The sequence below is a fragment of the Lycorma delicatula genome, chromosome 11 (assembly GCF_047948215.1).
Source record: "Lycorma delicatula isolate Av1 chromosome 11, ASM4794821v1, whole genome shotgun sequence".
NCBI classification, from domain to species: domain Eukaryota; kingdom Metazoa; phylum Arthropoda; class Insecta; order Hemiptera; family Fulgoridae; genus Lycorma; species Lycorma delicatula.
In genome coordinates this window covers 5,184,785-5,328,963 of record NC_134465.1, presented here as the reverse complement: position 1 = coordinate 5,328,963, position 144,179 = coordinate 5,184,785, and the positions used below count along the sequence as shown (strand labels likewise).

The 144,179-nt window shown below is 30.9% G+C and overlaps 1 protein-coding gene and 1 long non-coding RNA gene across 3 annotated transcripts; both read left to right on the top strand.

The window, feature by feature from the left end:
* Positions 1–81,324: 81,324 nt before the first annotated feature.
* Positions 81,325–142,398, top strand: Bcat (Branched chain amino acid transaminase). Of its 2 annotated transcripts, none has more exons than XM_075378998.1 (8): positions 81,325–81,908; positions 103,269–103,364; positions 105,946–106,155; positions 107,572–107,802; positions 126,114–126,302; positions 127,463–127,577; positions 139,802–139,956; positions 142,093–142,398. In XM_075378998.1, the coding sequence occupies exons 1-8, from the start codon at positions 81,849–81,851 to the stop codon at positions 142,285–142,287; spliced, it is 1,251 nt and encodes a 416-aa protein (XP_075235113.1). In that variant the 5' UTR covers positions 81,325–81,848; the 3' UTR covers positions 142,288–142,398. The 2 variants fall into 2 exon arrangements, with proteins under 2 accessions (XP_075235113.1, XP_075235112.1); XM_075378997.1 differs by having other exon boundaries at positions 81,329–81,908; positions 105,943–106,155.
* On the top strand, positions 112,640–115,785 carry LOC142332544 (uncharacterized). Its single transcript, XR_012758322.1, has 2 exons — positions 112,640–113,143; positions 113,988–115,785. It is a non-coding gene; the product is annotated as an uncharacterized LOC142332544 (long non-coding RNA).
* Positions 142,399–144,179: the final 1,781 nt, after the last annotated feature.

The following is a 144,179-nucleotide window of genomic DNA, read 5'->3' as shown; positions in this document are numbered from 1 at the left end:
GGTAAGGGACGTAGAATTAAGTTTAAATCTTTTTTTATTAGAATTATGTAGCGCTACCGATATAGTGAAAATGATCTGTTTGACCAAATTCTACAAAACGCAAATTTTTTTTTTTAACCTCCGGGACCGCCGTTAGGTATTGCTTCAGAGGATGAGATGAAAGATTCTTAGCGTCCCGTCCATGAAAATGTCATGCCTGATGGGGATTCGAACCCGGGACCTCCGGATGAAAGACCGAGACGCTACCACACGCGCCACGAAGGCCGGCAACAAAGCAAGATTTATGTTATTATACGCGGCTTCCGTTTGGGCGAGGCTACTACTGTATTGGGAAAGGCTCTCCCAATCCATTTAGCGGTGAAAATTCGAGCGCGGCCATGTGGAAATTGCGAAGAGGCAGGGAGGCCGAGGTATTTGGGATGCGGTTTCGAGCCGGGCCAGTACCGGAGCGAAACGGTGATCTCCATGCACCGGTTCTAAATTTCATGCCCATTTCCCGCCTGAGAAGGAGGCTTTACAGCCTCGCGATGGAAGCATGGCGGCAAAAATGGCACGCCACGACTAAGGGGAAGGTCCTTGTGTTATACAGGAGTTGAGGGATGGTATACCACACCTTCGTTTTTAAGGACAACGGGAGCCCGAGTGCTCTCCAACCGTGTAAATTTAAAACAATATTTGTTTCGGTTCCGCCTGGCAGCTGATTAGCTGTGCGTCTGCGGGGAGGTCCAGTCGAACGAGCAAAGATGTTCGACTGCCCGGCTCTTGAGGGGGCCAGAACTCAGGCCATCCTGGAACTTAGAGGTCAATGAGAAAATCGGCCACTCACAAGCGGCGAGTCAATGCGGCAAGAGCCGCATTGTCGGACCGTATGGGAGTTCCTTGATGCGGTTGCTTCGTTCAACCGACATCGGTAGATTAGTTAAGGATAGAGTATAACGTAGTATAACGAGTATTATTTTTTTTTTTTTTTTTTTTTTTTTTTTTTAGAGTTTTATAAATTTGTAAAAATAATATTGCTCGATAATATTGTCTACAAAATAGATTATAACCCTACTCGTGTAGAATTAATAGTCAATCCTATCCGACAGTCAGGCCAACAATTCTTAAAACAGAACTATTAACTAAAATTTATTACACCGTTCTCACATCTTGCATTCCACAACTACCGCTAAAGAATTTTTCGTTACGCCTAATTCAGTAAGCTTATAGAGTTCAAGTAAGCAGACTGTGCGTAGGAATGTTCAGGCGGCCGTTCTACAAGCATCTCCTGTAAATCCTCATGCGTGTAAAAGAAACTACGCGATGTTAATGTCCAGTAACCACGCGCTATTATATTTTACAAAAATTATACATATATTTTAAATTTAAATAAATTAAGACTGTTAAACGATCATTAAATATTTCTTACCTTGTGTTCTTACATCAACAAATCAAGGCGCTGGGTTTCTGCTTCCGCGAACTCGGTTAGCTAGTTCAAATGGCAACAACGTAGGACAGAGAAGATCTCCGAAAAAAGCCTTCAGCGAATGGGAAGGCCGAGTCAAAACTCACTGATATAAAAATGTCTACCGAGCTATTTACATCGGTGGCATCCCAACTGAGGACTGGCTTTTGAAGACTGTGATATGTAATCGGTAAGAGGGTTTAAAGACGAGCTCCGTTAAAGCCCACCATGGCTAACCATGGTGGGGGGGGCGGAATCGGAATCATCACAAGGTGGGTGTCTGGAATGGTCTGTTTTATTGATGGCTTTTAAGCGTAGATTTTTAACTCCGATATTTTAGAAGTAATATTTTCTGACGCTACCTAAATTTGATTTGCCCCCAAATTAACTCAGTCGGATTGAGTTCACAATCAGCTTTTTACACATTGAAATTAATTTTAATACGCGAAATCCTTTGTAATAATCGGACCTTATATTTTCATCCTCTTCAAAAATCACTACTTTTGAACTAAGCCGCATTTTGATATCATTTTTTTTCTAAGATACAGCTGGAATTTTTTCCTTTTTACATGAATGATAACGGACGTTGTCTAAGACAATAATAGAATTATCTACCAGAAGATCTAAGAGATCGCTAAACCGTTTCTTAAATAGTCATTCGTGTCGTTATGATAGTCTTCTCTATTTTTAAATTAAAAAATACAGAGACCACAATCAACAAACCCGGTATCACTACTGTTGTATATAGATATGACCGCGTTGTGAATCGGCATTGATACACGAGACGTAACTCACGACAAACTAACTCACGCAAACGCAACGTTTATTTATTCTTTACTCTATAAGCTAACTGAATAAAATTTAGGTATTCTTGGCGGGACTGTCGATAGAGTATACCGTACAATTTTTGAAGAATTTCAAAAAATGACTGATTTTTGAATGGCTGAACTGTACTCAGTTTATAGATCCTAAAAATATAAACGGCTTCTTCCAACAAGATGGAACCGTCACGCAACGAACGATTCACTATCATGCGTTCATGCGGATTTTACAGAAGAACGAACTGTCAGCAGAGGTGGTCTTTTTCGCGTTCTCCATATTAATCTATTTGCGATTTTTTCTTTCGAGCCTATTTGAAGGATAGAGTTTACTAATCAAATCCTCACGCTATTGATGAATTAAAGGTTTAAATTCAAAAAGAAATGGAACGCATTGACAACAACGTTTTACGTTAGGTGACTGACGCAATATAATCAATCGAACACAAAAGTGTATCGCTGCGCAGGGCGTTCACGTCGAACACTTTTGTAAAAATGTGGTAAATATGTAAACGTTTGCTAATTTAAATACGAAATCTAATTTGCGTTTTCATTCAACTTATATATGTCGCAACTGTGGTTATTCTGTAGCGGTTTGGTTTAAAATTGCGATTTTACAAAAGAAAATCTTTTACAAATATTATTTTTTAATCGTTAACAAATGCGCCTAAGAAAAATAAAACCTTAATTAGGCGAAATCCTGAGATACTGAGGGTTAGTTACCTTACTCTACAGCCTCTCCCCCAATCGGAACTTTTAAGTTGAAAATTTAATGGTCTTAAGGTCCAATATATTGGAGAAATCTGATAAAGTTTGGTCATAATCGGTCCAGTAGTTCTGGAAATATAAGGTGATTAAGGAAAATCTCCATCCGGTCTTTTGGGTTCCAGAGATGCCAACAAAATTACAAGATCCAATGAACTAAAAATGTAATATAAAAATTAATATCCTGTTGTTTGCTCACTTTGATAAATATCTCACTCGGTATAATATGAGTTAACGTTGTTTTATTTATGAATTTCTATTTTTCTACTGTTCTATGTGTTACATACAATTTTACTTGTAACAGACTTTCCATGTTTTTCGTAAATGAAAAGAAAAATAATGAAAAGACTGGTTTATTCGGGGTACTGCTGGACGTTACAGGAAATAAGTTAATGTATATAAAAATTTATTGAGAAAGCAAGTCGGTAAAATTAATTTTTTTCTGTTTTTAACAAAGAAGGGAGTCGTAGAATGAAATTTTTGATATAGAACCATCGGGTTGAAATGAAGTTATAACGGAACCCTTTTTTTCTCTACACCCTATTTGGGTTGTACACATTAAATAGCAAAACGCATGAAATTCAGAAGATGTAGAAATAGGGGGTGAAGAAGGAAAAAGAAATTGTTATGTGAAAATTGATGTTGTGTTTAGTTATGTGTAATCCAAGCTATTTTTAGTACGAGTAAACCTTACAAGTTATCACCGTTTCACCCTCCCTACACCCTCTTCATTCAGCCTCCTTCTTCATCTTACTTTTCACCCTCTTGTTGTTTTACACTGCTATTTTAACTTACGCCTTATTTCTTTTACACCCCCTTCAAAATTGATCGTAAACAAGAATAGAATTGAGTTTGAAATAGCGTTGTATTGCAGCAGTTTTTTTTTTGTCGTTGTTTTTATTAGATATCATGGTCTTTTTGCTTATTTATTTTTTCTTCGTTTTTATTATTACTTTTTTTTAATTATCTTATCAAAGAATTTTACCTTTTTTAATTTATTTCATTCACATTTTAACAAGACATACTGGATAAATTAAATAATAATTTGTGAAAAATAACAGGTTCTCGTTTTGAATTTTTTAAACTAAATAATTCTTCCTTTCGTTTTTACTCTAATCACCATTATAGAATATAATAGAAGGAAAGATAAAAAATTAACCATCGAAATATAAATATTTTCTGACCCAGAAGACCATGGAACGTCAAGTCCATAAAAAAAATTCGGTGTATGTAAGTACGTGCGTTGGTCTCTGTTTCGCTTAATATGTCAGGAAAGGGTTGACTTAGAGATTTAAAATCTGTTAGGATGACCTTTTACATACCATATATATATATATATATATATATATATATTCAATACTAGCAGACTCGACAATACTTCGTTCGCTATTGCTAGATTTGAGTATATATAGAGAGAGAGAGAGAGAGAGAGAGAGAGAGAGAGAGAATTTAAACGAACACACTTGAAAATTTGATAAAAAAAATTAAAAACTGAACATTACGGAACCTCACAAATTTTACCTTTCACTTATTCTCCTTCTCCTTTTCGCTTTCCAACTTCTCCCTTTCACCCATCTCCCAATTTCCTTTTTACCCTTTCCCGTTTTTCCCTTTTCTCTTTCCACCGTTTTCCATTTTCCCCTTTTTCCCGCGAGTAAATCGGTCCATTAGTTTTTTGGTCTTTAGCGGACACACATACGAACATGCCTTTTATATATATGTAAAATAAAAAAGTGTATATTTTTTTGTTTATTTCGTATATATCTCAACACCGGCCCCCACCTAGCGAGTATAGTTTTTGCAAACATATTTCTTTTCACGTAACTAATATTTATATACTGAATATGAACCAAATGGTCCATAAATATAATTTTTCTAAATATCTCAACCCCAGCGCCATCTAGCTGGTTCATTTTTTGCAGAGATAATTCTTTCCATGTAAGTAACACGTATTCTGAATACGAGGCAAATCGGACCGTAAATACAATTTTTCGAAATATCTCAACGCCAGCGCCACCGAACAAATTCAGAAACCTTCCCTGGCATGCGTCCAACCATTCCCCAAAGTTTTATCGCAATCGGATAAGGCATAAGTGACATACAGACAGACAAACATTCATTTTTATATATATATAGATAATAAAATATTTAACATTTTTATTTAATAATTTAATATTATAAAAATAATTAATTATAATTTAATTATTCATTATTCACTTTTAAATTAATTAATCTTTTATTTAATACTATTATTATTAATACAACATTTATATTTCTTCGAAACGATTACAATTACCGTAGAAGTTATGATTTAGACCGAGCGGTCTTAAGTACACAATTTTTTTTCTTTCCTTGTTTTTGAAGCTAGTAACATTTACAAAAGTAATTTCCTTCTCTAATATTTCAATATCCAAATTTCAATCGATTTAATTTTTTATTAACTTTAATCCGATTTTTTGCAGCTATTAATGTTTTACATAAACTACGTTTTAGCGATGCCTTTGACTAATTTTTTAAAAGGGATGATAACAAATTTCAGTTAAAATTCATCAGAACTTCGTTAACATAGTAACTTTTTTATTTTTATTTTTTTAACCTCCGAGACCACCGTTAGGTATCGCTTCAGAGGATCTGATGAATGACAAATGTAACGTGTGAATGCCATCCCGATCATGTCGTACCTGACCGGGACTCGAACCCGGGACCTCCAGATGAAAGGCCAGACGCTTCACTCGCGCCACGGAGGTCGGCAATATAAAAACTTGAAATTTGATATCGCTTTTTAAAATTTAGTTAGGTCTGAATTCACGTTCACAAAAGAACTGCGGATTCCCCAACTTTATTGACGGTTATTGAATGAAATAGCATCAATGAGGAATTCTCATCCTCCCGCTCTAAAAAGCCTTGCTGTTACCCGAGACCATTTATTACTACGATCTTGAATTTTCAAAGTAATACCCAGGAACAAGATTCAGTAGTCGTTATATTAAACGACTACAAATATTAGGTCAATTTCTATCGTAAAACAGAAAATGAGCAACGTTACATTTACCAAGATTTTAAGAGGCGTATCCTTTTTCTTAATCTGGTATGAATTCACACACAGTTTTTTCGTTAAAGTATTCCAAGAGTTCTCAACTTTGTGCCCGCGGGCGTGCACGCACCCGCGACAAAGTTTTTAAATAATGAAAAAATTTTAATTTAAAAAAAAATAAAATAAAAAGTTACTTTAGTTTTTAAAATCTTGCTAGTGAGAAATTCGCTAAACTGGATACGCTGAAGCCTATTATAATCAGCCTTCATCCACGTCTTTGTTGTCACCGCCTGCTGTTGTTGTCATGAAATGCTATCGATGTGTTAATCCGGTTATCCTGATAACAAATTAATTTGTTGTTTGTTCTCGGTCTGTTTGCCTGTAAATATGTTAAGTTTTGTGATTGTTTATTATGTTGTCTTTATAGCTATTAGGGACAGTTAGTATATCATCTGTCAAAATTTTTTTCTTCTTGTCGGTACGTTTTATTTACACCTTCTGATCGCTTAAAAAACAGCTATTATGATCGGTTGGAATTTACTGCCTTATAAATTATCGATTCCTTTCGCAGTTGCGATTGGCTTGAAGCGGTGACAATCTTGTTTGGACGTGGCTTGATTGGACCATCTTATACGGAATTTTAACCGGTTAGGAAAACACGGTATTCTGATCGGTTATTACAATAATCTATTGGAGCGGGATAACGTAGGTGTTAATTCAGATAAACCGGGATGAATGTGTATTGTCATCGGTTTCTTTACCGGTTATGTTTAAAATTAATCTGTTGGGGCGGAGTAACGTAAGTGTGAATCTGTATTGTCATTGGTTTATTTACGGTATTGTTATTGGTTATGTGTTAGAGTAGGGGTTTTCAACTTTGGCCCGCGGGCGCGCCTGCGCCGTCGGAGCTATTTACTTGCGCCCGCGACAAAGTTTTTAAATAATGAAGAAATTTTAATTTAAAAAAAAGAAAATAAAAAGTCGCTTTAGTTTTTTAAATTTTGCTAGTGAGAAAATCGCTACACTGATCGCCTATTCTAGTCATCCCTTTATCGACGTCTTTCTTGTATTAGTATAATGATATTGGTTGTCGCTGCGTGCTATTGTTGTAATCTCGTACTGTTGTCGTAACATGCTATCGATGTGTTGTGTTTTTTGAATTTATTCTTCTTTTAAGCGATTAGGGGAAAAAGATGCGAGTGAAATTTTAACTTGCTCGCGCGCACCGTCACACGGAAAACATAATTATAATGAAACCAACCGTTAAAAAAAGTTCAGTTTGTATATACTTTAGCTAATTTCTCTCGTAAGAGGCCGAAGTGAATAATATTTTATATTGTAAATTTTGTTGTTCGTATAACTTAATTTATTTACTCTTAATAATAATTATTCTCTACATAAATATCAGAGTGTTTCAAGATTTGCGGTTTACTCTGTGTAATTATTATCTGTTATTAGTAAAATAAATGTTATTAATTTAATAATAATAATAAATTTTATAATTACTACGAGGGTAAGTCAATTATTATCCGCAAATAGTTATAAACATTATCGCAATGAAAATAGGAAACTTACATGTACGTCATTTTTCAACATAGTCCCTTTACATTTCAACGCACTTGGTCCATCTCGCTTCCTGATGCCCTCATAAAAGAAGGTTTTCGGTTGAGCTGCGAGCCAAGAATGCACCGCTTCTTTCACTGTTTCGTCCGAGGTAAATCGACGGCCCCTTAATGTGTCTGAGTGGAAAAAACAAGTGGTAGTCAGAAAGGCCAAGATCAGTACTATACGGAGGACGAGCCGGTACTTCAAAGTCGAGTTTCTGGAGCGTTTCAGCAGTGTGGGCAGCAGAATGTGCAACAACACAACACCTTTCGACAGCAGTCCTCGGCGTTTGCTTCGAATCGCAGGCTTCAGCTTGGCAGTAAGCTTCATAATGTTCCAGTACTGGAACATTATGAAGAAAGGGGCACGATAATAAACAGTGCGCGCAATGATATGCTTACTGCCAAGCTGAAGCCTCCAATTCGAAGCAAACGCCGAGGACTGCTGTCGAAAGGTGTTGTGTTGTGCACGACAATGCCCGTCAACATACTGCTGCCCGCACTGCTGAAACGCTCCAGAAACTCGACTTTGAAGTACCGGCTCGTCCTGCGTATATTCCTGATCTTGCCCCTTCTGACTACCACTTGTTTGGTCTTCTCAAAGAAGCATTAAAGGGGCCGTCGATTGACCTCGGACGAAACAGTGAAAGAAGCGGTGCATTCCTGGCTCGCAACTCAACCGAAAACCTTCTTTTATGAGGGCATCAGGAAGCTTGTGCAACGATGGACCAAGTGCGTTGAAATGCAAGGGTTGAAAAATGATGTACATGTAAGTTTCCTATTTGTATTGCAATAGAATTTATAACTATATTGCCTATAATAATTGATTTACCTCGTGTGTGTGTGTGTGTGTGTGTATATATATATATATATATATACAGGTTGTCCCATATAAAACGCAACCCATCAATCACTCATCCATGAAATTTCAAAAGTCAAGCTTGCTCCCCGACTCGTTACTGAAATGGACTCGTCCAACATCTGAACATCGCGGCGACGCAGTAGAACACTACCGATAGTAACAACAATGCAATCATAACGTTCAGTGTATTGCTAGAGACAAGATGGTGTTTTCGCTAGATGAACGTGTTTTCATTGTTGAGTCGTACTTCAGTACGAAATCAGCGGTTGCAGTGCAAGATTTGTTTCGCCATAAGTACCCAGATAAACCAGCTCCTAACAAAACATCAGTATTAAGTTTAGTTGCAAAATTTAGACTGGTTCTGTTAATAACAAGGAACACAAAAGATCTGCGTCAGTGTTGAATACAGATACCGTCGCTGAAATCAAAGACCGATTACTCGCCTCGCCAAATAAATCGATCAGACGTTTGTCTGCTGAAATTAATTTGTCTAAATCGACTGTTCATCGGGCGACCAAACGATTACAATTACGACCTTATCGCATTCAAACGGTTCATCGACTTCTTGAGCCCGACAAAGAAAAACGGCTACAATATTGTCAACGGTTTCGTCGATTTCTGCGTGAGGGAATTAACGTTACGGATTCGTTATTTTTCACAGATGAAGCACGGCTTCATTTGGACGGCTACGTAAACAGCCAAAACAGTAGTTTTGGCTGCGTAGTGCGACATCGCACTACGCAGGTTCAACTTCTGATTTCGTCGAGGAATTCTTCTGTAATCGTGTTATCGGTCGAGGCTTGTGGCCACCAAGATCTCCAGATTTGACTGCGGCGTATTTTTTTCTACGGGATTACCTCAAAGAAAAAGCCTACAGCAACAAACCACGAACACTTGAACGATTGAAAGTCAATATTGAACAAGCTGTATTAAATATCGAGCCACAAACTTTGAAAAAAGTTGCGAGAAACGCTGTAAAAAGAATTGAAGCTTGTATTCAAGAAGATGGCGGCCACTTCCAACATTTACTCTAAATGTAAGGTAATGGATGGTAATAATAAAAATTACATTTACATTTACACATGCCCTTTTTATTATTTCAATACCTACCAATATAAGGTTGGGTTGCGTTTTATGTGGGACACTCTGTATATACAATGTTGCTAAGTAAAAAAATGTGTATGAAAGAAAAGGCTTTATTTTTGTATTGTTATTATTACTATTATTATTTTATTTGCTTTTTAAGAAAAGTACAACCATTGAAAATTAAGGGATGTTATAAAAATAAAACAGCTTAAAAGAAAAAATAAAGAAGTTTAATGACAAGAGATTTTTACACGTTAAATTTAAAGGAAATGAGATAGAAAATGAGGAAGAAGGAAGGAAAAAAGTAAAGGATGGAAAGTGAGAAATAAGGGGGAGCGTCTGCTAAGGAAATCTAATCTTAATCGCATCACACTCATTTTGATTCCGATCATGAATGAAAGGAGAAAAAGTTAGAAAAGTTAGTAGAAGAAAAACTGTTGGAAACTAAACGTAATACGAAAAAAAGGAGCAACGGTTGCTATTACCTATTTTGGGAGTGTGCAGTATGCGAGAAGTCTGGACAAAACGAAACTCTAACGCACACATGTATAGACCGGCTTACCCATTTAAACAGACTTCGAGGTTTCACGGTATGAATTTAAGAAACCCGTCCCGCGTTGAGTTCCCTTTTTTTCTTTCTTCGATACAAATCGTACTGTACCTACTAAACACTTTCTACCCCTAAGGTAGAATTACACTCGTCCTTAAGACTTATCCTTTCTCCCCTCTCCTTTTTTTTTTCTTTCCTTCCTTATCAAGGTTAAGAACCTTACGATGGAAAAATCTCACAAACTACCATTCAAACGTATCGCTCTTAAATCTTTACACAAGCACACAAAACTATTCTTGATAACACAATTTCTTTTTCAAATATCGTATTTGGTTAGTGCTTTATTGACGACTGTTGGAATGAACGCTTACTTGTATAAATGTATTTACCTAAAAATTGTTCTAATTTCATTCATTTAAAATCAAATTAAAAAGGTTTACCTGGTAAAATCCAGGTATAGGTTACATAACATTTCCGGCTTTGCCCTTCACAAAATTTTATTTCAAATACGCAATTTTTTTTTTGTCTTCAGTCATTTGACTGGTTTGATGCAGCTCTCCAAGATTCCCTATCTAGTGCTAGTCGTTTCATTTCAGTATACTCCCTACATCCTACATCCGTAACAATTTGTTTTACATATTCCAAACGTTGCCTGCCTAAACAATGTTTTCCTTCTACCTGTCCCTCCAATGTAAAAGCGACTATTCTAGGATGCCTTAATATGTGGCCTACAATCTGTCTCTTCTTTTAGCTATATTTTTTAAAATGTTTCTGTCTTCATCTATTTGCCGCAACACCTCTTCATTTGTCACTTATCCACCCATCTGATTTTAACATTCTCCTATAGCACCTCATTTCAAAAGCTTCTAATCTTTTCTTCTCAGATACTCCGATCGTCCAAGTTTCACTTCCATATAAAGCGACGCTCCAAACATATACTTTCAAAAACTTTTCTTGACGTTTAAATTAATTTTTTACGTAAACAAATTATATTTCTGGCTGAAGGCTCGTTTCGCCTGTGCTATTCGGCATTTTATATCGTTCCTGCTTCGTCCATCTTTAGTAATTCTACTTCCCAAATAACAAAATTCTTCTACCTCCGTAATCTTTTCTCCTCTTATTTTCACATTCAGTGGTCCATCTTTGTTATTTCTACTACATTTCACTACTTTCGTTTTGTTCTTGTTTATTTTCATCCTGTAGTTCTTGCGTAGCACTTCATCCAAGCCGCTCATTGATTCTTCTAAATCCTTTTTACTCTCAGCTAGAATTACTTTATTATCAACAAATCGTAGCATCTATATCTTTTCACCTTGTACTGTTACTCCGGATCTAAATTGTTTTTTAACATCATAACTGCTAGTTGTATGTAATGATTAAAAAGTAACAGTGATAGGGAACATCCTTGTCGGACTCCCTTTCTTAATACGACTTTCATCTTATGTTCTTCGATTATTACTGATGCTGTTTGGTTCCTGTAAATGTTAGCAATTGTTCTTCTATCTTCGTATTTGAACCCTATTTTTTTTTTAAATGCTGAACATTTTATTCCAGTAAACGTTATCGAATGCCTTTTCTAGGTCTATAAATGTCAAGTATGTCGGTTTGTTTTTCTTTAATCTTCCTTCTACTATTAATCTGAGGCCTAAAATTGCTTCCCTTGTACCTACACTTTTCTTCAAACCAAATTGGTCTTCTCCGAATACTTCTTCCAATCTCCTTTCAATTCTTCTGTATAGATTTCTAATTCAGATTTTTGATGCGTGACTAGTTAAACTAATTGTTCTGTATTCTTCATATTTATCTGCCCCTGCTTTCTTTGGTATCATAACTATAACACTTTTTTTGAAGTCTGACGGAAATTCCCCTTTTTCATAAATATTACACACCAGTTTGTATAATCTATCTATCGCTTCCTCACCTGCACTGCGCAGTAATTCTACGGGTATTCCGTCTATTCCAGGAGCCTTTCTGCCATTTAAATCTTTTAATGCTCTCTTAAATTCAGATCTCAGTATTGTTTCTCCCATTTCATCCTCCTCAACTTCCTCTTCTTCCTCTATAACATAATTTTCTATTTAATTTCCTCCGTATAACTCTTCAATTTATTCTACCCATCTATCGACTTTACCTTTCGTATTATAAATCGGTGTACCATCTTTGTTTAATCCATTATTGGATTTTAATTTATGTACCCCAAAATACGCAATATTGTTTTTAAATATTAATCAATGTATTCTTATTAAAATCCGTTATAAAATACAAAATGGAAGACTATTTTGGAAATCGATTTTGGATAACAAAACTACTATCGAAATGTATTTCTACAGAATAGTTCTTAAAGATTCTGGTGCTATTTCTTCAACTGACAGAAGATGTCGAATGTAACAGTGTTTACCTCATATAAAAATTAATATTCCATTGTTCGACTCCTCTTATATTCTTAATTTTTAATTAAATTTTGCTGGTTAACATAAAATTTATTTGAAAATATTTAAGAAAGCTGACAAATCAGTTGTAGGACTTTCCGGTCACGCGACCTTTTTATGATGAACGGTTTACATACACAACATAATTTAAAATATTTATAATTTGATTTAAATATAATACTTTTTGTTTATTTAATTCAATGATTTTAACTAAAGCGCGCGCGCAAACCGTATTTCACTGGCGCGGGTGTGGCAGTACCAGCGGTCACTTTAAATATTTTTTTAACTTAAAATTTTGTTTATTTATTTAATTCTACCGCTCACTTGTGACGTCACAACATAATAGTCGACTACAACAGCTGTACGTTAGTGTTACACTGGTGTTCCTTGTGATGACAGGGGGTACTATTGACGCAGTTTACCCACTTAGCCACCATACCATTTTTTTTGTGCAGTAGTGCGATTTTGCAAAAACTTTTTTTTTTTACGAATATTATTATTTTTGAATCGTTAACAAATGCGCTTAAGAAAACTAAGACCTTAATTAGGCGAAATCTGGAGATACTGAGGATGCCTCACCTCCTTGACCTTTTAAGTTGAACATTTAATGGTATCAATTTCCCATATGTAGAAGTACTCTGATCAAGTTTGGTCAAAATCGGTCCAGTAGTTCTGGAAATATAAGGTGATTTCAATACAGAACACATATACATACATACGAACATTAACATCCGGGAAATTTCCATCCGGTTTTTTAGTTTTTTTGGGTACTTTTGGTGTCGAGACGTCAAGATCCGGTGAAAACCGTATATGCCCAAATTGTACCGATTAAAATATTTTCCCTTCTACAGCTACAGCGCTAGACGGAAAAGTAAAACTTAGAAAATTACTATCGAAATGTATTTCTACAAAATAATTCCTAAAGATTCTCGTGGTATTACAAGAAAGCGTCAAATATAGCAGTGTACACCTTACATAAAAATTAATATTCTGTTGTTTGATTCTTCTTACAAAGAAAATTTTTAATTAAATTTTACTCTTTAACATAAAATTTATCTAATATCTAGAAAAAAGCTAAGAAAATATGAAACCGGTTTTCTACTCGTATCTTATTCATTTTTCGTTCTATAAGGGCCTAAAACTTTATGCGATTAAGTTAAACTCAAATAATATCTAAAATACCTTCAATAATACCTAACAAAAGAAAAACAACAAGTAAACTGGACAAAACGAAACTTTAACGCCCATATGTACAGTCTGAATTACTTAAACAGACTTCGAGCTCAAACCAAACAAAAAACAACCCCAAACATTAATATTGGATCTATTATTAAACAATGTGTTTCGATGAACAGATAATATTATTTTTAGTGATTTTATTTTAGTACTTTTGGTTTTTGTTGCGTGCTAATTTAACATGCACAGGAATACTTTGGGGGTAATTTGGTGCTTAATGGTTAAGCCAGTTAGAAATATTAAACAAAATCTAGAAAAAAATCCAATCATTTTTGGTCTTGTCGTTTTTAAACAGAAATCCAACAGAAGTTAGAACTCACACAGACGAATATTTTTTCCAAGTTTATGAATTTTTAGTTATTTTTTTTAGAAATATATAATAAAAAATCTGAACAATTAAGGACAAGCCCCCACCCCAAGTCTGATCGACTTTAAATTTCGGTACGTAACAACTACCGTTATACTAAATTTCTAGCTTCTATGATGATCCTACAAAATGTTGCTCGCATCCTTGTCTGATTAGGTTCAAAATTTAATAGTATCGTGTATAAGATATGCTCTATGTATCAGATGTTTCATTTTAATCGCTCCAGGTGATTTTCTCTTAAATTATGCACAATACAAAAAAATTACCTAAACAAAAGTTACCCAGATTGGAGGAAAACACCTCATGGGGACATTGAATTTGACGTTGAACTTGACCTTATTTTAACCTTGAAATAAGGTCAAGGTCACCATAAGTTGTACCCCTCCAATTTGACTAATTTTTGTTTAGGTCATTTTTTTGTATTGTGTGTATTTTACAAAAAAAATCGGGTCGATTAAAATTAAACATTCTATATAGAAATATTTGAGCCGAATTATACGTTTTAATATTGAGGCAGTCCGGAGATAATTTATCAATATGCTGTACTTGTTCGAACATATTATATTTTTCAGGAATTTTTCATGGGGTTTTGTGTTTTTTGGTTAGATGAGGCCTGGGAACGTGCGGGGTTTTCACTTCACCTCGCATTTCTTGACAGATCAACATACTTTCCCGTATTACTGCTGCAGCAGTAGTAATTACACAGCTGTTTTGAAGAAACTGTAGTTGAGTGTGGACATAAAAATGAATTTACAGTGGGACAAAAATAAAAAATTCTGATGTGAACACCACATAACGTCTCTGTACGCCTCTTAAATTACATATACACATTTTTTTTTTTTTTAAATGAAAAGTACATAAAATACTATTTCATTAATAACTACTTATATTTTTTTCATATTTTTTTAAAATTTTTTTATTGTTATTATTGAATTATTACTTATAAAATTGTTTTTACAGTAAGAGGTTAATAATTATTAATAAATCAATATATTAAAATTAAAAAAAAAAAAAGTTGAAAAAAAGGAGATGAAGTCTGATTCGAACTAATGCGCCTTCACCTTGTAAGACCCAAATATTTCATTAATTAAAATTTTATTTGGCTATAACTCTGGAACCAATGAAAATAAGTACCACTTATGATATATCGTTGAAAATCTCTCAGTGAGAGCTTATTACTGCAGTTAAGAAAAAGTACAAAATCAATTTTTTTTTATTTTGGGCTTTTTTGGACACTTTTGGTTCAGCTGATTGCAACCAAAAAAAGAGGTGCACAATTAGATATTACAACAGTCCTAAATCCAAAATTTTAACATCCTACGAATAATCGTTTTTTAATTATGCGAGATACAAACGTACGTACAGACGTCACGCCGAAACTAGTCAAAATGGATATTTCCGTTGAAATCTGAAAACTGAAATTTTTCACGATCACAATATTTCCTTTACTTCGTACAAGGAAGTAAAAATGTGAAGTATATCGCGCTAGTGATTGCGTATAAGAAAATTATTACTTATTTTGATACTAATTTACAATACCAGAATTAACAGTAAATAAAAACAATTAATATTTCATAGAATCGAAAACGTAAAGTGGAGGACATGAAAACAGATACAAAATTCAAACATCAATTTTCTGCCATAACTCGGCTATTTGTCAACCGATTTAAAAAAATTAAATGTCATTTTGTTCAAAATAAAAGGCAAAACGATATTTTAGCAAAACGATAAATTTTTATGAAACTAATATTTACGGAGATATTTTTTTTTTTGTCTTGTGTCATTTGACTGGTTTGATGCAGCTCTCCAAGATTCCCTATCTAGTGCTAGTCGTTTCATTTCAGTATACCCTCTACATCCTACATCCCTAACAATTTGTTTTACATATTCCAAAAGTAGCCTGCCTACACAATTTTACCCTTCTACCTGTCCTTCCAATATTAAAGCGAATATTCCAGGATGCCTTAGTATGTGGCCTATAAGTCTGTCTCTTCTTTTAACTATATTTTTCCAAATGCTTCTTTCTTCATCTATTTGCCGCAATACCTCTTCATTTGTCACTTTATCCACCCATCTGATTTTTAACATTCTCCTATAGCACCGCATTTCAAAAGCTTCTAATCTTTTCTTCTCACATACTCCGATTGTCCAAGTTTCACTTCTATATAAAGCGACACTCCAAACATATACTTTCAAAAATCCTTTCCTGATATTTAAATTAATTTTTGATGTAAACAAATTATATTTCTTACTGAAGGCTCGTTTAGCTTGTGCTCTTCGGCATTTTATATCGCTCCTGCTTCGTCCATCTTTAGTAATTCTACTTCCCAAATAACAAAATTCTTCTACCTTCATAATCTGTTCTCCTCCTATTTTCACATTCAGTGGTCCATCTTTGTTATTTCTACTACATTTCATTACTTTTGTTTTGTTCTTGTTTATTTTCATGCGATAGTTCTTGCGTAGGAGATCATCTATGCCGTTCATTGTTTCTTCTAAATCCTTTTTACTCTCGGCTAGAATTACTACATCATCAGCAAATCGTAGCATCTTTATCGTTTCACCTTCTACTATTACTCCGAATCTAAATTGTTCTTTAACATCATTAACTGCTAGTTCCATGTAAAGATTAAAAAGTAACGGAGATAGGGAACATCCTTGTCGGACTCTCTTTCTTATTACGGCTTCTTTCTTATGTTCTTCAATTTTACTGTTGCTGTTTGGTTCCTGTACATGTTAGCAATTGTTCTTCTATCTCTGTATTTGAACCCTAATTTTTTTTAAAATGCTGATCATTTTATTCCAGTCTACGTTATCGAATGTCTTTTCTAGGTCTATAAATGTCAAGTATGTTGGTTTGTTTTTCTTTAATCTTCCTTCTACTATTAATCTGAGGCCTAAAATTGCTTCCCTTGTCCCTATACTTTTCCTGAAACCAAATTGATCTTCTCCTAACACTTCCTCCACTCTCCTCTCAATTCTTCTGTATAGAATTCTAGTTAATATTTTTGATACATGACTAGTTAAAGTAATTGTTCTGTATTCTTCACATTTATCTGCCCCTGCTTTCTTTGGTATCATTACTATAACACTTTTTTTGAAGTCTGACGGTATTCCCCTTTTTCATAAATATTACACACCAGTTTGTATAATCTATCTATCGCTTCCTCACCTGCACTGCGCAGTAATTCGACGGGTATTCCGTCTATTCCAGGAGCCTTTCTGCCATTTAAATCGTTTAATGCTCTCTTAAATTCAGATCTCAGTATTGTTTCTCCCATTTCATCCTCTTCAACTTCCTCTATCACATCATTTTCTATTTAATTTCCTCCGTATAACTCTTCAATTTATTCTACCCACCTATCGACTTTACCTTTCGTATTATAAATCGGTGTACCATCTTTGTTTAATCCATTATTGGATTTTAATTTATGTACCCCAAAATACGCAATATTGTTTTTAAATATTAATCAATGTATTCTTATTAAAATCCGTTATAAAATACGAAATGGAAGACTATGTTGGAAATCGATTTTGGATAACAAAACTACTATCGAAATGTATTTCTACAGAATAGTTCTTAAAGATTCTGGTGCTATTTCTTCAACTGACAGAAGATGTCGAATGTAACAGTGTTTACCTCATATAAAAATTAATATCCCATTGTTCGACTCCTCTTATATTCTTCTTAATTTTTAATTAAATTTTGCTGGTTAACATAAAATTTATTTGATAATATTTAAGAAAGCTGACAAATCAGTTGTAGGACTTTCCGGTCACTCGACCTTTTTATGATGAACTGTTTACATACACAACTTAATTAAAAATATTTATAATTTGATTTAAATATAATATATTGGTGTACCATCATTGTTTAACACATAATTAGATTTTAATTTATGTACCCCAAAATTTTCCTTAACTTTCCTGTATGCTCCGTCTATTTTACCAACGTTCATTTCTCTTTCCACTTCTGAACACTTTTCTTTAATCCACTCTTCTTTCGCCAGTTTGCACTTCCTGTTTATAGCATTTCTTAATTGCCGATAGTTCCTTTTACTTTTTTCATCACGACATTCTTATATTTTCTACGTTCATCCATCAGCTGCAATATATCGTCCGAAACCCAAGATTTTCTACCAGTTCTCTTTATTCCGCCTAAGTTTGCTTCTGCCGATTTAAGAATTTCTTTTTTAACATTCTCCCATTCTTCTTCTACATTTTCTACCTTATCTTTTTTACTCAGACCTCTTGCGATGTCCTCCTCAAAAATCTTCTTTACCTCCTCTTCCTCAAGTTTCTCTAAATTCCACCGATTCATCTGACACCTTTTCTTCAGGTTTTTAAACCCCAATCTACATTTCATTAACACCAAATTATGGTCGCTATCAATGTCTGCTCCAGGGTAAGTTTTGCAGTCAACGAGTTGATTTCTAAATCTTTGCTTGACCATGATGTAATCTATCTGATACCTTCCAGTATCGCCTGGCTTTTTCCAAGTGTATATTCTTCTATTATGATTTTTAAATTGGGTGTTGGCAATTACTAAATTATACTTCGTGCAAAACTCTATAAGTCGGTCCCCTCTTTCATTCATTTTTCCCAGCCCGTATTCACCCGCTATATTTCCTTCCTTGCCTTATACAATCCTTGCATTCCAATCTCCAACTATTATTAAATTTTCATCTCCTTTTACGTATTTAATTGCTTCATCAATCTCTTCGTATACACATTCTACCTCATCATCATCATGGGCGCTTGTAGGCATATAGACGTTAACAATCGTTGTCGGTTTAGGTTTTGATTTTATCCTTATTACAATGATTCTATCGCTATGCGTCTTGAAATACTCCACTCTCCTCCCTATCTTTTTGTTCATCACGAAACCTACTCCTGCCTGCCCATTATTTGACGCTGAGTTAATTACTCTAATAACGGAGATATAACGGATTGAAAAATAAACATGCCATCATTTAATAATTTGCGAAGGTATTTAATTCCTGATTTTTTGCTAATTTTAAAACTTTATTACCAAGACGCTTATCGAATATTAATGTGATTTCTCTATCCGAACTTTAGATATTAATTTTTGTATATAAAAATAACAAAATGGCGGACAGTGGAGAACGAAACAAAAATTGCCTTTTTTCCTAAGGATATTTTTTTAGTTTTACAAGTAGAATCCAAAAAAGTATAGCCAGCCCACCATTTTAGAAACACTATATATATAGATACGATCTGTATATCGATACTAACAGGTAGATTCGGTAAGGACTATCTCTCTCTCTCTCTCTCTCTCTCTCTCTCTCTCTCTCTCTTACACTCTTATACACGGCTTATGCTATACGCGCGTTCTCTTTTTTTATAATATGTGTATTTCATTGTTAGTTCACATTCCGTATTAATAAAAATTATCATTTGTGTATATTGCGTAGACGTTATTTTGCACCATTAATAATTCATATACTATTTTTCTTTTTCCTGTTTAGCTTCCGGTAATTACCTTTCAGATAATACTTCAGAGGATGATATGTATGAGTGCAAATGAAGTGTAGTCTTGTTCAGTCTCAGTTTGACCGTTCCTGAGATGTGTGGTTAATTGAAACCTATCCACCAAAGAACACCGGTATTCACGATCTAATATTCAAATCCGTGTAAAAATAACTGACTTTACTAGGACTTGAACGCTGGAACTCTCGAGTTCTATATCAGCTTATTTGGGAAGACGTGTTCACCACTAGACCAACCCGGTAGGTTAATAATTCTTATACTAATATTGCATAAGAAGCTTCTCTTCTGTAGTGTGTCTATGCGCATTAACAAATTCGTGTTAATTTTTTTATATATTATTTTTCTTGAAGTGATACAATAAGACAGAATAGCCGCACTGAAAAAAAAGTTTGGTTTAGAATACGATAATATGCTAAAAAATTAAATATTTTAAAACATTCTTAAAATTACATTTCACGGTATATTGAAGTTCGAAATGTTTAAATCAAGAAATTGCAATTTGTTTTACAGAATAGTACAATTGTTTGATGCGGATTAATTCATTTTGTTTGCCTCTGGGTATGTGTTGGTGTAAATGAGCGGATTTAGTGTGAGTATGTAGGATGAGGAAATAAATGGGACTTACTTCTGCTGTCTGCATGGATTTACACCCATTAGAGCGAGTAAAAGAAAAATGAACAGAATGGAAGTGCATCGGGGTGTGTTACTCCCTCCATTAGATACCAAAGCCTGGACTTCTATACTTTCTCCTGAATCTTTCTTACAAAATAATGATTATATATTTTATCGTAATGGGTATTCCGTAATTATTAAATGAATACAAGCTAGAATTCCTTTCCGAACCCTTCTTCATCGGTATTTTTTGAAATACAATGACGACGGTGTCCATAGGGACAGCTGCTTATTTGCATCATAATTCCTTTTCAATACATTATTTGAAAACCATTTCGGTGCTTAGATCGAAAGCGGTATAGCAGGATTAGGTCTGATGGGATCTCTTGTCGGTTATTTATTCACTTACTGTACGATGAAAAATTTAAAAGGAAAAACTATTATGTTTGCTGTAATCTACTGGACGATGCAGTGTTACTACCTGTTTTTCCGATTATACCCGAAATAATATGAACGTAAAATATTTTTGTAATTCATCATCCATTATGGTGAGAAGAAGAGAATTTATGTTAACCGTGTTGTTTCCTTAGCTCTCTCATCCATCGAAAGGCAGAGTAAAATTTAATTAAAAGTATGTTTTTTGTGGCGGAACGATTTTTATTTCGTTTTTTCATCAGACCTTTAAGTTTTTATATCAAATTTTAACGTAAAACAGATTCATGTAAGAAATACCTCCGTAATTAACGAATGTATTAAAATAGTGATCGAAAAGTTTAAAAATATTTTTCCCTCGTTAGTCTGTAAAATTTATTCGGTCGGTCAGTTTAAAAAAAAGTTTGAGGCTTCCTTTAGAAGATCTAAGAAAACGATTAGATCACCGGTCATTACGCCGTCAACTAGTACCGCTGATCTACAACGAGAGGAGCCGAAACTACAACGTCCACCTTCAGCAGACGTTGGCAGGTGCTGAGACAGCTGTTAATAATCTCGGTAAGCTTATGCGTAACCGCAGAGGTCCTCGTGCTTCTAGACGACGTAAAGTAAAACGTTATATTAGCCTACTTTCTAATAGAAATTTACTTATATGTTTCCTGCATTTAATAATTAATGCTTTTGTTAAATCTTATCGTTTCGCTTATATCTTCAGATTGGAAATTCGATATTTATGAAATTTTGTATTACGACTTCTGAATATTATTGATCGATGTCATTTAATTTTGGGTTCAACGGGTCAACAGGGACAAAGAGATTTTGGCACCGTGGTCCCGTACCTCAATATTTCAAAAACTTGTGAAATTAAATAATTAAAAAAAAATAAATAAATACCGACGTAAAAAATTTACAGTACTAAAAAATTGAAAATATTTATATTTTTAACTACGAACTAAAGTAAAAGTATTTACAACAAATAACTATTTTTTAAGTCGGTTCAAGCCAACACAAGTTAAAAAAACCTATGACCTATATAATACAAATCCTATTTCAAGCAGTGCAAAATCGGTAATAGATGTTTTACCGCAATAAAATGGGATCTACAAAAATGTAAGATAAAGTGCGACGTACAAAAATACGATATAAAAATACTTTATAGATGCTATTTTTTCTTCCCCCCCGGGCCGGATCCTGTAATTAAGTACTACACAGCCCAGGGGAGTGTCCTATACTCTAACGGGCCACCGCGTCTCGGCTCGCCAGTCGGATCTCACTTTGCGCCCGCCTCAAACCCCCAGAGTAGAATCCACCAGGCTCGGCTCCGCCGTCCCTGGGTCCCCGCTCAAGGAGCTGGAACTTGATCTTTATGCCAGTGCCTCTAACGAGGACACCCTGAGCGGGGCATCCCTGCCGGGACTCGGTCTTTTTCACTCGGGGATGCTAGAGTCTCTGTACCTCATCGCTACCGCCCGCTCGTGCAATCACGTGCTTACGGCAGCTCCGCAGAGTGCTGTCCCTTATCCGCGAGTTCTCCGATCCTTCTCCTGAAGAACCCTCCCCACGAACCCTGCACTTTATAGACGCTCAGGTAGGCAAACGTGTTTTTTCGGGCGTTTCGCCGGAAAAAATTGTTTTTCGTATGTATTGCGTTTGGAAAAGTTGTTAATCTCAAAAAACATACATCTTTTATCTAAACAATTTTCTTGTACGACTTATCGTTTTGGAGCTGTAGCTTGTGAAAGTGTGAAAATGTTGTAAATCGGGCACGTGTTCGAAACCGGTCTAGTCATTTACAACGTTTGTTACAACTTCAGCACCACCTAGTATTTCAATTTCAAATTATACGGCATAACTTTAAAGACATTAATTGTAGAGGAGAATGTCTTCTAAATATTTTGTTTGAAAAACTTTTCTCTAAAATGCACCGATTCAGAGAAAAACGCATTTCAAAAACTTTTTGAGTATTTCGAGTTTTTCAAAAATCTACGGGAGGGGTGATGTTAAAAATCTGGGTTATGCTTCCCTCATCGCCCCTAACGTATGGAAAAAACATCAATCGGTAGGTAAGGATTTTTAAATACAGCGTACAATTTGATGACAAATTGCCTGTATTACTTAAAGGGGGCCATTACTAAAGTATACTATTTCGATTAAAAAAAATTATCAAATTCAGTTTACTAACATCGGAGATATTGCGTAACATATATTAAAAAAAAGCTGTCGAATTGGAACCTCCTTTTTGAATTCGGTTAAAAAATGAACTTTATTTTAATTCGATTCTTTTCTTCCGTAATTAAAACTTTAACATTCCACATTAAAGTTAAATTTTTCGAGACCAAGCCCTCGGTAGCTATAGCTGCATATCTTTCCAGGCAAAGTAAGAAAAATTATGAATTTCTTTGTCAGCTTTTTTACTTCTGCCAAAAATACGGTGACGTAAAGAGGCTAACGCGGAAAACATTTCATTATACATTTTTCTTAGTAATTTTAGACGAAATGTTTTTGTTATCTTGAGAATTGTTATCGTAATTATAAAGTGATTTGTATAATGTCAGCCTGTTTACAATTTTTCAGGTTACAGAAACTAATGTAATATACAAATGACATACAATTGTCATTCATCACATCCTCTGAACTAACGGTAGTGTCAGAGGTTAAAAGAAGGCTATCGTCAAATCGTTACACTTTTAGTTTAAAATAAATTTTCTATTTATACTATGTGAAAAAAAAAATTAAAAATAGGTGCAAGTGATTAAAGTTTTGAAATATGTTAAAAAGTACCTGTAGATCGAATTGAGATACTTTTAATTTTTTTTTTTACTACCTTGTACGAAGTAAAGGAAGTATTGTGATCGCGAAAAATTTCAATTTCTAGATTTCAACGGAAATATTCATTTTGACCATCTCTGAATCCATTTTCACTAGTTTTGGCGTGACGTCTGTACGTATGTGCCGCCTATGTATCTCGCATAACTCAAAATCGATTACCCATTGGATGTTGAAATTTTGGATTTAGGACTGTTGTAACATCTAGTTGTGCACCTTCCCTTTAGATTGCAATCAACTGGGCCAAAAAAGCCCAAAATCCAAAAAAGTTTGATTTTGAACTTTTTCTTAATTGCAGTAATAAGCCCTCATCGAGAGCTTTTCAACGAAATATCATAACTGGTATCTATTTTCATCGGTTTTAGAGTTGTAGCCAAATAAAATTTTATTTATTATTATTATTATGAAATATTTGGATCTTACAAGGGGAAGGCACATCAATTTGAATCGGACTTTATCTCCTCTTTTTTTTAATTTAAAAATATTTATTTATTAATAATTATTAACTTTCTGATTGTAAAAAAATTTACGATAAATAATAATTTAAAAACAATATAAAAAAAAATTACGGAAGTTATTAATGAAATAAAATTTTATGTACTTTTAAAAATGTCTATATGTAATTTAATAGGCGTACAAGGAAGTCATGTGGTGTCCACATCAGATTTTTTCTTTGTTATGATTTAATTGTCTGCGAATATATTTTGTACAAAATGTATTTCGAATGAGGTCAAATATATATATCTTGCTTATTTATATCTTTGATAAATCTGCAATATTAACTGCCAAAAACAATTCCTTCCTCTTTCTCACCACATTTTGTCACCTTTTGTATGTTTGAAAAATAGTAAAAAGAGTAATAATTCAAGTAGCGGACACTTATATTTGTTTCTTTGACTCTAACGGGTTGCATTCTTCATATAAAGTGTCCTCTTCAAATGTACGTTTATCATTGTTTAATGCCACAAGAAAGATGTAATCGCCCCATATATTAACTGCATAGTCTATAATCGTACCCTTATGGTATCCACTTGAAATCGTAATCATTCCTTCTTTTAGATAACTTTTTCATTCTTGTTTTTATTCTTCTTTTATCAAATTCACTTTCTTTTTTTATTTGCATATCTGCCTTCCCTTCTTTTTCTGTCAACCGTTTTGATTTTTTTTGCTTTCTTTTATAAATGATTCTGTCATTCAAAAATCTGCCTGGCTCTTATTGATGTATCACATGTTGGAGATGTAATAACGATACACCATAACGTGTTTACTTTTCCATATTTAATTAAATAAATTAGCAAATTAGATCATATATAGCAGCAGATTATTATTATTAATTATTTATATATTTCTATTATTTTTTATTATAAGTGTTTTTATTATACAGAGTGTTTCACTTTAATCGACCCAGGCAATTTTTTCGTAAACTACGTACAATAAAAAAAAAAAATGACCTAAACAAAGGTTATTCAGATTGGAGGGTTACATCTCATGGTGATCTTGGATTTGACCTTTAACTTGGCCTTGACCTTATTTCAAGGTAACGCGATTTATTTTTCGAATGTAATGACCTATTTTCGACCCCCACTAATGAAAACAGCAGAAAATTTTACATAGGAATATGTGGTTACACATACGATCTCTCTCTATCTCTCTTTCTCTCTCTCTCTCTCTCTCTCTCTCTCTCTCTCTCTCTCTCTCTCTCTCTCTCTCTCTCTCTCTCTCTCTCTCTCTCACACACACACACACACTTTTTCTGTTCAGCCTCCGGAACCACTGTAAGGTATTACTTCAGAGGATGAGTGAGGATGATATGTAAATGAAGTGTAGTCTTGTACAGTCTCACGTTGACCGTTCCTGAGATGTGTGATTAATTGAAACCCAATCACCAAAAAACACTGGCATTCACGATCTCTAGTGTTAAATTCCGTATAAAAATAACTGCCTTTAATAGGATTTGAATCTTAGAACTCTCGATTTTGAAATCAGCTGATTTGTGATCACGAGTTCACCACTAGACCAACCCGATAGGTGGAAATTGTCGACCTCTCTCTCTCTCTTTTTCTGTTTAGCCTTCGGAACCACCGTAACGTATTACTTCAGAGGATGAATAAGAATAATGTGGATAAACGTAAATAAAGTATAGTCTTGTACAGTCCCAGGTCGACCGTTCCTGACATGTGTGTTTAATTGAAACCCAACCACCAAAAAATGCTGGTATCCACGATCTCTAGTGTTCATTTTCGTATAAAAGTAGCTGTCTTTACTAGGGTTTGAACCTTAGAATTCTCGACTTCGAAATCAGCTGATTTGCGATGACGAGTTAACCATTAGACCAACCCGGTGGGGTACATTTATCACCTGAGAACATTTTTGAAGATTTTACGGGAAAATCGTCTTGAGCGATTAAAATGAAACATCCTATCATTTATTGGTGTTTAGTACTTTTAGAAAGATATCTGCTTCATTAGAACTTTAATTGGAAAAATAAATTATTAAAGTAATAGAGAGGTATATTTTCATTTCAGAAATTTTGTCATTTGTTGTTTTTTATTTTTTGTATAATAAACAGTATGTTTTTCTGTTGATAAAAGAATTTCTCTAAGCGGGGCTGTGTGTGTGTGCGCGCGTGCGCGCGTGCGCTTTATACATAAACACGCGCGCGTTTGAAGAGCATCATAAAATTTTTCAATTAGGGTTTTGTATCTTAGGTAGATTAATTTTATTACATTTTGGGAAAAAATCGAATGAGGGAGTGGGGGGATATTGTAGAGATGACATATATTTTTTTGAATGGGAATCTACTAAATAAAAATGTTTTACATGCAGATAAAAAATAAAATATCATGATCGGAAATACCACTAAAAACAATCACTGAATTTTTTTTTTCTTCAATAATAACATTTTATTAAAAACATTTCATCAATAAATCTTTTTTTCTTTTAATTTTCTACCCGTTTTAAATTATTTATAAAAACAATAGAGTAAATTTTCAATTTGATATCCATATTTTTTGGATTTTTATTATTATTTTTTTTTAATTTTACGTTCTTTACAAAATAAAGAGATTTCAATCATTTGGTTTTTTTAAATGGTAGAGGAAATTTCTATGGTGGAGAAACTATTGTAAACATTGTCTGCATAATTTAAGTGGAAAACTTTAAAACAGTCTACATAACAACTAGACGATTTGTTTCCTTATTATAATTGCTTAATATTAGATTATTATAACATAATAATACATATCTGGTGTCATTTAAATCATAATCATGAAAAAATTCAAGAAAGCATTAAGTAAAAAAATAATCAACGTATAACAAAATTATATAAATCCGTACATTATTCGCAACAGTAATTTCTTTACCAATGGCGGCACGTAGCTAAAATTAGTGGAGGTGCTGCTCCAGAAAATTTTTTCTGGGCCTTTTCAAGGCCATGGTTAAAGTTCTCTGTAAAATAAAAAACCAAAAAAGAAAAGAATCAAATAGAATAGCTGGAAGTAGGATAATAATCTAATTCTACACTTTATCACATTCAAGATTATGGTACACGGTTTTTAAGCACATTGTGATTAAAAACCGTATTCGGTTTAACCGAATAAATGATAAAATGTCACTACACTTAATATTTTTTAGTATTATTAGATTTTTTTTTTTTGTCTTCAGTCATTTGACTGGTTTGATGCGGCTTTCCATGATTCCCTATCTAGTGCTAGTCGTTTCATTTCAGTATACCCTCTACATCCTACATCCCTAACAATTTGTTTTACATATTCCAAACGTGGCCTGCCTACACAATTTTTCCCTTCTACCTGTCCTTCCAATATTAAAGCGACTATTCCAGGATGCCTTAGTATGTGGCCTATAAGTCTGTCTCTTCTTTTAACTATATTTTTCCAAATGCTTCTTTCTTCATCTATTTGCCGCAATACCTCTTCATTTGTCACTTTATCCACCCATCTGATTTTAACATTCTCCTATAGCACCGCAGTTCAAAAGCTTCTAATCTTTTCTTCTCAGATACTCCGATTGTCCAAGTTTCACTTCCATATAAAGCGACACTCCAAACATACACTTTCAAAAATCTTTTCCTGACATTTAAATTAATTTTTGATGTAAACAAATTATATTTCTTACTGAAGGCTCTTTTAGCTTGTACTATTCGGCATTTTATACCGCTCCTGCTTCGTCCATCTTTAGTAATTCTACTTCCCAAATAACAAAAGTATCTATTATTAATAACTTAATAAAATGTTCGCTTAAAAGCACTATAGTCGAATGGTGGTTAATTTCTACGTACACAGAAAAAAATTCATAATTAGTTTTTACTATTACCTTCTCTTTCGCTAGATTTAGCGATCAAAGAGCCCTTGCTTTCCGCCAACTTCTGATCACTACTGAAAATATAATTAAACCGCTTTCATATTTCTTCCACCGCCTAAACTAGATAAGAGAACGAACAAGAACGTTCCATACACAGTAGGAAAAACTACCTTCCATCAGTACGACAGGGTCGGCACTGCGGGAGCGACAGTACTATCTCTCCCTCGTAGCCTCGTGTGCAGCTTCCTTTGTGCGCATGTGCTCAGCAGCCAAATACCACGCCGCTGGAACTGTGAAGCTGACAGTTCCATACAAAGATTTTTGTATATTTTTCATAAACTGGGGGAAGGCTACTAACATTAAGCTTAAGATTGCACAAGTATAAAGAAAGAATTAAAAAAAAGGACTCATTATATTAAATGTTATTGATAATACCAAGTGGAAATAGGGGGTGCTGCAGTTCCACAGTGTCTATACGCGTGCCACCACTGTTCGTTACATTTCCTTTTTATCAAGATGTTTCTTGTCTTTGTCGGAACCATTTTGTTGTACTTGTTTTATAAAGAATTTTTTATAGAGGTATTCAAATTTTAAATACACTATGAAAAATTAACTTAAAAAAGCCGGGAAGTTTATGTTCTGTAGGGATTTTCTCTTGACAGACGATTACTTAGAAGAAAAGTAGGTGATATATTAAAATATTTAAATATGCAAGAAAAAACCCACCGGGTTGGTCTAGTGGTGAACGTGTCTTCCCAAATCAGCTGATTTGGAAGTCGAGAGTTCCAGCGTTCAAGTCCTAGTAAAGCCAGTTACTTTTATATGGCTGTGAATACTAGATCGTGGATACCCTCTTTCTTTGGTGGTTGGGTTTTCAATTAACCACACATCTCAGGAATGGTCGAACTGAGAATGTATAAGACTACACTTCATTTACACTCACACATATCATTTTCATTCATCCTCTGAAGTATTATCTAAACGGTAGTTACCGGAGGTTAAACAGGAAAAAACAAAGAAGTATGCAAGTAAAGAAAATTATATAATTATGTAAAAATATAAAAATTACTCTTTGAGTAAACTTTTTAGATACGGGAATCCCTTGATTAACTTACCTCCCAACCTCCTTGACTAATTTCAATCAAAATCAGACTTCAGTGATCCATATTCAGAAGTCATTGTACAAAATTAAAAAAAAAATCAGTTAATCCAATTTCAAGATATGAAGCAAAACTGTAACTGATAAAAAAAAATAGTTTATTATTATTCTTCACTCCTGAATGAAATCACCCAAATACATAACCAGAGTTACATTAATGTAATGAAGTCATATAATTAGTGCAAGAATCTGACTTTGATTCACAAATGACAAACATTTGTCCAAAATGATGGCAAAAAATCATTTTTTTGTCCCTCCCCTTTTTAGGGTTTTGAATAAGATTAAACACCATCAGAAATTATCTTAGGTATCAAAGAGGCATTAAATTATGTTAAAAAGATTTATCTACCCTTTCGTAAATATTTTTTGATACAGAACCTGTCAGGTTTTCTTGTCCTCTTGACTGATTGTACCAAAATTAAATGGCATCAGTGCCATTACAGAATGATTTCTTATTCAGAAATCATTGCATCAAGTTTCATCCAAATTGGTTCATACAGTCTTGAAATATCAAACAAAACACGGGCCAATTGTTGTATTACTTTTTTTTTGTTGAAGGGAATCACGAAATGTCAAGATGTGCAAAAATCCTGTTAAAAAATCTGACTAGGTTAGCAGCACTCCCTTATATAATATATCATACAGAAATGCAATAAAACGACAGTATATAGCTAAGAAACTAAAAAGCTCAACTAAAAACTAAGTAATAATAATAATAAATGTAAAAATAATAATAACAGCAATAAAGATTTTAAGATGTTTCTTTAAATTAGACTTTCCAAAGTCACTTCCAAATAAAAAATTAATAAATTTTTGGTTACTTTTTGATTTTTGAGCATACTTCATTTGTTGAAATTGAAAAGAATATTGTTTTTTTGTTTTTTAGTGTTCTTTGATGTTTTTCGAAGACAGTTTATTTATTATTTTATTCTTTGAAGATATTCTCATGCCACTGTAAAAGTTTTTTACTTATAACTTATGAAGATATTCTTAAAACAAAAAAATGTTTATTCATTTACATAGGAATGGTTTGATGAAGATTTTTTTTTTTTATTCGTAAGTATTGGTTTATTAACGATATATAACCTGATATCATAATTATATTTAACATATTGTAATATTACTTCAAGAAAGTGATAACACATTTTTTTTTAACATGCCCAAATACAAAAGATAGATAAATACTGAAAGTAACAATGTAAAAATAAAGCGATGTTTTATTATAAAAATAAGTAAGTAGAAACATTAAAAGAAGTAGTAGTAAAAGCTGAATTACAAATATCCTTTGAGAAAACAGAATTCATTAACTCTAAAACTTCAGGGAACGAACTGGGAATAAAATACAGAAAAATCAAAAAAGTTGAAAAATCCAAGAAGTTTGATGAAAACATACGACCTAAAGATTTAAATGAAGAAGCAAACAAAATAAGATCAAGAAAGACGGACCTACTATATCAGTACTGTGATATGACCTAAAGTCAGATGTGACTTCATTTTTATGTGTACTTGATGAAAAGGGGAAAAAAGAAAGAACCTGAGAAAAATCCTAAAACCAAGAAAAAGTAGAGATTACTGGAAGCTCAAGAAAAGCAATATCTTCAAGAAAATAGACACATTATCAGATATAATGAGAAAAAGAAGAATCTGTATCTACAGAAACTTGATGAGAATGAATCCAGAACTAATGAAAAACAATTTTGGCTCTTTTAACAAGAAAAAGATGACACCAAAATAGATAGTAGAGGTTAAATAAGATCTGAAAGAAACGAAAATAAAAATTTAAGAAATAATGGATTGCAACATTTTTTTTAAAAATAACAAATTTTGAATGATTCTAAGAGAAAACATGTAAAAAATCAGGATCTACTTGAACAGACAAAAAATATTGAGATAATGATTGAATTCTGGAACAGAATGAAACAAAATAAACAAAGAATTATTTCTTGTGGTCTGAAAAAAATAAAATTTGAAAAAAAATAACTAGGTTGTAGATAATTCTTTGTACTTAATTTTTTACTGATTTCAGAATTGAGTAATATATTAACAATCATGGTTTTTCATAATTTTCTTTATAATATACCACTGAAATCTTAAATAATGTTTCTTTAAATAAAGAAAAAAAAATAGATTACAACTGTTAACAATCAACATATGAAGGAAACTTTATTTTCCCTAAGGCAGGTCTCTTGCACCAACCTACCACGTTGGTTGAGTGATGAGCTTGTCATCGCATATCAGCTGATTTCAAAAATCAAGAGTTCTGAGGTTCAAATCCTAGTAAAGGCAGTTACTTTTATATGGATTTGAATATTAGATCATGGATACCGTAGTTCTTGGATGGTTGGGTTTCAAATAAACATACAAAAAAAGGTCTCTTGCACCCGATGTCTGTAAATAAAGTAATGAGACTGGTTCAGGAAAACTTTTTATTTACAATCCAATTATACATAGACTCTATCTCCTTCGAAATAGTTCCCTTGGGAAGTCAGGAACCACTTAAAACAGTTTTCCCACTCTCCATAGCAGTGTTGGAATTCAGTGTTGGAACCAGAGTTGCCTTCAGATGATCAATTACATTTTTTAAATGTTTTTTACTATTCCAAAATGGTGTCCTTTAAGGTGCTTTTTTAAAATCAGGAACAGGAAAAAGTCACAGGGACTCAATTCAAGTGAATAAGGTAGTTGAGGAACTACAGCAATGTTTTTCTTTGCCAAAAACTCATTAACTGAGAGTGCAGTGTGACAAACTACATTGTCATGATGCAGCATTCAGTTGTCTTTGATGGCTGGTCTCACACGGGCAACTCTTTTCCACAGTCTTTCAAATATTTCTTGGTAAACATACTGATTTACAGTCTGTCCTGTAGGCAAAAACTCCTTATGGACAATGCCATTACTATCAAAGAAACAAATTAACATGGTTTTGTATTTTGAATTGCTAATTTTTGCTTTTTTGGGACATGGTGAGTATGAAGTGTGTCACTCGTTGCTCTGGTGTTTTGTTTCTGGGTAGTACTGAAATATCCAAGATTCATTACCAGTAATAACATTTTTTTTTAGAAAATCAGGATCAGTTTCAGTTTGCGCTAAATTGCAGCACACTTCCACCCTGTTGTTTTTCTGTTCAAAAGTGGGATTTTTTGGGACCAATTTTGCAAAAACTTTTTTCATGTCCAATTTGTTTGTCAAAATTTGATGGACTGTAGTATGGCTCAAATTCAATTATTCTGCAATCATTGTGATAGTTAATCACCGGTTGTACCGTATCAACTCTGTGATTCGCTCAAAATTTTCATCACTTTTTGATGTTAACAGTCTTCCAGAGCGTGGATCGTCCGCAACTGATTCTCAGCCATCTGAAAAAGCTGTAAATCAGCTAAGAACTTGGGCTCGTGACAGAGCATCATCTCATACACTCTTTTCAATTTGAAAAAGTTTCAGTAGCATTCTCACTGAGTTTAACACAAAACTTGATTGCACAACATTACTCATAATTAGTATCATTCATTTTTGTAATGCACAACAAAAACTCATTTCACAAAAGTTTGTTTACGTCTCAGTGGCAATAATAGACTAAAAATACTAATACCTAATATAAATCCGCTGTTCAGATAACCATATGTTAACTAGTAACTTTACATTGTTGCCACTTTGGCTGCCAAAAAAACTAGTCTCATTACTTTATTTAAAGATCTCGTATTTTCTGTATTCTTTTATTTCCTGCTAAACAGTGTGAGTCCCAAATAGTTTTCATCTCCTTTTAGATCATTTTACTTCCACATTTCAAATGTATTTAGCCTTTCTTTTACCCTTTTTTTTTTTTTTAGTGTCCATGTTTTACGTTTATTTGTATTACAGATGTCACAAAATAACAATAACTGGTTTCATAGACTTAATTATTGTGTACTACTTGGTTATAACTAAATTGAGATATCTATTGAATAGCAATGACCGAGTCGGTTAAAGTTGTGTTTCTCCAAAATGATGTAAATATTTTTATGAAATAAAAAATAAAAATAAATCTTCATCTATTTATCTGTTAATAATTCTTAATAAGTTAGTTTATTCTTGTGTATTTTTACAGTTTTTTTTTGTTTTTTTTATGTACATTTGCAATGAAGATTTATTTTTCATTCTATTTACTTTATAATATAATTTAAATTCAGTCATGCTCATTTTTACATGACTGCCCAAAAAGGAGTGTAATGTATTTCAGTTGTATGTATGTCCACCACAGCCTCAACAGCTGAACCCATTTAGATGCATGACCTCGCGTTGGAATCCTTATGTTACCTGGAGTGTTGTAGGCTACATAAATAAGTTTATATATACACACACATACATATTTATGTATTTATTTATTTATTTTTGTGTGTGTATGTGTGTGTGTGTGTGTGTGTGTGTGTGTGTGTGTGTGTGTGTGTGTGTGTGTGTGTGTATGTGTGTGTGTGTGTGTGTGTGTGTGTGTGTGTGTGTGTGTGTGTGTGTGTGTGTGTGTGTGTGTGTGTGTGTGTGTGTGTGTGTGTGTGTGTGTGTGTATAGCAGTAGTAGTAGTAGTAGTAGTAGTAGTAGTAGTAGTAATGAAGATTTTCTGGTTATAACATGATCTTTAATGAATTGTGAACTGTGACTCTGTCACTGTGTGAACTTGGTTTGAAGTGAAAAATTTGAATCAATAGAATGAATAATATTACAAAAATAATGGAATTAAATTTATGTTAAATAAAATAATATTTAATAAATTTATGTTTAGTAATATGCGAGCATCTTGTACAAGGCAAGACCAATCTCATCATCAACTGGTAATAAATGGGGTGCCCATAGGGTGCTGTTTTGAGAGGTGCAATGGGGTTTTCTTATAATATCTTTACAAAAATCATCCAATTTTCAAAATTCAAATGGGATATTTGTTAGTAGGTTGAAGGCTAACTTTTTCATACATCAGGTACACTCTCAATCCAGCAGATCACAGTTATTCAGAAAAGTTGTTATATCTTCACAACCAATCTTCTGATTTCCATTTATTAATGTGATCTGTATATTTTCATTTATATTAATGACACTGAAAAAACTGCACGTGTTCTTGAAATATTTTTTGCCTAAAAAAGGAGTGTAATGTATTTAGGGTTTATGTATGAATGTTTGTTTCACCGAAACAACTCAAATACTATAAACAAAATTAACATCCACACATACACTTTAATTATCTTATATTAGTAATTATTCTGTATTAAAGAGTAATGTTTGTCAGCAATGTTTTTTTTAACTTTTAATATTTAACTCTTGTTCATTTAATATAACATTCATATTCTTTACCTTTTTCAATTCATATCATGTACATGTTTTTTTTTTTTTTATATTCTTTCTTAGTTTGTTATTATAATTCATTTTATTCATAAATGCTATTATTATTGTTAGTATGAAGAATAAAGCAAGTTTTAAATTTTATTTTTGTTATAACAATGAATATGGATCCTAACCTAAATATAGAAATATTATTAAGAATAGAAAAAATATGTAAATTCTTTTCATTTTTTTTTTTAATACAAAAAAGAAATATTTCTTCAAATACATAAATTTTATTCATTCTTACACATGTAAGATGTAGGATGTGTATACATTGACACAGTTTATAACTTAATAAATATATAAATAAAAAATCTGATGTGGACATCACATGACTTCCTTATATGCCTATTAAATAAATTACATATACACATTTTTTGCTGAAGCCCATTTACACTTATTTCATTTGAAAGTGAGATACGATCCTCCAATTTTTTAATAAAGTGGACAGTTACACAACTGCTGAAATATTAGTTTTTATTAACATCAAACATTTATACAATTATTAATTCAACAATCTTAGATGAAATATTAGGATAGAATAAAAGTCCCTTTATTACATGTATTACTAAATCAGTATTATTCATATCTTTGTGAGTGGCTGATTTCAGAATTCTGGTGTGTCATATAAAAAAAAGTTAATAATAATTAAACTGTTCCGTTTAGTAAACTCCTGTATACTGGTTATAAATGTTAATTTAAACCTTTTGGAGTAAAATATTCAGTCTTAATTACTAGTGGATTATTTGGTGAATAATCAAAATTGAAAAAGAAACAATGATACAGTAAAAAGAAAGATAACATGAAGAAGTATATCTAAAAAAAACCGTCAAAAAGATGAATATGAAGAGGAAGAAAATATTAAGAACAAGGGAAGAATAAAAAGATTAAAAGAGGATGATGAATATAAAGAGAGAGAAAATTTTAAAACTAGAGAACATGTACACAAATTAAGATCAGAAGATTATATCAAACCAAAGAGCAATTAAATGATTGGCAACAAAAAACACATAAACAAAATAATGATCACTCCGACTAAGGGAGAATATTGTCCGACAATATCAGAGGAGTAATGAACTAAAAGATAAGAATATTTACAATTTATTAAAGATTGGGCAAGTTTGCCTCAGTATGTATGTTGTTCTTGTGAGGATCTACTTTTCATTCACTTTGTAGGTAACTATATATTCAAATACAAAAACAAATATTTCATTAATTAAAATTTTATTTGGTTATAACTCTGGAACCAATGAAAATAAGTACCACTTATATTGTTGAAAAGCTCTCAATCAGAGCTTATTACTGTAATTAAGAAAAAGTAAAAAATTCAAATTGTTTTTGAATTTTGGGCGGTCTTGGACACTTTTGGTTCAATCGATTGCTATCAGAAGGGAAGCACCTTTCAACATCCTCTGACTAATCATTTTTGAGTCATGCGAGATTCGTATGTACATACAGATGTCACAGCAAAACAAGTAAAAATGGATTCAGGGATGGTCAAAATGGGTATTTCCATTGAAATTTGAAACTGAAATTTTTCGCGATGACAATACTTCCTTTCTTCATACAAGCAAGTAAAAAAATTAAGAAACAATCAAAAATTGTTTACCAAAAATTCTTTAAAATTTAAAAATGTTTAATTTTAAATGACAAATCAAATTAAATTCATTGTGTTTTTTATCTTAAAAAATATTCACTTTTTAAATATAAAAATATTGTGTTCATTAGAGTTCTTTTTTTTTTATCTTCTGATTGCAAGTTTCAATATATTAAAAAAGTAAGTCTTTTTTTTTAATTTATTTTTTACTAATATCCACTGCAATTATTTCCGTTTTATTTCATTTCTGGGGGATACTGAAGATCGCTGACTGAGGACTGTCAAAGAAAGTTTTTCCAAATCCATATTGAAAAAGTTTTTTTGGGGAATTTTTCAAATTTCTTTAATTACAGGGTACTATACAGAACATAAATTACAAAGTTAATATTTAAAGTAGTTTGTGTAGTGTGTTTTTCTCAGGCAGTGAGGTGAGTAGGGGCAATCTATGCTTTTCCTGTCAGCTGCACTGGCCACCACTTTGAAATGAAAAGTTTTATCAAAAATTGTTATATATATAATATTCTACTTAGTATCACCTAATCTTATTGATCAAAATTCACAAAAAAAAGAAAATATGTTTACCGTAACCGTATCACTAGCAATCATAAATAGATAAAATGCCTAAAGGTTGATTTAGAACACAGCCTCATTTCCTTCTGTTAAAAAAGTTATGATTATGTAGACGACTTTTTTAAGCATAGAAATTTTATATATACAGCGATTTTATATTACTGTTAAATTATGGAATTGTTCTTTCATAAATTATTAGAAATGATTCTATTATTAGGTCAGTTCACCATTATTTCAGTGAGGGGCTCTTAAATGGCAAGTTTTGATTGTATTTTCTGCTACTTCCAAAACTTTCTTTTTTGGAGTTATTTTTTATTTATCTTTAGTCTCAGATGTTTAACAAATGCTCACTTTACTAGATCCGAAATGCAAAATTTTTTTTTAATATTTAAGGAATAATTTTTGTTTGTTCGCTGGCAAAACTTTTGAATGAAATTTGTTTTTGTTTTTATAAATACAAACATAATTGTTTTTTTTAATAATTATGGTATTTTTAACTTCAACAACTAACAGAGTTAAAATAAACAACAAACCTGTTAGGTTACTTATATGTTAACTTGAGTAATTTTGAATCGTTGTAATGAAATCTAAATTCTTATTCTTCAGTATTTTTCATGAGTTGATGTTGCATGGTTTGTCCTAGCAGATTATTCATAAACGTAACTAACAGATAGAATAAGATAGCAATGCATAATGATACACTAATAGCAGATAATACATAAATAAATACAATTTTACTATAGGGGTTGGCAGAATCCATATCACTACGTTTCATATTTAAAATTTGCATAACCATTATGCAAATTTTAAAATCTCTTTGTAAATTAGATTAATAAGATATTCCATGAAGCAGTTTTGTATTTTTTATAACAAAATGAGTTCACATACGTAATTTTATCATTACTACAGTAATTTTTCTTGAAGTGCTTACACAATGCCATTTTACCATGGAAGCCATCAACAATAATAATCCCAAGATAAATATTTGTCACTCGTAACCACTAGAGAATTTACTGCTAGACCATAAAATGAAACATGAAGCCTGTTATTAGAAATATTTGATCATGGCTAATAGAACAAAAATATGGAAATACTAATTATCATTTACTGGGAGGTTTAGCCAGTGACAAAAATAATCTTTCTGTATTACCAATATCTTAAGCACTGTTTCCAGAAACACTGGACATCACTGATTATTGTTGAGAAAATAATCCTACTGTATTGTTATCTTTTAAATATTAAATTTTTTTCTACAGTATATACAATAAATATTCCACAAGTTAATATTTTTAAAAAGTGGTGTGTTTAAAAAAACATCCTTTGGGATGGCTTCATCTTCACTGGCCACCATTTTGAAATGAAAAATTGTTATATACACATCAATCCACCTAAGATATACCAAGAAATCTTACTAAAAAACAGTAACAAGAAATTTTATAAAATTTTTCATAAAAATAAGAATGTATTGATTTTTTACTTAAGTATTTCTTATTTTTCATAAAAATAAGAAAGAATATTTGGCTGTAACAGACCTCCCAAAAACCCATGTGGAATTTATTTTAAGAATTAAACCCTGAACTTTTAGTTTATCCATCAAAAACTCTTACTTAAGCTACTATGGTAGTTTTAAACATTGTTTCTTGTTATAAAGAAAATTAACCCCTTTAATCTAATTTTTAGAAGAAGTAGATCTGCCCCTTTAGATTATTCTTATCTGAATATATTCATCTATTACTGAAATGGTTAACTCTCAAGCTAACTGGTAAATATTATTTTAACTTTTAGAATATATTGACAAATAATTTTTTTTTTCTTGTACAGGTATAAAAATATATAATTTCTTTTTATAGTTTTGGATAAAACATTCACAGAGAATCAGGAAGATCTGACAGTATTTAATATCCTCTTTGGAGTGACACAAATTGTTGGTGGCTTGCTGTGTGTACTAGTTCTAATATAGTCATACATTAGCAGGTTTTTGGGTGGAGTGCAAATCCTCCATTACAATTTAATTGGCATCCTCTATTAATAACTACTGGGATTGTTTACCTCTTTGCAAATTGTTAGTTGTAGAGATAAATTGATATATTTGTAGATTTTTTAACTGTATTTACATAATTTTAATATTTTATATGTGTATGTTACATTTTAGAATACTAAGCATTTAGATTGTTATTGTGTAAGCATTCAGATTATTATTGTTTTGTCTATGGGAATACCCTGGTGTTTCATAAATCACTTTTGCAGGAGCTTCAATGAAGATTCTTCCTGATTTCATGTCAATACTTTTTTCTGTTTCTCTGTATGCCTTTCTCTGACCATTAAGTTTGTCCTCATTGAAAGATGAAGCAGTTCATTGGTGTCATACATCATCTCCCTCAAGTACTTGTGATGGCTATGAGATTCACAGTAAATTCTGTTTCCTGTGAGAACAAGCTGTTCTGCTGGAGAGGATTGCCAGACATGTTCTGGTGTCGATCAAAGACATTGTAGAATGTCTTTGATCAACACCAGAGCTTTGTAGATGGCCATTACATCTACCTGAGAAAGTGTAGAGGATTGGGTGGCCAATCCTCTACTCTCTGCACTCTCTCTCACATGTTTCTTACCATCCTCTGACAGGTTGACCGTAGTTTATTACTGGAGAAAAAAATTAATCTGCCACCTGACAAAACAGCAGCATAATGGTATACAGTTCATAAATCATGTGGGGAGAATCAGGTATAGGACAGCTTTTTTTAAGGTTTGGACCCAGTGGATATTATTAATCCAATGGTCCTGATCCCTGTAATCCAACTGGAATGTTGGGCAGTGATGCCCAGAGATAATTAAAAGTCAGAGGGATCACTTAGACCTTATCCAGAACTATGTCTTTATTCATCCCTGGGTAACCTTCCTACTCATTTTTGGAAGTAAAACATTTCTGGCCAGCCAAGACAGACCACAAGCTCCATGACTGAGCAACTATATACTTATGTTGTATGAAATGTCTGCCCAGAAACTTTAGTAGTTTGTACATTTTTTTTCTTAGGATAAAACTTGATCAATAATTTATTTGGAATTGAACTCTAATACGATCTTAGGAGATTTTCTGTCCAAACCTTTGCTTAAATATGAGGGCTTTCACTAATTCATTTACTTATTCATATAGATTTAGTGAATATTGTTGCAGTTTAATAACTCAATACTTATTTTATGACCATATGCTTTTTTCTTTGGATACTATGTCAAAATCTCTTTTGTACACTGTTTTATACGATACATCCTGTTCTTTGCCTATCATGATTTACGGGATCAGCTCAAATTCAGTCTGTATCATACTTCTTTATTGTAAAGAAAATATTTGTTGATTACGTTCCATTACTTCAACAAAATATCTGGTGTTAATATATTATATCCTGTAAGACCATAATTGTATTTTTTATCAGTGTTTGCTTGTTTATTTAAGTATTGTTACATAAAATTTATCTGATTGTATGTTCAATTTTTATAACGTAGAACAAATCTTGGACAAATTATTTAACACTTTACTGCAGAATATCTACTCAGATCTATTTTAGTACCTAAGGTATTAGCTGTATTGTTTTCATTAGTATTCAACACATTTCACACATTTTTTGTTTATAATGTGCCCCTTAGACAATTACATTTATTAGTTATTTTCACTTAGTCAGGTACTCTTCTAATTTTTGGTATTTAGGAAATGTTTCTTTCGTTTAATTTATGCTTTAAAGGGAATTGACATTTAGCACTTAAAGGAATGTTGAATAAGTCTGTGCAAAGTCAAGAGACTTTTAGTTTCCCACATCTACACTACCACATGTAGCAAGTTTCAGTCACACATTCATAATTCTGTTGTTGGCAGTCATTTGAGTCAATCATATATTGTGATGGGTGAAAAATCACTAATTCTTGATTTCATTACACAGAATTTCTGTCATACAAAGAGAATTTTGCATTGTACTAAGTGGTGAGACCACCATTCTAAGACATACTAAACACTCTGAAGTTTTCTACTACTTCACATTTCATTCATTTTTGGGTCACAACTTCTTGAGGTTAGATGATAAATTAGATGATAAAATGCTATCAGATTATGCAAAAACTAAGCAGCATACGAAACATGGCCCACTAAGTATTTATTGGCTCATTATTCCAGCTTACCAGTGGAAGATTTGGCACCCTACCTTCAATTAAATGTTCATCTTAACAGGATCAATTGTAAATCAAACAGTTGAACTGTAAGTTCTTTTGTTAGATCTTTTTATATTACTGATGCTGATGTACTGTATTATCACTTTATTCTCCCATTTTCCTTCATCCCTGAGACCTATTAACTTATTTCGAGTTAAATTCTTATGCTATACACCCTAACCTTAATTTTTTGGACAATTAATTTGTTTATGTTCAGTACTGAAACATCCTTAACTTTAATGGTGTCACTACCATATAATCTGAAAATTTTGTGGTATTTAATTATTTAAACTGCTGTGTAAACCAGTGTGGTTGTAAATTTACAACCAGTAGTTGTACAGATATGCTAAAAATTAATTTTCATCAATAAACATCTGTATAAAGGTTTTTTAATAAGATTTTATTGTTAAAAAATTATTGTTATTTGTATTTTTATATAATGAATTCATTTTTATTATGATAATACTCATGTTTGGATAATGGTTAATTTTTTTGTTTTCTTTTTCTCTGGGGAGTTGAAAGCCTAACTTATCTTTATCATAGGAAACTTCGCAAAATCTATTTATGCCCATGGAAACAATAATGCTGAAAAAGTGATCAAGGCTAAGGAAGAGTAATATGTACTGAGAAAAGACTATCTAACCATCAGATTAGATCAGGATTAACATCATGTCCAAAGCCCTAGATGGTTAGCTTAACTATCATTCTAGACAAGGATTATCTCTGGATATTATCACTGGGTTAAGCAATATATTGCTGGCCAATTATTATTTAACCTTCAATTAAAGCCATTTGTATATGTAATGTGTTTGCATATTAGAGTTAATGCAAATTATGTTGATTCACAACAGAGAGAAGTATTTTCTACTTCATTATATGTTGCAATCTTTCTTGTGGGTAGATACATTCAAAGCATCTGAGGTTTTAAAAGTTCCAAACAAAGTTGCTTTATCTAAAAGTAATGATGTTAACTATATGTACAGCGGATCCCATTGAAAATATAGACACTCTGTACTACTATTGCCTTAATTTCCCTCAAAAGCACCAATAATACTTGCTGGATAAAACCACCAAACAGCTATTAACTAGATGATTTGTGTTAAAACATTCCAACAATGATGTTTGATAGAAGGCAACATCTGGAAGGTCGCTTAGGGCAGTTTCACTTAATCATCATACTGACCTGAATTTGTGAGTCGTTAGTTGCAGATAGAAAATATCCCGTTGGTGACAAAAGACTCACAAAATGAATTAAACACAGTACTCTTTTCTTATAATAAAATAAGGTATACCCTGAATAATTCTCAATACACTTCTCCTAGAAATGAAAATATCAGGCTCAGTAATGTTATTATCTCTCCCAGATAGTGCACTATGACATCTTTTGTGTATCTATAGTAAAATTTTCTCTGATCATTGTTTCCAGATTCTTGGTCAGGGGCACTGGTTATCCCCATACTAAAACCTGATAAGGATAAATCATGCCCAACAAGTTATTGTCCGGTACCTTGTGTAAGGTGATGGAATGAATGGTAAACTGTCATCTTGTGTAATACTTGAGAGAAACTCCCTGATTGCCCCATAAAAATTTGGTTTTTATCAGGGTAGATTATCTATTGCTCACGTAATTGCCCTGGAAGGTAGAAGTTAGAAGTTAGAAGGCAGAAGGTAGAAGTAGAAAGGCACCTGTAAGGTGCCTTTCTACTTCGCCAGCACCTGGTTGCTGTATTTTTCGACTTACAAAAGGCATATGAGATGGTGGAGAGGAATCCTAAATACACATCATGGATGGGGTGTACAAGGTAATCTGGCTTTATCAGGGGTTATCTCAACAGTCGATCCTTCCCAGTTCGATTTGGAATGATGGTATCTGAAGGTTTCACACTGGAAAATTAAGTGCCTCAAGGAGGTGTCCAAAGTGTTACAATGTTTGCCGTACCCATAAATAATGCAACAAACTGCGTGTGAAAACCGGTTATGTGTTGTTTATTTGTAGATGATTTTTCTACTTACATAGCATGTAAAATGTTAACTACTGGTGAGAGATAGCTTCAAAACATAATAACCCGCTTAGAATCATGATATAAATCTACTGGATTCACATTTTCTTCAGAAAAAATGAAGCGCATTTGATTTTCCCAGTTGAGGGGGCATGAATGCCCTCAACTGAATTTACATACTGAACCAGTTGAGGCATGAATGCAGATTAGATTTCTAGGATTGTGGTTAGACTAATGTGGGTAACACATTTGAAGGAGCTGAAGGTAAAATGTCTAAAAATTTTAGACATGCTGAGGGTTCTATCTAATACCCATTGAGCAGCTGATCATATATGCATGTTGCGCTTCTACCGAGCTCTAGTCATTTCCAATTAGACTACGACTGCATTGCTTATTTGTTGGCGTAGGCTACCGCACTAAAAATGCTTGATGCAGTCCATCATTCATTCATCCGTCTGGCCATGGGTGCTTTTCGCTCAAGCCCCGTGGTAAGTCTGCTGATGGACGGTAGTGAGCCATCTCTTTGTAACAGATGGATGCATCCTCCTACATGGCTCACATTAAAGCACAACCAACTCATCCAACCTTTGATGTGGTATTCTCAAACCAACATGCTAATCGATACCAGGAACAGCCAAGATCTACTGCTCCGCCAGGCATCAGCTCTGATTGCCTTTTCTCAGCTCTAAATATACAATTACTTCCAGTCCTTACTATTGCTCTATGTTATTTATTACCCTCCTTGGCAACCTTCTCTCATTAATTACTACTTTTATCTTTGTCAGTACAATAAAAAGAACACACATCTGGTTATCTTACAAAACGAATTTTATGATATTATAAATAGCATGGATCCTGATATTCCATTTTATACAGATGCTCTAGAAACATTAATTCTGTTGGTTGTGGTTTTGTGGTTGCCTTTCCAGCATAACCAGTATTTTTGTTGCAAAATTTTATGCCATTAATAAGGCTTTACATTTGGTTAGTCCAAAATTTTGACAAGTTCTTGTTTGCTAAGATTCCATGAGTGCCATACAGGCAATTACTGATATATACACCCTGTTGTTTGTGAGATTAAGTTCATTTCACAAATGACTAGATATAACACAGACACAACAGTGAACTTCTGCTGGATCCCCAGCCATACAGGAATTTCAGGCAATGAGCGTCCAGATAGTGCAGCAAAAGAGGTTTGTTTTCAGCCTCATTTTATCAGTTACATTGCTTCTTACAATATTATCTGTTTCCTGAAGAGGGTAGATCATGATGAGTGGCAAAGAGAATGGGGGATGCTACGATGAACAATAAACTTCACTCAATTAAGGACTTTGTTTCAGTGTGGAGCTCCTCATGCAGAAATAACTATTGAGAGGAGGTTATTATCTGCCATTTGGAAATGGGGCACACTAGGCTCACTCATGGATGTCTGATGATTCAAACAGATGCACCAGTTTGTGCTTGTTGTGACTGCCAACTAACAGTACACCACATCCTTGTGGATTGTATCTGTTATGCAGCATCATGTCACAAATTTAAACTAGGGGCTAACATGCAAACTATTCTAGGGGATAATGAAATTAAGTTGTCTTATATTTTATGATTCCTTGGGGTCGTTCGTTTATATTCAAATATTTGAATTTCTGTGTTTCAGCTATTTATGCCATTTGCTGTAAAGCAGATGGTAATTTTATTATCTTAATTTTATATAGCATGATTTATATGTGTTTTTATTTTAATCTTAGCATATGCTACAGATTTTTTCATTTTAAAATGTATTTTAATTGTTTTTAAAAGATGTTTTTTTTTTTTTAACATATACATATCCTCTTTGGGCAATGATAATTCCAAAGTGTTTTTCACCCAGAAAAAAATGAAAGAAATTGATAGTCATCAGAATTAATGAATGTTTACAAAAATGGAAAAGGAAGAATAATTGTGGGTACCCATTTAGAGATGTTCTCCCAGCAGAGAATATGAACATTGATGATCTCAGCAATGATAATGATGTCAATGCTTTTAAGCTCAAAATTATGGCAATTGATGATGGAAGGTCACTGGGTTTTCATATGTATTTAAAAATAAAGGAGAAATGAGAGATAGTATGTAACTTGTGTTGGAAACATGGAATTGGTAAACCTTATGAAATTATTTGATAGGAGTTAGAAGCAGAAACAAAAATACTTTGTGATGAATAGCTACATACCAGCCATTGTCTGAAATAGGTATATTCACTAGATGATAAATCAATTGTAGTTCTTTATTCATTCAGCTACATTCATTCGCTGTTGTGTATCAATAGTCTGTTAGACCAAAATTAGGCATTGTGATCACCTGCAAGGATCAACACCACATCATTTTCCTTATTTTGAGAAAGAATGTTGTAAGTACCATAACAAAATAATGTTATTTTTTTAGCATGCTTCCTTGTTTTTTTTTTTGTCATTAGCATTTGTTTTTATGGAATAAATTTCAAATGTGTCCCATTCTCTATGAATTGTATGAATTGTAGCTGTGGAAATACCTTCTACATAAAGTTTAAAATTTTAGATCTATTTGAAATAGTTGGGTAAATTCAAACTTTGGAACATGCTGTTGTGGATTTTATTTGTCATAGTTAGATGACGTTAGCACTTTTGGAATCAGAGATAAAAAAAAAGTTTTTTTTTGGATTTGCCTAAAATACCTCTCAAATAAACTATGTAAGAATTTTAAGGAAACAAACATAAAACTAAGCAGATTAAATATTTTATATAATTTTTTTGAAATTTAATCATCTATTTTTGTGATATTTATTCTCAAATTCTACTTCACAAAATATTTAATCAAAAAGTACTCTAGGGTTTTAAAAGATATAACTGCATAAAAAATTTCTACGTAATTTGATTAAGTGTAAAAAAAATTCATGACAAATTGTAAGAAAAAATTTTTACTGGTAACTAATAGATGAAAGGAAAATTTGGCTAATGGATAAGATGATAAAATGCACATCTTACAACCTGTTAGTATCACTATAAGGTCTAAAGGAATAGCAGCAACCTGAAAACTGGAGGATGTGTAATAGGTTAAAATGCCAACAGCTAAAATAATTTTTAATAAGCTGGTATCTTTAAATCGCTAGTTAAATATTGTTGATGTAATTTTTTGATGTTTAATTCACCACATAAGTCCCCATGTTTGTGGATTGGAATACGATATAAAGGTATTTGTAATATATGAGAAATGTGCTTTCAGTCAGCAGTGCCTGACTGGAATTTGGACCACCAACCTTCTAAATGAAAGATAAAGACATTTTCATCTCACCAGGGAGGATGCTGTTTTTACCTCATATCATTAATCCATTTTTTTCTTTTGTCTTCAGTCATTTGACTAGTTTGATGCAGCTCTCCAAGATTCCTTATCTAGTGCTTGTAGTTTCATTTCGGTATACTCCCTACATCCTACATCCCTAACAGTTTGTTTTACATATTCCAAATGTTGCCTGACTATACAATTATTTCCTTCAACCTGTCCCTCCAATATTAAAGTGACTATTCCAGGATGCCTTAATATGTGGCCTATAATTCTGTCTCTTCTTTTAGCTATATTTTTCCAAATGCTTCTTTCTTCATCTATTTGCCGCAACACTTCTTCATTTGTCACTTTATTCACCTGTCTGATTTTTAACATTCTCCTATAACACCGCATTTCAAAAGCTTCTAATCTTTTCTTCTCAGGTACTCCGATCGTCCAAGTTTCACTTCCATATAAAGCGACGCTCCAAACATATACTTTCAAAAATCTTTTCCTGACGTTTAAATTAATTTTTTATGTAAACAAATTGTATTTCAGACTGAAGGCTCGTTTCGCCTGTGCTATTCGGCATTTTATATCGCTCCTGCTTCGTCCATGTTTAGTAATTCTACTTCCCAAATAACAAAATTCTTCTACCTCTATAATCTTTTCTCCTCCTATTTTCACATTCAGTGGTCCATCTTTGTTATTTCTACTACATTTCATTACTTTCGTTTTGTTCTTGTTTATTTTCATGCGGTAGTTCTTGCGTAGGACTTCATCCATGCCATTCATTGTTCCTTCTAAATCCCTTTTACTCTCAGCTAGAATTACTATATCAATTTAATGCATTAATCCACATTTATCCATTAATTACTGTAATAACATATAAATTAATAATATTTAAAATTTATAGAATAATAAAAAAAAATACCTTCTCAAAGGTACACAAGTATACCTGAGAAGAAGTGGAGTTGTATTCCGTTAACAAATCAGTTTGTATGGATATAATTACATATGAAAAGTTTTATTATTGTAAAATTAATGAATTAAGTATTACTGTGGACTACAATGGTTTAATAATTTTATTTATAATTTAGTAAATAATTTATTAATACCTTAGTATTCATATTAAATATTATTTTATTTTATATAATCATGTCTTTATTTACTTTTTTCTTCATTTAGCTATTATAATATGCTGATCTCTGAGGAACAAACCTAAGAAATAGTTACATTTTTTTCATGCTGATTTAAATAGTTATTGTTTTATTTATCCTAGTTGTAAAGATTGCTGTTATATCATTTCATAATACCAGAAGTATCCCCCCTAACTTCTACTCTCTTCACAACTGGGTTGGCATTATTACAATGCTTATATCTATTACACAGGTTATATTTTTTAAATAAATAATTTATCATTATTTTGATTGTAAATTTTAAGAAAGTGCTAATTTTTTTTGTCTAATTAATTCTCAAATTAATTTTTTATATAAAAATTGTAGACAGTTTGTACAGAACAAAAACTTATGTGATTTTGGTTGTATAAAAATGAAATTCAATCTAGTTTATTCACTGGTTCATCTTTATCATTGTATTTGCTGCATTATTGAATTTTAACACAAAAAAAGGTTGTAGAACTGCTTTATAAGTGGATACATAATACTTAGAAAAGTAGACAAATGTATGGACCCATACTTTTGTGAACTATACTTTTTAAATTAAACACATACATAACAATATCATAACATTGATCAAAACTATGCTTTTTAAATGGTAGTTGTCTTAAAAGAATTTGCAAGCTTGTTGTATTAGAATAGTGCAAGGTAGCTACAAAAAATTCCCAGAATGTTTATTTTATACAATATATTTAATTAATTTTATGCATTTTTCTTTTGATGAGCTAAGGTATGCCTTGAACAATTTCTGTGACACTTCCCCTGGAAATGATAATATCAGGCTTTGTACATTATCTCGCCTCCAATACTGCATTATGACACTTTTGTCTAACAGTAAAATATTTTCTCACCAGGTTTTCCAGATTCTTAAATCAGAAACATCAGTAATTCCCATAATGAAATTTGATAAAGGTAAATCATGCCTTTCAAGTTATCGCCCTATCTCCTTGTCACCTCCTTGCCCTAGCATGGTACCTTGAGAGAAATGCCTTATTTGCTCCCTGAGCAATATGACTTCCACCAAGGTAGATTATCTATTGATCATGTAGTTGCCCTGGAATCCAAAACGCCTTCCTACTTCGCCAATGCCTGAGTGTTATATTTTCCTATATGCAAAAGACATACGACACAATCTGGAGGAGAGAAATCCCAAATGTACTGCAAGATTGGAATAAAGAAGGGAATCTCCTTACATTCATCAAAGGTTTCCTCAATAAACGCTTCTTTTGAGTTCAGATTGGAGTGACGGAATCTGACAATTTCACACCAGAAAATAGAATACTGCAGAGAAGTGTCCTAAGTGGTACTTTGTTTGCCATAGCTATAGATGCTGTTGTAATGTATTCATTATTTATAAATGATTTTTCAATTTATATTACTTGTAGAACTTAAGCTTTTGTCAAGAGGCTGCTCCAAAACACAATAACCTGCTTGAAATTGTGAGTGTAAAACGACTATTTTCACATTTTCCCTGGAGAAAACAAAATGCACTTGATTTTCCTGGTTGAGAGAACATATTGACCTTCAACTGTTTTTTTTATGGTGAACCAGTTGAACCATGCATGCAGGTTAGGTTTTTAGGATTCTCATTTGACCAACAACCAACCGATATGGGTAACACATTTAAAGGAGCTGAAAGTAAAATGTTAAAAAATGCTAGACATGCTGAGAGTTCTATCTAATAGTCGTTGGGGAGTTGATCAAGTATGAATATTGCGCTTCTACTGAGCTCTGATCCATTCCTGCTTAGACTACAGCTGCATGGCTTATTAGTCCACATGGACCACCACTTTAAGAATGCTCAATATAGTCCATCATTCATTTGTCTGCCTTGCTGCAGGTGTGTTTCATTCAAGCTCCTTAGTAAGTCTACTAGTGGAAGGGTGGTTAGCCATCTCTTTGCTATAGATGAAACCAAATGATCTGCTCCTATTTAGTTCGCATTAAAGCACAACCAAATCACCTGACCTTTAACACAATGTTCTCCAAGCAGCATCTTAATTGATATCGAGGCCTAGATCTGCTAGGCATCAGAGCTAATGCCTTTTCTTATCTCTAAATAAACAATTACCTCCAGTGGTTATGGTTACTCAATGTTATTAACCTCATTGACAGTCCTTGACATCTCTAGCAAATTACTGCTTTATAGTCTTTGTCAGTATCATAAAAAACACACAAATCCAGTTATTTTGCAAGAAAGATTTTATAATATTGTAAATATCATGAATCCTGATGCTATTGTTTATACAGATGGCTCCAAACACAATAATTCTGTTGGTTGTGCTTTTGTAGTTGGCAATAAAACATAAATATTTTTTGGCCTTCCCAGCATCCCCAGTGTTTTCATCGCAGAGCTGTGTGCAATTAATAAAGCCTTAAATATACTTAGCCCAACAAATCAGACACCTTCTCTTTTTCTGTTTAGCCTCTGGAATCACCGTAAGGTATTACTTCAGAGGATGAATGAGGATGATAGGTATGAATGTGAATGAAGTGTAGTCTTGTACAGTCTCAGGGAACTAACACTCTGTATTCAAACTGTATACATTGAAAAATTTTATAACATATTTACTTTAAAGTAATTAACTAGTGCAGGTACCCTTTTTTAAACCCACAATTAGAAACTTCTGTCAGATGTTACATCATGTTGATATTGATATTATCAGCATTTTGGTATCATTTTTCTTTCAAAGCGGTTTCAAGTCAGGAAAGTTGTATAACTCAGTTTGTGCTAAATTAGGAGATATGGCTGATGCTCCAGCTATCTACATTGTGCCATACAAAATATATCTTGAATAGTGTGGATCAAAGTGCTCTAAACATTTTTGCAATAATAACATTTTTTTATGAACTCCAAAGGCAAAATTATGCCTTTTAGTATATAATCTTTCTAATTTATTCATTTATAATCTGTGTAAGCATATACTGAAATGATCAGTTATAGTTTTTTATTAGCTAATATAAGTTTTAAGATATGTTAATAATTATAAAAAAGTTAACTTCAAAAAAATTATATCAATTTAAAAACTGCTCTAAAAAGTAATACTTATTATTTTTTTTAAATTTTGACTGTAATATCTTAAATTCTCATATTTATGAAATTAAAGTGACATTGAAAAAAAATATTTACACCTAAAGTTCTGTTTTATTGTGTTGTATATTTAGTTTAGAATCTGGTTAAGCTATTAATATACATATAATTAGAAACTGTGCAATAACCTGATACAATCTAACTATATTTAAAAATAGAGATGGCATTGATATGAATGATGTCATGAGTTGACCGCGTGTTTATTATACTGTGCTAAATATTATTAATTTAGGTCATTTATGATTTATTTATTTCCTATAAAAAATAAATAGCAATTTCTTTAATTATTGATCTATTTTTTTTTTTTTTTTATTATTAACTTACATTATTAGCCATTACTAAGTTATTTGTTATAATACTGTTAGATTGTTAACGATGTTTTTTATCATCTTTTAAACTATTCCCTTATTATGTAATAAATAATAAATTATATTATAAACATTTTTTATATAAAATTATCTTGATTTTAGTTTTAATTGTTTAATTTACCAAATAGTTGAAAAACAATCTTTTAAAGCATTAAATAGAAATGTTTTATTTTATACATATTTCTTAGTTGGGTATCATAAATACATTGTTGGTATAAATAAATGTAAAAAACCTGTTATGAGTCCCAATGAAAAAACGTGCCAGGCTTATTTTATAGCAAGTAGTATGCAAAGTATTTTCTCCTTGAATTTATCACTACTCTGAATATATCTTTGCACAACTGTATATTATCCTTCCAAAAGTATAATTTATATTCATTTCTACCATACTAATGATATCTCAATTTTTGTCATCCGCATAAACTGGATAGTTAATGAACCTCATTATCATCAGAAAAAGTGACTCTAGTCCTCTAGTATTTCTGATGCTTTGAGTCACAGACATGATATATATATATATATAAAGCATGGCAACCACCCATTAATAAGTTCAACAATTAAACTTTGAATAATGAAATTTAGCAAATGTTCCTTTTTTGAAGTTTTTTTTTTGTATGAAACAACCTTTGCGTCTCAGGTCCCCCAAAGGTGCAATTCAAACATTTTAAATGGAAAGGGAAGGGTTTTGACAAATCTTCTTTTTTTTTTAAGTATTCTTTTAATAAAGTTGTAAGTTAACACATATTCGCAGAAGAAACTAATGTTGAATGCTGTACAATTCAACACCCATTCTAAAATTGATGTTGATGATAATAATTTATAGATCTCCTTCATGTTCTTTTAAAACATTTTTGCATAAACTACTGGAAACATTTTATAATTTTTAATAAATTCAGTGTCAGAATTTGAGAAAATTTTAACGTTAATTTTCTAGACAATTCTAGCCTTTTGATAAATTAACTCAGTTTGAGTTAGCAGTACTAAATACGTATTATTATCTCACAGTCAACTAGAATTAAAAAGCATCTTGATTTTCAAGAGTCTTGGTACCTGAATTGAGAATATTTTTACAAATTATCTTTAGTTAATTTTTTATCTTTTTTGTACAGACCACAGCCTTTGTCAAATTGTTACAATAGCATCATTTATTAATAAAAACGTACACCAAAACAGTAATTAATTTATTGCTTTTGAAGGGATATTATTAAAAACAAGTTGGCTAAGTAATAATAATAAAATTACCTTTAATGAAAAATTTTATATATTTTTTTAATATTTTCCAGAAGAGCTTCTTTCTTTGTTGGTTTTTAATTACAATAAAATGCTAAAACAAGAGATAAATATTAAAAATTAAAAATCACGACTGATGAAAAAAAAAATTGCTCTTTAATATAGGTTAATTGTGAAGAGTGTATATGGGTGACAATTTCGTATAATTTTTTTTCAAATTGTTTAAATTTATTTATACGTATACATATTGAAATAGCCTATGATACTTCCAGTAACATAAGGATTCCAACGCGTGGTTGTACATCTAAATTGGTTCACCCATTGAGCTGCTACGGTGAAACAAACATACATACACATAGATATAAACAATAACAATTTCACACCTTTTTGGGCAGTCATGTAAAAACACATGGAAATACAAAAAAAAAATTGTAAAAATCTAAATAGAAATATCAAAATATAATTTATATGATAACTTTCAAAATTATTTTTAAATTTGTAAATGAATTAATGTTATTTGTAATGCTAAATGATTATACATATTATGATAATTTAATATCTGATTCAATCTAAAACCATGGAAATTATAAGAAGTGAATATGAATTTGGAAATAAAATAGGTCAGATAACTTTTCCAAAACAAACAAAAGGACTTAATCTGTTATCATATTCATGTAGCAAGGGGATTTAATAAATTCTTTAACATCCTATTCCAATTAACAATAATGTATTGATCCATTTCAAATAAACTCAATTGCTTTGAATAGTTTTGTTGAAAATCAGTATTTTTATTTCCCTTTGATATTCTGAAAGTTAGAACATGCATTTTACACAGAAAGAGTAAACATTCACTGGATATTAATCAAATTTCAACCTGTATTTTTTAAAAAAAGTCATAAATGCTATTATTGTCCATCTTACAAATCTTTCAAAAATGAAGTGTTTACTAGCCACCCAAGACTTCTGTTGTTATTATAACCCTGCTTAAAAAAGATTCACTACTTAATTTATAAAATTAAAGACCAATTTCATCATTATATTTTCTAAAATGTTTCAAAAAACTATGAAAAAAGGTATTTAAGACTTTTTGAAAAGCATAAAATTTTGACAAATTTTCAGCATGGTTTTATGAAAAAATAGTTTACAAAAACAATTGTTTCCCAGATTTGAGATGATCAACCTGATTTCATTTGAAAAATCAAACCACATTGTTTTTCTTTGAAGAGCCCTAATAAAATGTTAAATTTATCATGATTATTAAATATGTATTATGTTTAAGTTACATTCTTGCCTGAAGATTAATAAATAATGTTTCTTGGAGTTCGCCCAAAAAGGAAAGATTTCAAGGTAAAAAAATTGTGATCATTGTTTCAATCATTGTTTTCAATAAATGATTGTGATCATTGTTTTGTGCACATATGTATAAATTACGTAGATTGATATTTAGAAAATTAAAAAAAATATTAACTTATCCGTGATTTATATTTGTAAATGTGTAATCTTTACTAAAAAGAATAGTAATTCTTAAAAAATAACATTCATCTCGTATCAAAAAGACAACAGAATTTTTTTTGTGAACTCAAAACAGTCTTTGGCCTAAAAATAGAGCAATATAATTCTGTTTTTAATAAAATTACCAATCCATTTAAAAAAATATTTTACCAATTTACTTAAAATACAATTAAAAGATTTACTTTTACAACTAGAATATTATTCTGTCGATGAATTTTCAAATAATATTAATTAAAAATATTTTTACTTTATATCTTGGATTTTTCCATCTCATTCAATGTGTACATAAATATGTACTCATATAATTTTCATTAACTTTTTGAAATGTGAATTATTTTGTAGTTACTTTTAGTATTTAGTATTATAATTTATTTACCTTAATATTATTTCATGAGTGTATGTTTTAAATAATTAATATAAACTTCAGTCACATATATTGTTTTTACTTTATGATGGTCTGTTTTGTGATGCTGCTCTGATCAAGAATTTACCACAGTTTCCCTTGATTCATCCAGGCAGATTATAAAAATGTTCCTTTTTTTTAATCCACAGAGTAGCATATATATCCATTTTTGATATGATCTGTAAATGTATTATTTTTTTTTTATTTTGAAGTTTTAGTTGCATCGAATATTATGGCCATTAGCCGCTTTTTACACAAAAAAGAAAAAAATAATAATTCTTTCCCTCTCAGATAAAACACTAGTGACATAGCCAGAAGACTAGTCATATCATCTAGAAATACAGTAGTCAGAGGATATTAATACACCCAAAGTATCGCAGTGAATTCGGCATAAAAGTACGTACATCCATTCTATGAAATCCTACTTTTATTTTCTCCGAGCACTTAATTAATTGAAGGTCAGGGAGTGTGACACGGAGGGAACAACTTCTCCATTTTGTTGTATGTTCAGTAGTTGACACACAACAATTCCTTAGGCATGTAACTCTTCGACAATTTCCTGTTCAGTGTAGTTCAGTAAGTTCCTGCACGCAACAACACCCTTTGAGGTATTTAATGTACCATGCAGCGTGATCTCAATGTCTAGTACTCCAGTTTTCTTAGCCTTCAGTAACTGTGATAATTATTATCTAAATATCTAGTGAAGCTGGTCTCCCATCTTCACTAGACGAGGCTAAAGTGGATCACGTCATTAAGATCTTGTTCTCGGCCTACTCGGTTTGTGCCAAGTGAGACTTTGGCGACTTGAGCGTCTCACTCTTCTCAATGAAAGAGCTGGAGGAAGTCCTACTGTCACTGAAGGTCAGTAAAGCACCTGGTTCTGACAGTATGCCAGGTGAGATCCTCAAGTGTGTGGGGTGCTACAAGCCCTGTTTGCTTCTAGACATGTACAGTGCATGTCTGGAGGCTGGTACCTTCAGCACCAGATGAAATTCTGCGCGTCTTGTACTGATCCTTAAGGCAAAAGAAAAATCTGGAGTCGCTGTCCTTCTAGCTGATGCATTGATGGGTTCTACTAGTTGATGCCCATTGTGTATGCTTGACACAGCAGGGAAGGAATTGGAGAAGCTCTTAGAGACTGGTTGCAGCGATGAATTGGGCAGGAGGCCTGTACGGTTTTCAACAGGATCGGTTGACCCTACATCCACTCCTAGGTTGTTGAGACAGTGTGACAAGCAGAGGACAAAAATCATTTTTTGCGCCATGTGGTTCCTCTCATTACGTTGGACATAAAGAACACGTTAACAGTGTGGAGTGATATGCTTCGTGCCCTGGAGCATTCGTTCCATTGCCTCTATACCTCCTCAGAATGGCGGAAGCATACCTGAGGAGCAGCGCTCTTTCGAGACTGCAGCAGGCTGAAGTAGGACCCACATCGAGGGTGGCGCAGGAGTTGATCCTCAGCCCTGACCTCTGGAACGTCATCTGCGACGGCTTGCTAAGGCTTGGAGATGTCTGAAAAGTTGGTGTTGGCCTTGGTTCAGTACTCTGACAACGTTGCACTACTTGTTGCAGAATGCGACAGGTGAGGTCCCAGTACTCTGTTGATGGTGGTTTGGTAAGACTACCAGTGGGAGTCACAACACTCTGAGCGTAAATGCATTTCCACCTCCCTCCCAAAAAAAAAAAAGAAAAATTATTATTATTATTATTATATACTATCAGAATAAAGACATTTTTTGTAAATATTTTGGAGAACATTCAAAAACAAAAATTTTGATTTAAAAAACTGCTGACTAAAACAACCAAACCAAAAAGTACCTGCCAGACTGGAGTGGCAGCTTATAATTTTTTTCACGGCTAGTTTCAATTTGAGTTGTAGTCAGATAAAAAATTTTTGTTTTTTAGTACCATTTAAATTATGTCATGGCCCTATCCTTTTAATTTAAAAGTGTTGTATTTCTCCTCATCAGTGATTGAAGATGAGATAGTCTCGTTCCAAAAAATAGATTGTTTTGAAGTAAAAGCATTTGCCAAGTTTCAATTTAATATGTAACTGTTGATATTTATTCATGGTTTCCTGTACTTTATTTTCTTTCTCACTCTCTCTGTCTATATATATATATATATATATATATATATATAAAATATTTAATAGCAGATTGCATCCTAATAGCAGAATTTAATTATTTCATTAGAATTATTATATCACTGATTTTTTTTTTAGCTCTGTTAAGTACTTTTGGAGATCCCTATACAAATAAAAAGGACTCATTTTACTTCAATAACTGAAATAGTAAATATATACTTGTACTTGTATAGTTTTAATGATTTTTAGTTATTTTTTATAATAATAAGTTTTAAAGAAGCAGAAGTCTCTGAGAAAATTACTTTTCAAACCTAATGTAAAAGTAGTTGAGTATTAAAAATTAACATTAACTAAATAATATGTATATGTTAATTGCATAAACTACACATACTTATTCCACAGTTATAAGTAAGTAGTTAAAACTTGGTTATTCTCACATAAATTATTTGTTTTGGTCTACTAGTTTCATTCTTTCCCACAGAATAGTAATACACTGGATTCTGGTTTTACACAGTAGATACATTCCCCAGACCACTGTGTATAAAAAACCGTTAAAAAAATACACAAAATAAAAAAAAAAATCAAACTATAAGATATCAAAAAATAAAATTCATTTTTGTTTACCAAGTCAACATTTTATTTAAAATAATATCAAAAGTTTAAATATTGTAATAAAATTTATTTACTCTAATAAACAATAAGTGTACCCATTTATGCACATTTGGTATGAAACACATTCATTAGTTATCCAGGAGTGGTGTACTGTTTCGGACCAAATTTACATTTTAAACAAAAATTCAGTTATTCATCGCCGTGATTGTTTTTTGCGAGTTCCTTGTATGATTCTTGGTAACGAGCCATGCAAACAGTCAAATCTGATTGAAACTTTACAGCTTTTTGTACATTATGATCATTTGATAGAAAATAATTTCCAAGTTTATTAGACAATTGAAGGTCTTCCAGGCTTGTATTCACTGTCATTGGACCTCTTTCTTCATTACTACTTTCCTTCGAATTAATGTGATCCTCTATGTTAAAGTCGAGAACTTTCTCCTCATTAAGAGCTTTGTTAGCAGTCAATTCACCAACATCTTCAATCATAAGCTCTTCAAAACCTTCTCGACTAATTGCATGTGCCACAGTTGTAATATCTGAACTCGGTTTTAACTGGGCTAACATCGTTAGTTTTAACAAACTCTGGCCAAATTGGTCTCCAACATGCATTCAGAGTCTTTGGCTTTAATTCTGGAAACACCACACCAAATTTCACACAGTTCATAATTTACATTTTCTTTAATGTGTGAATGATTGTATATGTTTTGTCTTTATCAAGTTTATCTAGGACTACTGGTATGTTCTTTTGATGTAATAGTTTCTAAATGTCGCTATATTACTGTGATCTAGGCTGTTGTATTATGTAGCAAAAATAAAACTCTCACATTTGGGTATTCTAATACAGGATGCTCAGGTATATTATCTACAAGTAAAAGAATTTTAAATGAAAGACCTTTGTCCCCATCTACTTTCATGCTTCAGGAATAAAATGGTTATTGTATTAGACAGTAAATATACCTGCCATCATCTATGCTTTTTTCCGTTACGCTTAGTTGCAATGTCAGAGCATGAAAACAAAAGTTTTGGTCTCCTGATTTTTTTAATCTTGTTATTTCAAAATCATTATTTATTAAAAGAACATACAAAAACAGATTCTGTTGTATTGTGTATTTTGTAGCTGGAAATGTGATATTTTTTCTGTTTGGATTATGTTTTTTAAATCTTAACACCAGTAGGGCCAATGCATTACTAATAATTTTATTACAGTTAATTTTTTATAGGTGCTATTTATGTTATGTGTAAGAAGTAAAGTCAAAAAAAGTAGTTCAAAATATAAATATGTGTATATATAATAATACAGAATATATATATATATATATTCTGTATTTATGTAAAATTTTTAGCCTTAAATTGAAAATTCTCTTATTAATAAAAAGTAACATTTAAACATTAGAAAAGTACTGGATTCAGGGGTAAGATGTTAAATTGCATTGTTTAAAACCATGTTGATTTGTGCAAGCCTTGGAATGTCTCAAGCTGTAACATTCTAGAAATTGAATTATGTAAAGCTAGGTAAATACTAATGATCAAAAATATGTTCAATTAATTGGTTCCTAAAAATTACCTAAGTTAAGAATGCTGGTGTCGTTCATCATACGTTGTTGGCATTTTTTTTAGCAACTAATAACCATAGCAGTCAACTCCACTTAAACATCAAAAATTAAAACTAAGGAAAATAGAAAACTTAATGCATTACAAAAGTAGTCCATTCTCAGGTTTGATGGATAAAAAATTACAAATTTTCATTGCTGGTTTCTTTATACTATGAATGATATCCCACTTGCAAGCACATTTGTTTTATATCCTACTTATAGTGTTTGCAACTATGCTTGTTGCAAACAGTTAATTTGTTATCCAATCTTATAGCCTGTTTAGACTTTCAAGAAGAATGAAACAAAAGTGTTGTTCAATGTAATTACTACATTAAAACACTATAAGTGTTAGAGTTAAAAAACTCAGGTAATCATGGAGGTCAGTTTATTACACCACCATGAAATTTTGAAATATATTTATGATGATACTGAGGTAGGAGATCATGTAATGATGGAAATGAGATTATTCATCATTTTGGTGAACTCCAAGAAAACTTGGACAACAATTAAATTCTCTGTTAATAGATATCTATAATTATGGAATTATATACTGGTCAAACACTTCCAGGTAACTAAAACTAGTTAAGTTTACTCAGAAAAAATGAAATGAATGTAAATTTCCACTTATATATTTTATAGTATTCAAGTGTGTTATAATGTATTCCTTGTTTTTTATGAAGAAAATTACTATTGCTTATGATGAAATTGTTATTTACATCTATGAGATGGCTGATGATTTACATCTATTTGATGTTATTGGGTGTTGTTACATTACACAGACAACTTAAATTCTTTAAGTTGTCCGTGTAATGTGTGTTCTTTGGTTATTTAACAATTTTCATGTTATAAATAGTGTTATGTAAAAGTTTATTTCATTTTTTATTACAAATTCATAATTTCATGTATTTGTTATCTATATCTTAAATAGAAAACATTCAAAAATTGTTTCTCTTTCTGAGCATACCAGTATGATACAACAAAAGCTTCTGAGTATGGTATTGAATTAGGGTTGTGAATATTATTAAAACAATTTAAAGAAACTGGTTCCTTTTCACCTCGAAGAAAAAGCAAATGTGGCTGTAAAAGAAAATCTACTCCAACACAGATCAGTTGTTGGTGAAAAAAAGTAAACTTGATCCAAAGTTATTTGCTGTTAACTTAAATCAAGTATTAGCAGCTAGAAGAACAGAGTTATATGTAACAACTGCTAGATGCCAACTTATTGCAACTGAATGGAAAGCTCGTCGACCAGCTAAAAAGCAGCAGCTTTTAACCGCAGCAATATGCAAAAAAAAGGCTGTTGTGGGCCAAAGCATATGCTAACTGAACCAAAGAAAACTAGAAAAATTGTTTTATTTAAAAATGTTTTGGAGTTGTTTCGCATTTGAAGGCCTTTGTCCATTATTTTCAGTAGCTGGTATATTAAAAAGTGATGTGTATATCAATATTCTGAAGGAAAAATTGTGATTCAACTTCTAACAATTCCCACAAGGCAACGGAGAGTTCCAAAAAGATTGGCACCATGCTGTACTGCCAAAAAAGTGGGAAAATTTTTCAAAGACATTAAAGTGCTCCTGTGGCCAGCCAACTCCTTAGATTTAAAACCAATTAAAAATCTTTAGGCAATAGTCAAAACGCGACTCTCAAAAATGAATTATACCACAAAAAATGACTTCTTGAAAGCAGTAATATCAATATGGGTTCCTTCTGAAAAATAAAAAAAATCTGTAACACATTTGTTGTATTGATGCCAAATTGTGTACATGAAGTGATTAAGAATAAAGGAGTATATATATATATATATAAATTACATTCACAAATTGTAAAAGTATGATTTTTTTCTAAATAAAGTTACTTTTTATTAAATAACATCTATGTTCAGATTTTATATCTTTGATAGAAAAGCGCCGTGTTTATCCAATGAACATTGTGCAGCAAGAAAGTTCAGTTAAGTAATATGTTTGATTATAATAATTTTGTGCAAGATTGTTTGATATTTTTTTAATGTAGCCTGTTTTTATCAAGATTTTAAATCTACTACCTTATCTTAGTTTTTGTTTCTTTATGTTTGTATGATTTAGTTTTTGTTTTCATTTATCCCTTTTTTTTATTTTTATTTGTACAGTTGTAGGTCCTGTGTAATACCAGGTGAGTAACTTAAAACAAAATCAAGCTAAGTCAAATTGCAGTTATTTGAATGTCACCTTTAATGCTCCTGTACTAGCGCCCCTGTTGGTTTTGTTTGTTTCTACTATTGGTAATTGTAAACTCTTCTTGCTTCAGTGCAGCTATAATTTTATTCTACGCAGTTGTGTTTATGATTGCCTTATTTGATTGAGGAAAGGATTGCTGTAGTGGATGATTACGATTAATTTAATTGGATTAATTTAATTTAATGGATGATTTATGATTTATTTAAAAATAGCATACAACAGGGTCAGTTTCAGATGCAAAACAAAATAGGCAACCTTCCATTAGTACTCTGGATACTGTAAGTCAATCGATATTCAAAGAAGAATTTCTGGAAATAAAAAAAAACTTAAACAAAGATTATCACAAAAAAAGTGATATAAAACACACATCTCTCGATAAGATTCTTCATGATTTATTGGAAATCAAGTAACATAACAACTGTGCAGTAGCTTAAGAGAACAGACAAACTGAAACATCTTAATTACTGCAATTGGCTTCTCATAAACATTGTCAATGAACTGATGATAATTAGCTGCTGTATTTAATTTCAGACAAGTCACAGTTTCATTTATCTGTATTTTAATACATTTACTAGGCATTGGATTGGATGACTGGAAATAAATTCTCACCGGATGTTTGAGCACCCACTTCAAAATAAGTAAATCAGTACATGATGTGCTATATCTAAAGTCGAACCAATATTTTTTTTTTAATTTGTCTGTCAATAGAGAAGTGTACAATCTGTAAAGAATTCTATATTCAATAAACAGTTCAAGAAATGACTACAGCTTCTTCCAACAAGATGGAGCAAAGTGTTGCATCAAGCAATTCAATAGAATGCTTTCTTGCTGCTTTTACAGAAGAGCGAACTCTCAGCAAAGTGCAGTGGCCTCTATGTTTCCCAGATTTGTCTTGTTGCTATCTTTTACCTTTGGGGCTATTTGAAGGATAGAGTTTATAAATCAAATCCCTTCACTATTGATGAACTAAACCCAAACATTCAACAAGAAATCAATGAAATTGACAATAATTTTTTGAAAGTAGGAAAATGCAACGCTGTGTAGGGGGCTCACTTCGAATATCCTATATAAAAGCATGAAAACTTCTACTAATACATAAAAAAGTTCATTTAATGTATATTTTCATTTCACTAATAAAAGTTTACATGTTGCAACTTTACTTAAGCTGTAGCAGTACGGTAGCCTTTTGTGAACATGTATTCCTTTTAAAAAAATAATAGTATCTTTTAAAATCGTAATCACATTACGGCATCATACAGCACAGTATTTAACAAAACAGTACATTATTTTATAATCATGTTCATTATTAAATGAACAATACAGTATATTAAATAAGTAAATAATGTTAACTAGAACTACTTTTCTGTGTAATGTCTTTTTATCAATGAAAGAATTAAAAAGTAACTGTTAGATAATTAAACATAAACAGTTATGACAAATGATATAAACAGTATTCTCTTTTTCATTTTATGTATGACTATGATTTAAAGAAGCGCACACACACACACACACACACACATTCACACTGATGAATGGTGAATTGTGGAAGATGATGAGTTTAGAGAGATTTTACTGTATTTATTTTGTGTAGGGGTTTGAGTCGGTTAGTGTACTGTTATATATATTTGTGTGTGGATGCAGTGTGTTTTATTATATTGAGTTCTATATGGTCTTAAAGTGATGTGGGTATGTAAAGTAGACTGTGCGTCATATTTTTAAAAACAGTTGATTTATATGAGGTTGAGTGGTTTGAGGTGTGAATTAGTCCCACCCATTATTATTGGTTTTCTATATATTTTGAAAGTGTATTTTTGTATATGCTTTTTGAATGTAATCATAATAAACAAATTTTTTTCACTTCAACATCAGTGAATGCAATCAAAAAATGTACTTTCAAAATACATACATACGTAATATAATCTTTTATCCACCTCAGAAGGTGCTGATAGGTGTTAAATAACCCTCACCAGCGCCTCTGTCTATCCACAATCTCTCCCTCTAATTTCCTTTCAAATACCACTTCTACTCTCCACTTCTTTCCTAACAATGACTCTCTATTTTCCATGTAGTCTTTCTCTTGGTAATTTTCCTATAGCATGCGTCTCTCTTATTTGTCCTGATATTCTGTCTTCAGCCATTCTCCTGAGATGCAAAACCACTGTTTTTGACTCTTTCCAATTCTATCTCTTTACTTACTACCAAATCCTTCATTACGTTTACATTCCTTATAATTTCTGTTTTTTTTATTCCTATTATGGCTCTTAAAATTTAATTTCCCCTGCATGTAGATGACTCCAATCCTTTTCTTTCATTGTCCACATTTCATCTAAAATATAAACATAGAGACGTAATATAATAAGATATTATAAGAAATATAATTTATACATTATTAACTTTGTCTTCCATGATACATTTCTATATCAAATCAAATATTTAATAGTCTGTTAAAAGTTTCGTCCTTTCTGTAATTGACTGGTTATCTCACTTTTTATCTTCCTGTCTGCTGTCAGATTAGAACTCAAATACTTAAATTTGTTAGTGGCATTTACTAGTTATCTCTCCAATAAAATCTCTTAACTAATTTTTAACCCACACAATTTTAACTCTCTGTCCCATTCCTACAAACATTTCTGCACTCTTTGCTAAAGAGTAAAGAGTACATCCGGTACATCTCTTCTGAGTTGTATATTCCTCTTCCATACTTATTTCTGCCAGACTCTCCCAAATGGATTCTGTTTCTTTCACTGAATCATACACTTCTTCAATATTAATAAATATCAGGATTAATTTGTTACTGTACTCCTGCATCCTTTCATACAGTTGCCTTGAAGCATAGATAAGATCAATCTGTGCTTCGTGGCCTAAAACCATGTTGTTTTTGCATTTTATTTATAATAATTTTAACAAAGACTTTTGCTATTTGTACCATCAAAGTTATTGCCCCATAAATGTTTGTGTTCCTTCCTTTTTTCCTTTTTAAACAATAGTACAGTTTGTATCTTCAAATATATAGAAAAATAAACAACAAAAAATGTATTTACTAAACCATAAAGCAATCATCAGAGTTTGACATTAAAAAATAAACATAAATTTCAAAATAATTTTAAAAAAATAGTAAAATCAAAATAAATTTGAAAAATAATTTCTAGAAAATTGACTTTTTTGCTTTCTATTATACTAATGAAATTTATTAAGATTTGCTTTACCAAAAAGAGGAAAATTGTAAATTTCCACTTATGAGAGAGAAGCGATCAGACTAATTTCCCAACAATTCTTAGTATGTGTATAACCTTCTTTTTACTACCTAAGTAACGAGAATGTATAGCAATTTACATTTTTATTAAATCATAAGATCAGCCTTGTAGTTAACGACCACAGATCCTTACACACTTGTGCAGATTATTTATTTATTTATTATTTATTTACAATTTAAAACTTACAGGATCATCCGTCAGACCTAAGTCTGTCGACAGATATTCTAAATAATTATTATTACATTATTAAGTGGTTAATGTAATAACCAATTTTATGTAACAACTAAAGATATTATTAGTTTTTCTAATAGTTACAATAGTTATAATAGTAATACAATTATAAAAATTAATTTAACAAAATTAAACTATAAATTTAAAAACTAATGAACAAATTATTTCTTTAATATTTGTTATGTATTTAGTAACTAAAACTATATTCAAGAAACAAAACTATACTTAATTACAACAACTAATTACACAATTAATATCTTGTTGCAACAATTACATAAAGAAAATAAATAACTATGAAAATAAATGAACATTGAAATAATAACTATAATCATGTTATAATTGTCTGGACTGCCAGTATAAATGCAACATGACTCCTGTTAGTACCTATTGCGTTATAGTTAATGCCTACTCAAAGATATAAATATACTTTGTAGATAACAATTTTTTTTTGTAATAGAGCTATAATTTTAAGTTTCGCATATTGAAAAGTAATATTTAAATTTTAATTATTTAATTTTTTCTCATATTCTAAACTAACAAATCTTATCCTGTATCAAAAAAAAAAGAAAAAAAAACAGTTTTTATTTTATCATTACATTATAGTAAAAATAGTTTTATCAAATTGTATTAAATTTTCTTATTTTTATTATCATATTTATTATACATATTTAATATAACACTAATTAAATTGCAAAATAATTTTTAACATGTACTGTTATCTGGTTTTTTTTCTAATACAAACACTAGAGACGCAAAAGACTAATTAACAATACATTTCGTTAATGCAAAGCATGTTCCATCTGCCTGCTACCACTCTCGGTATAAATTCCTCAAGCAGTTGATCATGTTTCCTTAAATTGTTTTCAATTTTTGTGCGGCAGTTGCACTTTTTATTCTGTTCTGATAATGACCCAGATCCCACATTTTGATAGTGTACATCTCAGATTTTATTTGAAACATAATTCGTTTGTAAAGAAATCACGCTGTTTTATATGTGTAATAGGGTATACAGCTTCTTTTTTATTTTTATAACTGTATTGTTTATTTTTTCTATAAATTATGTTCAGTTGTGTTGTTGGGACTGAGCTAGACAGTAACTACAGCATTTTTTTAGATTATAATTTCTCTATTGTTTTTATACTTTGTTTCACCATCTTTTACTTCTAGTTTGAAAATCACTGGAATTTAAAAGTTTGAATTATGGTATCCATGATGTACCTTATTTACAAAATTTTAAATGGTTTTTAAAATTTTACTACAGTGAACTATATTTTATGGTAACTTATTTCAAAGACCTTACCTAAGTCTGAACTACCTTTCATACTAAATCAAACTTCTTCAGAGACTACTGTGATTTTATACTCATCGTGGTTTAATTTTTATTTCTTCTTATTAGGATCTGTTTATAATCATGCTCTATTGTTTACATTTGTGTATGCCATATTATAAAAATTTGATTTGTGTTTTGTTTTGTCTGTTAGATGAAACTTTATTTTAAATTTATTAAGAAAATATTAATATCTTACATGAAATTTTGTTGGGTGTGGCTTTCAAACGATAAAAACCAGTTGCTGATTCTAAAAAAAAACTAAAATAAAAAAAATAAGTGAACAAACAATTAATTTCACTTTCTGCACTCTTTAAACACATCATAAACATTATATTGCACACTCCATCAACTTCCATGGTAGGGGAATTGTAATCTCTATCTCATCCAAGTGGTTCTAGGTTCGAATACCAATAAGGCTTGGCATTTTTCATACATTAAAAAACTCATTTCTTGTAATAAAAAGAGGAGGAGCAAGTAGTTAACTACGAATATAATTGGCTTAAGACTGTAGTTGGATAGAAATAAATAAATTTTAATTCAGAAAAAATGAACTTTAAAATAAGCTTTACATTTCTAATAAGCTTTCTTTTTAATATTTGTTAAAAATGTAGATATACACTTAGTAGTCATAATTTTATTTTTAAATTCAAATGTTTATATTAATATAATTATTTATTAATATTTATCAGAAATGAATAAATTATGATTAATAATAATCACTATTATTTGTGTTAACATTTAATATTTAATAATAGTATTTATTCCTATTATCATACGAACTATTTCTCATGAATTTAGTAGAAAGTTATAACTATACTAAATGAACATTAAAACTAATTTCTTAGGTTGATATATAAATTACTGTTGATGCAGAATCAGATTTTCAGAAAACATGTATTCTGATTTACAACAGAAATTAAAAAATGTAATCATTTATGAATTTTGACTGGTGATTGTAAAAAAACTAATTGTTAATGAAATATGAAATTGATTTTAAAATGTTCATTATTGCCTAATATACTATAGGAGTAAATATTATATACTCTTATAGTAAATTAGATAGGTTGCTGTACAATGTAGATTGAGGAAACATGGAGGCATGAACCTCTCAATGCCAATAAAGTTTTAAGTTCTCCCAAAACATTACTGTATTTTAATGATAATGATCAGTTTGAATATTGTAATACTTTAATTTAGTTAACTGAGGGGAATAGAGGTTTGATACAGAAGTAACTTTGATACAGCATCTTGTAACTCTAACATTACAGTAATTTTTCCTTGAAGGTAGGACAGGATTTTCATTTATTAAGGAATACCTTAAATAGTATTTTAAATAGTATTTAAAATAGTAATTATTTAATAGTATTTTTAAATATTACTATTATTTTAATATTACTATTATTTTAAATAGTATTTTTAATAGTATTTAAATAGTATTTTAAATAGTATTTTACAGGGTGTAAAACTTAAAAGAGGCCCCATCATTCAGTAGTTTACTAAATCCATATTTTTGTTAGAATGTATGTATTGGTGTGAGATGGGTAAAATAATGTGGAAGTTGCTGGCATGACTGGAACTGGAATGGGAAGGAATGTTTATTACTTGCTCATTCGAGTATTGCCAGTCTGTGTTGTGCATTGGCTTTTGAACAAGGTTACATAATTGCGTGTTGTTGTTTGTTAAAATCCAGGCAACTGTCCAGGAGAATGTGTATTCATGATAGAAACCTATTTAGAGACAATTCTCATGTTGTATGTTGCAAACGTTCTAGAAGAGATTTGAAAAGAAAGCACCAGTGAAAAGTATTATTCAGAGGTTAGTTAAAAAATTTTGTTTAACAGATTTGGAGTCAGACCAGAAACATGCCCAACATAGGTCTGTTTTAATGATGTAGGTTGATCAGGACATTAAAGTGGGAGTTACAAGATTTCCTCATAAATCTGTGGAGACTAAGCCGGGAAAAGAACATTTCTTTAGGTTCAGCCCATGTTGCAGTGAGGATAATGCTGAAATGTTATTAGTATTGAATGCAGGTTTTCTAAGAGCTAATTAATATTGATTATGCTAAAATGGTTCACTACTATCAATGGTTCAAGAACTTTGTTAGAGGAAAAATTGGCAATTTAGATCAAGTATTTTTCACAGATGAAGTGTGGTTTCACCTTGGCAGGAATGTTAATAGCCAGACTACCGGATTTGAGGTACCGAAAATCTGTTTATTTTCTTTGAATCTCCCCTACACCTACAAAAGATAGGTTTAAAGCTACAAATAATAGGACCCTTGTTTTTTGAAAAAAAACTGGGTCCTGCTGTCTATCAAAAATTATTCAACAGTTCATTGCCTTATTGCAAGAGGATGGCATGACTGCCGATGCAACAGGACAATGCCACTACAGCTCGCTCTACTGTAGAGGTGCAGGATACTAAGCAGGATTTTTTGGTGGAAGAACCATTTCTAAAGGATTGTGGGGCCTCCAAGATTCACTGATCTGACCTGACTAGTCCAGACTTCTTTCTGTTGGAGGCTTCTTAAAAGAAATCATTTATAGGAGCGATTCACACAACCTGCAGGAATTGAAGACAAACATTACTGATGCTATCCAAGAAATAGACTGAATACAGCTAACAAGAGTAGCCAGGAACATAGTTACACATGTTGATAAGTGCATACAAGTAAATATCATTTCCAACACTTCTGTAAATTATTATGTAAATGTTTGCCAGTAACTATTTATGTATAAACTAAATTAATTGATGAGGCCTCTATCATGCAGAACACCTGTATAATAATAAATATTCCATAAATTAAGGTAAGACCTTATTTTATGTATTTGAATGACAGACAGAGTCATACTTCTCAAATAGACATATACATGTATGCTCAAACTCAATCCATGCAGAATTGTTGCATAATCTTGCACTAATTTGATCATTTTTTTTTGTAGAAGTTCTTCTGATGTTCCCATTGCAGTAAGGTTCTTGCCGTTTTTTTTTGTTTTTTTTTGTCTTCAGTCATTTGATTGGTTTGATGCAGCTCTCCAAGATTCCCTTTCTAGTGCTAGTCGTTTCATTTCAGTATACCCTCTACATCCTACATCCCTAACAATTTGTTTTACATATTCCAAACGTGGCCTGCCTACACAATTTTTTCCTTCTACCTGTCCTTCCAATATTCAAGCGACTATTCCAGGATGCCTTAGTATGTGGCCTATAAGTCTGTCTCTTCTTTTAACTATATTTTTCCAAATGCTTCTTTCTTCATCTATTTGCCGCAATACCTCTTCATTTGTCACTTTATCCACCCATCTGATTTTTAACATTCTCCTATAGCACCACATTTCAAAAGCTTCTAATCTTTTCTTCTCAGATACTCCGATCGTCCAAGTTTCACTTCCATATAAAGCGACACTCCAAACATATACTATCAAAAATCTTTTCCTGACATTTAAATTAATTTTTGATGTAAACAAATTATATTTCTTGCTGAAGGCTCGTTTAGCTTTTGCTATTCGGCATTTTATATCGCTCCTGCTTCGTCCATCTTTAGTAATTCTACTTCCCAAATAACAAAATTCTTCTACCTCCATAATCTTTTCTCCTCCTATTTTCACATTCAGTGGTCCATCTTTGTTATTTCTACTACATTTCATTACTTTTGTTTTGTTCTTGTTTATTTTCATGCAATAGTTTTTGCGTAGGACTTCATCTATGCCGTTCATTGATTCTTCTAAATCCTTTTTACTCTCAGCTAGAATTACTATATCATCAGCAAATCTTTTCACTTTGTACTGTTACTCCGAATCTAAATTGTTCTTTAACATCATTAACTGCTAGTTCCATGTAAAGATTAAAAAGTAACGGAGATAGGGAACATCCTTGTCGGACTCCCTTTCTTATTACAGCTTCTTTCTTATGTTCTTCAATTATTACTGTCGCTGTTTGGTTCCTGTACATGTTAGTAATTGTTCTTCTAACTCTGTATTTGAACCCTAATTTTTTTAAAATGCTGAACATTTTATTCCAGTCTACGTTATCGAATGCCTTTTCTAGGTCTATAAACGCCAAATATGTCGGTTTGTTTTTCTTTAATCTTCCCTCTACTATTAATCTGAGGCCTAAAATTGCTTCCCTTGTCCCTATACTTTTCCTGAAACCAAATTGGTCTTCTCCTAACACTTCTTCCACTCTCCTCTCAATTCTTCTGTATAGAATTCTAGTTAAGATTTTTGATGCATGACTAGTTAAACTAATTGTTCTGTATTCTTCACATTTATCTGCCCCTGCTTTCTTTGGTATCATGACTATAACACTTTTTTTGAAGTCTGACGGAAATTCCCCTTTTTCATAAATATTACACACCAGTTTGTATAATCTATCAATCGCTTCCTCACCTGCACTGCGCAGTAATTCTACAGGTAATTCTACAGGTAATCTTCTTTCGCCAGTTTGCACTTCCTGTTTATAGCATTTCTTAATTGGCGATAGTTCCTTTTACTTTCTTCATCACTAGCATTCTTATATTTCCTACGTTCATCCATCAGCTGCAATCGTCTGAAACCCAAGGTTTTCTACCAGTTCTCTTTATTCCGCCTAAGTTTGCTTCTGCTGATTTAAGAATTTCCTTTTTAACATTCTCCCATTCTTCTTCTACATTTTCTACCTTATCTTTTTTACTCAGACCTCTTGCGATGTCCTCCTCAAAAATCTTCTTTACCTCCTCTTCCTCAAGCTTCTCTAAATTCCACCGATTCATCTGACACCTTTTCTTCAGGTTTTTAAACCCCAATCTACATTTCATTAACACCAAATTATGGTCGCTATCAATGTCTGCTCCAGGGTAAGTTTTGCAGTCAACGAGTTGATTTCTAAATCTTGGCTTAACCATGATATAATCTATCTGATACCTTGCAGTATCGCCTGGCTTTTTCCAAGTGTATATTCTTCTATTATGATTTTTAAATTGGGTGTTGGCAATTACTAAATTATACTTCGTGCAAAACTCTATAAGTCGGTCCCCTCTTTCATTCATTTTTCCCAGCCCGTATTCATCCGCTATATTTCCTTCCTTGCCTTATACAATCCTTGCATTCCAATCTCCAACTATTATTAAATTTTCATCTCCTTTTACGTATTTAATTGCTTCATCAATCTCTTCGTATACACATTCTACCTCATCATCATCATGGGCGCTTGTAGGCATATAGACGTTAACAATCGTTGTCGGTTTAGGTTTTGATTTTATCCTTATTACAATGATTCTATCGCTATGCGTCTTGAAATACTCCACTCTCCTCCCTATCTTTTTGTTCATCACGAAACCTACTCCTGCCTGCCCATTATTTGAAGCCGAGTTAATTATTCTATAATCATCTGACCAAAAGTCGCCTTCCTCTTCCCACCGAACCTGTTTATCTGAATGGTCAACCAGAAAAACCTGTTGTTCAGTGTCAGTCCAGGGTTCCTTTTAAACCTCAGTAATCACATCAACAGGCCATCAGTGAACTAATTCCAGGAGTTCTTTGTCTGATAAGTCTCCCTCTTACTTCCCATTAATCTTCACGGCACGAATCGACTCCTGTCCACGGTACCACTCTATCTGGGTTGTCGTCAAAACCTCAGGAAGTAGGGGAGATGTTTCCATAAATTCCAGGAAGTCCGCCGTCAATGAACCAAGATCGCAACTGAAGTTCTTAATTTCTCGTTTCATACTGTGATCCACATGCTGTAACATTTCCCGGGAAATCTCAAGCCTACAGACCAGTACTTCTAGGTCCGGGGTTGAACGCTCTAAGCCTCTTCAGTGAAGGAGCGGAAGTCTGCTCAGATGGTTTTATTTCCATATTACTGCTTAAATATCCAAAAAATCGTCAAAACAATGTCTAAAACTTGTTCAAGTCAAATTTCGGTTATTTTGAGACCCCACACGGTTATATAAGCGGTGGTTGGAGGAGAGTAAAAAATAGAGGGGGCCGGGATCAGCAAAGAAAAAAGAGGAAACGATCAGATAAGGAAGAAAAAAGGAGTTGCGAGGAACTCCTAAATTTTTGTAAGTCGAACTTGCGTCATGAATGCCGTCTCCGTTACTTGCGTCAGAGATGACGTTACCTTCGCTTTTAAATTCAAGTAAACAACTGTGTTTCCTGTGCAAACTCGTTAAGCTTTGAAACAATCGAATCTCGACCTTATATGGACTTACAATAAGGACGATCACAGAAAAAATTAAATAATAATTATGTCCGTTATCTAAAATCGCACCAATTTAATCAACTCGACCACAAAAAATTACCCAATCAGTACCAACTGTCCGTGTCCAAAAAAGTACCCCAAAATCGGTCAAACAAAGCGGTATTACTCAACCAATTACACCTGCTATTAAAATCGTCACCATTTCCAATCTGTCACTTAGAGATTACGTGTTACTTTACTGTTTTTTATTCAATCTTTAAGTCTAAAGTTTATCTCAGACAGTTTTACTGCTGAACAGCATTACTATATTACTATTAAATATACATTTTAAAAAATTTCTCTAGAAAACTACCTTCTCGATTGTCATGAGTGATGTTAACCTGGAAACAGTGTTTTATCTCGTTGGTAATACAATAAGATGTTTTTTGTAACGGCACGATGAATTGTAGTTGACAATTTATTTTATTCGTTTATTTTAATTTTCACTTCATATTAATTAATTTCTTTGTGGAGAGCTCAATTTGTAGAATTCACTACAAAATATGCAAAATTACTTTTCAGTGATGTTTTATTTCTGATTATTTTTATTTAAAAATCAAGTTTATTATAGATTTTTTTTATTACAAACTAACAAAATTACCTAATAGCGAAAATAATTGATTTTGTGCAAAATTAATTTTAAATTGAGAGAAATATTTATTATTCATGTGTATAAAGATAATGTTACCGTTAACACATACGTACCCTCTCTCTCACACACTCGTTATATCTTTATATAATTGTAGTTCGTTAAGATGTTATGGTGATAAAGTGACGTCATAATCTTGCAATTATTTCTAACACAGTAATTTATTTATTTTTTCACCATTCGTTTAAACTATTTTTCTAATAAGTTTTAAATAAACACAATTAACAATTTTTTTTTAATTTTTCATTGTGGTGCATAGTACAGAAACTAAAAACGAAGAAAATAATGATTTATAATTAAATGAAAAAAAAAAACAAAGAAGTTCTGCAATTGATTTCTGCTCGTACAAAGAGTATCTTACTCCAGATTTCGCCAATCAATAATCGTATAAGTAAACCTGCTTCATTTAAAACCACATATCTGAAAAATTTCAGTCTAATACTATCCAGTATTGTACAATTACCAGAAACTGTAAATGTCTTCTTCGTTTTGTAATTATTAATTTTTTTATGAAAGATCGGTCATCAACAACTACGGTCATTATCCGGGTGGAAGTTTGTAACTAATAAACAGATGCCATGCCTGATCGGGATTCGAACCCGGGACCTCCGCATGAAATGCCGAGACGCTGCTTACTTAACCACGAATTATTATTATTAAATGAAAAAAATATGTACGCAGTTGGAATTGAGGACCAATTTTATTGTTTAAATTATTTGTGATAGAATAGCGGGAGGCATTGCTGACAACATATTGTCGTCTATTCGGGAAACAGTAATTACTTAACGTCTAGAAACGTTTTTCTAAACGTCTTTTTTTTTAAATGTCTAGAAACGTTTTTTTAATTCTGGAAAGTTTATATGTACATATACAGAGTGTTTCACGAAGTTCTCCTGAGATTTTCATAACCTATTCTACTCGTGAAAATAATGGAAATAGGGTACTTACGTATTAACGCCGCCGCTACAGCTTTATTTAAAAACTAAGTAGTCAATCGGATTTCAGTGGAAAATGGGCCGATACAGAGTTTAACATAGATTCAAAACAGTATTTTTATTTATACAAATTTGGTAATTTTAGTTAATAAGAAAGTTAAAACGATATTTTTTTTTTGTTTTGGTCGTCCCTTGCCGTAATGGTTGGTCATATCAAAAACTTGTTTCAGACAAAAGTTTTGGGTAATGTTTAGAGGATTAACGACCACTTTAAATAGATTCAATAACGTGCCTATTAACGGAGGAATGATTCTTTTTTGTTTTCGAAATGCCATTTTTTCAAACCTCGGGGCTAATAGTTGGTAATATCAAAAAACTTTACTTAAGTTTTAGGTCCTTATCCAAAGAATAATAGAAATTTTAAAGGAATTCAATATATTACTTAATAAGAAAGTTACAGCGATATTTTGTTTTTACGAAAAAAGCCCTCCCCCTTCAACATCTACACCCCTATGGTCCGATTTTGGCCGTTAACGAACTCGACCGAGATATTGGGTGGTTATATTTTATGTATCAATTTTAAACTAATTGGCGCAAAATTACAGCAGTTACCGTGTGCATAAGAAAGTGAAATATACAATAATTAGCTTCCTTATGATATTTACCTTCTTTTTCCTGTTTAGCCTCCGGTAACTACCGTTTAGATAATTCTTCAGAGGATGAATGAGGATGATATGTATGAGTGTAAATGAAGTGTTAGTCTCGTACATTCTCAGTTCGACCATTCCTGAGATGTGTGGTTAATTGAAACCCAACCACCAAAGAACACCGGTATTCACGATGTAGTATTCAAATCCATGTAAAAATATCTGGCTTTACTAGGACTTGAACTATGATATTTACCTAAAACTGAATTTTAGGCTAGCTTTAAAAAAAATAACTATTTTTTAAAATTTCTATTTTTTTTTTTTAATTATTAGAATTATTAAACTATGATTGTGTTAATTAGGGCTACGCGTACGTAAATGCGTACTCAACAGTATATATACATATATTTATGTATGGTTTCCTCATTCTAAAAATAATGATGTACAAAATCACTTATTTGCATTTATAATAAGGAAATTCGGTAATAAATTTTATTTTTTAAATAAAAAGTTTGTGAAAGTTGACACATTTTTAGTGAATTTAATAAATTGAGCTATACAAAAAAATTAAATTGCAATAAACTACTACTAGTAAAACTGTAACAAACTACCTGTAATAACTATAATACTAGTAAAACGGAGAACGAAATTGCATAAAGTAAAAATTAACGAAATTGTTCGATCGTAATTTATTACGGAAGGTTTAGCAAAGGCCAAAAACAATTTTGCTGAATTACCAATATTGTTAGCAGTAATTCCAGGGTCATGGATATCAATGACTGATAATAATCAAGGTAATATTACTACTATATCGCTATGTTTTTTTTAAAATATTTATTTAATAGTATACTTAGATATGCACTATCATGCTTTCTTTTTTTTCTCTTTTAACCTTCGGAACCACAGTAAGGTATTACTTCAGAGAATGATATGTAAGAATTTAAATGAAGTGTGTGTAGTCTTGTACAATCTCAGGTCGACCATTCATGAAATGTGTGAGTAATTGATTCCTAATTACCAAATAACGACCCATCGGGTTGGTCTAGTGGTGAACGCGTCTTCGTAAATCAGCTGATTTCTAAGTCGAGAGTTCCAACGTTCAAATCCTAGTAAAGTCAGTTATTTTTATACAGATTTGAATACTAGATCGTGGATACCGGTGTTCTTTGGTAATTGGGTTTCGATTAACCACACATCTCAGAAATGGTCGACCTGATACTGTGCAAGACTGCAGTTCACTTACACTCATACATATCATCCTTTGAAATAATAGCTGACGGTGATTCCTGAAGGCTAAACAGGAAAAAAACCGCCATCACAGAACACCGGTATGCACGATCTGGTGTCCAAATCCATATAAAAGTAACAGTCTTTACTAGGATTTGAACCTTAGAACGAAATCAGCTGATTTGCAATGAAGAGTTAACCACCAGATCAGCCCGATGGGCTGAACAGAAAAATAGAGATGATCTGGGAAAGAAATATTACATCTAAAGATGAAGTAAAACAAGAATGAAGTATCTTACACGTAGCCGCTGAGAGGCAGATTGAAAACTGTGGGCAATTTCAGTAGCAGTTCGCGTCAGGAATAATAGGAAGAGCAAATAATTAAGTGTTTTAAAAAGGACGCAACCCCTTTGATGACGACAATTTATTACAAAAATATTAACGTTTATAAAATACTTTACAATAGATGTTCGAAATGATTTCTTATGATTCCAATTCAGGTTCGTACACGCTTCTTAACGTTTGTAGCCATTTTTCGTAATATTTGAAATCTCACTTTCAATGTTAGCCTTCAATTCGTCAAGTATATGAGGATTGTATTTAAAAACTACACATTTTAAACAGCCCCAATTAAAAACATTTACTGGTGTAAGATCTGGGGATCTTGGAGGGCGTAACCTGTTTGATATCAAACGATAGCCAAAGAATTCCCGTAACATATCCAGCGTTTCATTAGCGGTATGACTCGTTACGTTATCCTGCTGGAACCGATATTCTCGTTCGTGTAAATCTACCACGGCGATAAGATTATTGCGGTTGGCATTTCTCCCGCCACCATCCCATTCGGTCGCCCTAAAACATAAGACCGAATGTCTGTACCACAAACGGCTACTGAGCCTCGAAACAGTTTAGCGATTACTGTTCTAAATAGCTCCTAGAGCTTACCTAACATGGCGATATAGTGTTCGATTAAGCTGCGATAAACCACACAGTTTACAGATTTTTCAAAAAATGAAGGCCCCATTATACGAAACCGGGAGATCGCACACCAAACACTAATTTTACGTGCGTGTAATGGTCGTTCGTGAAAAGCGTGAGGATTTTCAGCGCTCCATATTCGGCAGTTTTGGCTGTTAATGTAGTCCCGTCCCTCGACGCTGAAATAAACACGATCCAAAATTTCAATACCGTTGTCAACAAGAGAACGAAACCGACGAAATACTGTAAACGTTTTCAGCGATGTACTTCTTTCAGTTCTTGAACGATACCGATGCGATAAGCATGCAGTTGTAATTTTTTAGCAGCCCTAAAAGCTGTAGATAGTGATTTTCTACCTTCCTATCGTAATTTATTTTGAATAATAACGGACAGTAATTGTTACCGTGTAAAAAAGTTAAATATTACAAACGATCAACTAGCCTGTGTTTTGTATTAAAAAATTTACGAAAATTAAAAACATTAAGTTTTATTTCATACCGGATAAATGTTTCTAAAATAAAAATAAATCTATTATTATATTTTTAATTAAATTACCTTTTTTCCCCCTTGCCGGTGAGGATGGACCAGCATTGTGCATTGCGCATCCTCAGTGGTTGCCACCCCTTTAACCTTCTGAAACTCCGCAGGATCCGGCTATGACGTGCCGTACGGAGGTCGCTCACCCGGTAGGCCGGGACTCGGTCTTATATGTTGCCATTGCCTCTAATTGATCCCTCCCCAACGGAGGGATCCAGCCGGGACTCGGTCTTTTATTTTCTCACGAACTCAGGGGGTCCCCGGTCAGTCATCAAGAGCGGCCCACCTCAGCGAACCGTCCTCTCATGAGCAGGGCTGCCCCTGTCAGGCCCTACCTCCAGACTACACCCCCTCCCATTCCCTGGCGTCGCATTCTTTGGTCTTTATAATCCTCTTGACCACGGTAACATGAACTCGATCGTATTCTCCGGGGTCAATCTCTGAGAGCTTGCTTTATTTCATCTCATCTACAGCACAACTATGTAGAATATTCAACCGTATCGATGCCATTACAATAGCGAACCGGTGGAGTTAGGCTCCAAACTCTCCGCGATCAGTTAACAGCTGCGAGAGATGGAAGCTTACCTCCCCCTGACGCCTGTTAACCCACATACCGACCTGGTGGATCAGTCTTTTAGTCCAGCTACCTGTTCTTGACGTGTCCGACTGTGTTTGCCACTCTTCCAGCATCTGTCTGCGGGCTTCACTTCTTGATACACCGTCATGTACTCTTCTTATGAGGACACGGAGGCCCATAGGAAGCACCTTTGCTATCACCTCAACAGCGTTTTAGACACTGTTTTGTAGGCGGATACAACACGTATGTTCACTCGCCGCTGCAGTGCTGCTACTAGCCCAAGATTCCTCTTTCTTTCAAATTAAATTGCCTAGCGATATACAAACCTACTGAAATATTTTTTAATCTATAACGTAAACTTCATACTTTTACTATACCGGTAAAGATAAAGGATGTCGAAGAATATATTTAAAGATGATCGAAATATTAGTTCCTTTTTTTTATCTTTTAGATCTTTTTAATAGACTATATTGTTCCAATTGATTGTAAGTTTCTTAAAATTGTTAATAATAATTGGAAAAATTACAATCACAATCGTAGCGCCTATATTTTTAATAATAATATCAATACTTGTGTCATTTATTATTATTCAAAATTTGTGCAGTGGCTTATTAATCTAAGCCAGATTAGATAAAAAGTTCATTCAAAATTTTGTTTAATATCCGGTTACAACACATATGATGCCGATATTAATAGCGCTTCTGGCATCATTGTTAAGAGGGAGGGATTTTAGTCGCTGAAAGCCTGACTATCCCGACCGGGATAGTTCATTGAAAGCCCGTACCGTTTGTACGGGCATACGGTGGCTGGTAGAGCTTTTACCTCCTTCTACGGAAAAAAAATCTGTAAATTAAATCCCATGAAGTTATTAAATACGAAGACGTCAAATCCGATAACGTAAAAATCCGTAGAGTTTTTTGAGGTTATTGCATTTTTCCGGTAACTTCCAAAAAAAAAAATAAATAATAAATTACAAACGATAAAAATTCATGAAAATCAGGAAATTAAAAGAATATCAAAATTTAAATAACTCAGAGAAGTTTTTTTTTGTCTTCAGTCATTTGACTGGTTTGATGCAGCTCTCCAAGATTCCCTATCTAGTACTAGTCGTTTCATTTCGGTATACCCCCTGCATCCTACATCCCTAACAATTTGTTTTACATACTCCAAATGTTGTCTGCCTGCACAAGACATTTTTTCCATCGACCTGTCCCGGCAATTTTAAAGCGACTTATCCAGGATGCCTTAATATGTAGCCTATAACTCTGTCTCTTCTTTTAACTATATTTTTCTAAATGCTTCTTTCTTCATCGATTTACCGCAACATCTCTTCATTTATCACTTTATCCACCCATCTGATTTTTAATGTTCTCCTGTAACACCGCATTACCTTATTACGGCTTCTTTCTTATGTTCTTCAATTATTACTGTCGCTGTTTGGTTCCTGTACATGTTAGCAATTGTTCTTCTAACTCTGTATTTGAACCCTAATTTTTTTAAAATCCTAAACATTTTATTCCAGTCTACGTTATCGAATGCCTTTTCTAGGTCTATAAACGCCAAGTATGTCGGTTTGTTTTTCTTTAATCTTCCCTCTACTATTAATCTGAGGCCTAAAATTGCTTCCCTTGTCCCTATACTTTTGCTGAAACCAAATTGGTCTTCTCCTAACACTTCTTCCACTCTCCTCTCAATTCTTCTGTATAGAATTCTAGTTAAGATTTTTGATGCACGGCTAGTTAAGCTAATTGTTCTGTATTTTTCACAATTATCTGTTCCTGCTTTCTTTGGTATCATGACTATAATAATCCTTTTGAAGTCTGACGGAACTCTCAGAGAAGTAGTAACACCAAACGGTACAGAGAAGGAAATTTATAAATTTAATCATCAAACGCGATATTGTCGACTTATTAGGAACTGAAGAATTGGGAAATTTTATCCAAAACTTGTCTTTCACTCGTTCTTAAGATTTATACACGCGATAATTCTCAATAATAAGCACACGTTCATCCTTGGAAGACGACGTAGTTAACACAATAGACGAATTTTATACTGATACAGGACTAATTTATAAGAACATTTCAACTGTTACAAGCTGCTAATCTTTATTACAGTGTTGCCAACTGACATGTAGGGAGAAATAAAATTATATGCGTGACTTCTACTTTCTTAATGTTAGGATTACGACCTTTTTGAAATACCCGTAAATAGGTTATTCGGCGATGGAAATTTCCTCTTCTACTGTAAGATCCCACACAAGACATCGTACTTCAGGCCTAATAGTTTTGATAAGAACTAGTAGTACAAACTAGTAGTAGTTTTGATAAAAAGTAGTAAACCCATAATTGAATCACTACCGCAACGATATGATTAAAGATCAACTTAAAATAAGGTCCCGTGTGTTTTGGTAAATAAAATTAAATATTCCAGTAAGTTCTGTCTATTTTTTTTTTTTTAATACATTAAGTAAAATAGAAATGCAATTAGTTAATAAAATAAATTTTGCTTTAAAATAATTCCAGTTAAATATATAACATTGCTTAATTCTTCTTTAAGTTTTAACTTTTCGAAAAATTGATGAAAAAAGAAAAGAGCCAATCTCAGTTCGAATTTAAACAAATCAGACAATTGTAGTTGTTTCTGATGCATGTCTTACACACAAATAACTTAATTTAAAATATTTATAATTTTATTTAATATAGTTTTTCGTTTATTTAATTCAAAATAAACTTTTAATTTAAAATCGCGCGCGCCTACCGTATTTAATTCGCGCGGGTGTGTCGTTACTAGCGCCGACAATCTAAACTAACTAAGCTAAAGTAATTCCTCAACTTACATATAAGTTCGAGACTCGGCCAGACCGAGTTATTTGTTACATTTTAAATATTATATTCTTTTATTCAATTCTACCGTTCTTCTGTGACGTCACAACATAGAAAACGATTACAACAACATTTTTTGGGATGGAAGTGCGATTTTCCTAAACGTTTTTTTTTTTGCAGATGTTATTTTTTAATCGTTAATAATTGTGCTTAAGAAGAAAATGACCTTAATTAGGCGAAATCTGGAGATACTGAGGGTGAATTTGCTCTACAGCCTCACCCCTTTTACGTTTTAAGTTGAAAATTTAATGGCATCAATGCCCCATTAATATCGATCGGCCCAATAGGTGATTTAGAGGCCGATACCGAACACACACACGTACATACGAACATTAACATCCGGAAAATTTCCATCCGGTCTTTTGGATTTCTTAGCTGATGGCAGGTCAGATTATATCTGCGGGCTAGAATGGTAAAATTTTTATGTGTTTCCTATGCTGCTATATGGAATGGAGGCATAGACATCGAAAAAACGACACATTAAAAAGCTAACGGCCTTTGAAATGTGGTGCTATAGACGCATGCTAAGGATATCTTGGAAGGATAAGGCGTCAAACATCAAATTACTACAGAGTATGAATAAACAACTCGAGATTACGTTTACGTCAGGGAAATTACAGTATCTAGATCGCATAACGAAGGGAGAGAACTTCGAATTGCTCCAGCTAATCATGCAGGAGAAGATAGTGGGCTGGCGTAACGTTGGGAGGCGCAGAATTTCACGGTTGCGTAATCTGAGGTAATGGTTCAGCGCAACGTCCGATGAACTGCTCCGACCTGCCTACTCAAAGGTCAAAGTAGCGATGATGATTGCAAGCCTTCTGAAAGGATATGTCATTTGAAGATGAAGAAGAAGAAGGTGTCAAAACGTCAAGATCCGGTGAAAACTGCATATGCCCAAATTGGAGCGATTACAATACTTTTCCTTTTAGAGCTATCTAAACGGAAAAGTAAAATTTTAATTTTACTATATTTGAACTCATCTTTTCAACCACCAAAATGGTTTTTTTTATGATTTATTCTTTGGATATCATTTTATCAGAAAATTCCAGAAGCGACTAGAATTTTAAAAAAATATATTGAAAAGAAAATGTTAATAATAATTTTTATTTTATTTTTTAATTTTACTTTTACCTAGTGAATGAATTCTAATAGTTTAATTAATTGGTTTACAATTTTCTTCTTTTTTTTTTATTCTCTTTTATGCATTATAAGGCTTATTGAACTTAATAGCTAGCTGTCTCCGTTAACGCGTGTTAACTATATTTATTTGTTGAATGTAAAGACATCGTCAATGCCCTTTGACTTATGTTGATAAGAATTGAATACGTTACTACTTGCTTACGGTTTGTTTGTTAATCCTTTTAGATTTTGTTTGTTCGCAAAGTATACGACAAAATGAAAAACTATTTATATATATATATATATATATATATAGTTATATATATAGTTACAAAATGTATATATATATATACAAAAGAATTGTATTTAACCACTCTCGTACGCACGAATCACATATATAGCATACATAATAGTACAGAACACGCGCATCAGTAATCATTTCTTATTGGTCTTTTCTAGTATTATTATTACTATTGTTATTTTGTGTTAACTTTTAAGAAAGTTTCCAGTAATTAACTAGTTATAATTTAGCTTGCATACGGAATAGAGTATTACTATTTTATTAATAATAATTTATTACTTATTTTTAAATATTTAAATTAATTTGTGTTGGCTGAATAATTTAACTGTTACGTATTTTATTTAAATTATAATATTTATTACATTATTATTCATGAAACGGTTTAATAAAAATTATTTTACCCAGAATTGTTTGACGCATACACGAATGAAAGTGATTTTACGTAAATTTAATCTTCTATTTGCATTACTTTTAATCGAATAAAAATTAAAATATTTGGTCGTATATTGGTCGTTTTGTTAATTCTTTTATGTATTGTTTATTACAGTTTAAAATTATTTTACGTTACCGTTTTTATAACATTAATAATTTTGTATTTGTGTTATTATTATTTTATAATTTTACACTATGGGGAAATATAATACAACAAAATATTTACAAAAATGTATTCTGTTATTTGGATCAAAGGTAAGTTATAGTTTTATTAATTTATTTATTGTAATTTTAATTGTTTTATTCTAATTTTAAGAAAACCCGATAAAGGCTGTTGACAGAATTTTACCTCAAATACACCTCACGATTTTTAAATATTAATGAATTAATTATGCAGTATTTGAGAACAATTTTGAAAAAGATTAAATTTTCACTAAAATAAAGATTCCGATTTGATGTCCCTCCTTGAACAAGCGACGTATTTATCATAAGAATTATATTGTATTTATAATATTTTCTTCTTCTTGAATTGTTCATCTTAAAACCACAATAAATACCTTAATCACTTTTTCTATTTTGATTTCCTTTCTTCCCAATATTTCTTCATTTTTTCTTCTTCGCTTTTCTCTTTTTCGGTTTTTCCTGGAAAATCCTTGTTTTCTAAAATAATATTTCTAAATTTATTTTTTTCCGTGATATTTAGTTCTCTCATATCCATTAAATTTTTTTTTATAAAATTATTATAGTCAGTACTTTTTCTTTCATTCTGAAAAGATGTCAATAAAAACAAGTCTTTTTTTCCTTGTAATATTTTTAAATTTGTCATTAAATCTATATAATTTTTTTCTAACCCTCCGTTAATTCTCTTTAGTTTTAACTTGCCATAATATTTTTCTTAATATTTTCCTCTATTTCTTCTGTAGCTCTTCGATTTCGCCCATCTTATTCATACATAAATATACCGAAGCATGTAAATATTCAGATCTAATAACTGTATTATAATGCCTAATTTTTATTTTTTTGAAAATTGATTTTTACTTCTTTGTACGAAATAAAGAAAGTTTTGTAATCGAGAAAAATTTCGGTTTTCAAATTTCAACGAAAATATTCATTTTGATCATTCCTGAATTCATTTCGACTAATTTCGGCATGACGTCTGTACGTATGTAAGTACATATGTATCTTGCATAACAAAACGATTTGCCGTAGAACGTTGAAATTTTGGTTTTAGAATTGTTGTAATATCTAGTTGTGCGCCTTTCCTTTTGATTGTAATCGACTTGACAAAAAACGTCCAAAAAAGCCCAAAATCCAAAAGATTTGGATTTTGGTTTTTTTCTTAACTGCAGTAATAAGCCCTCTTTGAGAGGTTTTCAACGATATATCATAAGTGGTACTGGTACTTATTTTCATTTCCAGAGTTATAGTAACCAAATAAAATTTAAATTAATAAAATATTTAGATCTTACAAGGGGATGGCACGTCGGTTAGAATCCGACTTCTTTTTTTAATTTAAATATATTGATTTATTAATAATTTATTATTAACCTCTGATTGTAAAAAAAATACAATTAATAATAATTCAATAACAATAATAAAAATATATGAAAAAATCAGAAGTTATTAGTGAAATAAAATTTTATGTGCTTTTCATTTTAAAAAAGATGGTTATATGTAATTTAATAGGCGTACAAGGAAGTCATGTAGTGTCTACATCAGATTTTTTTTGTAAAAATTCTCATGTTGTTTACATTGGTACAGTTGGATTTTTAATCTTAAAAAATTAAAGTTTAAAAAAATGTTTAATTTAAGTACGGATTTCATTAAGGACCCTTGTTTTTTTGGGGGTTAAATTTTTATTTTTCGAAGTTATAGTTTAGTTCAATTAGCCTTTCCCAATTCGATGAAAATGTTATTTGACAAGGTAAAAAAATTATAGTTTACTAAAAAAATATATATATATATTTTATATATTTTTTTCCGATTAGGTCAAGGCTGAGATATATGTAATCATATTTCAACTCTTTTGGTTGATGAGTTTTTTAGTAGGAGGCAAAACCTGTTCAGAAATAATGTTGAATATCCCCCTTCCCACCCACCATCAACTTAAAAATTAGGAATTTTAATTAACTTAGTAAGTATTTTTATCATACAAAAGTTCAGTTTTCTATGAGCACTATACAAAAAGTAAAAAATTTAAAATAGCGAAAATTACCTCTTCCCTTTTATAATGTTGTACAAAATATAATGGCATTAATGCCCCCCCCCCACAAGATATAGAAATTTTATGAGCCGTTTTCAAAGATTTTTATTTGAACCATTCTGGAGATATTAATTAAAATATAAATCAACTCACGTACATCTTCCAGTAATGTCTGTAACTTTTACTTTCCCGTCTAGATTGTGCTATAGTAGAGCTATATCTGTAGAAGGGAAAATGTTGTAATAAGCCCAATTTGGGCATATGCGGTTTTCAGCAGATAGCATCAACCGTACACCAATTGCCGTACGTATAAGCGAAATTTGTTCTATGTAAATTGTGAAATTACATTACTTTAGTTAGTGCTGACCGTCGCCGCTTGTACCAACACACCTTCGCGATTTAAATACGATATGCGCGCGCGCTTTAGGTAGAATCATTTAATAAAATAAACGAAAAAATATACTTAAAATAATAAATATTTTTAATTAAGTTGTGTGTGTAAGTCGTGCTTCAAAGCAGCTCACAGTTGTAGGACTTTCCCAGAACGCGGCTTTAGCATCGTGACGGGAAAGTCCTGAACTTTTTTAAGTCATATTTCTAAGAGTTATATTTATATAACTTTTTTAAGAGGTTAAGATCTTCCTAATAAATCAATCATGAATCTTCAATTATTACAAATATTGTAATGGGTACCATGATTCGACTTCCGGACCCCAAAACCATTACAAAATCTATTTATATATATATTTCAACTTTCCTTTGGATACGATAACTGCCGTAATGTTGCGTCAATTCCTTTCAAATTGATAAATAAAATACAACGACCTAAAATTTCGGTCGAGTTCGTTAATGGCCAAAATCGGACGATGGAGATGGAAATGGGAGATCTTTTTCGAAAAAACTAAAAATCGCTATAACTTTCTTATTACGTAATGTATTGAATTCGTTTAAAGTTCCTACTATTCTTTGGATAAGGGCCTAAAACTTATATAAGTAAAGCTTTTTGATATCACCAATCATTGGCCCACGGGGTGGAAAAAAAGGGATTTCAAAGACAAAAAGTCACACCTTCCTTAATATGCTTAGTATCGAATTGATTTAAAGTAGTCGTTAGACCTCTAAAAATTACCTAAAACTTTTGCCTGAAACAATTTTTGATATGGTCAACCCTTACGGCAAGGGATGACCAAAATGTTGCTGGAATTGTATGAAGATGGGGCTTGTCGTATGATTAACATGTGAAACTTTTTTTCACATGTAGTATTTAGTAGATTACAACAACCGTTGTCGTATATAGTAAATTTGAAGTTTTTCTTAACTTTAAGGTGAAAATCTTTATTATCCCCTATTTAGTAACTGTGAAATCTTACTTTCCAGTCTGCCTAAAGGGAATTGGTTTCTTTTTTATATATTTATTTATATAAACTCTTAACATTTGTATTTTTTCTACGTGCTGTTCAAAATAATTTAATTTTTTTTTTAACTTTTTCGGGTATATTAAACTGAGGCAATAATATTTATCTACAAGCATATCCTACTTATTTCTAGCAAATTAAGTTTAAATAAACGTTGCTATGTAAGTTAATCTTTAATGTGATTGACATAATTGTGTTATATGATTTTGTCGGCTATATGGCTTGTTATGCAGTATACTGTTATATACAGTATAACAGTATACTGTATATAACAGTTATACAGTATATACTTATACAGCATAACTATATAGCCTATAATGAAAGAAAATATCCTAATTAGGTCAAATTTTTAAATGTCATGGTTCTTTTAGATCGTAACCTGTTTCTTAACAGGGTCTAATAAAAAAAAAAAATATATATATAAAGTAAAAAATAGCATTGTTTCACAAGGACGTATGATCGTACGTATCTATGTACATCTGCATATTTTTTGCTTTATATCTCCAGACTAGATAAACCGATTTGGATGAAATTTTACAGGATTATTTCTGTGTATAAGATATTTATTCCTTTTAAATCTGGTCATAAGAGGTCAAGGACAAAGGAGTTTATAAGTTCCACAATAGGTAAATTGTTTCACGTAATTTAATATCTCTTAGGGTAAGATACTAAGACACTTACGGTTAAGAGGCATATAGGTATACTTATACTTAGGGTAAGAGGGTAAGATACTACTCATTAATGGTGTTTTAATCACATAAAAACGGGTGGAACAAAAACCCCTTTTTTATTTTTTTTGTGCTCAAATTATAATATTCTTTTACTAATTAGATGATTCTATTATATTAATATATATATAACTTTGGTTGTGTATTTGGGTAATTTTATTCATGGATGGGGGATAATAATTTTATAAGTTATCGTTTTGTTTAATATCTTAAGACTTCTTTCTCTTTCCTGTTTAGCCTCCGGTAATTACCTTTCAGATAATATTTCAGAGGATGATATGTACGAGTGTAAATGAAGTGTTGTCTTGTACAGTCTCAGTTCGACCGTTCCTGAGATGTGTGGTTAATTGAAACCGTAACCACCAAAGAACACCGGTATTCACGATCTAATATTCAAATCCGTGTAAAAATAACTGACTTTACTAGGACTTGAACGATGGAACTCTCGACTTCCAAATCAGCTGATTTGGGAAGATGTGTTCACCGCTAAACCAACCCGGTGGGTTAATATCTTCAGACTGGATCAACCGATTTTTATGAAATTTTCTCAGAAAACTTATTAATAAGAATCATTGATGGCATTTAATTTTGGTTAAAATCTGACAAGATTGTGGAGATATATTTATCATTGGTCCCGTACCTCAAAATTTGACTCAAACATTAGATTCTTTTTACATAACTATTACTAAATAGTAGTATATCGAGGGGGTAGCCCTCGGTAGCAAGGAGTTGCCACAGTTTCTCGGCATATGCGACTATTTACCGGCTTTTTTTATTCGATTTAGAAAATGAGAGAAGCGTTCATGAAATGACTGTCATATATTTTCTATATTATTGTATATATTTATTATATTTTCATTATTGTTATTTTTTTCTTTTATTATATATATATATATATCACGAAATTCTCCCGCGACTTTCATAACCTATTCTATTCATGAAATTAATGGAAAAGGTTTTTGACCTGAAAAATTGTGTAAAATAGATCTTAGAATCGTATGTACAATAATTTTTCAAAAATCCGGCGTGAAAACCAATAAATTAAGGTAAAAAACTGTTTTTTTTTTATGTTTGACGTACAATAAGTTTGTAAAATGATTAATAAACACAAAACGATTTTTAAAAAAACTTGTAGAGAATTCAATTCTGAACAAAATGGTATAAGATAAGTTCATTAAAACAAAGAAAGTTAGAAAAATTAGAATTTTATTTAGACAGTTCATTAATACATTTTCCAGAAAAGTACTTATTTAATGTAAAAAAAAAACAAATTTCAAACCTTTTCTATTATTTTCACGAGTAGAATGTGTTAAGAAAGTTCCAGGAAAACTTGGTGATACACTCTGTATATTTTCTTTATTGTTGTTTGAGCTTTATTTTTTCTAAATGCATCGATTTTTTTTCCTTTATTTACTACAGCAATCGTTTACCAAGTTTCTTCCACGTGCAATATTATTCCCTAAAAAATAAGACAGTCCCTTCTTTTTTTAAGGAAAGGGGAAGAACACCATTTTCAAGCTTTATTTTTGTTTTATCTTAAAATCTATTAGTCTTCTTTTTTTTTATAAAATAAAATAAAATATACTACCATATTTATTTATTATCTAATAAAATTTAAGAATGAATCTTAGTGTTACAAATTTATTTTGTAATTTACGATTTTTTTTCAAACCTGATATGAAACCTATTGAAATGACTTTATACTAGTGTCACTGTTCTGTTATTTAGCAGGTCCTTACACAACATTGCGTCTCCATACTGTTCTATTTTCAGCTAATATTTTTGTATGAACAAAACTTGGTTCTACCGTAATATCATCGAGTAGTTTCCGTCTTCCTCTGCCTCTCTTAACATTCATTGTACCCTCTAAGACAACCTTTAACAAAAAGTCCTTGTATCCAATTTATTTTTAAATAGTATACAGTAGGGATATAACCTTTCCCACTCTCTCTTAACATTATTACTAATTTTGTCAGTCCACTTTAATTTTTTCCATACTCCTCCAGATCCACATTTTGAACTTTTCTAATATTTTCTCATCTTCCTTGCATAAAGATAAACAACAATCTTCTCTTCTTATTTAAAGCTTCTTTTGCCTTGCTTGTAGTTTTTATTTCCTTTGTGCATCTCATATCATCACAGATAATGCTACCAAGATATTTAAAAGACTGCACCTGTTCAATTTTTTCTCCTTCTAGGTTAACTAACATTTTTTCTTACCCTTTCCAACCATCATAGATTTAGTTTTCCCTCTTAAGATGAGATGAGATCTCTCTCGAGATGAGAGAAGACGTGGAAGTCGCACGGAGCCAAATCCAGCGAGTATGGCGTATGCGTAATACGCTCAAACTTCAGCTTGCGAAGAGCTATCAGAGAGTTTGCGCGGTACTCATCGTGCACAGATTTTACGGTAATCCAATCGCTCGATCATATGTCCTATTCGTTCTTTAAATATGCCTAACTGAATAGCAATGCGTTGCTGGGTGATTTGTCCGTCACTTTGAAGCAAATCGTCTATCTCCTTTCGATGTTTCTCGTCAGTTACAGAAACTGGTCGTCCGCTGCGAGGTACGTCCTCAATTGTCGCTTGACCAGCTTCACATTTGCGAAATTTCAACGCCCACCTATTCATAGTACTCCTGTCAACAGTTTCATTATTGTAAACCGCTTTTAAACGATGAAAAATATTCGTGGGATTCACATTTTCTGCTGTTAAAAATTCGATCATCGCGCGCTGTTTTAATCGTATTGACGTATTTGCCGTATTTGACTCCATTTTAACTGCTACAGAAACAAATGCGGATTTCAACGCATTATTGTGATTTGTAGAGGGGGATTTTAGCTATCATGTGCTGCCACGCCCAACTTGATAGTACCTTTGCTCCGTGTAGCACGCTAGTGTGCAAAATTTATCAGCCGAGCCTCGTAATATGAATTCTGACAAATATGACAGCATTACTTGGACCATGATTTAATGAAAATTTATAAATTTCAACTTTTTCGGATATATATATATATATATATTAAATAAATAGATATTTTATTATTTTAGAAGAAATAGCTAGGTTTAAGAATTTCTGTAGAAAAAACGAAATTCTTTTCCAGTATTGAGAGTACACTTAAGATTTTTGTTCACAAATATCGGTCACATAGAAAAGGTTAAAAAATTTAAAGAGACAGTCCAAGAAAATGGATTAGAGAAATCCATCGTAGACGATAGGATTCATAGAATGCATACAATGTATGGTCTGACTAAGAATATCTGTAACAAAACATGCAAAATAATTATAATTCATTATAACACTGTAATTAAAACAGAATGTTTATATGCTTGTGAATGCCTGCACTGTTGCTTAATTATAAATTAGAATTGTTAGAAAGAAGAATTATCAGGAAAATATTGGATCCACTAAAAATCAATAAAGGCGAAAGTAAGAAGTAATGATGAAATATACAAAAACATAAAAAAAACTTATAGAAACAATGAGTAAAAAAAGATTAATTTTCATTAGACACTTATATAGAATGAATGATCACCAGGTTAACAAAACAGAGTTTCAAGTACCTTTGAGAAAAGAGGTTAACAAGGTGGATCAAAGAAATAAAAAAAAAAAAAAAATCGACTTATTTGATGAAGTGGTAAATTCATATTCGTAAATCAGCTGATTACTTTTATTCGGATTTGAATACTAGATCGTGGATACTGGTGTTCTTTGGTGGTTGGGTTTCAGTTAACCACGCATCTCAGGAAAGGTCAGCCTTTCTTTTTCTTTCTTTTTCCTGTTTAGCCTCCAGTAACTACCGTTTAGATAATTCTTCAGAGGATGAATGAGGATGATATGTATGAGTGTAAATGAAGTGTAGTCTTGTACATTCTCAGTTCGACCATTCCTGAGATGTGTGGTTAATTGAAACCCAACCACCAAAGAACACCGGTATCCATGATCTAGTATTCAAATCCGTGTAAAAATATCTGGCTTTACTAGGACTTGAACGCTGTAACTCTCGACTTCCAAATCAGCTGATTTGGGAAGACGCGTTAACCACTAGACCAACCCGAAGGGTTAAGGAAAGGTCAGCCTGAGTTTCTTCAAGACTACATATTTACCAGTACTTTAGACTGATAAGTTGCCAATGACTTTAATGGCTGATGCGTTTATAAATAGAAGTATTTTTTTTTTTAATCTGGAAAGAAATGACAGGAGTGAATGAAATAAGAGATAAAAATGTTTCGTAGGAAAGAGTGAAAAATAGAAATGTACCAAGGTAGAAAGTTAAAGAGAAACTGGAACAAAGTGGTTCGAGGAAAGAAAGAAATGCATAGCGAAAAGAAAAAAAGAGTACTAGAAGATAAGGAAACAACAAAAGAGAAGGAAATTAAATTGTTACGTATCCCTTAGATGGCCATAATGAAAGAAGAGAAATTCAATTAAGTACATGAAAATATATTAGGCTACATAGATCATGTTAGGAGAGGATAGATATGCTACTTAACAGATAAAAAAGGAACTGACCTGCATTTGCCTGAGTGGATCATGGGGAACTGTGTAAATCTCGCAGCATCACAAAATATATAATAAATTATAAAATTAAAAAAAACCCCTTTCAGTACATTGCAAGGCAGAGATAGATTTCACCGGTGCTAAGAAGGGGATAAAAAAGATATCCACCTTAAAGTTAAGAAAGATTTCAAATTTACTAAATACAAAATGGTTGTGTGTGGAAAAAAAGTTTTGCATGTTTAGCATACGACAAGCCCTATCTTCTTACAATTCCAGCAACATTTTGGTCATCCCTTACCATAAAGGTTGGTCGTATCAAAAATCGTTTCTAATAAAAGTTTTAAGTAATGTTTAGAGGACTAACGACCACTTTAAATCAATTCGATACTGTGCCTATTAAGGGAGGAATGATTTTTTTTTTGTCTTCAAATCCTATTTTTTCCACCCCCTAGGCCAATGATTAGTGATATCAAAAAGCTTTACTTATATAAGTTTTAGGCCCTTATCCAAATAAAAGTAGGAACTTTAAACTAGTTCAATATTTTACGTAATAAGAGAGTTATAGCGATTTTTTGTTTTTTCAAAAAAGACCCCCATTTCCACCCGCATGGTCTGATTTTGCCCATTAATAAACTCGACCGAGATTTTGGGTCATTATATTTTATGTATCTATTTGAAAGTGATTGGTATCACAAATTAATTTTAATCGAATTGATTTGTATCAATTTGAAAGTTATTGTATCCACAAGAAATAGAAATAAATATATATATATATATAATTATATATATATATATATATATATATATATATATATATATATATATATAATATTTTCACAATAATAGACCTAATAATTAAAAAAAATAAAACAACTACCTGTGATAATCTTACATTAATTATTGTAGAACATTAGGTGTAATTAAACAGTTAACAATTATTAAAAGTTATCAGAGATGTTCAAACTGTTCACCATTAGAAATTACATAAGTCTCCAGTCTTTTTCTGAGAGATTGTCTTAACCATTCAAAAATTCCAGGAGTATTCCTCCTAATTTCTTGAAATTCATTTTGGATCCTTTGTTGGAGATCCTCAATATTGAGTTGAATAAACAATAATATATTTCAAATGGCCCCACAGGTAGAAGTGGGTTTAAGTCAGGTGATTGGGCAGGCCAGGGCACTGGCCTCCACAGTCTAACCATTTTTCATGGAAAGTTTCATGCAGGAAATCTGATACCAACTGATTGAAATGTACTGGAGGTCCATCGTGGTGAAACTAGATATTTCCTCTTAATTGTAGAGGTCTTTAAAAAAATGTGAAGGATTTTCGGTTGAATGAGCAAGATAATTTTCTTTATTTAAACGATTTGGTAGAATGACAAGACCCAAAAGATAGTCATTAAAAATAGATGCCCATATGTTCAGCAAAAATCTTTGTTGTCTACTTTGGAAGGTACCATGAGGATTCTTGTCGCTCCAGATACACTGGTTGTGATAGTTTTGAACACCATTCCTGTTGAAGGAAGCCTCAATTTTACAATGTTAACATTATCAACAGCAAAATTTGCTGTGTAAAATTATTCAAAAGTGAAAAACTAATATCAATTGTTTTACTATTATTTAATATTAAATTTTATTGAGAGAAAATTATTACTTAATTTGATACTAATTTACAATACTAGAATTAACAATAAAAAAAAGCAATTAATATTTAATCGAACTGAATTTAAAGTGGAGGACATGAAAACAGACACAAAATTATAACATAAATTTTCTGCCATAACTCAGCTATTTGTTAACCGGTTTTAAAGAATAAAATGTCATTTGGTTCAAAATAACAGGTTTAATATTTTATCAAATTAACATACCTTTTGATAAAACTAATATTTATGGCGATATAATGGATTGAAAAATAAACATGTTGCCATTCTGTAATTTGCGAAGGTATTTAATTCTTGATTTTTTCTAATTTTAAAATTGTATTACCAAGGCGCTTACTAAATAATATTAATGTGATTCATTTATCCGAACTTGAGACATATATTTTTATATAAAAAAAACAAGTGTTCATCAGGGGGGAGAACAAAGGAGAAATCGCCATTTTTCCTAAGGATATTTTTTGTTTAGTATTACAAGTAGAATCCAAAAGAGTATAGCCAGCCCACCATTTTAGAAACACTCTATATATATAAACTTTTGAACTGATGGTGGTTTTGGGGTGTGGGGGATGTAAAATGAGAAGATATGTCAAAATTTTCCAGGAGTCGAATCGTGGTACCCACTACAATAAGTGTGATTAAAATGCATATTAATTATACGCTTATTATTTAAAAATATAAGCACATAAAATAATGTTAAGGTAAATTCATTAAAATACTAATTATAAAAAATAAATACAACAAAAATTATTTTGAGCTTATATTAATGTACATGCTCAGTGCAAAAAATTCAAGGCTTTTTAAACTTTTAACTAATATTACAAATTCATTTACAGAGTAATATTATTTCTATAAAAGAAACTTTTTTAATTATATTTTAAACAAATTGGTGAGGAGATTTTTCAAATAGTTTAGTAATCTATTAAAAATGGCTAACTTAATTACTTCTATATCTTGATAGCATGACTTTAAACTATTTCATTATAAACAAATTTGAACAGTTTATTTGTATACTAGAGTATTGGAGTATAAATACTATTTGTGTACATGTGTATTAGATATATTGGTCCCTCCCTAGCATTACAAACCTTGCAAATCTTGCATTCACAATAGCATAATGAATAGTTTTCAATAGGCATAAGTAATAATATAATAACAATGAGTAATTATAATGAAAATAATAAAACCTTTTTAATGTGGTGCTAAGTTACAATTTTAACTTTTGTGCATATAATTTCCAATTTTGTCTCCATTGAAAATTATATCTAAATACTTTATACTGCAGCATATTTTAATGTAAATATATTCATCAGATATGTTTTCAAAATACCCTTCCAGTATCTATAAGCCAGAAATTCATATTGCACATTTTTTTTAATACTGAATAATTTATTATTATTATTTAAATTAAATTCACGTTAAACCAGTATTTTAAATTAATAAATTTGTATCTAAAATTGAAGGTGGCTCTGAGGATCAAACAATATTCTTGTAAAAGTTTCATTCAAAAAGCAATTAAATTTCTAATGAAATGTCCCATCACATAAATTATTTATATAGACCAGGAATAAAATCAGTATTCAGACCAGTATGAATACCAATCTCCTGTAAGAATACAAATATTGAAATCAACGTAGCACTTATTCAACCCCACTGGAACATACTGTGCCCTTATAACATAAATATGTTATTTTGGAAACATAAATATATAACATAAATATGTTAATAACTGTTATATAACTGTTATATAACATAAATATGTTAGCATAAATATGTTAAGATAAATTGGAAACAAATCGTGTACAATCTCAGATATTCCTGATACCCGTCACTTTAACAATAATATATTGTAATCCTCATAATCAATATCTTTAAATATATCAATAAAAACTTTGTAACCTTTTTACTATCGTTAATCTCATTTTGTAATACCCACTTGAGACTTCAAACAAAGCATTTTCAACTTTTGTATTTTTTTAAAAATAATTAATTGTTTGTGGTTCCTTGAATGCAAACTGACATTAAACTGACATTAAAAACTGACATTGTGTGTGTGTGTGTGTGTGTGTGTGTGTGTGTGTGTGTGTGTGTGTGTGTGTGTGTGTGTGTGTGTGTGTGTGTGTGTGTGTGTGTGTGTGCGTCCGTGCGTGTGTGTGTGTGTGTGTGGGTTTGTGTTATTCTGGTAAATATCTATGGAACAGAATCAATAATTATGAAACTCAGAAGGAATTTGGGTTAGTTCCTTGTTAATGTGTATTACTATATCTTGTAATAGATACATTTTTGTTTGAAATTTGGTCAGGGCTATTAGTTGGTGACAAGTTTACTAAAGTAATTTTAAAAGTATTACCAGTTGGGCAATCAGAGTTGATAGTTTCAATCATCTGACAGTTTTTTAAGGTAACTTTAGATTTGCCCAGTTCTGTTATCTTGTGGTCAAGGGTTGTTTTTATTTTATTCAATAAACAGAGGTAGAAATATCAATTTTTTAATGTTTCTTAAACATTATTTACTTGTTAATTCTTTTTTTGTTTATTTATTTACTCTATAAACTTATTCCTCAGTACTGATGATAATTACGTAACACTCATAATGACTATCTTGTTTTAGGTTTTAAGGAATATTTATTTAAATAATTCTTTTTATTGTTTTAATAATTTATTAGTTGTAATGTAGAACATTTTTTTTTAAAATCTTATATCATCACCTCCTCCTCCGCCTTCTGAATCAAAAAGAATAATCTATAAATGAGTAAGTTTTAATTTTTTTTATATTTTAAAAAAGAATATCATATAAAAAGGATATAAAGATTGATGATGGAGTTGGGAAGCATAACCCCAACTTGAGTCTGGTAGAGGGAGGGTTAGGGTAAAACAAAAAAATAATTTAATATATTTTTTGTTCAAGAAAAATTTAATTTTCCTCGAGTTTAACAAAAAAAAAGTAGATAAATAAATCTAAAAAAATAATAATAATAAACACATAAGGATAATAATAAAAATAATTTTCAACTTATTCATTTAGAGAAGGATTTTATTTAAGCTCTATAGAAATTCTGGGTTTAGTAATACTGCTGAATTTTCTGTCATCAAAGATGATCTAAATTAAATAACAATATCATTCAAATAATAAATCATAGGAAATTCATAAATAAAGGTTTCCAGCATGTGTCTGAAAGAAAAAACAGAGATTAAAATATGATAAAAAACTTTTATGCTGAATTTTACATTTAAACATATCTATCTGTGAAAGGTGTTTTTTTTTTCTAATCTAATTATACATTGTAATCATTACAATTTTAATGACTATATTTTTAGCAGTAAATTAATTAATTAAAATCATAAACTATAGAAATAATTATGGGTTATCAAACAATAATATTATCACATTAAAAGCGTGTATTTCTGTACTTATTTATTTTTGATAAAATATGTTTATAGCAGAAAAATTAATCTACAAATAATTAATATAATCAAAATTTGTGTGTATTTTTTAATAATGATGTTATTATTAACTATTATTGCAAAAATAATTTTCCATTTTAATTATTGTGGTGTAATATATATATATATATATACATACATACAAGTATATAAAAGATTGTTTGTAGTAAGTTTAAATTGAACAAATAAGATTTGCAATTATCTATTTTATAAATTAAAACAAAACTTTCTTTATAAAATATAAATAAAAGAATATATATTTTGTATAATAGCATACTTATTTTGATAGTTTATTAAACAAATTAACTTGCCTTCTTGGGTTCAATGAGTTATCATATAAAATATAAATAAAAGAATATATATGTTGTATAATAGCATACTTATTTTGATAGTTTATTAAACAAATTAACTTGCCTTCTTGGGTTCAATGAGTTATCATATAAAATATAAATAAAAGAATATATATGTTGTATAATAGCATACTTATTTTGATAGTTTATTAAACAAATTAACTTGCCTTCTTGGGTTCAATGAGTAATCATATAGCAGGTGATTTCAATCTTTCTTTTGTTTTTCATTAATAATCATTTTAATGGTTTGATGCACTTATTTATCTCTTTCTGTTGTTTGTTAAACTCATAACTTCAATTTTATTTTTACATACAATAATAACAAGGATTCTGGACAAAATATAAATCATACGATTCTCTTAAATAGTTTTATTAATTTTAAGAATTTTCAGATATCTAGTACAGATTTTGATTTAGAGTTTGTAAGAAGTTACAGCCTTTCTTCATGTAATGAATGTGTTTTGTTACATTCATGGACCATTAGGTAAGGTTGTTATTAATTAGAACCCAACAACAGAATAGGTCTTGTATATTGTACATCTATCTATTCTTCCTTTTTTATCATCTTATGATAATTAAAACTTTACATAGAATATTTAAGAGTCGTTTTTCTTGCTCAGATACCAGTTAATTGAATAATTTATATTTCAGTTCTCCATTTCTACTCATTATATAATTCTCAGTAGGGACTTTTAGAAAGTATGTGTCTGTTCTCAGGTTACTCATTATGGAGGTAAAGCAGTTATATGTTTTTAGCAGACTTATAAAAAATTATTAATTGGTTACATGCTGATTTCATCCTGGTAAAATTCTTCCTCAACCTTCCAAAAGATTATGATGATCAGAATTCATTACCTGAATAAAATCTTGAAGCTGTCTTCTGAATGGCTTCACCACCCTTCCTGTTTTTCCACATTCATCCCTTCTTCTCATTCTTGGTTGAGTTTACATTAGCCAAACTTGGTTTATGCTGAAGAAGAAGGGACTTGTAGAGCATTTTTGATTTGATCTGGTAAGGGGCAGCTCCCTATCAACTATACAGTAATCAAATCTAATGACTGAAGTGCCTATTGGATAGAATAAACCCATCCCTTGTAATTGCTCCCACAATATAAAGCAAATGAAAGTAATGAAAGTAGAGTTCACCTTTTTTTTTGGAGGTAGAATTTTAAAAAAAATAAGAAAGTTTTCTTAGTGAATGACTGGCTAAAATCTTAGTGGAATCAACTTTGTAAAATTTCATTTTTCAAGAATTTGAGCCAAGTATTTTCTGACTCCAGTCTGAGAGAATGCGGTATTTTACGTTTGTATGTGTAGATAAATGTAGAATTTATCATGCTGATACAAAAAAAGCTTTTTTAACTATTGTTACTTCCTTGTACGAAGTAAAGGAAGTATTGTGATTGTGAAAAATTTAGGTTTTCAGATTTCAATGGTAATATCCATTTTGACCAGTTTCGGCATGACATCTGCACATACATACTCATTTATCTCGCATAACTCAATAATGATTAGCCGTATGATGCTGAAATTTTGAATTTAGGACTGTTGTAACATCTAGTTGTGCAATCTTTTGATTGCAACTGGCTGGATCAAAAGTCTCCAAAAAAGCCCGAAATAAAAAAAATTGAATTTGGGCATTTTCTTAACTGCAGTAACAAGCCCTCATTGAGAGCTTTTAAATGATATAGTGGTACTTATAAGTGGTACTTATTTTCATTGGTTCCAGAACTATAGCCAAATAAAATTTTAATTAATGAAATATTTGGACCTTACAAGGGAAGGCACACTGGTTAGAATCTGACTTCAACTTTTTTTTTTTTTACTTTTTTTTAATTTAAATATATTGATAAATTTATTAATAATTATTAATCTCTGATTGTAAAAAAAAATTACGATAAATAATTCAATAACAATAAAAAAAAATATATTAAAAAATATCAGAATTTATTAATGAAATAAAATTTTATGTACTTCTCATTTTAAAAATAAAAGTGTATATGTAATTTAATAGGCATACAAAAATGTTGTGATGTACACATCAGATTTTTTTATTACTATGCATAATTCTTGACATTGTAAATTTTAATACGTAAAGAGATAAAAATTTTAAAAAAAATTATATTGTACATGAATTACATAATTAGGTGATATTTATTTAAATTTATATATTTTAAATTAAATGATTCGATTGCAGGATCTATTAAATAGCTTCCTTTTTATTTATGGATCATTTTTAACCACTTAGGACCAACCGGTAATCGCCTAGAAGACGTTGCCTCAGTCAGCCCTAGGTAATGTGGCTGTAGACTAGCCCACCCTGTGTATGCAAGTAAAAGCTGGATTACCCACTGGGATACCTCTTTTTTTTTTTCTTTTCCTGTTTAGCCTCCAGTAACTACCGTTTAGATAATACTTCAGAGGATGAATAATGATGATATGTATGAGTGTGAATGAAGTGTTGTAGTCTTGTACATTCTCAATTCGACCAAACCTGAGATGTGTGGTTAATTGAAACCCAACCACCAAAGAACACCGGTATCCACGATCTAGTATTCAAATCCGTGTAACACTGGGATACTTCTGGTTCATTGAAACATCACAACCACCTCTTCTGTTTGCCATGATGCCCCTCCCCAGAAGTGCTACCCTTCCTGTTCCTACATCCTAGTCAGTGTCAAGGATATGCATCCCACTCATATCCCCCAAATCGTGTGCCCACCTCACATACTTCGAGGGTCCTCAATGCATTATCGAGACATCCCATATATACAATAACTTCCTAACTTGCAAATCCCTTACTATACTAAAAGTAAGGAACTTGATATCTTTTATTTATAATCCCACATTTATATTTTATTTGTATATTTATATGCTATATTTTCCTACTTCTGTAGAGTCATGTTATTTAAGTAAATTTTTTTACTATAATGTAATCAGTTTTATTTCATGATTGATGTGATAATAATAATAAAATGTGTATTACTTGTTCATGTTATGTAGTAACAATACTTAACATTATTATTACATCACTCGTGATAAAAATAACCTAGCAAATAAATAGTTGCAAATTTTAAAGGAGGAGGAGAGTAGAAACATTTGTGTAGTTATTTATAACATCTATTTCTATAAATTACTGTGTTGCATTAAAAATATATTTATTGATAAAAATCTGTTTTAAGATTCAAATGATAAAATAATTATATAAAATTAATTTTTGTTTTCTTCTTTTAATTTATATATAATAATATCTTAAATGTTTTAGACCATTTATTATTAAAGTAACCAAAAATATTAGTTATCAGTTTTTGAAGTATTACATATTAGCTATCATAATTTGATATTTTAGATTGTTAAAAACAAATAAAAATTTATCTTTTAAATATTATTAATAATAATAATAAAAATAATAATTTATTATACGATATATAGCTTAATTAAATTTTGAAATGTACACTTCTTGAGTTTTTCATCTTGTTAGTTACCAATTTTGTTGTAGTTTATAAAAATTGTTACATTATTGTATTCAGCATTTTGATTTTGTATAAAATATATTTCAAATGCCTGAAGAAGGAAAGGTACGTAAATATTTTAGTAAACATTTTATTTTTATTTTTTTGTAATTTTAATAATATGTCATATAGCACGGTTATTAATACAGTAATGTTTTTACAATTTTTCAATTTTATTTTGAGTATTTTTTATTGAAAGTGGCATTAATTGATTATCAATAAAGCAAATTAAAATTATTAATAACAGTGGTATTTAAATTCAACTAAAAGTACAAAAAAAAAAAACTTGTTAGTACCTTTAACTACAGAGTTGTTATTTATAGTTACATTATTTAATTTTTAATCTCATTTGGTTTCTTTATCCGAATATTTTAAGAAAACTTGTAATTTGCTTTATTTTAATTCATCTCCGTATAAAAACATATAATTTCTACTCTAAGTAATTTTCAAAAATTGCATTATCCACTCTCTGAAAGCACATTACAATTTGATAAATCATTAATTTTTAATAAATAAAATCACTGGCCTTCTTTATGATAATGATTTTTATTGTTATTTTTTGCTCAGAATTTTTTTTTACTGTATGGTTTTAGCCAAGCAGTTAACAGTATTCATTAAACTGATCTAGCATTCTTAACCTTAGTGACTTCAGTAACTCTTCATTAAATGGATTTTTGGCCATTAGAATTTTAACCTTACTTTGTATCCTTCAATTTCCAGGATGATGCTTTTATAGATGTTACAAGTGGTTCTGAAACAATTAGATTGTAAGGGATGCAGTTTTATTAATATAAGGAGATGCAGAACTGTTATCGTAAATAATAAATTGTCTAGAAATTGTCCAAACTATTTCAGATTAACACCAAAGTCCTGATTTTTAAAGTTTGGAGTATCATATTTATAATGTAATTCATTTAACTTAATTATATTATAATTATTATTAAATTTTAGGAATAAATCATTATCTGTATTTAAATTGTTTTATTTACTTAAAATGTTGTTTTTGTTTGATTTTGTAAATTTGTGTATTTTGAAATATCCAGTTTTTATATTTTTATTATTAATTTGTTAAATTTCCATGTTGATATTTACGAAAGTATGATTTGTTTCAATTAAACAATTTGCAAATTTGAATTCAGTAGGTTATTCTTTCACATGTTATTTGTAGCATCATAAAAAGTCATGACCTGTTTGTCCTATATAAAATTTATTAAAAATAAGGCTGTCAAGTTTGTAAACTTTAGATAAATTGAATTTCTTTGTTTATATGTGTGAGTATTTGTGACGATGTTTATTTTGTTTTATTAATAATAAATGAAATAGTATAATTGTAATATATTTATTTACTTATGCAGCAATAACAGTCTGATTCCCCTATAACAGCTATCACAATGATAATAATGAATTTTGTAGCATGTGAAAACTGCTATGTCTAACCAGAACCTCGGGATGAAAGACAAAGATATACAACTCTACCACAGAAATCGGTAGATTAAACAGTACATTGAATTAACTGTCATAATTCTATATGATAGGGTGGCAGCATTTTATAATAATGCAAAGAAAAATACTTTACCCTTTATAAAAATATTAATATTAAATATTTTTTATATAAATACTTCACCCTTCCATTGAATCCATTTTCACAATCTGCTTATATTGAAACAATATAACATACATAAACATCAATAAAAACATGAGAATATTATACATAAGCATTGAAGATTGAAAATTAGATATGGTTGAATAATTCAAGCATAACAGTAAACATGTTAACTGAACAGAAAACATTATATATGTACACACTCTTCAAACATATCATGATCAGAGATCGTTCAAAAACTTAATCTAAACACCAGTTCTACATAAATAACACTCGGATAATTCAGTGACAGTATCAGAAAAAGTTTGACTTAGAGCAAATGTTACTTCAAAGTATGGTAAAGTAACCAACCTTAAATTAAAATGTACAATAGATGTTTTTAAATAAAATAACTGTCATTTTTTTAAAAGTAATGCATAATTTTGAATTTTAATTATTTTATAGAATATTTAAATTTTAAATATTTTATTTAATTTTTTTTCATTGAGATTTTTTCTAAATATAACAGAGTATAAATTAAAAGAAATATTTTTAATTTAATGGAAGAAAAAAGACTATTCTATAATAATTTTAGCTTAAGTCATGGTATAAATATTTTACAGGATTCATCCTAAAAACAAAGATAATGAGCCAGTTTATTTGGGCTTTATATTAAATATTAAGAGATTATAAAAAATCAATATTTTGACCAATTAAAAGTAAAGTTGTAATTATATATACATAGATTATAATAATCGTTTTAATTTTTTTTTTTGTTTTTAAACTATTATTGAAATAAATTGAATTAATCATAAAGACAATTTCACTAAATTGATTTAAAAGAACAGAAAATTACTTATAAAATTAAGTATTTTGTTTTCTTAATTCTTTTTTTGATGTTACCTTACTGTATTTCTTATATATTATGACGGGAGGAAGAAAAAACTAAAATCACGTCATTGTTTAAAAATAGAAATGACATCATGCTCTTTTTTTAATATATACATTGCAACAATACAATGGAAATGAAAATCTATAATACATATATGTAATGTGGTGATCATCAATGGGAATTTTTTTTTAATAACTAATCTACCTTTAAAACTAGTTCGGAATACATTTGAATAAATTAATTAATTATATAATAGGTTGTGTCAATTAACTATGTTAATTATTTATAAAAATATGTCGGTTGTTAAAATTAATGGTTTTCGATAAACATTCAGTATTTAGTAAAATTATGTAATAAATATTTATTAAAAGAATAAATAATTTATTTTTACTACAAAATTAGTAGAAAATGATGACATTTTCTTGATCAGAATAGATGAACTTCTTGAGTAGTATATATGTGATATTATTTTTTTTTACCTTCAACTGTTATTCTTATTATACACTAAAAAATGTGAATAGCATCTAGTGAGCTGCACCTAATTTTTTTGATTTTGATGGTCTGTTGGAACTAGTTCATTGAGAGTGGCTTTGATCGTTAGTATTTTACTTTACTTCATACCTTTCAGTTTCCACGATGCTATTTTTTTAATGTTTCACTGATTACAAAACCATCAGGTCGTAAGAGATTCAATTTAATGTCTTACCCAGAACCCAAAGAAATTTTTATTTTTTGGGTTTTTTTTTAATTTATTTAGTATCTTTTCTCTATCAGCTTTTGTATATATATATATTATTTTTTATTGTTATTATTAAATATGTTATTCTAAATATTGTGTTGCAATTAATAACAATCACCTAAAAACGCATCAAAATTGCAATATTTACTTGTCAATTTGCATTTAAAGCTTTTCAAAGCATCTGATTCATCAGTTGTAATATTATAAAACTTTATCTGCTACCATTACCATCATAAATAAAAGTCATGAGTTACGTGTAAAAAATGTCGTGATCAATCACTTTACAAAATGCTTTTTTTTATAAATTGTTAAGTTACTTTCTATTTTTGTCTGTTAAAAGATGATTTTTTGTTAAAAATTATGTCTTCTTTATATATTAATATAGACTTTTAACGTTCATTTTATTATTTTTTAATATTAATTTGAAATTTTATGATGCTTCTTTTATTAATTAATTAATTTTTTTTTTGCGATGGATCAAGGTTTTACCAAGGTATCTATCCATGTAAATGGTAATACATTTTTCTTTATTATGTTATTATACATATTGTTTATTTATTGGGTAAATATATTTTACTTTTTTGTTTACAGATAAACAGTCATGTTATTGCAACAAATGGTTGTTGTAAAGTGAGTTTAAATCAAATGAGACATATGAGCTCACTAAAATTGAAAAATTCATTGAAAGTAAGTTTTAAATTATTTTATTTTCTGTATTCTATATTATGAAATGAAATTTTTGACAGTACTTTTTTACATTTAAAAATTATTTAGTTCTAGATTTGGAAATAAATAATTGTATTATTATAATTATTTATTTTTTACATGGAAAAGATGTAATAAAAAATTTTCAAGTTTCATTTTTAAAATTGGTATTTATAAAAATTTGTAAAAATCCAACTTTTTATTAACGTTTTGTTTTTAAAAACTTGTCAAAAACACTGATATCAAGTTAAATATATTTTGTTTTTGTACAAAAAATGTTGACTATTGTAACTTCTTTAACGAATTTAAAAAATTCATCTTATCTAGAAATAAAGTAAAAAACTTTCAAGTCGATAGGTTTCTTTTTAGCAGCGAATGATTATTTTAATATTATTTCTTTGCATATATTACCAAAGCAACTCTTTCCCTATTAACTGCTTATAAACTGATAATAATAATAATAATTTACTAATAGATAATTAATATTATATATTAATACACTCCTGCCAGTTATCTTTATGTTGAAATAAGGGTGTCCATTGTGTACAATTTGAATGTGTTATGTTTATTTAAAATGCAAGAACCACCAGGCCAACTGTAGTGGTCCTTGTGTTTTTAATGAACTTTGAGAACTGTTTTAGGTATAATGTTATCCGTTATACATAAAGGCTTAAACAGTGAGTAAGTTTTGTTTTGTATTTTAATTTTTCATGTACCAATATTTTGAGTAAGTAAATTATGTTTTATAAGAGATACTTATATGATAGCCGTGGATATGATTTTATTACAAAATACAGATTAAATTTTAGTTTGATATTCTATTCATAATGATAATCAGTTGAACTGTTAGTAAGATATCAGTAATTTAATAGAATTTTGTTTAATACATTTTTGTAGGTAGACAAGTAACATTATTTTTTTGCATCAAGCATTAAATAAAAATGAAATACCAAAATTTAAATAATCTTATTTATTATAACAGTTGTTATTGATAAAACCTTATCAACTTACATCTTAATTTTTAATATTTTGTTAAAAACAAATTTTAAAATTGTTACATCATTATCAAAGGATAATTACATGATCATAAAAAAAAGTTATACATAATTGTTGTATGAGTACATCATATTCATTTTCTATTTTGGTGAGTAATTGTTTCTTAAAACCAAATATTTCAACAGAGATTTTAAGTTGCGCTTATAAATTATTAAGTTGCATTTATTTTGTTTGGACCATCTACAGATCACCCACCGGGTTGGTCTAGTGGTGAACGCATCTTCCCAAATCAGCTGATTTGGAAGTCGAGAGTTCCAGCTTTCAAGTCCTAGTAAAGTTGTTACTTTTATACCGATTTGAATACTAGATCGTGGATACCTGTATTCTTTGGTGGTTGGGTTTCAATTAAACACAAATCCTGGAGACTAAACAGGAAAAAGAAAGAAGAACCATCTACTACTGATCACATTAAAATCGATTTTACTTTGCATCTTGTTTCTTTTTCTGTTGGTATTCTCATTCTTTGACTGGCTTCATTTCTCTCTTTTTGGGAGAAAACGTTTCCTCTTTGTTTTTCCTGAAAACTCTTGAATTTTTTATTTCATTTCTAAAAATATTTCAGTCCCAAATTTCTTCTTCTTTAATATTTAATTCGTTTAGATTTTTCCATTTCTTGAAACCAGTTATTTTTAGTTTTTAATATACAAAGATGATTAAAAAGATTCTTTTTATTAAACTGTTGTCCTCCACTCTTTTCAAATGTCTGTCTTCAAAGAGTTCATTATTTTTTCAAATTTTTGTTAAATTTCATTTAATCTTAAGATATTTTTTATTTTTTTTAGATTTAGGTCTTAAAAATATTTCTTAAAATTTTCCTTTCTTTTATAATTGTTTTTTTCCAGTCTCAATTCTTAAATTGTGATCATTTCTGCTGCATATAAGTTATCTGGTTTTTTTTCTGTTTGCACCAGTTACCCATGAACAGAACAATTTTTTGCAATGAAATTTATATAATCAACTTATTTTAACCAGATATAGTAATTTACATGATTGAAATATAAGTGCATTCTCTTTTATTTTGTCTTTTATTCAAAAAACATTTTTGAAATTTCAAGTGGATGTTTTTTCCTTCTCTCATTTTGCTGGAGCACTTTTTTATGATTTATGGATAATAAATTATGGATAAATTTTAATAAAAGATTTCAGGAAGACAATAATTTAAAGAAATTACATTTGAAAGAATTTTCATGGGAAATGTTGGGCTTCATGACCTAACAGGGAGTGAAGCCCAACATTGGGCCTCACTAACCTGACTTACCAACATGCTTATAAATAAATATATATATATATATATATATATATATATATATATATATATATATAAAATATATATATATATAGAGAGAGAGGTGTGTGTATGTGTGTGTGTGTGTGTGCGCGCGCGCGCGCGCATGCGCTTATTCTGGAGACTAAAGTAGTGATAGATTTAAAATGAAGTTTACTTAAAAATGCTTGTCGTACATATTTATGTAGGATGGTATTTATTTCATTCTATGATTTACAGCAGTTTGCAGATATATCAATACGATTAGCATCACCTGACCGATTACAACCGAAACCAGAAGTATCACAGTTACAATTCGGTAAACAGTTCACAGATCACATGTTAAGGATAGAATATCATTCTTCTGCTGGTGGTTGGCAACAACCAGTAATTATGCCATTAGAATATATTTCACTACATCCTGCTGCTAAAGTACTTCATTATGCAGTTGAGGTTTGTAATACTTCCTTAGTTATTTATTTATTTTTTCTTAGACTATTTATTTAGGTAATTTTACTTAAACCAAATTTACAAATATTTTTACAAGTAATAAATAAATAAATATCATTCTAAAGAAAAAAGAATTTTCTTTTTTTTAATTAGAAACTGGTACAATTACTATGTTGTTAAAAGTAATGCTTTAAAGTATTTTACTGTTAAAAAGTATTTTTTAGCATTTTTTTTGTTACTTTTACAATCTTCTTCCTGATCATCCTGCTTCAAGAAAATTTGTTAGAAATTTAGCAGATAAGTTCAGCACAACTGGAAAGTTAACAACAATAGAAAAAAAATCAATCTTCTCTTTTTGATAAAATATTGATATTTTTTCAGTCTTTAGAAAAATTCTAAACAGTCCATCAGAAATTTCGATAATAAAAAAAAATGTCATTTGTGATACATGTTATATGTCTATAAGAAATTTTTAAAACAAACAAATTCCATTCTTATAAAATACAGGTATATCAATAACTCAATGAAGCTGATTCTCATCGCTGGATTCAATTTTGTGAAGAAATAGACAGTATTATCATAGATAACCTATTATTTGTCCACAATACTTGCTTAAGTAATAAATACATTTTCTATAAAAATGGATTTGTTGATAGACAAAGTTATAGGTACTGGAATGCCAATAATTCAAATTTTTATTACTTGAAACTAATACCCAGTATCCCAAAAAAGTTAAAATTTGTGTTGCCATTCTAGGTAATCATGCAGTCAAACTTTTATTCATTGATGTTAACCTTACAGGAGCTATGTATTCGTAGATATTAAGGAAGAAAATCATGTCAGTAATTAGAAACATTACAGCTGAATACTGGGAAGAATTATTATAAGGCAAAACTGTTTTCCAGCAATGTGATTAATTACTCCATTTCAATAGAGAAGTAAATACAGAATTTCCAGACCTAATGCTAATGAAATCTTTCTTATGGGCTATTGTTTGAAATCCCTGTGGCAGATACTGAAAAGCTGAAGAACAGGATAACTGATGCATATCAATCCCTTATTATTGGTATGCTTGCAAGAATAAGGAGAGCAATTTAAGATAGAATATTCTTCTGCTTAGAGGTCTGAGGTTTCCTTTTTGAGTATCTACCCTCCTAGTAAAACTGCTTAAAAAATTTCTCAAATTTTTTACTAATGTTAGCTTTAAAAAATTAATAATTTTTTTTTCAATTTTAATTGATTAAAGTGATTTTTATTTTTACTTTATTTATTTTTGTTAGTCAAAATGTACAATCAACATCGGTCAACAGGTTTTGAATATTCTCAATATTTGTAGTTTAATATTAAATCTTAAGTTATTTTTAAACCTTTTTTTTTTTTTAAGTTTCCTACTGTTTTTTATTTTTTTTATTTCTGTAGTTGTTTGAAGGCATGAAAGCATTCAGAGGTGTTGATGGTAGGATAAGAATATTCCGTCCCGACTTAAATATGGAAAGAATGAATCTTTCAGCTGCGCGTTCTGGTTTACCACAATTTGATAGTGAAGAACTGATTAAATGTATAAATAGATTAATTAGTATAGATCAAGAATGGGTACCCCATTCTGAATCAGCTAGTCTTTATATCCGACCTACACTTATCGGTACTGAGGTAAGGAAACATAATTATTTTATTTTATCTTAAATTTATAAGCTATATTAATTATTTGCTTCTAGTCAAGATAACAAATTATTCCAACCTATGTTGGCTTTGATTCCACTATAAATTATTTATCTTTCATAATTCTTCATTTCTTTTCGATCAGAACAAATACCTTGGGAAGTGGTTCAACTTCTTCACTTTTAAGGTTGAAATTGCAATAGCATGGAACAGTTCTGTATACTTAATAAGGCATATCAGCCCTACATTTAAGCACAATTCTGCCATTTGTGCTTTTAGCACAAAGTGCATATCTTGTAGTTAAGATTATTGTTAGTGTCCAATCTATGATTATGCTTCAAATTCAAGTATAAATTCACTATAGTCATATATAAAATATTCTATGCTTAAAAGTGACATACTGTAAATATTATGCTCCTATGGATTATTTTTTTATTTTTTAATTAACTTTAAAAAAATGAAATGGTTCTCAATGGAATCGTATATTTGTTTTTTTATATGTACCAGGTCCATGAAATGTCTGAATGTGTCAAAGTGTTATATTTGTTATGACTAAGTTATATGTGTTAGATGTGCATGTAAAATATCCATTTTACCAAGTGTATTTGTTTTCTTTAGTTTTTTTTTATAAAAAAAAAATATATATAATTAATTTGTAATTTGTAATTTAGTATTCTTGCATTATATAATAATTATTATTAGTAATAAATAAAATAGAATAAAAATATCCCTTGCTGCTTAATTTTTAAAAAACTTCACATTAGTGTTTTCATGGTACCCACTGATTACACTCAGCGCAGTGCTGCACACACTCTAAGGCAGTATTCAACAAGAGCACTCTTAAGGCCACACATGAGTGTGATGTTCAGCCATAATCCCATGAATGTTGCTTTGCACATCGGCCGCTTGATCAAGTGCATATACCAAATGTCCAAACCTATGGTTCCTCTCATACTTAGCAGCATTATTACCTCAATGACGTGTTATCAGTAGGTTAAAACTAACTTGTCTCATGATAATTTTAACAATCTGACTAAGAAAACTAAATCCTTCTTTCTCAAGTTTTAATACAGCTGGTAAAGTGGTACACACTACAAAAACACTAACATGAAAATTTAAAAAATAAGCAGTAAATATTATTTATATTTTATTTATTATTGATAATATATATTTTTTTTTTATATATATATTAGGAGATCTCATTATATTAGATCTCAATATAATATTCAAAGTATTTTTATGAAGATTAAAAAACAAGTTAGAAAACTTATGGTAAAAAATGTGAGAATCATTCAATAATTAAATACACAAATAGCTGTGGATGCAAAAATGTTGGTACGACATACTTTCAGAACAGTAAGTTGATAACTTTGCAATCACTTTTGATGAGCCGTTTGAGTAAAATTGTTTTGTGTATAACCTCAAAATTTCACTTTGTAATGGTGAGGCCTTTTGAAGTTGCAAATTAGTTGAATAGCATGCAGTGATCTGGTTTTTGATTTCTGAAGATAAAAAACCGGTAAACATTTACTCTTTCATATACCAAACAATACAGACAAAAGTTGTATGAACTGTACAAATTACAACTAGGTAAAAAGATTTAAAATTGGTCAAACTTTATTGACTGACAAGCACTGTTCTGGACGTCCAATTGAAGGTTCAAACTCACGTAGATTCTCCCATCCAAGAAGACTGACTGATTACATCCCAATCCTGTAAGAGAAGACACTCGCTTTGTGACACTTCCGGTCACCACCCCCACATTCCTAGCCATGATGGGCTTTTACGGGAACTGACTGATTACAGTTAATTTTACAGCTGATAGATTACAAGTAAGTGTAATTACAATTCATAACATTATCACCAACAAGCATAAATATCATAAAACATAAATACCATAAAAGTCTTCAACGTGCTTTCTATGTTTTTTTTTAGTAATCAATAATAAATTTATTGTTTTTATTGTTTGTCTGTATTCCTTTTCATATTAGGATATAGATTTTTTTATATTTTGTATAAATTAGTCTCCTATTTTGGATAAAAATAACACAAAAGTTTAAAATAAAATTAAAAGTAAGAAAAATGATTCTAAAAATATTAAAATGTAAAATATAATACTTTTTTGTTCTTATTCAAATCTTGATTTTTTTTTTATAGATACCGATTCAAGTAATCAAAGTGTTAGTAGTTATTTTTAATTTGTTCCTGTTTTTATAAAAATGTAATTTAAAGATAGATTGAAAATAATTTTTTTTAATTTTTAACAAGTTTTTATAATTTTTTTTAATTTTATGATATGTTATGAATGATATCTTTATAAATATGGTGTTCATCCACTTCTTGTTTTACATTTCTTTACAACGACCTTAATAAATCAAATTGAACATCAAATTAATTATTTTTCATTACTTTACTTATTTTACTTATTTTTTTTTTTAATTTATAAATTCTTTTGCTAAGAGACAATTAAAACAATAAAATAACTTGTAGATTTGGAAAATTGTGCAAAAATCTGTCGTATGTATTTAGGTTTACATTTCTCCTGTTTTATGATTATAATCGTATCATTAATGTTTTTGAATTAATACTGGTCTTTATGTAAAACCAAATTAGAAATAAACAAAGGTTTCAAATTTGAGAAAGGTGCCTTTTTTTAAGTAATAACCAGATATACACTTGGCTTCTTATGATGTAAAAATCTGTTTATAAACCATTTAGATGACCTATCATGATTCCAGTGTCATAATAAACATGTTTGTTGGAAAGTGCAGTAATGAAATATTTTACTGAAAAAAATTATAAATTTTATTTAAAATGCAACCAATGTATACAATTGTTATAAATAAAAGCAGTATATATTTAAAAATATAATAATAATTGTAAGAAAAAAGTAGATAATTAATTATCAAATGCGTTTAATATGTTGAAATACATATAAACAACACAATTAATTATTTATTAATTTTTAATCTATATAGTCGGTGTAAAGTTAAAGAATTGAAGATTAATTTGTACTTTGTACAGAATATCTTTTTTTAATGATATTTATGTAAACTTTTATGAGAAAGATATTTCATAATTTGAAATGTGATTCACCTTACCTTACCAGTAAAACTGATTTTACAATTGTTTACTGAATATTTTACATTTACCTTTTAATCCTTAATTTCATTATACAAAATTAAATTCAGAAAAAAATATAAATTGATTTGATAAATATTCTTTAAAAAATGTCCCAACTTGGTTCTGTATTTAACAGCCCAACTACATAATGTTAATTCAAAGCTCAGATAAAAGGTTGTAAAAAGTTATGTAAATATTTTATTCAATTTTTAAAAAATTTAGTTTTCTCTTTATTCATTCTTTGATGTTAATATATATTTTTGAACATGTTGATGCAAATTATATAAAGATTAAATGAAAATAAAATTAGCATTGATTTTGAAAAAGAATGAGAAATTTTAATAATTGAAAAAGTATTAATTTTTTTCCTTTTTAGAATATTATTTGTATTTTTTGTAGAGTATACAACAGGCCTGCGAAAATTGCTACCTCTATGAAAACAAGTTTTTTCCGAGAAATGTAAAGCCAAAAAAACTTGTATCTGAATTAAAATAAGAAAAGATATATAGAGATATAACATTAAAACTTTAGTACCAGTTATCAATGATTAGCTAAGGTTCTTTGGAATATCGGAATATGTTTTATTCTATTACCTTAAGTAACTAATTTTCTTGAATTTTAACATGAAAATACTTTGACTTATATGCATTAGAGTACATATGTATCATAACACTAAAAAAAAAAGAAAAACAGTAGTAAAAATTAAAAAAAATATAAAATATGTAAAGTAATTTTAAGTATTGTGATCGCGAAAAATTTCGGTCTTCAGATTTCATCTCCTTTTTTCTTTTTTTTTAACTTTTTTTAGTTCCTTGTACGAAGTTAAGGAAGCATTATGATCGCGAAACATTTCCGTTTTCATATTTCAACAGAAATATCCGTTTTGACCAGTTTCGGCGTGACGTCTGTACATATGTATGTATGTATGTGTGTATGTTTCTCGCATAACTCAAAAACGATTAGTCGTAGGATGTTGAAATTTTGGATTTAGCACTATCGTAATATCTAGTTGCGCTTCTCCCTTTTTGATTGCAATCGAAATAAAATTAGAATTCTAATTAATGAAATATTTCAATCTTAAAGGGAAGGCACAGCGGTTCGAATCAATTATCTTTTGTTTTTTTTTAACTTTTTTTTTAATTTATTTTTTTTAACTTTTATTTTTTTAATTTAAAAATATTAATTTTATAATTATTGACCCGTGATTGTAAAAATATTTTTACAATAAATAATAATTCAATGATAATAAAAAAATGAAAAGCATTATCAGTGAAATAAGATTTTGTGTACTTTTAAAAATGTGTAAATGTAATTTTAATAGTCATTATATATATGTGTATATGTAATATATTTGGTGAAACATATTATTTAATATTAATTTGAAAATTATAATTTAGAATCGCATTATTTTTAGATTTTCTAAGCAAATTGTAATAAAAATTGTATATTTATTTTTTTTAAATCATTTTTTTTAATTATTAGAAAACTGAAATAAATTTTTGAATTGTATTCAGTTTAAAGTGATTGTTGAAATTTTTTTTCTGTTGTGCATAATATGCACAAAATTTCTGGTGTCATATAAATAAAAGTTAATAATAATTAAAGTGATTATATCTATATATTTGTTAAAGTCTATCTATATTCTGTTAAAGTGAACTTCTGTATACTGGTTACAAATATTAATTTTGACCTTACAGTGTAGAATAATCAGTTTTTATTAGTCAATTATTCGGTAAACAATTTATTTAAAGAGTAATCAAGGGACTTTTACTCTAACTTAATATTTCAGGTAAGATTGTTGAATTAATAATTGTATAAATATTTGATGTTAATAAAAACTAATATTTTAACAATTGTGTAACTGTCCACTTTTATTAAAGAATTGGAGGATCGTATCTTTCTTTGAAATGAAATAAGTTTAAATGAAGTACAGCAAAAATGTGTATATGTAATTTAATAGAGGTACAAGGAAGTCATGTGGTGTCCACATCAGTTTTTTATAGACAGTATAATTTTTTATTTAAATATTTATTCTACTTAAGATATCTTCAAAAAACTTAAAACCAGACCAGTAGAGGAATTTCCTGTATAGAATAAAAAGGAATTGAAGTTGCTCAATAGGATTTAGCATCAGTAGCCAGTCTATTGCATATTTGCTGTCTGTTGAAGTGCAAGCCCTTATTTCGATCACGATGGCTTCAAATGAAAGGTAAGTTTACAACTGTAATGATTTGATTTACTTTTTTTTTAATTTACATTTAATTGCGCGTACTTACAAATGATGTGATTTATAACTTACATTTGGAGTTATTTTTTTATGGTAGTACATATATTTGTAATCTTCTGACTAATTTTATGTCCCTGTAATGGGGAATAGGTAGAGTAGGCACAGGTTTTTTTTCTAAAAGTTTTTCATAATTTTTTATATATTTTGTTAATTTTATAGACAGTTACTGCTAAAATGTGCATAAAATATTCAAACTTTATTTCCTAATTTTTTATTATGTACTAGGTTGCCTTATGTATTGCCAGATTGAAATACGACGTCGGCCTCCATGGTAGCGTCTCGGCCTTTCATCCAGAGGTCTCGGTCAGGCGCTACTCGGTCATTTTCACACGCTACTTGTCATTCATCTCATCCTCTGAAGTAATACCTAATGATGGTCCCAGAAGTTAAAAAAAAAAAAAAAGAATTTAAATACGATAAAGTCGTTACTAGATATCTACAATACTATCATTGACTCTGTTAGCGGCCTGAAAGTCATTCAGTCCACACTATTAGAGCCCTGTTTTATTATTCTTTTTCATTTTTATGAGCCAGTGACTGTGACTGTTTGAAATAGAAGGTATATGTTTTCACTAAATGTGTTTATAAAATTATATTTACCAGTTACACAACTGCTATATCAAAGTGGCATTTGGGTAAACATCAGAATTACTAGAAATCCATAAAAACAAGAATTATATTAAAAAGTTTATGTCAAACTAGTAGTATAATGAAATGTATTCATATTTAATAAGCTATTAATTGGCATATTGGTTGTTGATTACAGACACACATAAGAGGAAATCATTGCAGTTCTGAGCAATGACTGACAGTTTGTTGCTGCTAACATGTACAAAAGCACCAGAAAATCATCTCAGTGATGAAGACAGTGGAAATGAAGACTGTCCGGACATCAGCCATCTAACTGGAAACCAACTTTGTGCATCAGCTGAACTTCTTGTAAAAAGAATTATCTCAGCTAGGATAGAAGATTTTGTAATTGGCAGTGAAGACACAGAATTGTCTTAAAATTCAACTGCTGATCCAATTAATTTGAATCTGATGTTCTAAGCACAAGTACAGATACTGGTACTAGAGGTAAGCAGAAAACCATTTTGCTTAAAAAAACACTTCCTCCTAAATGCCAGTTGGAAGAAATTGATACTTCTTCAAAGAAAGAACAAGAATGGACAAGACTTGATTTTTTTAAGTTAAGACTTACCTTCAGTTCAGCTTTTGAATTATACTGGGACTTAGAATAATTGAACTAATTCTTGAACAATTCATATTATACAATTCATTTATGTAAAGGTAAACATTGTTTTACATTGGCTTCTGATGACATAAAAGTTATTATTGACATTTTATTGCGTAGTGGTAATAACACAATGTCTAGAAATCAGTTATATTGGGATACCAGACACTGGCTATGATACCCATCATAATGGTGCAGCTAATGCTATTTCCAGAAATAAGTTTGAGGAAAGATATTTTCATTTAAATGGCAATAGTAACCTGAATTTTGAGGGCAAATTCACAAAAATACATCATTTGTGGAAATATGAATAAAAAAAATAGATGAAATATCTTCCTGGCGATGCATATTTTAGCACAGATGAATGTATAGGTTCCGTATTTTGGAAACTATAGCACTAAACAATATATGCCAGGAAATCTTATCTGGTTTGGTTTCAAGTTATGGTCACTGTGCCCTCATCTTGGATATTTAGTACAAGCTAAGCCCTATCAGGGGGCTTCCACTGGTAACACTAATCCAGTTGTTGAAGTTGGAGGCTCAGTGGTTTTGAATTTGGTTGAAAGTTACCACCAGAAAATGGTTGTTGTATATTTTTTGATAATTTTTTTATATCGTTAAAATTACTAGACAAACTAAAAAAGAAAGGGCATGATGGCACCGGTACTATTAGAATAAACGAACTGAGAAAGCACTTTACTTGGTTATAAGGAACTTAAAAATTTGAAGTGAGGTGAAAATTACCAGAGAACATCTGGTGAACTATAGGTGAATATTAAATTGAACAACTGTTGCTCAATATAATGACAATAACATTGTTACATTAGCGTCAAATAAAAGTGGAGTACATTCTATGGGTGCAAATAAATGCTGGAATAATAAGGAAAGGAAAAACATTATTATAAAACAGTAAAGAAGTGTCCCTGATGAAGTACGATTTGACAGAAGAGCCCATATAATAATATCAAGCAAAACTCAAATGGGACGTAGACAGTGTCATAAGAATACATTAAAAATGCTAAAAGTGTAACATGGAGTGCCATATCAATTATTTTGAAAAGTTTCACTCTTGAATTGTAACTTATATAAGACTAATAACCCTAAAACGAATTTTTTTTAATCTTTTTTAATTTAATCAGCTATTACTTTTTAAATTAATCTTAATCAGTTCATATAATTTTGATATTTTTTGTTGTTAAAATGTTTTTTTATATCTCAAAATAAATTCAGTTTTTGTATGAAAACTTTCTTATTTCTTGTTGTAACTAATTAAGGTAGTATTTTCTATTCTAAGCTTAGATATCTTTAAATAAAATCATGTTTTCTGCAATATTATGAATTTTTATTTCATTACTGTACCAATAATTTATCTGTGCCCAACCCTAAAAAATGGGACAATGGTTTTCTAGAAAACTATTATATGAAATGAAAAATAGTCATTGTCAATGACATGATATTGTAAAAAGCATCAAAATATATGAAAACAAATAAATTTGTTTTCAAGTAAATTTGAAAACAAAAAATCTGATGTAGACACCATATGACTTCTTTGTAAGCTTATTAAATTACATATACACATTTTTTTTTTAATGAAAAGTACACAACATTTTATTTCATTAATAACTTCTGAAATTTTTTCATATTTTTTTTTTATATTGTTATTACTGAATTATTATTTATTGTAAAACTTTTTTAACAATCAGAGGTTAATAATTATTAACAAATCAATATATTTAAATTAAATAAAAGGAAACGAAGTCATTTTCGAATCATGCCTTCCTCTTGTAAAATCCAAATATTTCAACAATTAAACTTTTATTTGGTTATAACTCTGGAACCAATGAAAATAAGTACCACTTATGATGTATTGTTGAAAAGCTCTCAATAAGGTCTTATTACTGCAGTTAAAAAAAAGTCCAAAATCTAATTTTTGTTTTTATTTTGGACTTTTTTGGACACTTTTGGTCCAGTTGATTGCAATTCAAAATTTCAACATTCTGTGGCTAATTGTTTTTGAATTATGTGAGATACATGCATGCGCATGTTGAGATATCACGCCGAAACAAGTCAAAATGAATTCAGGGATGGTCAAAATGGATATTTACATTTAAATCTGAAAACCGAAATTTTTCACGATCATAATACTTCCTTTACCTTCATTCAAGGAAGTAAAAATTAATTTTGGCATGTATGGGTTAAAAAAAAAACTATATTAAAAAACTATATTAGAAAACGTATTATTGGACCAAAAGATAGTCCTAAAAAAAATAATTCCATAGGCTGTTAGTGTATTCCTGGACTGGCCAATCAGTGTAGTAGTTAGCATGTTGGTTTCTAGTTACATTCCAAACTCCTACAAAAGTCTGAAATTCGTTATCTGTCTCATCTTCATTATTAAAATGTATAAAAATTATTCCCCAAGTTTTAACACAATTTTTTTTTTTTAATTAAAGTATGATAAAATTACTGAACGTACATAACCTACAAAGTTGCATTGCCTAAAAAATGCTTATCTGATCAATATTAACTATTTATACTCTCATTTAATGAGGGAAAATAATTTATCCTTTGTCGAGCACCAGAAAAAGCAATTCCTAAACTACTCTGCAGGTGACTTACCACCTCACCAAGGTCTATCAAAGAACCACCTGTTCTACCATCTATACTCTCTTTACCCTGACCTTTAAGTCAGTATTAATGTAGTAACTAACAAAATATTTTGTGTAAGGAGCAAATTAACAAAACGTAAAGGGAACACATTAATAAACTAATGTATAGGGAAGTGGATAGAGAAAGAAACAATCATAGGAGATCAAAGTAGATAACACTTTTGCACAGGATGTACTTTGATATTTCTTATCTTTTATGTATACTCTACCTATGTTATGTATAAGGTAAAAAAGAGAATTTTAAATATGTTACGACAAACAATTAAATGGTACTATATCATTCACGGTGAATTACATTACCCTTAAATTAAAAGAAAATTTTAAGTGTACCCAGTTAAATAAATAGATGAAGCCTAACTTTAAAGTTGTGTATTTATTGACACAGAAATGAAAAACTTATTAATGCACTTTGTAAAGTTTATTTGAAAGCTTTCACAATTGACAATAAATACAAAATTTAATATGTTTTTCTATTCTTCAAGTCGGTTTTCTTTGAGATAATTCAATGTATGCAACTTCTAATATAAAAAAAGTTGCCCTTCTGAATAGATATTTTTCCTTTTTTTAGCACTTTAACAAAATTTCAAGCTTTTAATGCAAAGTTTTAGTGTTACATTTATTTTTATTTTTTTTTAAATTACTATTTCCATACCCCAAATATTTAATGAAATAGTTCATATATTGTAATCCTTATATTAATGAAGGAGTACAAAAAAAGATCAGAAAAAATTTAGTGCAGATGAATGATCTACAGTAACTGGGTCAAAGAAATACTTAGAATAAGTTTTTGGTGTGTTAGCCTTTGGGAATGTAATCAAGTAGTACGATCAGGTTCAAAAAATTTACATACAGCAATGAGTTATTACAGTGTTATCTATAAATCAAAATATATTGAATTTTTCATATTTATTCATACTCATAACTGAAAAATCAAAATATAATTGTGTTGACATCTGGGTTTATAATTTAAGTTTGTTAGTAATTTATTACTGTAAAACTACAATTAAACAATAAATTTTATTATATTATCTGTAACACTTAACAATTCTTTTTTTTAATCAAACTATAGTATAGAAGTTTGATGGTAGGTTCTGGTGGAGATCCTATTTTATACCAACACTTATTTTGATTTTTTGAACATCCAGCAGTTTACATTTTAATCCTACCATAATTTGGACTAATCTCTCATATTATTACAAATTAATTAAATGACTTTTATACAGTCTGTTGTACTTTCCTCATTATTCATACATAAAAATATACATGGTCATTTAATTTCATGGAAATTATATTCCCTCACAATAGTATACAGATGTTGAAAATATTATGCTTAATATTTCTGAAACAGAAGTAAAAGGTTTTTTTAAAAAAAAAAAATGCTATTACTTGTTAACTATAAAATTTAAATATTGTTGACATATTAAAAAGTACACAAAATCCTCTCCCCCTTCATGAATTGTTTTTTTCATTGGAATTCGTTTGTGTTGTATAGATTGAAGACATTAAGTCTTACTAGAAAAATCAACTGAAATCAGTTACTTTTTCTCTTAAAAATATATGTAAAATTTCATGATAATGTATAATCATGATTAATATCATTATAATGATATTATAAATTATCATGATAATTAATAATTTTATGATATGTATATGAATAAATTCAAAATCTGAGAGAAAATGTAAAAACAGACCACAGATTAGATTTTTATCAATTTATGTTGATGAGGTAATAAGGTTTTAGAATAGGGTTCATTTTTCGTGATGTAGGTTGTATGTACGTCAATTAATAACGTAATTTATTACATAAAAAATATATATTGCTACATTTCATTCTGTGGAAAATTTGAACTATTTTTTTTTTGTATTATCATCATCATGAATACTGTATTATGTTTTTATTTATTTTCTGTAAACATTTTTGTGTAAATAAACCACCTAAACGAAAACAAAGTTTAAAACAAATGAATTTAAAAATAACAAAAATGTTTTTTTTTTATTATTTTATTTAAATAACAAATATTATTGTATTAAAAAAATTAATTAATATTCTTACATAATGTTTTATATATATATATATATATATATATAAAACTATTATATGTGTGTGTGTGTGTGTGTGTATATATATATATATACACACACACACACACACACACACACATATAATAGTTTTATTATGCAGTAAGATACCACTTTTTACCCTGACAATTTATAATGAAATCATTTCTTTTATTGATAACCTTTGTTATAATATTCTGTCATCAACCATTTGCGTGTTAATCTTTCAATCTTCTCTCACATTTCTCTTACATATACGCGCATGTGCTCTCTCTCTCTCTCTCTCTCTCTCTCTCTCTCTCTCTCTCTCTCTATGTTTTTTCACTATCTTCCTTTCAAATATGATTTCAAATAATATGTTGTTTTAAACTCATATCCTCATTTTTTATATCTATTAATTTTTCTTAATATAATTTTGAAAATATTTTTGTAATAATATCCGATTTGTTTATTAATTTATGTTCAACGTTTATATATTTATACATTGTTATATAATGTTTATAATAATAATAATTATTCTTTCGATACTTTTAAATATTACATTAATTATATTGTTTAGTCATTAGAATTTATACGCATATTAATTATAACAGATAAAAAAACTTTCTTAATTCACTGAATATTTTTACTAATTTCTTAGTAAACATTTTATAATTAGCATTTTTTCGTAAAAGTTCTGTTGTACAAAATGTCTATTTATATTATGTAAAAAAGTAGTAAGAAGTTCTCAGTTCAAGATATGTATATTTCTATTTTGTATAAGTTCAAGCATTACTCTTCACTATGTAGACCAATTTTTGTTGTTAATTTTCTATTTTGTGGAAGAATTTTCTCTATTGATCTCATTGTACATTCTTGCCAGATAACTTAAAGTAGAACATTTCTAAACAAACAATTGCGCAGGATGGAGACTATTTGAAGATATTTTTCATTTTTTTGTCTTCATCACTTTATTTGGAAACATAATATTATTTGAAGAATTAAATATAATTATATTCTCACATTCTGTAGTTTTAGCTTACACTTTGTAGCAGTGCATAGTTTCTGTCCATCCATTCCTTTCTTATTTTTATCCTGACAGGTTTATGTTCTTGTACACCGTCTTTTTCATGCAGGTAATATTTTTAGTAAACATTAAAAAACAAAGTGTCCTGACTGACTCATAAAAAATCTAATGTGGGGGGCAAGTTTTTCATGAAACTATATGAAGTCAATAGTATTACAATCACGAAAATTGATTGTTTTCTTTGTAAACAAACAAGCACATGTTTCACCATTTATCAAAATCCATTTGAAAAGGGGACAAGGGAGAGATGGAATATTTTTAATGAAAATTCTAAATTTCAACAATATATAATGAATAATGGGTTCAAAGACGTTTCAGAATCATTTTAAATGTTTCTGAATAATTCATCTTTCTAATTTTGATCATTTTAGTTTTTATGTTTAATTTTTTGTTGTTGTACCATGTATTTCTAGTGTAATCTTTCAAGCATTTTTTAGAAAAAAATAAATTTTTTGTGATATACATCACAGTCGTATGTCTGATATCATCTGAGTTATGTCTACACCTTTAAACTAAGTAAATAATTTATACAGATATAATATTATTAAAAATTATGTACATCACATCAGAAATGATAGATATGTTATTCAACTGATAAAAAAATTAATTGATCCACTATTTACCTGAAAAAAAGAACAAGGGAAACTATAAAAAAAGATCTTTAAAAATTGGAAAGTGTAAATTTAGTGAATAAAAAAGAAATGTTCGCATTTTAATCCATATTAATTCATAAAAATAATAATTATATGAAATAATAGTGATGTATCTATTTATACTAGTACATTTAAAAATTATTAAAATAAATGTATAATATATTAACAAATCTTTAATTTGGTTGGAAGATTGGGCAATTTTTTAAAATAGAAACTAATGTGCAATAAACTGCAAAGAAAGGAGTAAATTCATTAACAAAATTCATTCATAAACAAAATTTTGTCAAATTATCAGTAAATATTCTAGATGAAAATTGTTAAGATTTTTATAAAGATAATATTTTTTATTGTTATTGACATTCATTTATGAAAATGGCAGAAAATCAAGAACCTTCTGAACAAGAAGGACAGTGTCCCCGACATATTTTTTAATTACTGTTATTTAACATAAAATTCACTCTTCTTAATTAACTTTAAACACCTTCATTTCATACTCTATCAGCAAATTCGTAATTTATTTAACAAAACTCAGAAGTTGCCTTGACAAGATTCCAAAAGTTCTCACCTACATTCAAATCAAGAGATAAATCTAATAATTCACAATTTTCAAAATATTTATATTTCTTAAACTGATTAACATTATTTTTCACTACTCCCTTTAATAATTATTGTATGAGAGCTTTACTCTGTATACTTCACCAAATTCAGACATTTAGTTTTCTTAACACTTTTTTCTAATTTCTAGGTATGAGTTTGTGCTACAAAAAAAAAGAATTAAAAGTTATATTACTCCTGAATAATTATAAAAATTTCATGTGCAACGTTATTTTCTCCAAATTCCTGGACAAAAGATACTGTACAACTAATCTGTAAAACTGAAAAAAAAATTATTTCATAATACTATACACTTAGCCTAACCTTATTATTTTGCACTAATTAGTTTTTAAAGTGGTTTAAATGTATTATAAAAATGTGATATTTATTTATTTATTCATAAACATGTAGTCTCTGAACTTTCTGATAAACTTTTATTCTAATTATTATTATTTATTTTTTTATCATTAACCATGCTCATGATATTAACTGAATAAATATTAACGTTTAATTTGTAATATATTTAATTAAAAATAATAATATATAAGATAAGTATCAATAAAGTTTACAGTATATTATTAAATATTGTTTTAATTTTACTAATGTAAATAAATTTTTTTAAGTTGGTATGATGTTTTGTAAATTTATAATTAGAAACCTTGGTAACAATCATGAAAACATTTTTTTTTTTAGTTTCTATGTATAAATATTACTAAAAAAAAAATACATCTTTTAATTCAATTTTAAATAATAACATACCCAAATAATTTTGGTAATGGGTGAGGGATTTCCTTATAGAAACCATTGCATTTGGAGTAAAAACAATCTTTGCAGCATGCTTGAGCTAGTAAAAGCAAAATGGTTTATCACTTAAGTATTAATTTTATAATAAGAGATACCCTGAATTCCTAATGAATTGTGTATTGGATGGATGTCCATTTCCTGGAAAAGATCTCAATACCTTTTTGGGTGGGTTGATTGTAACTATCAATCTGTTTCCTTGTTTTTGATCCTTTCAACCTGGATGTGTTTTACAGGTTCTAGCTATACTGGATGCATGTTAAGAATGTGAAAATTGTTTTCACTTTAGTGGGGTCCTATCTCTTATGATAATATCAAGGACTTAAATCACAAAATAAAATAAATCATAATATAAGTATTTTTTTTATTCACAAATCGGCATATTCTGCTATTGAAGAACTCATACTAGATTTTACTTGATTTGCCTTTTCTTTTTCTTTAATATAGAACTTTCTATTGTTGCATAAATTAAAAAATTTCATTTCTACTACAAAAAATTCAGATTCAGTACTCCGAGACGTCATTTGCATGTAAGAAGATGTTACGAGATTCTATAAAATCTATCTTTCAAGATTTTATAAAAATTAAATATTTAAGTTATTTTTTAGCAACCACTGAATGTCAGCTACATCAAATCAAATCTTAGTACCAATACTGTTCAGTATATTTTGTTTTGAGAGTGTGTGTATGTGTGTGTGTGTGTGCTTGTAAAAAAATACTTGCCCTTAAAAAAATTTTTTCTATTAAAAAACGTGAATGATATTGAGAAATAATCAGGAAGTAGTTAAAAAAATAAAAATCTTATCGTACCATAAATGTTACCTAATTTCTTTTATGAGGTCATTTATATAAGTATTGTACCATTCTTAGTAAAAAAGTGAATGAATTTTTTTTATCAAGATAATATTGATAGTATATAAAAATTTAATCAAGTAATAATTTTTACATATATATATATATATATATATATATATATATATATATATATATGGATAGAGAGAGAATTATAAAAGTGTCATTGACCAAATGAACTAATACAGAATATTCCATTTTTTCTTGGTTTTTAATAGCATGTGATTAAGCAAGCATGTGTGCACGTGTGCACACATGTGCATGTGTGCGTGCGTGCGTGCGTGCGTGCGTTCGTGCGTGTGTGTGTGTGTGTGTGTGTGTGTGTGTGTGTGTGTAATTATGTTTTAATAATTGTTTCCAATTTTTCATTTGTTGTAGTAATCATTCTTTAGTTTCATTAATCACTTAATTATCAATGTTGATTTGTGTTTTACAATGTAGTTTGATTATTTTATAAAAGAATGATTACTCATTAGATTAATTATATTTTTCTAAAAATAAATATTTAATTTTTTTAGTTAGTGGCGACTGTATAATCTGAGAATAATATTATAAGTGTATTATAATTTTTTAAATTGACTTTTATTTTTGTTCTTTATTAATTTATAGAATATTCTAGAAACTCTGTAAAATCATCACTTAATGTTTTATCATTTTCTGATTTAAACCACTTAAAAATTATTGAAAATCAATTCACTTTGCTGTAAGAAGTATAGTTAATGAATAATATTGCGATGAAATAATTAAAAGGAAATTAATAAAGCGAATTGTAAAAACTTATTACCTATTTAACAATACATTAAAAAAAAAATTAATAAAAAACCACCCTTAAAAAGTAGATGATCTATTACAAAATTAAGAAATTTATTTAAAAAATGTTTATCGTTTTTAAATTGTCCCAAAAATCACTGACAAACTAACTGACTTCAAAACTCTGAATTAAAAAATAAAAATTGAAAAAATATTATTTTTACTTTTTAGATTAAATTGTTTACTTTGGAGATAGATATTTAGCTATAAGAAAACATATAGTGATCAGTCGGAATTTTGGGTGTGGGAGGTTTTGGCAAATTTTGAAGTTTCATTACCCCCTCTAACAAAAAACATATAATCCATGGAAAACTCTAGTAAGATGTTTGTTGGCGTTTATTTTGGTAAATATATCCAAACTGGCTTTATATATAAACTTAAAATTTAACTCAAATATTTCTATATATTTGGGGCATTGATGCCATTCAATTTTGAATTTAATCTGACAAAGAAGATCATAGATGTTACCTAATTTCTTTTTATGAGGTCATTTATATAATAACTATTGTACCATTCTTATTTAAAAACAAGTGCAATAAACTTTTTGTAAAGATAATATTGAGTATATAAAATTTAATCAAATATTAATTTTTATATACATATAAAAATTATTATTTGATTAAATTATTAAATATATATATATATATATATATATATATATATATATATATACAGCAATCGTCTATTTAGTGAAGAGTAAGGTTAGTTTTAAAAAAAGAAGAATTTCTAGGTTGAACTGAAAACCTACATTTTTAAAACTGAAAATTGGTTTTGTTAACTTTAAGCATGTAATTTTTTTTATATCTCAAGTTTTTCTAATCCCCATTTACTTTTTTCTAGTTATTTTTTCTAAGAATTTTGAATTTTAGAAAATCACCCTGTCTTTAGATCAGTTGAATTAAGATAATTTATTTACATTGCAGTTATTGAATTAATTTGACAAATGGTCAAATTTCATTTTCATGTGATATCAGTATGAATAGAGGAACTAGCAATTTTGTTCAATCTTAACTGCTATTTGTAGGATTACATTTCTAGTTTTTCTCCAAAAAAAAAATAATAAAGAAAAAAAAAAATAGAATTTTAAAATTATCAATAAGTAATATATGCTTATGTAATTCTTATATGTGTTTATTGATTTTTTATTCATGCTTTCATTTACAGCCAAACACCCATTATAGTTAACCACATATATTTTTTTCTTTCAATAAAATGAATTTTATAACAAATAAAAATAAACTCATGCTTGACTGGGATTTAGATCTGACATTTTTAAGATAAAAGTCCAAAATGTTACCACTTTGTTTAAGAAAATCAGCAGTAATACCTTTTGAACTCTTATTCAAACCACTTATCTTTTGCATCTGTGATAAGAATTCAGTAGATGTAATGTAGTTAAAAATTGCATTTTAATGATTGTTTCATGTCAGGTATAAAAAAAAAAACAAAAAAAATGTGTTTGTAGTTTTAAAGTGGTATCTTTAGTCAATAATCCTGTATTCAACAGTTTAATTTCATTAATTTAAGTTATTAAACCAAAGTTCTCTATAATATATTATTTATTTATAAATATTTATGTACATATGTTTAATGAGATATGATGAATTTGTTTTGTAAATTGTAAATTTAGTTAGGTTATAATATTTTGAGTTAGATTACAATCATCTTAGACGTTAGTTTGGATTTTTAACTGAATAGAGAAAAGTTCTCGAACAGTCATATATGCAGAATCACTACTACACTAAGAATTAATGGAGGAGCAGCTACCAGCCAACTACTATAAGTTACCATAATGGTGCTACTGTTGGAAAAAGGGTGGCAGCTGGCAAAATTTTCATGGTACCTTTCCAAGGAAGAAGAGATTAAAAAAAAAGGAAGAGAGTGGAAGAAAATGATCTGCTCTAATTTCAGTGGATTTGAAGTTGTTTAAAGTCTAGCTCAAGATCTAAGCATGTTTACTTAGGGTATGTTGTTTTAATAAAACATTCTTAATAGATTCTTCTAATTTGTACAAGAAAAAAAAACATTATTTTGTCTCTTATTAGAAAATATAGTATTTTCCTGAGAATCATCAGATATCATTTTCTTAATAATAGTTCTCATAATTTTGTAATGTTTATTTTGACGTTTCATAACATAATGTTTATTTTTATAGCCAACGTTAGGCGTATCACCTTCAGATTCAGCATTATTATACACAATACTATGCCCTGTAGGATCATACTTCGGGCCAGCATTTAAGCCTGTATCACTATTAGCAGATCCAAAATATATACGTGCATGGCCAGGTGGATGCGGTGATCGAAAAATGGGATCTAATTATGCGCCAACAATACATGTACAGGTAAAAAATTATCAAAGTAATTTTATTATTTAATAACAGAGCAGTATTTTATTTTATTAGAAGTTAAATAAATCTGTCATTTTGTTTCTTTTTTGGTAAAGCACAACAGAGAGATTTTAATGAAATATTGAGAAAATTGAAATAAATAACAAGTCTTGAATACAATTATACATATGTTATATTAACTTAAAAAACTGACTTATAATTTCTATTACATTCTACATTTCTGTATTATCCATTATCTGGATTACTTCTCCATATGTTATCCATTCTTAAGTACTTAATAATTCTACAGTACCAGCTTTTCCAAGATTCTCATCAAAATATTCCACCAGGATACCCAGCCTTAGTTATTAATCTCTTTTATAAGCTCCTCATTGGTTTCAAAGTTCTTTATAGAGCCAACTAGATCTTCATCTTGTTAATGAGATGGTATTCACTAGATGACAAATCTAGGCTAGATGGGAATGAAGTCTTTGTGCAATTTATACCATGTAGGACAACACACTTCCTCAGTTGTTTGTGTAATTTGATTAGGATTGACCTCTTAAACTTTTTTCAGCATTTCATAATAAATTTTAGACATTATTGAGATCGAAGTTCCATGAATCCTGTTCCCAAAACATTATAGTTGTAATTTCTAGGTTTGATAAATCCGTTCTTCAAATTATCCTTGTGAATACCGAATTTCTCCCTGAATTCCCTGAATTTCTGACACTGTCCATTTGTTAAAGTATAATTTTTAACTTTATTACTGTCATAAATACAAACAATTTTCAGTTAATCTCAGCAGCTCCGTGTGTTTTCATTTACAAGAGACAGATCATGTAATGAACAACACATGTTGATGGAAGATATAGTGACAGGTTTTGAATGCTTCATCAACTATTGCTTTAATAGGACTCAAATGTATGAATTGCAGATAGATGTATAACAGGATTATAAATTTATTACTAATATGAATATAGATTTTTTAGCAATATATTTCAAAAATATTTTTAGTATCAAAAGCACACAATAGAAACAAAATAATGAAATAGTATTATTTTAACATTACTTTCTACATTATTTTTTGTTATTTTAATAAAAATTATGATAATAGATTAAAAAAAAACTAGTCTACTTTAAGGTAGTTGATTTTACTTTTACTATGATTTCAGAATATTACAAAACAAATGGGCTTAAATCAGAATTTATGGCTATATGGTGAAGATAGACAAATAACTGAAGCTGGTACAATGAATGTGTTTTTTATTATATTAAATGATAATGGAGGTAAGATGGCTGTTCTTCATGAAAAATTCATTTCCTTTACTTTCTTCAATCCAGTAACTTAGTTTTTTTAGATTAATTTGCAAAAAAAAAGCTTGAAGCTTATGCATGGAAACATACAGTGAAAGTATGTAGCTCAGCTAAGTCTGATTGAGATTCAAACCCATACCACATGATAGGCTGAGATGCTACCACTCCACCTGGGTTTTATTTTTAAAAGTCAAGGGCACATTTTTGTTGATGGTGTGCTAAAGTTATTTTTTTTATTGTTACAATCACATGAATCTTAAAGGAGAAATTATTCTTCTATCCCCAGTTTTACCATAAGATATTCTTATATGTTTTTTGTTTATTGCTTCTCTCCTTTCATGGCTAACTTTTTTATTACAACATTTCTATTATTTGGTCCATTACACTTCAAGAATTAATTTTAAAAATCAGTTAATTAATCTTGTATTTTAAACCTACTATATAGAATGGAAAATTACATCTATGGAGTGACACCAAGACCAATGAAAATGAAGGTACATCGTACAGTTTACATCCTCAATTACCTAATTTATATATTACAATATTTCTATACTTTTATTTCTCTATTTCATCTATTCCAATTTTCCTCAATAATTTTTAACCTAACAGATTCCCTATATGATTAAAACATTATAATTTAACTTAATATTTATTAACCAAAACCTAGTTTGGTTATATGGTCACTGATATAATAAACATGGCCAACATGGGTTGGTCTAGTGGTGAATGCGTCTTCCCAAATCAGCTGATTTGGAAGTCGAGAGTTCCAGTGTTCAAATCCTAGTAAAGTCAGTTATTTTTATACGGATTTGAATACTAGATCGTGGATACTGGTGTTCTTTGGTAATTTGGGTTTCAGATAACACCACATCTCAGGAATGGTCAAACTGAGACTGTACAAGACTACACTTCATTTACACTCATACATATCTCTTTCATCCTCTGAAGTAATATCTGAACGGTGATTCCTGTTGGCTAAACAGGAAAAAGAAAGAATATAATATACATGGGTAACTAATCTAGTTTGGCATTAACAAAATTCTATCGGATATTATTTACTTTTTTATTCATCTTAAACCTTTTCATATTGGATTATCACTTTTCATATTAGCACCATCAAAAGCCTCTATTATTATTATCTTTTTTTGTTTTTTAATTGTTCGTATTTTGCTAGTAGAAAGTATTACACTTCACACAAATATTTTACACAGTCTCTTTCTAGTTGTTCACTCTATGTTTAATGCAGCAAACATGTTTTTGCATAAAAGCTGTCCTTGTTTGTTCCAGTGTACTTTTCATGTTTGCATAACTAAGTTTATTGTTTTATAATTTGACTACCTAAGTAGCAAAAAAATTTAATAAATATTTGTTGTTTAATATAATGTATTTAGTTTTTTTTTGTAAATAATTACTGTTTTTCCAAGGAAATTTGGGATTCTAGGTTAATATTAAAAAAAGGAAAAAAAGTTGTGCATATTTGTAATTTAGGAGGGATTAGATGGCTAAGATTTACCTGAGTGGCAATTCAACCATAGATTTATTATTCATTTACAGGACAGGAAATGACTAAAGTCAGTAATAACAGGCAGCCCGTTCTATCAAATACCAAGGGTGATAATACCTCTGGATGTTCTGACATCATCATTACGGAAAACATAACTAATCATACATACTACACATATGCACAAGCACAAATACATTTGGAGACATTGTAGATGTATTATTAATTAAGTATTTTCCATTGATCAACTAAAGAATGAGAATATGTTGCAACAGAAATGTTCTTTTACTCTAGCATACCCAAAAACAGGTAAAGTGTTCCTAAAGAGATAACTGCATCCATTCTCAGAGCACATCGCTTGGGAAAGTATACAATTGAGCTGAATTGTTCAACCAATTTGCTCTAGAGTTTGCACATTTGATTTAACATCGTACCTGAGTTACTTTATCTTTTATTCAGATAGCATTATATGGCTTTAGTTTTTTTTCACATCCTTGACACTACATAATTCCATTTCATGTGTTTTTATTTTAAATTAATTTAAAACTATTTTTTTTAATTAAAAAATCATTTTAAATTAATTTAAAATTATTTTTTTTTAGTTAAAAAATAATTTTTTGCTTGTAAAATGTTTGGACAGATTTTTTCATTTTGTGATATTGTATAGTTATCCAACCTACTTGATAGCAACCTATTAAAGTTAAGTGTTTGTAACCTTTCCCTGATAATATCTTCCGTATGGAAGATTCTGGATTTTAATGCCATTTGGGGGTGGCCTTATGTTGATACACTACAAAATTCATCTTACATCATTAATTATAAATATTCAGCCTGCTATTATTAGAGAAAATAAATAACCAGTTTTCAAGAAGAATCCTTGTTTATTGTTAACCATCATATTGATGATAACCTTCTCCCACTGAAAAACTCACTCTGGGAACTTAGCTTTCAATCCTTAGGGCAGAAATGTTATACTGATGTCTCTAAATTGTATTTGCAGTAAAAAAAATAATATATAACTATAAACATTATTACAAAATATTTAAGGTGAAGCACATTTATGCTTCTCATATTATTTTTTCTTTTAATGTTATCTGAAAAAAAAATTTACTGAAAAACAATTAATTTTTTTTTTTTAAATGCACATAACTGAGTAATAATCTTTTATAAAAACTTATATAATGAAATGTATAAATTTGTAGGTTAAAATATAATTATTATCTTTGAAACTGTCAAAAGTTTATCAAAACTTAGATAACTGGTTATTTCCAAATAGCTAAATTATTTTTTGTCTGTGTGTCTACTTGCCATTGGATATTTTATATTCTCAAATATAATATTTATATTTTTAACTATTAAAAAAAAAGAAGGTTAGGTTGATGACCTGTTCCAAAATTTTATCTCAATATTTTTACTGTGATGATAACAATTTTTTCATGAACAGTATTGATTAAAGATAAAGATTTTTAGACCAAATAGCTTACTTTAGGTTTTTTCTTCCTTAAAGGCTCAGAAAGAATTATTTTTATTATGATTTATTCATTTAACATTGATTTAGTGAAAATACTTTAAGTCGTATCTATACCTTATCATCCTCCACAATCACTGTCTAATCATTTCTTTTTTTTTTAGTCCCTGACCCTTACTCTCTTTATCGGCCTATCTTCTTTTAGACACCCTTTCTTCTACAATCATCTGTCATACCAGTCCACACCCTTTTCTAATCATTTGGCAGACTGACAAAAGATATAATTAATTAGCATATGGTTGAATAATAATTTGTCTGTCTTATTTCTGATTACCTGTATAAGAAGTGTATAAAACTTGGGAATCCATATTTTATTTAATGTTTTCTAGTTTTTCTTATGGATGATTATTTATATATATATATATATATATATATATATATATATATATATATAAAGAAAGATAATACCTATGGTGCAAGAAATATTTACCTTTTCTAAAAAGTAACATAAAGGTTGAATATCATTTTGGTGTGCTTGGCATACCAATCAGTAGCAGTATGATAGGAAGTTTGTCATCTCACACATTTCCTAGTGTTCTTGATATGGAATACTTGTTTTTCATAAAAGCAGTTAAATAGTTTTAGGAGTAACTGACTTTTCTTGTCAATCATTTACAAATTTTTTTGTTATGGATTGTAACAGTTATATAATAAAGGATGGGGAAAAGTTTTGTCATATTTTAAACCAAAAAACGGTGAGCACTAGCCTATTGGGTTGGTCTAATGGTTAACTCATCATTGCAAATCAATTGTTTTACAGCTGATTTTTGAAGTCAAAGCTCTTGAGATTCAAATCCTAGTAAAAGTTAGTTGTTTTTATATGAATTTGAATGCTAGACAGTGGATACTGGTGTACTTTGGTGTTTTGGGGGGTTTGTATTAATCGTATGTCTTAGGAATGGTCAGCCTGAGTCTGTACAAGACTACACCTCATTTACATGTCATACATATCATTTTCATCTCATTGGACCATGGGGAGGTTGCTTATTGTTCACTGGTTGAACAGATTGCAATGCACATATTAGGAAAATAGAAAAATAATAAATATTTTGCAAAAGTAAAACTAGGTTTTTTATATTTAAAATAAAATTTATTAAACCAAATATGTGTCATTTTGATCAATATACTTGGTAATTTTTGAGGTAAAATCATAATCCTGTCGTCACTAGAAATTCTGTGCTTTCTGGATGGAAAACTGTGATAAGTGATTTCCCCCGGCCTCTTTTGAAGCCAACTTTATATCATTAGGAGAGTTCTGGGAGACTGAGACAAATAGTAGTCTGTCAGTGCAAAATCAGGACTATACTGAAGATGCATCAAGACTTCCTGGTCAAGCTCTCTCAGTTTTCAAAAGGTCACCAGAAATGTTTGGGATCTGACATTATAGTTATGGAAACAACACCTTTCCTATTGATCATCAATTCTGGTTCCTTAATCTCAATTTCTTGCCATAATCTTTCCAATTATTGACAGTAGAGATTACATACAATTGTTCGACCTGACAGAGCAGCTCATAGTGAATATTGATTCCTAGAGATCATTGATAATGGGAAAGAAAGGATAAGAATAAGAAAAATGGATAGGTGATGAAGAAAGGATAACCTATTGGAGGAACTGCAGTATTTATTATTTGACAATGACCCCGCCTGAAAACTGAAGGCTCTCTCCAGGCAACAGAAAATCAATCTCATTACATTCCCTTTTTTTCCTGTTTAGCCTCTGATAATTACCGTTCAGGTATTACTTCAGAGAATGAATAAGGATGATATTTATGAGTGTAGGTGAAGTGGAGTCTTGTACAGTCTCAGTTCGACTATTCCTGAGATGTGTGGTTAATTGAAACCCAAACCACCAAAGAACACCGGTATCCATGATCTAGTATTCAAATTCGTATAAAAGTAAGTGCCTTTACTAGGACTTGAATGCTGGAACTCTCAACTTCCAAATCAGCTGATTTGGGAAGATGTGTTTCACCACTAGAACAACCTGGTGGGTTCATTACATTCATTTTACCTTAGCCTTTAACCTTAGAGTTAATGCCACTTAACCCCAAATTCACTTGAGAGATTGGGAATTTTTACCCTGATTAGAACATCCCAACTCCCAACCCCGTAGGTGAAGACACCCACCTAGTGACGTTCCGGTCGCTGCCCCCCCCCCCGTTCCTTGAAAAACCCAGATTAGAACATCTCGATTCCCCCCCCCCCCCACTGAGGAGAGAAGACCCATGCTGAACAGGGGCGAACGCCCTAAATACATCGCGCAGTCCACCTATCCAATCAAAAACTATGAGCCGATGGTCGCTTTCGCAATCATCGACTACAGACCAGTTCTGAATGCTACCAGGAATATCCTGGCCTATGGTAACATCAATGTTGGTACCAAGGAAGGTCCTCCGCAATCCCACCGCGCCGGCGAAGGTTGCCGACTCGCCGGCGACATTGAACACCTCAAATCAGCCAGATTAGAACATCTTGATTCCCCCCCGAGGGGAGAAGATCCCACCTCGTAGCGTGTCCGGTTGCTACACCACCCCCTCCGTTCCTAGGCAGCAGTGGCTTTAACGGAGGACTTCTTCTCGCCCTCAAACTGATTGCGCACCACAGCTTACAGTTCAGGCCCCGCAGAGATGCCACCGATGCAGATGCCCCAAGGGACATCTACATCGGTAAAAATTCACCCCCAGATAGATTTACATGTTTATGCCTTCAGAATGAAGACAACGGACACCTGCAGCTACCACGTCGCCCTCAAGAACTAAGCTAGGAAACCTAACCGCGGAAAGAAGACCCCGCGCCTAGATCCTACTATTAAGAACCACTTTCTGAATGTCTCAGATCCGCACTAACAACCTCAACAATAAACTTCCCACTAAAGTTTGTACATCGAAATTTAGACCTAGTTCCTTAAGAACCCCGCTTAATACTCTAAATGAGTTTCTATCTGACTCCGTTGCGGTCTGCCCGGGAGAGGAGAATCAACGCCTACTCCCGCACAGCGCCATCGCGGAGTCCCGCGTGACATTCACCATCTTTCGCAACCGCCGCCAAGACTCTCCTGCATACCACCAAAGCAGCACCCAGGGAAGCCCCACCGACAGTGTCATTAGCTCATTAATGCCCTCGTCGGAGCGCAACCGCACCCACCGGGCAAGAATACTCCCGCCCGCCGACAACGGCCGCAACTCCGCCGACAGCCTGATTCAACGCATACCACCAATACATCTAACCGAGGCACGCTGCCTAAGCGCCTACCTTCGGCCAGTCAACTGCCCAGTCGGTCCCTAGCCACCCAGGTTCCTATCACCTACTAGATCCCTTCGGCGGTCCTGCTCAGGGCGAGGAAGCGAAGGAAGTCAGCAACTATTTTCCACTCTCTACGATTCCTCCAGTTGATTCGTAGATCCAAAACAGAGTTTACTCTCTCGAGTTCCCTAGTAACTCTGGTACGTTCAGCTTCGTACCGGGGACATATGTAGAGGACATGGTCCACAGTGTCATCGACCCTACAGTCCGGACAGAAGCCGGAATCAACCAACCTAAACTTAGCCAATTTGTCCCTAAACGCACCATGTCCTGAGAGGAACTGAGTGGTATGCCGATTGGGGGATACCCAGCCAATCGCTCGCAACTCTCTAACATCGGGGAATATACCATGCGTATAACGACTTGTTAGAGAAGTGTTCCACCTATCTTGCCAAGAGTCGAAACCTTGGTCTTCGATCTCACGCATAGCCCAGAAGTAAGAAGGCCATCCTTCCTAGCAACATACCGCTGGCTACGTTCCGTAGCCGAAATATCCGCAGGTTTGATGCCTGCGATCACAGTCACTGCCTCTCGCGAGACAGTCCTGTAACCACTGACAACCGCTAACAGAAGAAGACGCTGGGCTCGTAAAATAATGTCCCTATAGCATTGGTGTTGTAAACGATGAGCCCAGACGGGCGCAGCGTACAACATAATGGCCTCACAGACGCCTTTATAAAGAATTCGCATGGTACGGAAATTCAACCCCCAATCGGGATGGACCACTCTACGGACGCCGAAGAAAGCATCAACTGCCTCTTCGCCACATACTGAAGGTGCTCCTTGAAGAGAAGCCTCTCATCAAGGATAACACCCAGATACTTCTGAAGAGTGACATACCTAATAGAACGACTGTCCATCACAACCCGCGGATGGCGAGTTGCAGCTAAACGGCCCTTCAAAAACATCATAGTGGTTTTCTCCGCACTGAAAACCATCTTATGCTGAAGACTCCACAACCGCAAAACCTTACATGCCTGTGCCGCTCTAAGCTCGATCTCAGCACGCGAATTACCCTCAACCAGCAGCAGCCCATCGTCGGCATAAGCCACGACGTGACAGCCACCAGGCAAGCGCAGCCGCATGAGAGAGTCAAACTCGATGGTCCAGTCGAGTGAACCTAATACACTGCCCTGTGGACATCCTTTTGACAGGGTCTTTCCTACTTGCGAACTGCCGTCACGAAGGACAACAGTTCTTTCGCTGAAATAACTCGAGAGAGTCCTAATTTCTTCCTGCGTGCAACCACGCTTCTGCAATTGAAACAAGGCAGAGGGCCACCACAAGTTATCAAATGCCCCGGATATGTCCAAGAAGACACCGAGTACAGACTTGCACCCACTGCCTGAAGCCAGATCCAGGACCCTAAGAATCGCATCCTCTGTACTCTTACCGGGTCTAAAGCCATACTGGTCGTCCATCAGCATGTGATTCAAAGTGAGCTTACTATTAATGCGGAGGTAAAGTACCTTCCCGAAAATTTTTCCAACAACTGGTAAGAGCGTCAGAGGACGGTAAGAAGAACTAACGGTGGGGTCCTTTGAACAACAGCTTCAAAATTCCACGCTTCCAGCAAGCCGGGAAATACCCGGCAAATAAACACCTATTGAACACCCTAGTCAACGGGCCAAGAACTACAGGCAGGGTGCGAACAAGGAGCTCCACCGTGATACCATCATATCCGGGGGCTTTGTTCCTAGCAAGGCTACAGATTACCTGGCGGACCTCCGCCTCAGTTATCTCCAAAGACACAGAGTAGTGAAACTTACAACCGCCGCTCGAACTCTCCGGTGATACGAGGTCTCACCAACTTCCGTATCATCGGAGAGCAGATCGTCCATCAGAAGAGATAGAACACGATCTTTCTCAACAACCACGCCGTCCCGGGTCGAGAGAGCCGACAGAAGATTGTCCTTTTTGTGTTTGTGACCAAGCACACGATAAACAACTCCCCAAGGTTCTTTATTCCCTTGCTCTTGGACAAAAGAGCGCCAGGAATCTCGTTTAGAAGTCCTAATTCTATGAAAATACTCGTTCCTTTTCTGACGGTACTCCGCAAACAAGGCCTCGCGCCGGTCAGGATCACGCGCACGTTGTGCGGCTCTCCTGAGTCGGCCCACGGCTTGTTTTACCACAGTCAAGTCCCGAGACCACCAACCAGCTATTCTCTCTCGACCCGTACTTCGGGGGATTGAGAGTTCTGCGGCTTCAACCACCGCAGAAGAGAAATTCTCTGCCAGGTTATCTAATGGGACCTCGTCCAGGGTACGAGTGAACACCCGCATCCTGGCCGCAAGAATGTTCGAAAACTTGGGCCAATCCGCCCGCCTGTGCAAGAAGCGCCCCTGCTGAACAGGGACGTCCGCCCTAAAGACATCGCGAAGCCCACCTAACCACTCAAAAACTATGAGCCGATGGTCGCTTTCGCAATCATCGACTACAGACCAGTTCTGAATCCTACCTGGGATATCCTTGCCTATGGTAACATCAATGTTGGTACCAAGGAAGGTCCTCCGCAATCCCACAGCGCCGGCGAACGTTGCCGACTCGCCGGCGACATTAAACACTTCTACTCGATGCTGCGCGATGAAGCCTTCTAGCAATTCTCCGCCGTCGTCTGTGATCCCACTGTGCCAAAGAAGCGATTTTGCATTCGCATCAACACCTATAAGAATAGGACGACCCGCTACCAGCCTGATAATTCTATCCCATCTTTCCAAATGTAATTAAGTGGGATCTCTGTACTGAAAGTACGAACTAACCACAACTAGGTCGAAACCATCCACAGCAAGCTTAACAACGACATGATGCGTGTCAGAGGCCTGCCGTATAAAAACACTATCAATAGACTTCCTGCACAGAACGGCGGATTTACTAACACCAACATGGAACTTATTCCAGCCTGAAAAACCTGGCAGGTCACCCTTGACAACATACGGGTGCTGAAGAAGTAAAACATCGAGGCTCCGGTTTTCAACGACGTTACCTAACTCGACTTGGACTGCATAGGCACCCTGGGCATTGAGTTGACCGAACCTAACCATCGAGCGAGTTGAAGTAGACCTCAACCGTTCTTAAATAGCTACCACACTCCCTACTGTTGATAGAGTGCCTATGATTTCTGCGTAACCGCTTGCAGTTCACGCAGACCGGAGCCTCCTTCTTTTGCGGACAATCCTCACGCTTGTGGCCCTCTTCACCACAATGCGCGCAGACCGACGCATATTTACAGAACTTGGCCCTGTGGCCAAACCTACAACATTTAAAGCACCTCTGCACATCAAGGTATTCCTTGACGCGGCAAGAGGCAAAATCAACAAAAACCCTACCCTGGGACAAAAACTTCTGGTGGAGACCAGCACCTAATTCGAACACACCGTGATACCGAGGGGCATCACGCTTTCCATTCTTAAAGACTAACCTACACTGCTCTTTGAACGTGGCCGCATCCAAATCAGTGTTCTGCTCTCGAATGAGAGACAGAACCTCCTCATCGGAGAGACTCCGCTCGATGTCATATATAATGACACGGGGCTTCCTCAATCGCTTGGGGTCCACCTTGACCTCAAGCTTCCGCACCGCTGGAGAGCCCTTGATGACTTGAGCTGTCTCCTTATTGTCCGCAACGACGACTAAGCCCTTGCTGGTCTCCCTAATGTCTCGAATTCTAAGCCGATTCAGGTCGCCAAGAAGGGCTTCCCGGAAATTGCGCTTCAGATCTTGACTCGTGGCTTTGGAGCCCTCCGCCTTGTTCACGAAGATAACCTGGCTTTTTCGCCGCTTTGCTGGCCTCACACTTGGTCTTCAGTACCTCGGCGTAGCGCCTGGGCTGCGCCGGGGCCTGAACGACCACTTTGGGAGCCTTGACCTCTTGGGGCTTGGAGGCCAAGGCCTCGAAACCCTCACTCACCGCCACAAAAGCTTCCCTCAGCTTACCCAGCCGGGGGAGAATTGTCTTCTTCACTCCCGAGCTGAACCCGCCTGGAAGTGACAGAAAGTCTACCAAGTAGTCCAGGTCCTCCTGGACTACTTTCAACAGCTGGGCAGAACTACCAGGTCTGCCCTTAGAATTCTTGAACGCCTCGACTACAGGGGAGGACCGCACCTGGGTGGGTGCCCCTGTGTCCATCGCTTCGCTGACCTCGTCCTCTGAGGAGCTAGTCGATGGCACCGGTGCTGGTTTCCTCTTCCGCCTGGACTGCTTAACTACTTGAAACTCCGACATGGCCGAAGTTTCCCTGAAAGAACTGGATTCTAAAATTCTCGCTGTCTCCTATAACTGATTTGGGCAAGCCCACGATGTGACGACTGCCCGCAGCGAGTACGGGCAGCTGGAGACCCTTACGTTCTCCTGTCACGCTACGTACCTCTTCGCCGCTACTGGAACGATTGATTGTAGTACTAGAGTACAACAATGAACCACTGATTACGGCCCCCGCTCTGACAAGAGCGCAGAAGGACTAAGAGGCAAAGCCTCTTTTCTGTCACGGGGACTAACAACCAGCAGTCGTTGCCACCCTTTCGCCGCGTTGAGGCGAGTAAACGTCGTACAAATCCACGCCAATCACACCGTAGCAAAGCTACAGATGCTGAGTCTAATTTAAAATGCGCTGTTAGTTGATACAGCCTTAAAATCAGAAAAACCTCGATACTATCGGAAGGTACACACACGACCTACAGCCAAAAAGACACTGACAATAAGGTATACCACCAGAATACTCTGAGACGCACAAGGGACCAGAGTATCAGCCAGATTAGAACAGCAAATTACTCATCAACAGTGTCTAGCTGGAATACATGCTGCAACGTAAATTAAAGAAAAAGCTTCCTCATGAAATTAGAGCCAGCCATGACCAGATACATAAGTTGTAACAATTTCACTATTTCCTAGAATTATATACCGTCTGGAAGTATTCAACTGAACTATAAAATATTCAGTTTGATGCTCGCTTGAGATATTTGATGATATAGCTAAGCACTTGCTTTTTTATCTATTATTTTCTTCAAACTTTCATTAACATCATCTTCTAAATTAGTTAATGTTTCTTCTAAAAATCATTTCTTATTTTTCACTGAATTGATGTTATCAGTAGAAGTCCTACATATAATGAAAGATCCTTAATACCTACGTAGCCGAGTTCAAATTCACATGAATTTATTACATATCATGTTTTAAAACTTTTCTATTTTGAATTTTTTCATGTATATTACAGTTCATAAGTAATTTGGGGAAATTGACTTAAAAATAAATTAAAAAGGTTAAAGAAGTAAAGCTATTTTTAGTTTATTTTTTTTAAGTAAGTTGTCTTTAAGGTCATTTAACACATGCAGTTTTCAACAATAAAAAAAATATTATTCAAAATAATTATTCAAAATCTTTACTTAAACTTTTTTTGGAGTATATCAAACAAATTTTCAGTCTTCCCAGTTATGGGGTTCAGGAGTTTGAAAAAATATTTACTTTCAAAGATTCTTGATGAATTAGTTTAAATTTGATCGTAATAGTATTCAAACTATTGTCAATATACTAGTTTTAAAATGAAATTTGCTATATTTCCATGGAGTTTATAAAACTCTTCTGTTCTCCACATCATTTTAAAACTGTTATCAAGTAACCTTAAATTTAATTTACAGTTTCATTCTTTACTCTAATTGCTTTTTACATTTCCTTTTGTTTGTATTTTGCTGCCATGTGTAATTATACTTCACATAAATATTAAAAATGTAAACAATTAATTTGTGACTCGTGAATTTATTTTTGTTGCTGTTTTTGCATGAAATCTTTCATTTCTTGTTATAATTTTTTTTCCATTTTATAAAACATGTTATTTAATCTTTACTCTGTTTTTTTCATGTTACTTAGAAAAAGAAATGGTCACACCATCATTAAGTGGTTTAATATTGCCTGGAATTACAAGGTTATCTGCTATACAGTTATCACAAGAATGGAATGAATATAAAGTAACAGAAAGGATAATTACAATGCCTGAAGTTTTGAGACTGTACAAAGAAAATAGAGTAAGTAGTATAACATAACAATTTTTTCACTCTTCAAATTGAAGATTCAGGTTAGAATTTTTTTAAATCATTCTAATTTAAAAAAGGGATTGGATATATAAATGAAACTACATTTTCTCACTCCTCACTTACAATCTTACACTAGTAAGAATTTCTTGCTCCATGTTGTTCTTCCTATATTCCTCCACCAATCTTTCAACCCCTTGCCGTTTAAAAAATAATATTTTAAAACAGTTTAAAAATGGTTTTACAGTACTTGTTTTGGAGTTTGATTTTGTGCAGAATAGACCACTTTACTAGTTAATGTAAATTGCCAGTTTTACAAACACCTCTTTTGGCTATGTGTTTTTTAATGTGTGCTGCCATAATGACAATAGCAATTATATATCTGGAAATAAAAGGCAAAAAGAATGAATATGTTATATGTTGAATGATTTATGATTGCATCTCCAAATTAATGTATGAAAAAAATAAATTCCAGAAAACAGTTTTATTTTCAGACACCTTTTGCAGTCTGAATAAAATATTAGTCATTTTTTTTTTATCTTTGCTATCAAAACAGTTCTCATTGCAGATTGACATCTTATATCTGGTATGAGGTCACTCCTTTTGTATTTTTGACCTCTCCTTGGGTTATATTCTCAAAAAATATAAAAAAGGTTGAAGCGATTGAAAATCAACAAAAATGTGTTATAATAATTTTTATTTTATAATTATACATTATTATATATCATATTATTTATTATATAACAAAAATGATATTATTTATGAATGCCACAGTTTTCCTTATAATTTTAAAGTTATCCATCCAGTAGAATTATTAAAAAATTGATCATCCATGTTCAAAACTGTGTTTTAAAATTCTTTTAATGTTTTGTCCAGAAAAATATCATTATGAGTTGTGCTATTGGACATTACATTATAAGACCTACTTACAAAGTCACATGGACTTCATTTACAGAGGCTTTTTTTCAGTATCCTCGTTCTTAAATTAACATCAAATTTAAAAAATGCGGAATTGATTCTTCCAGAAGTAAAAACTTGATATCATTGCTCCCATATATATCACAAGAATTTTAAAGAAAATATAATAAGTATTAAAATATTAATATAAATAATATTATAATATTCTTTTTTTTCTTTGTGTCAATTTTAATATATATAAATTATTTTTGCATGCATTTAATTAGTATTATTCATTCCTCATGGCCTATGTATTAAAAGGGCAGTATTTAATATATTACAACAAAAATAAATTTAATAAAATTTATTGAAAAATGTAAAGATGCGTTTAATATAATTAAAAATATCTTAATGAGATCTGGTTTGGAAAATTAACATTGACAAACTTTCAAATGTAATTTTCTAACAACTAACTTTTTGCAGTTTTGCTCTTATTCCATCCATCTCCTCAATTTGCAAAAAAAAAAATAAAGAAGGCCTAAATTTTTACGAACCTTCAGTCAGAAATATAATTTGTTTACATCAAAAATGAATTTAAACATCAAGAAAGCATTTTTTGAAAGTATATGTTTGCAGCGTAGCTTTATATGGAAGTGAAACTTGGACGATCAGAGTACCTGAGAAGAAAAGATTAAAAGCTTTTGAAATGCAGTGCAGAAGAGTGTTAAAAATCAGATGAGCAGACAAAGTTACAAATGAAGAGGTGTTGCGGCAAATTGATGAAGAAAGAAGCATTTGGAAAAATATAGTTAAAACAAGAGACAGACTTGTAAGCCACATATTAAGGCATTCTGGAATAGTCACTTTAATATTGGAGGGACAGGTAGAAGGAAAAAATTGTGCAGGTAAGAAACATTTGGAATATTTAAAACAGATTGTTAGGGATGTAGGATTTAGGGGCTATACTGAAATGAAAGACTAAATAGGGAATCATGGAGAGCTACATCAAACCAAATGACTGAAGACAAAAAAAACAAATGTTTACATTAGATTTTACATATTCAATAATAATATATTTTACATCAAATTAAGGAAGAAAATCTGATGATTTATTTACAAAAAAAAGCCGATGAAAAATATATTTTGCCAATTCTTTTGAGTGCCTTACACAATATAAAAATGAGATTGGTATCTAGATGAATGTCTGATTTATTATTAATATTTCTGTTACAGTTATTGGAGGTTTTTGGTACAGGAACAGCTTGCCTTGTATGTCCAGTTAATTTAATTCATTATGAAGGTGAAAATATTGAAATTCCTACAGTAACAGAAGATACAAATGCAGTTTGGTATAGAACATTAAACGCACTGACTGATATACAATACGGAAGAGTGAAACATCCATGGGCTAGACTAATCGATGAATAACTACTTTTATTAATAAAATAATTTTTATAGACTTATTTGTCATTACCAAAGAAAGACTGTTCATGTGTTATTTATTTAATTTTATATACAATAAAAAGTTCCTGAATTCGATTAAGATAAATTTACATATTCCCAAAAATATTTTTAATTGTGAATGAATTGTACATATTGTAAATGTTTATAAAAGAACGTATTATATATTATAATACGTTTAAATTTAGGGTAAGTGGAATGTATTCATATAAAAGGACTTCAATTCTAGATGATATTATTTTTTAATATTAATTTTTTCATTAATATTTAAATACATTTTCTGTAACAAGATTTAAAATATATAAAAATTGGGGCTGTAATAAGACAATCCTTTTTCTGTATAGATTTAAGTAAGTATAGTTAAGTACTTACATTATATATTTCACTTCTTAGTGTATGTCCACCTTATATGATTACATTACCTGCAGTGCAACTGTAAAACTACCAAAGTGATAAGGAATTTGTATTTTATCAGTGATAGGAATTTATTGCCGTAGGCCGCAATAAGTCCAGATCAAGTTGATTACAACTATTTTTTATAATTCAATTACAATAACAACACAAAATGTGTTGTGGAAGATGTGCAATAAAATATACAGTTAATGAATGAAATCCTAAAAAATATTCTACTAGTTTAATGCAATATTTGATACTTAAACTTTCATTTTTCCATTCACAAAGATTTACAGAGGCATTTTTTCAGTATCCTCCAAATTTTTATTAAAAATTATCTAAATACCTAAAAATTTATTTTTTATATTATCAGGAAAAATAGTTCATATAACACCGTCTTCCCTAAATAACCCCACTTTATAGTGACCAAGGATCCTTATTTCAGCAATAGTAGAAGTCTGATTTGAATAATTATTGTAGTAAAATAAAATATTTTTATTGGTATAATATTTACAAACATCATTGTTTCCTCTTAATAAAATATTAGATACTTTTGTTGATAATATATATGTTTTGACTGTTCTTTAGGGAGTTTTTGCTTTTTTCTTTCATTTTTAAATTTAGGTTTCATTTTAAACCTCATTATTTTCAATTAATAAGGTTATACTCAATTATAAACATACCACTTGCAGGAAAACATCATCCAGAATTTGTTAACCTTAGTAATCTACAGAAATTGGCTTCATCCATTCAAGCCAATATCTTCTATATGACGTGTTCAAATTAACTATTATGCTACTCCCAGAAAATAGTTCAGATATTTTGGAAATCAGTTCCAAACATCTAAAGTAAGAGTTTTTTCATGTATTATTATGTATAAAAAAATTATTCTAAGTAATTTGATGAGATTACTGCTAAAAATAAATTTAAAAGGTATAAGAGATAAAATTAAATTAAATTTTTAGTTCTTTTTTTCAAGTAAGTCAGTCACCTTTAGGACCGTGTAACAAATGCAGTTTTTAACAATAAAAGAATTACTTTTCAAAACACTCATTTTTACTTATATTCTTTATGAAGTAAATTAAACAACTATTCAGCCTTCCAATTTATGGGGTTCAGTAGTTTGAAAAAAAAATTTAATGTTTCTTGGTGATTACTTTAAATTGTAACTGAATAGTATTTAAACTACTCTGTTTACTAATTAGTGGGGATGTTGTTTAACACGTTTGCTGCAGTATTTGTTTTTAAATATCATTATCCTAACTGTAGTTGGTTAAAACTGGATGAGACCTGTCACTGAAGTTTTTAGTTGAATTTCTTGCTTATTAACAATATGAAGTTAAAGTAAAATAATAATGATAAAAAGTAAAAAAAAAAGCAGTTTATTCTTAATTTTGATATATTATTTATAACTTGTATTTAAATAAGGAACCTTAAAAGATTATGAAAGATATAAAATAGGGATG

What these genes read in the sequence shown, in the direction of transcription:
- Bcat (XM_075378997.1), top strand. Translation starts at nt 81,849, where the DNA reads ATGGGGAAATATAATACAACAAAATATTTACAAAAATGTATTCTGTTA. An exon ending in AATTGAAAAATTCATTGAAA is followed by an intron (nt 103,365 to 105,942) that starts GTAAGTTTTAAA and finishes TATGATTTACAG; the next exon opens with CAGTTTGCAGATATATCAAT. An exon ending in CTACACTTATCGGTACTGAG is followed by an intron (nt 107,803 to 126,113) that starts GTAAGGAAACAT and finishes TTATTTTTATAG; the next exon opens with CCAACGTTAGGCGTATCACC.